General features: G+C 50.9%; 1 protein-coding gene across 2 annotated transcripts; it reads left to right on the top strand.

Annotated features, from left to right (window-relative positions):
• Positions 1 to 47,593: 47,593 nt before the first annotated feature.
• Positions 47,594 to 95,581, top strand: DUSP7 (dual specificity phosphatase 7). 2 transcript variants are annotated; one of them, XM_085624220.1, is made up of 3 exons: positions 47,594 to 48,948; positions 69,098 to 69,523; positions 85,719 to 87,301. In XM_085624220.1, the coding sequence occupies exons 1-3, from the start codon at positions 48,534 to 48,536 to the stop codon at positions 85,796 to 85,798; spliced, it is 921 nt and encodes a 306-aa protein (XP_085480346.1). In that variant the 5' UTR covers positions 47,594 to 48,533; the 3' UTR covers positions 85,799 to 87,301. The 2 variants fall into 2 exon arrangements, with proteins under 2 accessions (XP_085480346.1, XP_085480345.1); XM_085624219.1 differs by lacking the exon at positions 85,719 to 87,301 and adding an exon at positions 93,674 to 95,581 and having other exon boundaries at positions 47,610 to 48,948.
• The last annotated feature ends 47,831 nt before the right edge of the window (positions 95,582 to 143,412 follow it).

Below are 143,412 nucleotides of genomic sequence, written 5' to 3'. Positions count from 1 at the left end.
TTTTTACATGGATACAGAGAAAGATCTCCAGCTACAGAAGTGTAAGGGGCCTATTACGATGGCGGGCGGACTTTGTCCGCACGCCACCGTATCGGGAAACGGGACTGCCCGTCATTGTCGTGGCGGTCCCGCAAGTGGCCTTAGGATGTGCCCGCCAGACTAGCGGGTGCATCCCGCATTTTAAACATTGCAGCGGGCGGTGCTGCAAGCAGCACCTGCCGCAATGTGTAAAATGCATGTTGTGCATTTGAATGCACAACGTGGTAGGCACCGCGCGGTGCCTGCCACCTTGTGCATGCAAACCCTGTGCACCCCCCTGAACACCCTGGGGGCCCGCAACTAGCCCCCAAAGACAAAACCGCCTGCCTTTCCATGGCGGAGTCTCCGCCATGGAAAGGCAGTTCACCGCCATGATGTTAATATGGATGCAGGCACCGCCACCATATTCCTGGGCTTTTCTGCCCGGTAGGCAATCGGGCGGTTGCCTACCAGCAGAAAACCAGCGGACGGTCTTCCCGTCCGCCGGGGTCCCCCCGCCATCGTAATGGCGGGGGGGGAAAAGTAATGCGGGCGGTAGAATTTAGCAGGCGGATCGCCACCGCCAAATGCAATCCCCACCAGCCTGTGGATGGAGGTTGAACAGCCATCCACCACAGGCAGGCATGAAGCCTCCTAATATGGCACCGTCACCATTCTAGGTATGCTTTCCGGGCCCGCCAGGCAATCAGAACAATTGCCTGTGTCGGACCCGTGGCGGATGGTCTTCCTGTCCACCAGCAAACCGGCCGCCATTGTAATTTGGCAGGTGGAGAATAGCCGCAAGTTGGCAGTGAATCCGCCACCGGCAGGCTGGCGGATTTACCACTCTCGTAATCAGGCCCTTTGATAGGTTACTTATTTTTTAATTATATTCTTTTGGCTCTGATTTCTAAGTAATCTAGTCCTTTTGTATGAAGAGTTTTTGCATGTCACTACAGCTTTTGGTGTGTTTGCTAAGTTTAGGGGTAATTCAGCTAACAGATTGCTACATTTGTAGTTCTTTACAGCTTTGACCTTTTTGTAATGCTTCTATAAATTGGTATAGTGTAGGTTGAGCTCTGTCTAGTGTGGATTGGAGGGCGTTGTGCCATCCTTCAACTGCTTTGTGTGTTTTGGCTGCCTCTGCCAATGTGCTTTCATAGACATTCTACCATGGTATTTGGAATTTGTGTTGGCGCTTGTGTCCAGAGTGAAGTTGCCTGCCAACCCAAGTGTCTTCAAAATAATCTATTAGGGGGCCCAGTTTGTCTTCATTTTGTTGGCAAAAAGGACATTCTTTTAGTATATTGTAGTGGTTGGCTCCCTCTGTGACAGTTATATTATTTTCATTTCAAAGGTAAATTGGATATATGTAATATATTCTACCATTAGTGCATCATTTTGGAGGTGTCTCCATATACTTTGATTCAAATGATAGTAACAGCTTTGTATTGTTTTGTACAATTTTTAGAATGGTTTGAATCTTTGCTTGTTCAAAGTATATGATTAATTTTGGGGGTGGTATTTGTTTGTTTTACATGGTTTAACCTCTTCAGTGCCCATGACGAGATAGTCTCGTCATGGAGCACGGTTGCGCTGTGCCCATGACGAGACTATCTCGTCATGAACCCCACCCACTAGTGCAACGCCCGGCACAGGAGGGGGAAAGGGCGTGGCACTGAAGGGGTTAAGAGGTTGCAGTGAGCGTTGCTTTGTTTGTTTGGTAGTAGGGCATATGTAAGAGGGATTCTTGTGTTTTGATATTCACCATGTATGGTGTATATCTGAGTGAATGGTTTGGGACACATTTTGAAGGTTCCATCCATCATCCAGATACGACATTTGCTAAGTTTTATTAAGCTGTCTGTTGTAGGAAATATGAGGATTTATTTCTCATTATTTAGGTTGTCATATAAAAGGAAAGGTTCCTTATTCCGTGTTATTGATAAATGTTCAGGTACGTGTATGACTTTGTATCTTCTAGAAGCAGGTAGGGTATAACTGGTGATTTTTTTGTTTGTGCAGTGAAACGTTTTAAAGTCGGAATAGGTGGTAGTTGTCCTGTTATATGTTTGGGGACTGAGAGCTTGTGCTTGTCAGCTCCTATATCTTCCAATATCTCTCTTACTTCTATTTCGTGTTCCATTTGGGAGGTGGTACAACAAGATGTTTTGTAGTTGCCCTTCGATGGCATGCGTTGGAATACTATGTGCTACATTTCCAGTTTATATTTTCTGATGATGCACTTTCTTGGCTGTAGGTGTAGCCCATGTGATTTACTAACTTCTTTCCTTTCTGTGAAGTGATACGTTTGGCGGCCCCTGTCATTGTATCTGAATGTAGTGTAATAGTATAAATGTACATTATATTATAAGTTGTGCATGTTTGTTATTAACATGTGCATGAAACGACTTCAATTTAGCATACTTACATGCATGTGCTGTTTAGATGTTTCACAAGGTTTTACAGCTTTTCTGTTGGGAGTGTTCTAATTAGGCCTGGGTGGAGTTTGTGGAGTTCCGCGAAGTGCAAAAGAATATAAATGCCGTTCGCGGTGAGTTTCAGTGCCAGGTGCTTGTCTGCACTATGCAATCATCGTGAATGGCACCATGCACAGCGCAAGCAGGGGCTGCTTCCTTTCTGATGCTCGAGTACATTTTTACTCAAGCTGCAGTTTTCTCAACGCGAATAGATACAGTCGTGAGCATACGTGACCACTCCCAATGAGAAATCTGACCGCCCGCATTGAGAAACCTTGCTGGGGGGTGATTTTCCACGCTCGCCAACTTAAGGGTCTATTACGATCCGCCCGCCATCGTTTCGGCAAAGTGGACCGCCCGCTATGTCTGCAAATCCAATCAGGATGCGCCCGCCACAATGGCGGGCGCATCCCGCATTTTTAACATTGCGGCGGGCGGTGCTTTCAGCAGCACCCGCTGCAATCTTAAAAAGGCATTTGTGCATTTGCATGCACAAAGTGGCAGGCACCGTGCGGTGCCTGCCACATTGTGCATGCAAATGCATCGTGTCCCCCATGTACACCCCCCCGACAACGGGCCCCCACATGCAGACTCCGCATGCCTTTCCATGGTGGCAACGCACTTCACCGCCTGCATCTTGATATGGATGGCTGTGTCTTGCAGCCACCACCACCATATCATTCCCCTTTTACGCCCGGTCTCCTATTAGACTGGCGGACGGTCTTTCCATCCGCCGGGGTCCCCCCGCCATCCTAATGGGGGGTAAATGGGAGGTGGGCGGTGAATAATGGCGGTCAGATCGCCACCGCCAGTATGGCTCGCCATTATAATAGACCCCTTAATGTTAAGGATCGCAAAAGAGGACAAATCTCGCCGGGAGGTGGATTTTCCTTGCTCGCCAACTTGACATTGATGAATGCGAGCAAGTGAAAAAACTCTGCTCTGTTTTTTGGAACTCCATGAGCTCTGTGTAACACAGAGTGCGGAAAACTTCGCAAACTCTGCGAGACGAGCGGAGTTCACCGCCCAGACTTAGTTCTAATGTGCAGCAGGTGCTTTCTTTTCTGTTTGGTAAAATAAAACTGTTTTATTTTAATTGTTAATTTGTTGGTAGTTTGCAGAGGATGAGGTCTTTAGGTTTATTTTTGCTTGTTATTTGGGTGAGTTTACACTTTTGAATTAATTTAAGTATACTTACATTTTACATTTTTTTGTTGGTTTGTTATATTGTTATTTTCTGGCATTTTATTGGTTTTCAACTGGTAGATTGTTTTCTTTTAGGAAGTTTATGTAAAGAGATAGAAGTTGGAAAGTGTGTTAATATTTACTTGCTATTTTATGTTCTTAAGTTTATTAAAGATTACATTTTAGTGAATATATAGTTTTTACTTACTTGGTTGGGTAGTTGTTGAGATGTATATACTTTTTTAATGGTCTGGTGAGAGAATCGTCAAAGTTTCCTTGTCTTGTAGAGTTTGTCATTTTTGAAGTATTTAGTTTAAATTAGTGTGTATGCTATATTGTTGATTTAATTGTTTGATTTTATTAGTTAAAGTTTTTATAGTTTTATTTTATTGGTTGCTTTAGTTTAGTTTGAATTATTTTACTAGTTGATTTCTTTTATGGTAAATGCTAATTTAGGTTTTATATTTGATGTATGATATACAGTTTTGGACATAAAGTTATTTATAAATATATCCATGAAAATTTAGGTTAGTGTTTAAATGTTTGTAGTTCATGAAAATTTTTTTAAGGGGTAGTATTGTTAATTTTTTAGATATATAATTATTTTTGGTGAATGGTAAATATTTGGTGATGTATTTCTATTTAATTCAAATATGTGTATAAGAAGTTTGGGGTTTATTTGAAGACATAGTTTTATGTAAAAAAAAGATTTTTTTCTGTATATTAATGATTATTTCATTATTTTGGTGATAATACTTTGGTCAATATTGTTTGAATCAATATATTTGATATATTATATGTTTATTAAAAGTTAACAATATTTTTTATTTTCGATAGAAGTAAAAATCGATATTTTTGACAACGATATTTGTGTTCTCTATGTTTGTGCTTTTTATAGTTAAGTATAGAAAGTTGATATTTTTGGAATGGATATTTAATTCCCGATATTTTGTGTTTCATAATTATATGCATGAATATTATGTCAGTGATCGGGGCAGAAGGAAGTCTCTGAGAGCTGCACTCTTTCAGACCACTGATGGTCTGGCACATTAAAATGAGGTACCTGCCTCTCCCTAAATGTGGAAAACTTACCCAAACCTTTTCTGAGCTGAGAACACCTGGGATGACAAGAGCCAACCTATGAGAAGATCCGCATCAAAAGCAGACCAACTTTGTAATTGTGTTACTATCAAAGTTCCTGACTGCCCTAAATAAGTGTAAGTAAATGCTGAGGCAATTAGCCTCCCTTTCCTTCCTACCAGAATCTCTCAGTAAAGCATGAACGACCAACTAGCTCATATACCTTTCATTTATTGTAGATGACCTTGGAGAATTCTGAAATCAATGGCTTCTTCTTCACGATTTCACCAAGGAAACATGGAATACAGGGAGGATACAGCAATTTGAGGGTCACAGGATGATTATTTTAGAGATACATTTGCAATAAGTACTCAAGCAGATGAAGGAAGCATCAGATCACCAAACTGAGTGCTCTGGTTCTAGCAAAGATCAGGGAAACGCTGAAGATCTACAAACTTTATGCAGGCCGTCTGCTAAGGGTTCAGCCGAGTACACCCGCAAGCCACATGTAAGGGTCAGGAAGCCTAGATATATATTGTATTAATAGATTTGGGACTCAATAAGTTCCAATACTGTCCTCTTTATATTACACTTTAGGCATTTGTCGTTGTGCTCTGAAGAAATCGTCATCTTACGTTTCCTCTCTCGTTCCTTCTAGCCGAAATCCACCCTCAAATCGGACTTTGGGGACTCCCGCCCTCGGAGGAAAATAAAAGATCATACACAGATAAATAACAGTTTCATTTATCTTTCTTAACTATTCTGGCTTTCTCTTTTCTCTCCCCGGCTGGGTACCTCATATCTGCACTAATTACGTTAATTTACTGATATTTTCTTCTGCGCCTTTCTTTATACCCCAACTTCCTGCTGAGGGTTTTAAGAGCTTGGAAATCTTTCCTCTTACAGTCCACCTATCACCCCACACACCACATCTGTAATTCAGTCACTCTATGTGCGTGTTTAACTCTTGGTGAACCTTGTTCAATGTTATTTCCTTCTACCTTTTTAAGGCAGTGTTATCCAGTCAAAACTTTCCAAGAGTTAATGCCCCCTTCACTTCCCTCCAAAGGCCCAACCTTGTACTCAATCACCTTAGGGAGCCATGTTCCTCCAGGAATGCAGGAAAAGCCCAGTGTTGATCAGGTTGGCTGTCGGACTAGGAGGCCCTCTGCTTCAATGGCATGCCTCTCTGTAACCACTTCTGCTTGGAATAGTTTGGCTTTGTCTGCAGCCTGGGCCAACTGGTTCTGTCCTCTAGCGTCTTCCCACCTCATGTCTCATGCGGGTGTCTACCGGGGAGTACAGGTGCAGAAATGTGCCTCTTTTGACATGGTTAGCCCCAACTATTTGCCAGATGTCTGATGAAACTTTGAACTGTAAGTGCACCAGATCCCCAGTGCCAGATCGCACTCTCCAAAACTGTACCAGGATTCGCACAACTTCAGTTGCCCCTGTAAGTTCCAAATAAATGGTACCCCTGGTACCTAGGGCATGGGAACTGAAGAAGAGGCCTCTGGGACTGAAGCACCGATTGTGTCCCCCAGGGACCCCTCACCAAGGCCATGCACTCTGCCATTGCAGGCTGCATGTCTTGGTGCAGAGAAATCCGAGTAGTCGACATTGCACACAGTCCTATGTGCCATGCCTCCCATACACTACATGAGATATAGGTAAGTCACCCCTACTGCAGGCCTTTACCCTAAGGCAGGGTGCACAATATCCTTTGTGTAGGCATATCAGCATGAGCAGGTATGCCCCAACAATGCCCAGTCTATTCTGTGATGTTATAAATGAACAGGGAAGCCACAAGCAGTACATGGGCTGGATACTTATCAACACAGCTTTCCTAGCTCCATGATGGCTTCATTGATATATAAGGTGTTTGATACAAAACATCCTGTCTTAATAAATCCTCACTGATGCCAGTGATGGCTTTACTAACAACTTCACACAGGAGATACTTTTAGAGGTCCCCTGGCAACCTACTAAGCACTGGTATGGCTTCTGCCCTGCTACTACCAGACATGTTTCTAAGCTCATGGGGTGGGAGCCAGCATTCTCAGGGGACAAAGACAAAGCATTCTTCAGGACAGGATGGCCTTCCTGGGCAGGAAGCTTCAAAGGCAATGCTACCTTTGAAATCTGTTAGAATGCGGGGTCTCTGGTTGGCGCAGGTATGCACTTGCGACAAGCAGGGACCCTTTTCATCTAAGTCAGGGCGTAGGATTACCTCTTTAAAAATAACCCCTGCTCACCCTCTAGGTAACGTGGCGCGAGCAGTCAGGCTAGATTTCCAGAGGGCATTAGGTTAAGCATTCAAGATATCTCACACAATAATCACCACCCCACCACACAAAGACACAAGGCTGTATTTATATCAAAATAAAGTTCTTTATATAAAAGATTTCGTCAAGCAGGATGTCAAAATACAGTTCTTTCACTTAAATAAGGTTCCAGTTACTTTAAATGCTTTTAGGCAGTTCACAGTTCTTAAAATGGCACTTTTCTATTCAAAACAAGCTTCTTTGGGGTTCTGTGCACTTTCATAGCGTCTTCGGTACGCTTCGTACTAAGTTTTGGACGTCTCTTGCCGCTTCTCACGTGAGCACGCGTACTCGGGACGTGAACCGTACGGACCGTACCATCGTAGGTACATGTCGTACACGTTCGGTACGCCTCTTCCCAAACCTCACGCTTCTCGTGAGCAACGCACTATACTTTCAATGGGGGATGATTCGTACCTTTCCGGACCGCTTCGTGCAGTCGCTCCAAAGTTTGCTAAAGCGCACTCTTTACGCGTGAGCAGCGTAGCGGGTCTCAAGCATCAGTACGGCCCGAACCAAGCAACAGACGGGTCGTACCAACGCGTGCTGCACATAGTACCTTGAAATTCTTGTTGGGCAAAGGTCCTGGCGGCTCCAGAAGTCGGTGAGGGGTGTCCCACGTCGTGTTGCTGTCCCTGGAGGTCAGAGGATGGCGATTCGCTTCGTGGGGCACGTCTAGGCTTCCGGACACGCATCAGAGGGTAGAAGCAGGAGGGGCAGCTCTGGGGCAATTTCTTCAGCCCGTCGCGCTGCCAGCTTCACAGAGAGGACACACAGGGCTTCGTAGGTCCTTGCAGGGGCTTCCACGGCCAGGGGGGGTCGCAGAGGCTCGGCGCTCGGAGCCTTGTCAGTTTCTTATTTGCGTTGCGAGCTACGGCTCGGGGGGCAGATGCTTGCGGTGCTTGGACCAGGTAGACAGGTCTTTGCGGTGCTCGCAGTAGCCCCGGTGGCAGATGTCACGGTGCTCAGATGAGGGGCACACAGGTCCTCAGGGGTCAGCATCACAGGATCGCCTCCAGCAGCTTCTCCTCTTCTTGGGTAAGGTAGCGCCCACTGTTCCTGGGGCGCAGTTCAGGGGGCAAGTTCACCAGCAAGCCCTTGGAGATTGTTCAAAGCACAAGTTGATTCAAAAGTCTGTTCCTTTAGTCTTTTCCTCTCCTTCCAGCAGTCAGGCACCCACCGCAGGCCAGTCTCTCAGGCATAGAGACAGTACTCCTCCATGCAGCTTTTCCAGGTCCTTCTCCTTCAGGCAGAGTTTCTTCTTGGCGCAAACAGGATCTTATTTCTTATGAGCAGGGCTCCTTCTTTTATAGCACAATTCTTTTGTTCTTTGTCGCCAGGGGGCCTGGGCCTGGCTCAGTCCGGTTTTGGAGCACTTTGTTGTGGTGACTCTGCTCTTTCCTTTCAGCAGCAGGGCAGACACATCAGCCGCTCCACAGGGGGCGGAGCCGGCATTGTGGTGGCAGAGCACAGGTCTATTCAGAGTCAAAGGTGTACTCCTCCCACCCATCCTGGTGTAATCTCTCTACCCACCACCTGGCAGCCAGCCTGCCTCCTGGAATTCCCCAGCCCTGCTCCTTACTGTTACTAGGCAGAACACACACACACAGCAGAGGCGGACTGAAATGGCCAGGTCAGTAAATACTAACTTTCTAAAAGTAGTATTTACAAACACAGGATATTAAAATAAACTTTACTAAAATAAGTATTTTATTATTCTGAGTTCAGGCATACTAAACTTGACTTTCTACCATGCTCTCTGAGTCCACTGTGATTACAGCGTGTAGTAATTCCAGCAGCCCATTCTGGCCTATGGAGAGCAGGTAGCCTTCAATAGTGAAAAACTAAAATGGCTGTAATGCACTATTAAGACATGCCACACACATCAGGGCATGTCCTACCTTATGCCTACAATGCACCCTGCCCTTGGGCCTACCAGAGGGGTGACTAATATGTAGTTAAGGGAAGGTTTAGGGATTGGCAAGTAGGTGCACTTGCGCAATCAGCGCGACAGTACCAGACCGCGCGCAGGTTCTGCAATGGCAGACCCTAGACACATTTTACCAGGCCGCTTCTGTGGGTGGCACAACCAGTGCTGCAGTCCCACCAGCAGCATTTGCATGTACAAGCCCTGGCACTCCTGGTGCACTTTACTAGTGACTGATAGTAAACCAAATAGGCCAAACATGGACACCAATCAATGTATACATTTTACCATAGGGAGAGCATATGCACCTTAGCACTGATCAGCAGTGGTAAGGTGCCCGGAGTCATAAAACAGCCAACAACCGGTCAGAAAAAATATAGGAGGAAGGCAAAAAGTTTAGGGATGACCCTGCAAAAAGGGCCAAGTCCAACAAGTCTTAAGTCTGTCTTAAGACTGTCCTAAGTTTGTTTTGAGTGTGTCTTAAGACTGTCTTAAGTCTGTCTTAAGTCAAACTTAAGACAAAATCCTAACTTTACTACTGCTAAATGCCTTCTGTGAATACCAAAAGTAGTAGGACAGACTTAAGACAGACTTAAGACAGACTTAAGACAAACTTAAGACAGACTTAAGACAAACTTAGGACAGACTTTAGACAGACTTAAGACAAACTTAAGACAAACTTAGGACAGACTTAAGACAGACTTAAGACAAAATCCTAACTTTACTACTACTAAATGCCTTCTGTGAATACCAAAAGTAGTAAGTTTAGGATTTTGTCTTACGTTAGTTCTGTGAATCGGGCCCCTTGATATTAAGTGAAAAAACCTCTGAAATATTTATCATTTGGTCTGATTTACTCTCTCTTTATGTCTGTCAGTTTGTGACTGGAAGGTATTGAAAATACTGGCTTTGATACTTAATAGTGACATTAAGGCTGTCCAGACTTTGGATGTGAATTGACTCGGTCTGAAATGATGGTAGAGGGGAGACAATGTGAACAAAAAACTATTTCCTTCATGAAATATTTGGCCACTTCTTGTGAGGTTAGATGCAGAAGTAGAGGAATGAATTGTCCTCACTTGATAAACAGCTCAATTATGACCCAAAAGGCTTGAAGGATGTTAAATCAACAATAAAACTCATCGATTTGATTTTGTTGGCTGTTGAGGTGTGGGTAAACGTCATAACAATCCCATAACCTTCGGATGACTGTTATTGGACTGTGGACAAATAAATTGTGTGCAGTCAGACATATCTTTAAACAGATTCATGGAGAAGAGGCAAACAGAAGTTGTGACTTATTAGTTCTTCAGTGCATCTAACACCAGGACGACCAACCATAAGAGTATCAAGATGCCACCGTATTAGCTGATTCGGTAACAGTGTTGTATGAACTAAAGAGTTTATCTTGGTGAAAGAGAGGCCCAGCTCTTTTTTTTTTGGTGCATTGTTCTTGTACTCATTGTGTTGTGTAAATCGATTAAATCGCCATCCTTAAGTTATCAAGAAATGTATCTGGAATTGAAACTTTTTGTTAAGTTACTGAAAAGATGAGAGGTGGTTCAGTTTTCTAATTAATAGTACTATTTCTTGATAATGCATCTACTTTTCTATGTCGATTCCCTGAACGGAAATTGATTTGAAAACCTAAACTACTGAAAAATAACATACAGAGTACATGTTGACGGTTTTCACACCTCACAGATTTTCAAAACTCCAAATTTTTATGGATGGTCCATACGATTACTGATGCTAGGCTTCATCTACATAATGATATCTGTTGGACTTGGCCCTTTTTCCCTGAAATTTTTCGCTTTTAAGGGAAATCGCATGTTAAATAAATGCGAAGATTGAAGCTGTGTGATGGTGTACGCAGACTGAGTTTCCCCATTTTAAACATGTAACTTAAAATAGGATGCCATAGCTGTGTGGTTGCGCCGTTTGACTGAGCTGGGTTAACAGTCTAGTGGTTATTTCCCTGCAACCCCAGCTTTTGGAGGGAAGCCTGGCACCCAGGGTGCTCTACCCCTCCCCCTAGGCCAGTTAGAACCAGTTTCCCCAGACGCTTCTAGAAGCTTCTGGCACTGTCTGTTAGGTGGGGTGAGGGGCGTATAAAGGGCGGAGCTGGGCTGCCATGTGCTCAGTCAGAGGGTGGACCTGAGAGAGAGGGGACCTGCTGCCAGGGGTTACCGCCACATGGGCCTGTGTGCTGGGCCCTGAGCCTACCTACCCCCCTCTACTGTCCACAGGGCGAGGGAAAGCTATAGTTGGGGCAAAGCAGACCTGGAGAAACCTACGTAGGAGTTTTAGGCGGTAGGGCTTAGTCAGGGACCTATGCCGCTGGAAGTGACAGGGCTTAGGTGCTGCCTTTTAAGCTGAGTGAGGGATCCTGAACTAACCCACTGATCTGGCCCGGCGGGAGGAGAACCCAGGGATGACCTGCAGAGACTAATTAGTCCGTTTTCAGCCACCAACTCAACCCCCCCTTAAGACACCCTCAACCCAGGGCGCAGGAACCAGCATGCGCCTCGTGGGACTCTTACCGCAGGCCCTGCGCAAGGTGAGCGCTATAGTTGGTGGGGGCTATGCTGGAGTGACTGAGTCCTGCCTGCTACCTAGCGCTTGGAATGGATGGAGCTATGTGTGAAGCGCCCCGGAGAAAAGGAGCGCCGGCTGATGCTCTGGAGCTGAGGGGGCTGCCTGGCGCCAGTTAAGCGCTCTACTTCGTGGCCCAGTAGCGCTGTGAGAGGAGAAGAACTGGTCCACTTGCCAGAGTCGCGTGAGTGCCTCCTCGGAACGGTTGGGAACCGGCGGGAACCCACCCCGTGGTTCTGGCACCCTTGGAATTCTTTCAAACGGAGTGGGAGCCCACCCCACGATCCGCTGCAGAAGCGGGTGCCCACCCCGCGTGTGTGCGGTAACGTCGGAGGGAGCCTACCCCTCAGTGTGGGACAGAGATACTGCCGGAAATCACCGCCGCCGGCAGGGGTGCAGGCGAGGAGCGGGCCGCCGCGCTGCCTGCGGCGACCTGGAAACCCAAGCCTCACAGGGGGCGGGACCTACCGTCCCCATCCGGGAAGAAGAAGCCAGGCGGGAGCCTACCCCGCGCTGGCGCATTGCCCAGGAGGAGGTGGGGGCTCCCCGTGAGAAGAGGAGAGCCCCGAGTGCTGCCGGAGTCCGGGCGGGGCTCCCGCCTGTGAGGAGAGCCCCGCGTAGAAGTCCCGGGTCCCAGGAGGGGGCCCGGGTGAAGGACGAAGGAGCCGCCACCAGAGACGTCTGCAGCCTTGCGGAGGCTGCCTCGAAGTCCCGGGTCCCAGGAGGGAGCCCGGGTGAAGTTCAGTGAAGGCCGCCGGAGGAGCCCTGGTGAGTGGGGCCTGGGCTTGCTTGGTGGGGGTGTGTCGGGGCACATTGCCGGTGCCCACCCCTGGTGCCAGGAGCCTGGTGGTGGGCCTCCGGGGAGCATCGCGGACGCCAGGAGGGGCACCAGGAGTGCCGCATTGGTTCCCTGCACAGCTGCCCCGCCTGACAGCGGGCCGCTACAACAAAGGGGCCTGACTGACTTTGGAGCCCCAGAGTGTGGGACCTCAACGTGGCCCGTTCTGTTTACCGTTCTTTTCGGCTGCAACGTATGGGCCATCGTCAACTTCAGGAGTCCCGGAGTTGGGCTCCTGAGCTCCCGGTGGGGCCCTAACTTTAACAGTAGCTGGTGAGCCTCATTTGTGCACGACCACCACATTGGAGACAGTTGTAAGGTGACTCCGGCTTAGGTGTCTGTGGCCACAGCTAGGGCTGCGTCTGCCTGTTCTGATTTAGGTCAAGGTGACGCCTACAAATGTTTGTCTGCCTAACGGGTGGGGGGGTTGTGATTGATACCCCACGTCACGGATGCTAGATGCGTCGGGATGCCTAGGGGGGATGCTGAATGTTTTATCCCTTAGTACGTGTATTGCTGGTGTTCCGTATACAGGGCTGTACCTGAGCTGAAGTGGCTTATGCCCCGCCTGAGATGGTCTACACCTGATGGGAGCATCCCCTATGTTTCTATGCGCATATGTTTTATGCCTATGGAGAGGCCTCATGCTAGTTTTGCTTAATGTCATGCATAGGGCGAGGGTCTGCCTCATGTCGCATCTATGCCTCTGGCAATGCCAATGTGCATGTTTAAGGTTGATGCCTCCATGCCCAGGTGCATTTACGTAAAGTGAACGGTTAATGCTGATTTATGCTTAAATGCCATGTTTGGAAGCGCTATTGAAGTTGCTATGGGCAGCGCTATGCTTGAATGCCATGTTTTAAAGCGCTATTGAATTGCTATGTGCAGCGCTATGTTAAATGCCATGTTTTAACGCGCTATTGAATTGCTATGTGCAGCGCTATGTTAAACTGCCATATTTAAAGCGCTATGGATTTGCTATGTGCTGCGCGTTGATTCCATGCCAGGTTTTGATGTGTTAATGCTTTTGATCCTGATGTGGATCTAGATAAAACTGATTGGTTTTATCCAACCCACTGGTGTGGTGTCAATTATTGCGTGCGTTTCCTGTCTCAGTGGATGTGTGTGCTGTATGGTCACTTTACACGTAAGCCCCCGGTCCTACAATATCAATAACAGAATATAGCTTTTATGGCCGATAATTCTCAGTCATAACTGGTGCAGTGTCTTTCAGTTTCTGTTAAGATTCTAGGGTAGTAAGAGACTGGGTATGAAGCTTTCTTGTATTCCTCTTTTTGGAATAATCCATCCAGCTCAACCATACACAAAATTGACATTAAGATGTCTCAGAATAAGTGCAGTGATGACAACATTTTTAAGGGCTGAGAATGATTGTCCTTTTCTGCATCCCATCTAGAAGGCATACCTTTCTGAGCTGAGTGATTGATGCAATCAAGATGAAGAAAGGTGCAATAAACTGGTAGCTGAAGTTGGTAAAACCAACAAATGTGTGGACACCTTTTACAATCTTTTGTGTAGCCTTTGAACAACTGGTTGTATTTTTAAGTCATTAATACTAATTTTGTGTGCAGAAATGGAGCTTACCAGAAAAAAAGACTGATGTAACATTCAATTCACATTTTGAGAGTTTAGTATACAGCCTGTGCTGTCGTAACCTTTGCGAAATGTCTTTGGCATTCGGCTGATGTTCATGGAGACTGCCAGAAACTATTAGAATATCATCTAAGTAGACCACCATGTATTGAAACAACAAGTTTCTCAACACGTTGTTTATAAAATGCTGACGTACAACCGCGGCATTTCAAAGACCAAATGGTATTGCAAAGTACTCGCAGTGGTCATAATTTGCTATAGAATCTGGTGTCCATTTATCTCCTCGATGAGTACACACCAAGTTGTAGGCCCAAAGGCCATCAGATTTAGAAAAATATTGGGCACTGCATAGTTGACCTAAAAGAACAGAGATGAGGGGGAAAGGATTCCAGTTTTTGATAATAATGGCATTAAGCTCTTCCTAGTCGATGCATGGTCAGAGTTCTCCATTGGGCTTTAGAGCAAAAGATATTGGGACTCCTACTAGCGAGGTTGACTGTCGTATAAAACCTTTAGCTTAGTTTTCCTAATTACATTTCCTAAGTTAGTCTTCTTCCATTTGAGTAAGAGTGTAGGTCTGAGGCATGGATGCATCTTGTACCAAATCAACTGCAAAATCATATGGTCTATGAGGAGGTAACTAACCACCACCATTTTCACATTATCAAACTCGTTTTACTCAGTTGTCAGTGCTAATGACTCAGTTACCTCTGTATTAGTTATCATATAAGTCTTGGGTTTAAAACAGGTTTCTTGACAATGAGGCAAGGACAAGATAAATTGTTGCTTTTGCCCAATCTGTCTGTGGGTTGTGTTTCTGGAGTCAATAAGTTCCTAAGATGATTGTAAATATAGCACCATTGATGACATAAAAAATGATCTCTACCAGAAGGCGATTAAGTGACGCCGCATAAGAATGATAAACGAACCTTTCGGCCAGGAGAGAATCATTTTTATAAAAGTGTGCTTTGTTTTCAAGCTGGAATTACAGATATGATGTTGTGTTCGACCACGTCCTACAACTCAATGGCGAGCTTAGTGGTTTTCCAAGATCTGTGGACATATTTTACAAAAAGGGTAGTACTTATAGAGACATTCTCATGGTTCCCTCTCTTTATGAATTTGTTTCTTCCTGATTGACCCGATCTGCATTAACTCCTCCACCGCAGAGGAATAGGAGGCAGCCACTGGGGCGGACTTCTACATATATTTATAGGTCCACCGGAAAGTGTTTTGCTTTCTTTTCTCTTATTTAGTTGTTAATCAACTTGATTAAAACCCCCATGGCTGTTAATCGATTAAGAAGGTATCTTTAAATTCTTTGTGTAACCCATAGTAGAATGCAGCAGCTGCGCCTTCATCCACCCAGGTAGCTTCTTTCTGCATTCATTGAAAGTGAACAATATAGGTAATGAGTTGTGAATCTCGCTTTAAAGAAAGGAGCGCCATATGGGTTTTTTGGTTTAGTCTGGTGACCTCCACTGTTCGAAATAGACTCAAGAAGATGCCGCTTTGAAGCAGGTGATGGTCTTGTTTGAGTATCAGATGTAGCCAACGTCACAGCATCTACTCTAGTCGTAGCATGCGGCATGGTGCAGATTGATTCATAAAGGACAGATGGTTTTGCAGTAGAAAGGCTGAGAAAGTTCTCAGATCTCCTGTCCATTTTTTAGGAGGGGCAAAGCCGTGACTGAATGCTGGTCGGATTACAGTTGGTGATGATTCTATCCCAGGCTCTTGTGAATCAGAAGCAAATAGAGCGGAGCCCACTGAGAAGGATTGAGCGGCCCTGGTGAAGCTGCTGTTCCACTAACTGACTGAGTCTAACAGAACATTTCACTCAACTTTTGCCAATCCTTTAATTTCTGTAAATTCCAGATAGCTCTTCTGAAAGAGGAGAGGGATCGAAGCTGGTATATGTAGCCCGACAACTGTCCAGCCTCTGTATAATGGATGTAGACCTCTTGCTTCCCTGTGAGCCGCATTACAGGTGCTTAATGGTCCTAGGAGCGGGCAAAGAATTCCACTTTACCGACGGAATCGCAGAGTTTTGGTCACTCCGCACGGAGTGTGGAGCTCCGAAAAACTTTGCAAAGAGATGCTGAGCGGATTTTTTTCTCTTGTGCGGCTCACCAATGTTAGTTGACGACAGCAAGCCAGATAAATCGCGCGATAGGCCTCCTACAGGCAAGATTACTCAACACGGACAGTCACCGCACGTCATGACCACTCGCGTTGAGAAATCTGCTGGTCACGTTGAGGAAGCTGCTGCTAGAGCAGAATATCTATTTGAGCGGCAGAGAGAAGTTGCACCCTCCTGTGCGGTGCATGGTGCCGTTAGCAAATCAGCGCAAACTGCGCAACCTAATGCCTCCACTGCTTGAAGAACTCTGCGTTGTGCACGGACCTCTGCGAACTCTGCCCAGGCCTAAATAGCAACAGGAATCCAGGAGCAGACTTGGTGCGGTAGAGAACTGATATGCACAAGCATACAGGTTAAGAAGGATCTCATGAGAAGGGAACCAATGGAAGCAGCCAAGACAACAAAGTGCAATAAGGAGCAGGAGCCAAACGTGAAGTAGTACAAGCGCAGAGAAACATAAAATGCAGAATGCCAACAAATGTGTTCTTAGCTGTGCTGGGCAAACCACTCTCTCTTCACCCAGAAATGTTATCCTCTGCCATCGTGGAATGGGAGATCATCATAGGGTAAATAGACATAATATCGAAAAAAAAATATCGAGTAGCAAGAATATCGAGTTTTTAATATCGAATGGACAGAATATCGACTTGCAAAAATATAGTGGTGAAGAATATCGAAAAACAGGTAAGAAATATCGATTGCAATAATATAGTTGTTAAAAATATCGATTTTTTTATAGTGTGTTAAGTGTTAGTATATGTGTTAAAAGTATGTATTAATATTGGAATGTATGTTAGAATATTTTTAAATTATTGAATTTTATGTTTTTTTATTTTTTTGTAATTTAATTCCGTAGCGGGTTGTGGGTTTATAGGGGAGTAGGGTGGGAAGTAATTTAATTATAGTACATTAAATAATAATTTATAGGAATTATTAATTATTTTTAATTTAATTTTGCGTTTTACTTCTGTAGCGGGTTGTGGGTTTATAGGGGAATAGGGTGGGAAGTAATTTAATTATATATTATTAAATAATAATTTATAGGAATTATTAATTATTTTTAATTTAATTTTGCGTTTTATTTATGTAACGGGTTGTGGGTTTATAGGGGAATAGGGTGGGAAGTAATTTAATTGTTATTAGTTAATTATTAATTGGTATTGCAAATTAATTGGTTGTTGATTAATTATTAATTGGTAAATAATTAGTATTAATTGGTAATTAATTTGTATTAATTGTTTAATTGATAATTATGTTAATTGTATTCATTTAATATTTGTAGCGGGCAGTGTGTTTATAGGGGAATATGGTGGCAAATAATATAATTGTAAATAAATAATTATGTAATTTATTTGTGTATATTGTTAATTAATATATCTTTAATTTAATTTTGCATTTTACTTCTGTAGCGGGTTGTGGGTTTATAGGGGAATAGGGTGGGAAGTAATTTAATTGTTATTAGTTAATTATTAATTGGTATTGCAAATTAATTGTTTGTTGATTAATTATTAATTTGTAAATAATTAGTATTAATTGGTAATTAATTAGTATTAATAGGTAAATTGATAATTATGTTAATTGTATTCAATTAATATTTGTAGCGGGTATTGTGTTTATACGGGAATATGGAGGGAAGTAATATAATTGGGAAAAAAAAATTATTTAAATAATTTGTGTATATCCTTAATTAATATATTATAAATTAATTATTAATTGGTATTATTTGCATTTATTAATGTTTGTTATTGAAAAACAATTGTTTGTTAATTAATTATTAATTGTTAATTAATTAAACAAAAATGTATTGGTATTTAAAAATGATCAATTCTTGTGTGATTGGTAATTAATGGTAATACTTGTTTTTGTATTAATAATTAATTAATTTAAAAATAAAAATACATTTATTATTTTCTCTACTATTGCACTTACTTGAGTGGGAATAGTAATTTTTACCCCTACGCTATCCAATGCTTTCCCTATTATTGCACTCTCTGGAGTGTGAATAGTAATTTTTACCCTCCCGCTATCCAACGCTTTCCCTACTGTTGCACTCACTGGAGTGGGAATAGTAATTTTTACCCTCCCGCTATCCAACGCTTTCCCTACTGTTGCACTCACTGGAGTGGGAACATTAATTTTTACCCTCCCGCTATCCAACGCTTTCCCTACTGTTGCACTCTCTGGAGTGGGAATAGTAATTTTTACCCCTACGCTATCCAACGCTTTCCCTACTGTTGCACTCACTGGAGTGGGAATAGTAAATGTTACCCTCCCGCTATCCAACGTTTTCCCTACTGTTGCACTCTCTGGAGTGTGAATAGTAATTTTTAACCCTACGCTATCCAACGCTTTCCCTACTGTTGCACTCACTGGAGTGGGAATAGTAAATGTTACCCTCCCGCTATCCAACGCTTTCCCTACTGTTGCACTCTCTGGAGTGGGAATAGTAATTTTTACCCCTACGCTATCCAATGTTTTCCCTATTATTGCACTCTCTGGAGTGGGAATAGTAATTTTTACCCTCCCGCTATCCAACGCTTTCCCTACTGTTGCACTCTCTGGAGTGGGAATAGTCATTTTTACCCCTACGCTATCCAACGCTTTCCCTACTGTTGCACTCACTGGAGTGGGAATAGTAAATGTTACCCTCCCGCTATCCAACGCTTTCCCTACTGTTGCACTCTCTGGAGTGGGAATAGTAATTTTTACCCCTACGCTATCCAACGCTTTCCCTACTGTTGCACTCACTGGAGTGGGAATAGTAAATGTTACCCTCCCGCTATCCAACGCTTTCCCTACTGTTGCACTCACTGGAGTGGGAATAGTAAATGTTACCCTCCCGCTATCCAACGCTTTCCCTACTGTTGCACTCTCTGGAGTGGGAATAGTAATTTTTACCCCTACGCTATCCAACGCTTTCCCTACTGTTGCACTCACTGGAGTGGGAATAGTAAATGTTACCCTCCCGCTATCCAACGCTTTCCCTACTGTTGCACTCACTGGAGTGGGAATAGTAAATGTTACCCTCCCGCTATCCAACGCTTTCCCTACTGTTGCATTCTCTGGAGTGGGAATAGTAATTTTTACCCTCCCGCTATCCAACGCTTTCCCTACTATTGCACTTACTGGAGTGGTAATAGTAAATTTTACGCGCCCGCTATCCTACACAGAAAATATTGAATATTTTTAATTAATATCACTTTAAGATATATGTATTAATTTTTTTTTTTACTTACTTTAATTATTCATTAAGTTTACTGTTATTTAAGTATTTTTAAGTATGTGTCAGTTAATCATATGTATTATTTCATTTATTTAACATTACTTTTAAAACATTAAAAAAATTCGATATTTTGACTAACTATATTACTTACAACGATATTTTGGATTCGATATTTTTGTAATTTCCTGTTTGGAGATAGGACTTCGATATTTTGGCATTCTATATTTTGGCATCGATATTTTTGTAAGTCTATATTTTTGTAGTCGATATTATGTCAGTGATCCCATCATAGTGTACAATGGAAACAGGCAACCTGGTGGAATGGAAGAAAGCAAACCCCTTTGTCAACACCTCCTGTATCATCTCTACTGGGTTATGTTTCTACAGTCTCCATGTCTTCTTGCAGGTTTCTTGTACCTGTGAACCCTGAGATGCTCTTTGCCATTGGACTGTCCTCATGTCCTCCTCCTCTCCTTCCCGCTGCTGCCCTTCTATGTCTAACCTATCCTTTTACTTTATGCTCCTATCCCTTCAGTTCCTCCCCTGGCGTCTCCTTACCACCCATCCTCTCTTAGCCCTATCCTGGTGCCTTCTACATACAGCTCTGCACTTGGCCCTATCCTTCACTCCTCTCCCCCTGGCTCATGCTCACCACCCCTTTCCTCTGCCTTCGACCTCTGCTCTACCCTTTGGTACTCTCCTCCCTCCCTCCCCTCGTACAGCCCGCCCTTCCTCTTCTCCCGGCTCCTCCTCCCTCAACTCCTCTCCGTCCAGCCACCACCTCTCCTTCACCCTCCTCTCATACCCCAGGCCCATCCTGGCCTTTCTCCTGCAGCCTCACTGTCCCTAGGGCTCCCCCTGCTCCCTCCTCCATTGCCCCCTGCCCTCCTCCTCCTCTCCTCCTTCCTCCTCTCGTACCCCAGGCCCCTCCTGCCCTCCTGCCCTCTCCCTGTCCCTATGGCTCTCCCGCCTTGGATGTTCCGTGAATGCAGGGAGGCCGATTTTATCCGATAAGGTCGTTAAGAAACGTAAGAAGAAAGAAAACGTCTCCAAATTCAATATACCGGCGTCCTTTAAAGATTGAAGCTAAAGATAAGGACCTTAATCTACTAATATTGTGAGAGTCAAACTCCCAATGATTTTAAGTGGCCTTTATTCTCCTGTGATAAAGAACATAAATACGGTGGCTTTTGCGGAACAAAGACAAATACCTGATTATCATTAAGGCAATATAACTATTGGGCAAAAATTTCACTCAGGAAGGTCATCCTCCTATCAAAACTTTCTCAATTGAAAAGATGAGATTTGAAAAAAACGATTTTTAGTCCTGAAGAAGGTGGAAATATTACTAATAACACCGAAACGCTGCGTCGACTTTTAATCTTTGTGTTTTTAATGAACTGAATTATTCCCTTATATAACGGTTATAGAGTGTAACCCATTAGGGGAGGCATATGGATATATGGTTTTAATGTGTTTTGTTATGATTTTGTATGATTTGTAATAAATGATTATGTTTTAGGTAATTTGTTTCGTAAAGAGCCTTTCTAAGTGCAGATATTACACAGTGTTCTTAGTAGATCTTGACAGTGTGGAGAACAACAGTCCTCTGTGTATACTCTTGAGCTATTTTCGATAAGTTTTTAAATAGGGACACTTTGTGTATTTTTCTATTACATATACCCCATCCCTTTGTGTGGTGCACATTGGGGTAACTCCCCTCCTGTTTTTGAACCTATGGCTCTCTCCTCCATGTCCTCCTGCTCCCTCCTCCTCTTGTAACCCAGGCCCCTCCTAACCTCTCCCCTGCCAACTCGCCCTTCCTATGGCCCTCCGTAACCTTCCCCATGGCCTCCTGCCCTTCCCTCCTCTCGTACTTCAGGCCCATCCTGCCCTCCCTGTCCCTAGGGCTCCCCTTGCTTCCTCCTCCATGGCCTCCTGGCCCTCCCTCGTCCACCCTCCTCTCGTACCTCAGGTCTCTCCTGCCCTCTCCTCTGCCCCGGGGGCTGCTCCTGTTCCATCCTCCATGGACCCCTGTGCTTCTCTCTCTCCTCCTCCTCTTAACCACCCTCCTCTCGTACCCCAGGCCCCTCCTACCCTCTCCCCTGCTACCTCCCCCTCCCTATGCCCCCCTACTCTATGGCTTCCTGCCCTAACCTCCTCTGGTTACCCAGACCCCTCCTGCCCTCTCCTCTGCAGCATCCCCGTCCCTGGGTCTCCCCCTGTACCTCCTCTATGGCCTCCTGCCCTTCCCTCCTCCTCCTCCCTAAGCTCCTTTCCTCCATCCTCCTTTCATACCCCAGGCCCCTTCTGTCCTCTCCCCTGCAGCCACTCTGCCTCAATGGCTCCCTTCTCCATGGCCTCCTGCCCTGCCCTCCTCTCCACCACCCTCCTCTCGTACCCCAGGCCCCTCCTGCCCTCTCCCCTGCTGCCTCCTTGTCCCTTGGGCCCCCGGTGCTCCCTACTCCATGGCCTTCTTCCCTCTCCTCCTCTCGCACCCCAGGCCCCTCCTGCCCTCTCCCCTGCAGCCTCTCTATCCCTAGGGCTCCTCGTCCATGGCCTACTCCTCCTCTCATACCCCAGGCCTGTCCTGCCCTCCCCCATCCCTATGAATCCTCCTGCTCACACCTTCATGGCCTCCTGCTCTTCCCTCCTCCCTCTCTTCTAACTTCCTCTTGTAGCCCAGGCCCCTTCTGCTCCCTCCTCTGTAGCCTACTTCCCTTCCCTCCATCTCCTCCTCTGGTACCCCAGGCCTGTCATGCCCTCTCCCTCCTATGGTTCCTCCTTCTCCCTCCTCCGTAGGCTCCTGCCCTTCCCTCCTCCTCTCGTCCACCCTCCTGAAGTGACGGGGGTCGCAAACACTGGGTGGCTGCCTTGTGTGCCAACATGCGGCACTAAGGGGGGTCGCCCTCTTAGGAGGGTCCCCTTCGTGGACCCGGGGCAGCCCGCATTTCCTTGTCTCCTCTTCCTCTCGTACCCCAAGACCCTCCTGCCCTGCCGCCTCTCTGCCCCAGGGCTCCTCCTGCACCCTCCACCATAGCCTCCTGTCTTTCCCTCCTCCTCCTCCTTGTCCTCCTGCCCTCATCTCGACCCCCAGGCCCCTCCTGCCCTCCCCGTTGCTGGGGTTTCCCTGCTCCCTCCTCCATGGCCCCTTCCCTCCTCTACTTCCTCCTCTTATACCCCAGGGCCCTCCTGCCATCTCTCCCTTCCTAGGGGTCCCCCTGCTCCTCCTCCATGGCCTTCTGCCCTTCCCTCCTCCTCCTACATGTCCTCCTGCCCTCCCCTCCTCTAGTACCCCAGGTCCCTCATGCCCTCTTCCCTGTCATCTCTCCCTCCCTAGGGCTCCCCCTGTTCCTCCTCCATGGCCTCCTGCCCTTCCCTCCTCCACCCTCCTCATCCCAAGCCCCTCCTGCCCTCCCCATCCCTGGAGCTCCTGTCCTTCCCTCCTCCTTCTCCTCATCGTCCTACTGCCCTCCTCTCCTACCCCAGGCCCCTCCTACCCTCATCGTCCCTTGGACTCCCCCTGCTCCTCCTCCATGGCCTCCTGCCCTTCCCTCCTCTCCTTCCTCCTCTTGAACCCCAAGCCCCTCCTGCCCTCTTCCCTGCCACCACTCCCTCCCTAGGGCTCCCCCTCCATGGCCTCCTGCCCTTCACTCCTCTTCTCCTCCTCCCTCCTCTCTTACCCCACGCCTCCTCTGCCCTCTCTCTCCCTCCCTCACTAGGGTTCCTTCTGCTCCCCCCCTCCATGGCCTCCTGCCCTTTCCTCTTCCTCTCTTCCACCCTCCTCGGTACCCCAGGCCTCTCCTACCATCCCTTGGACTTCCCCTTTTCCTCCTCCCTGGCTGCATGCATGCCCTTCCCCCCTCCTCTCTTCCACCCTCGGTTGTATGACATAATTTCGAAACACAAAAAATCGACCTACAAAAATATCGCAACTAAAATATCGTGGTCAAGAATATCGACATCCTATCTACAACATGGTAAGTACAAAAATATCGATAATTTAATATCGATGTCAAAAATATCGTAATTCAAAAATATAGTTTTTTTTAAACTTTAAAAATATATGTAAAATAAACCAAATAATACTTATAAATCCAAGAAACATAATTAAATATATTTTATAATATGTAAAATTTATAATAAATATATATAATTAAATAAAACTTTAATTAAACATATATATAATATATAATATATACACTTACGTAAGGATTACTTTTAATAATAATTTCTGTAACGTATAAATTATTAAATATTTATTTAAATTACCAATACATCTATACACATAAAACAATAACATTAATAAATATTAAATAATTACATATAGCAAATAATAATCAATATTTTTAATTTGAATATTTTTTATTATTAATTATATATTACAATAGCTAAAATATTACAAAACATATTAAATATCAGACACAATAAAACTACTAGTCCAACTACAACAAAAACAACAGTAAGGAAAATGTTGGATAGCGTAGGGGTAAAAATAACTATTCCAACTCCCGACAGTGCAACAGTAGGGAAAACATTGGATAGCGTAGGGGTAAAAATTACTATTCCAACTCCAAAGAGTGCAACAGTAGGGAAAGCGTTGGATAGCGTAGGGGTAAAAATTACTATTCCAACTCCAGAGAGTGCAATAGTAGGGAAAGTGTTGGATAGCGTAAGGGTAAAAATTACTATTCCCACTCCAGAGAGTGCAATAGTAGGGAAAGTGTTGGATAGCGTAAGGGTAAAAATTACTATTCCCACTCCAGACAGTGCAACAGTAGGGAAAACGTTGGATAGAGTAGGGGTACAAATAACTATTCCAACTCCAAAGAGTGCAACAGTAGGGAAAACGTTGGATAGCGTAGGGGTAAAAATTACTATTCCAACTCCAGAGAGTGCAATAGTAGGGAAAGTGTTGGATAGCGTAAGGGTAAAATGTACTACTCCAGAGAGTGCAATAGTAGGAAAGTGTTGGATAGCGTAAGGGTAAAAATTACTATTCCCACTCCAGACAGTGCAACAGTAGAGAAAACGTTGGATAGCGTAGGGGTAAAAATAACTATTCCAACTCCAAAGAATGCAACAGTAGGGAAAACGTTGGATAGCGTAGGGGTAAAAATTACTATTCCAACTCCAGAGAGTGCAATAGTAGGGAAAGTGTTGGATAGCGTAAGGGTAAAATTTACTATTCCCACTCCAGAGAATGCAATAGTAGGGAAAGTGTTGGATAGCGTAAGGGTAAAAATTACTCTTCCCACTCCAGACAGTGCAACAGTAGAGAAAAGGTTGGATAGCGTAGGGGTAAAAATTACTATTCCAACTCCAAAGAGTGCAACAGTAGGGAAAGCGCTGGATAGCGTAGGGTTAAAAATTACTATTCCAACTCCAGAGAGTGCAACAGTAGGGAAAGCGCTGGATAGCGTAGGGGTAAAAATTACTATTCCCACTCCAGATAGTAAAACAGTTGGGAAAGCACTAGATAGCACCGTGATTCTATGAACATTATAACCAAATCTATAATTTCTTATAAAAAAAATTGCATGTTAACAATGTATTTTAAAAATAATTATTATTAAATACCAATTATGTAAAATAAATATTTCAATAAATAACATTAAATTACATCCCAGACTATTCCCCCTTTAACACACAACACACTACACATACAAAATACACAATAGATTTAAATATCAATGTATCTCTTATTTACAATTAATAATACATTCTTTATAATTAATATAGTTATTAATTGACTAATTAATACATATTAACTACAAAATTACAAATATTCACCTATTAATTATTAATTAACAATACATTAATTAGCAATAACAACAAATAAAATAAAATAATAAATTATTTATATTTACTATATTTAACTAACTAATAACAAATAATTAATAATAATTAGAAATAAATAAAAAATATCATTATTTATTTTATTTTAATTACATCCCACCCTATTCCCCTATAAACCCACAACCCACTACACATAAAAATTCACATAATTATTTTAATTAGCAATTAATCACTTAATAAAATTAAATCACCAATTAATTACTAATTAACAATTAATTAATTAACAATAAAAATAAATAAATATTAATAATAAACTAATTATAATGTATATAATTAACCAATTAATAAAATAATTTTACTATTAATAATTAATTAACAATTAATTAATCAATTAATATTATTAATTACCAATTATTAATTAATTACCAATTAATTAATCATAAATACCAATTAAACAATACATATTAATTCATTAATTATAATTAAATTACTTCCCACCCTATTCCCCTATAAACCCACAACCCGCTCTGATACTAAAACGCTAAATTAAATTTAAAATAATTATTAATCTCTAAACATTTATTTTTAAATGTATTAAAATCCATTACAATAATCTTTAACATACAAATAAAATACATATTAAATTACATTACACTAAATAAATATCGATATTATTGATATCGAAATTTTTGCTTACGATATTACTTACATCGATATTAATTACTTCGATATTATTAACTTCGATATTACTTACCTTGGGATCGATATTCTGTCCATCGATATTCTTGACTTCGATATTCTGTACCTACGATATTAAAAACACGATATTATTGTAGGTCGAAATTTAAAACTCGATATTTTGGCTAAACACCTCCACCCTCATCTCTTACTACAGGCCTCCCCTGCCCTCCCTCTCCCTCACTAGGGTTCCTCCTGCTCCTCCTCCATGGCCTCCTGCCCTTCCCTCCTCCTTTCCTCCTCTCGTACCCCAGGCCTTTCCTGCCCTCCCCTGTCACCTCTTGCACCCTAGGATTCCTTTTTCTCCTCCTCCATGGCCTCCTGCCCTTCCCTTCTCCTGTACCCCAGGCCCCTCCTTCCCTCCCCTCGGGCCCCCCTGCTCCTCCTCCATGTCCTCCTGCCCTGCCCTCTTCTCGTACCCCAGGCCCCTCCTACCCTCCCCGTCCCTTGGACTGTCCCTACTCCTCCTCCATGGCCGCATGCCCTTCCCTCCTCCTCTGTTTAGGACCCCCCTCACGTACCCCAGGCCCCTCCTGTCCTCGCTGTTCCTGGGGCTCTGAGGAACTTCGATTTTCGATCACGATCGAATCGACCCGCCATTTTGTGACCCGCCGCCATTTTGTGTTGCCATCACTCAGGCAGCACGGCGAACGAAGTCTATTCTGCTTTTCCCGTAGTTTGGTGTCGAAATACGTCCTCGGCCTTTATTTGCGAAGCTGGTGTTTGGAATAGCCGAGTACACTAATCCTTGTCTGGCTTTCCTAATCCCTGTTTCAACTATCTGTAGGCTCACACCATTCTTTCCTGATCATATCTTATCAACTGGCCTTCACTGTCTCCTGCTAGCATTCTCTTGTTTCACGACTGTCCTCCAATACATACAAACGTATCTCTCCACCTGCAAGTTAGTTATGACTCTGTTAATCTATCAGTTTGAGGGTGGGGTGACGAACACCATTGGAGGAGAGGTCTCTTCGAGTCATCTGATATTTCTGTTTTCGAACCTTTCTTATTGGTTTCGCTTTGTTTTTCCACTTACCCTATTGGCTCTTTTCTTCTATGCTTGGGAGTGTGTCTCGTTAATAATTATGTATTGTATAGTATTTAATCTGATGCGCCACAGAGTGAAGTGGCAGTCTCCTGAGAACCTACTTTGTGTACTTCTAGGATAACTGTACTAGCTGCAGCTAAATAAATCCAATCTTCTAACGCCGACAGAGTGTCCCGTGTCTCCGTGTAACGAAGCAGGTGAACTCCGAGGACAGAGGGCATACCCTGCGCCGCCAGGCCCAAAAGGTTCTGGTTCTTCAATTGGCGCCCACTGTGGGGCGGCTTCAGTGGTACCGGTTCTGCTCGAAGGTCGTGAGGAACCCCGCAAGAAAATTCCGGAGGGTTCGCGAGCCACACTAAGCGACCCCTGTATGTCGAAAGTGGTCCGAAGGTCTTTTGCAGCGCGGTTACTCCTTCCTGACGGCTACTGACGACCGCTGCCCTGACTGCCGCCCTGCTTTGGCCCATTCCTATGATGATGTATGGTAAGGCGAGACGATAGACGGGCCTCTGTTGGTGGAAGAAGATGTCCTTAGTTAAGTATTTTCGTGGGTCGCGCCCACAATTTGGTTCTTTGTTTGATGTCCTTAGGTTTCTTAGATTTAGTTTTTGCAAAGGCTAAAGCCGAGGGTAAGTGCATTTGTACTGCGTAAACTGAGTTTTACTCCCTTGAAGTCTGTGAACAGTCCAGAAGACATTTCGAAATGCCTGGTCTGACTAAATTTGGAAGAATGTGTTGTCTTGGTTGTAATAGGGACTCCCGACTTGAGGACTCTTGTCCGATTCCTTCGGTTGGAACTCCCACATATGAGCTCTATTCGAAACATGGTATCGGCCCCATTGCCTTTAACGAGACATGGACTCGATACACGAAGAAAGATGGTGTTCTCAAATGGCCAGAAAATGGTAGTTTTGACCCTGATGTGTTAGACAATTTGGAAGCAGTATTATTCAAAAGAAAAGCCCGGCCGGCAATGTTTGACTCTTTCCGCCTTTGGCGTAAGGAAGCCAAACAGAAAGAAATTAAACAAGCAAAACGAGATAGGAAAGCACAGGGTATGACAATTATACAGGCTGCCCAACAGTTCAAAAATGATGAAATTGACAAAGCGACTGAAATTTCAGAAAGACAACATCGCATGGCGATAGATAAATGCTATCCGGTGTTGCCTGTTTCTCCTTCTGATAATAAGAAAGATATAGAAGAGGATCCCCTAATGTCTCATTTATTAAGGTTGCCTCCACCCTATGCGCAAAATGCCAATGTACCTCAGCCGTTACAGCCTGCTCAGCTGCTGGTGGTACCTCCGCCGGTTCCGGCTCTTCAGCATTTGCCTCCTCCAGTATTACCGCCCTTACCGGTTTTACCATTAGTCTCAACTTCTTTGCCTTCATCTCCTGATCTTAGCTCTCCTTTGCCTTCTGCTCCTCCTGCAATTTCCAGTCCTTCTCCTGTTAGTTCTCCTAATACTCTGTCTCCAGTTCTAATGTCAAATTCACCGTCTGTGCGTAAGCGTCTCACAGATTCTGTCACTAGTATTCTATCTCCTTTTTTTGGAGCTTTTAATGTGTCTCCGGCTTTTGCTCGAAGACAATCTCGTAGTCAGTTTCCAGATTTTGAGGAACGAGAGAAGCTAGACTCTCTTGCACGAAGATGGATCAAGAAGGGTCCACAATAAAGTGTGCTTGATATTATGCCTACCTTTTTGTAATGGAATGCGCCTACGCAGAGATATGTTTTTAATGTAATGTGCGACATTCTCATTAAAGAATGGGAAGATGTGAGTTCGAGTCCGATCTCACAAGATCTGTTAGATGTTCAAGCTGATTTTGAAAAAGGACTTATTGTAGGTTCCAAAGTCGAGGAAGCTGTAAGGACACTTATCTCTCATAGATCCTTATTGTTTTCTCAGATTTTTCTTGATTCCGATCCGTCGGTTAAACTAACGTTGAAAAATTATCCTATGAGAGAGGTTCCTCCAGTATGGAAGGAAGAGGTTCCAGCAGCAGGTGCTAATCCAGCTATTCCTGCTCATTTCCAGTGTATATGGGTACATGTGCCATGGAAGAGATCTGAAGTTTTAGCTCTTAAACAGACTCTACCAGATCCTCGTAAGAACCCTGTAGGTTATTACAAAGAATTATCGCAGACAATCGATGCTTGCATTATGAACCTAGCAGATATCGATATGTTGATGGGTAATGTCGTCCCACAGACAATATGGGCTAAGATTCGTAGAGAGGATCACGCACAGGAATTAGGTGCTACTTGGAATGTTATAGCTGATACAGCTAGAGATCAAGTGGTGGCGCAAAGCCTGATGCTTTGATCTCGGAACTTCCTGGTAGAATCATTACGTTAATGAAAACTATGATGCCTGCACTGAGAGTTAATTGGGATAAGCTAGCAGCATGCAAACAAAAGAAAGATGAAAGTGTCTCTGACTTCTTTACTCGTTTTGAGGAGACATTTATCGATCACAGTGGTCAGGACATGGCTACCGAGAGTGGACAGCGATTATTCGTGGACAAATTTGTATTCAATTTGCTTCCCGAGCTGTGACACAAATTAAAAGATTCAGAGAGTTCTTGGGCTGTTTCTTCTTCTGCTCAGATATTGGCTATTGCACAATATTATGAGAATAGGGATAAAGAAGAAAAAGAAAAGCAAGAGAAAAAGACAAAAGATTTAAAAACGAAGGTTCTCTTGCAGCAAGCTTATCCTCCACGTTATGTTCAGCCTCAGACTCAGCAGCCACCGCAGTTTCAGAAGTTGTATCAGAAACCTGAGCCATACATTCCGCGACCTTTGTTAGGTCCTAATCAATGTGCCTATTGTAGAGAAGAAGGTCATTTTAAGAGTAGTTGTCCTGTTTTATTGCAGCGCAATGGAGCGTTATCTGCTCCACGAGGTCGTGCTGGCCTCCAGTCAGCAAACAGAGGTAGAGGTCGAGGTGCGTTAGCTCAAGAACAGCGTGTCCTTCCTTCTCCTAATTCCATGAACTACTTTGATCAGCAGAATGTGAGATCTACTCAGTATTATAATGAAGACCATTATGTTGAAGGCGAGAATGAGAGTCTTCATGCCAACTAGGACAGCCATGGACAAAGTAGAGGAGTTGTGCCAATCCCAGTAGATCAAAAAGGTCCTTATGTTAATGTCACTACAACGGGTGTATCAGAGCCATTTCTTCTAGATACTGGAGCAATGAGAAGTTCTATCATTCATTCTAAACTCCCTGGGGCACCTTTGTCTGGCTTAACAAAGGTTTCCGTAGGAATCTCTGGCGCCCCTGTTCGCAATCCGGTTTCATGTCCTTTGCCTATTTCAGTTGGTCCTTATGATTTGGAAGCTCCACTTCTGTTGACGAATGATTGCGATGAGAATCTGTTGGGTCTAGACCTATTGAAAAGAATGCATGCTACAATATATTGTTCTCCTTCTGGCGTACATCTCACTCTAGGTCAGAAGTTGATCTCCCCAATGTATCTGTCCAAAGATCAGTTTCCTCCTGAGTTGCTTTCTCTTCCAACAGCACTTTGGGCCACGGGTCCGAACGATGTGGGTTGTCTTGAGATACCGCCTTATGTTGTCACTCTCAAGCCCAATGTTGAATTACCACGTATCCCACAATATAGAATTTCTGCTGAAGGTGAAAGAGCGCTTTTGGAAATCATTCATGACCTAATTCGGAAGGATGTGGTTGAAGAAACGAGAGGTAACACATGCAATAGTCCTATTCTTCCTGTTCTTAAACGTACTGATCCTTCTCAGCCTCCTGTATACCGGTTTGTGATTGATCTGCGAGAAGTAAACAAAATTGTGATTCCACAATTTCCTGTTGTTCCAGATATCACTGCTTTGTTGACAATGATACCTTCCACAGCGACTTGGTTCTCTGTTATCGATCTAAAGAATGCCTCCTTCTTCAGTATTCCTATTGCAGAAGAGAGTAGGGACATTTTTGGTTTTTCTCTTGGATGCCGAAGCTTCCGATTTAAGCGCGCACCCCAAGGCTATTGTGAAAGTCCCTCCATTTATAGCCAAGCTTTGAAATGTCATCTTGATACTTTTCACTTGCCGATTGGTGCTGCCCTTATTCAATACATGGACGACTTATTAGTCGCCGCCGATACAAAAGATATCTGCAAAGATGTCACTGTTGCATTGTTACGCCACTTGTTTAAGCTGAATCACAAGGTTTCACCTTCCAAACTACAGTATGTTTGTCAGGAGGTTATCTACTTGGGTCATCTCCTATCAAAGGAGGGACGACGATTGACACCAGAACGAATTCAAGCGATTGCACGAATGTCTGTACCATCCACACAAAGGGAAGTACGTGCCTTTCTGGGTATCACTTCTTATTGTAGACAGTGGATCCCTAACTTCTCTTTGATCGCCAAACCTATGTTGGCACTCACTTTAACATATACGCCTCAGCCCCTTCCATGGACTGATTGGTGCCAAAAGAGTTTCACTGACTTACGTACTGCTCTCTGTTCTGCTCCTGTACTAGGCACCCCAGATTACACTAAGCCTTTTACGCTGCATGTTCACGAGAGAGAAGGTTGTGCGTTGTCAGTCTTGACACAGCAATTTGGAGACAGACAGCGGCCATGTGCTTATTTTTCGGCTACATTAGATCCCGTAGCTAAAGCACTGCCTAGTTGTCTCAAAGCCACAGCAGCCGCAGCAATTTCTATCCGACAGTCTGCTGGAATGGTGTTAGATAACACTCTCATTGTCATGGTGCCGCATCCAGTGGATACTTTGCTGAACAGAACAAAGACACAGCATCTTACGAGTGCACGTCTAACTGGTTACGAGTTGACGCTATTGGCTAGTCACGTACACATCAAACGATGCAATACCTTGAATCCAGCTACTTTGTTGCCCCTTCCAAATGAGGAGAGTGTTGAGGATCAGCATGATTGTTTCTTCCGTACTGAGGAAGAGACAAAAGGAAGAATTGACCTGAGAGACACCATTAGAGAATCCGGATGGAACTCTATGGGTAGATGGTTCTTGTTTTAAGATGCCTCATGGAGATACGGTTTCAGCCTATGCTGTAACTACCTTACATACAATTGTGGAAACTGCACGCATTAGACACAATTCAGCGCAAGCAGCAGAGTTGATAGCACTGACGAGAGCTTGTGTATTATCGAAAGGGAAAAGAGTGAACGTGTACACTGACAGTCAGTATGCCTTTGGTGTAGCGTTCAGTTTTGGGAGTCTCTGGAAGGAAAGGGGATTCCTAACTTCACATGGCACCAAAATACAGCATGGTCAGTTAGTGACTGATCTCCTTGAGTCGCTTGTTTTACCCATCCAAATAGCGATAGTGAAGTGTAGTGCACACAAGAAGATTACGGATGATGTTGGACGAGGAAATGCATTTGCTGATGAAATAGCAATGAAAACAGCGAGAGATTCAACGAGTCGAATGTATATGGCAGGTCCTGCAAATTGGGTCAGAGAGAGAGGAATGTGTGAGAATACAGTGGAAAGCGTGAAAGCGATTCAGAAAGAGAGTTGAGCAAGTGGAGAGAAAGTACGGGAATGTTAGATGAGATGGGTTGTTGGGTAGAATTATCCGAACATCAACGTTGGTTGTTACCAGATGCTTATGTACTTCCAGTGGTTACTATGGCTCATGGTCCAGCTCACCTGAGTGCAAAAGGCATTTGTAAACTTTTGGCCCCAGTGTGGCAAAACGAGAACATCCCAAAATGTGCAGACAATGTAGTAAAGCATTGTATTGTTTGTCTGATGTACAATCCAGGAAAGGGAACCCCAACTCCAGCAGGTCACTTTGCTCCTCCGACATACCCATTTGAAGTATTGCAAATCGATTACATTCACATGGATCGATGCAACAACCTCAAATATGTTCTGGTGGTAGTATGTGCCTTTTCAAGGTGGATAGAAGCATACCCTTTTAAAGATAATACAGCTTTGTCTACAGCTAAAATCCTACTAAAAGAGTTCTTTCCCAGGTTTGGTTTGCCACGCATTGTCTGGAGTGACAATGGGAGCGAATTTGTTGGCCAAGTCATGCAGAAAGTTTGTGCAGGTCTTGGAATCAAGCAAAAGTTCCACGCGGCAAATCATCCACAGTCAGCGGGTTTAGTAGAATGTTACAATGGAACTTTGAAGTTAGCAACAATTCAAGCAAATACGGGACTTAATTGGCCTGATGCTTTGCCGTTAGCTCTGCTATCCACCAGAACTGCAGTACACTCTCGTTTGGGACTTAGCCCTTACGAAGTGGTGTTTGGCCGTCCGGCCAACGTATGGGGAATACCCCGCCCTAAAAAATTCTCAGACTTGCCCTATCCAATGTTGATTGACTATCTGCATGACCTTACAACTAAATTACGTGTTCTTCATCAACAGGTTCAGAGTGCTCTGCCGGAGGCCTCCACAGACCCGGGTCATTCCATCCGACCAGGTGACTGGGTCTGTGTGAAGAATTTTCAAAAGTCGAACAATCTGCAGCCCAGGTGGCGTGAGCCTCGAGTGGTATTACTGACCACGAGAACAGCCGTCAAAGTTGAAGGAAAAAAGAATTGGATTCACGGTGTGCATTGCAAGAAAGTACCTTTGCCTTTGCCTTTTGATCAGTGGGTTCGTAGAGGGATTGGTGACTGTGAAGGCGAAACAGTTCCACGATTTGTACCCTTTAGCGATGCACACCTGAATGGGACATTGTCTGAGAAAGAGGACGACGACATTTTACAAGAAGCAATTCCATCGCATCGTCGCTTGAATACGACTGAACCAAGAACATTGTTTCGAGATCAGAGTGTTCCGGGGAAGGAACGTTATAACCTTAGGCCCAGACAAAAGAACAATTGAGACTTTCTCCTCCCTTGTGTAGTGTTCTGTTTAGGTTGCAGGGTCACGGTAGGAGTCTAGGTCACGACCTGAGTAGTGACAATAGGTCTGCAGGATCCTCAGTGTCATAGGACGGTAGAGCATCGTGACTTCAGTGATTGAGGAAGATTGCCGTGAGCATCCACTAGTGAAAATGGAAACTACACCAAGTAATAAAGAGAGAAAAGATGGAGGGAAGAAAGCATCTTGTAAAATAATGTACAGTCATTTTAGTATAACTTTATGTGTTTTAATATCATTGTGTATTGCCATGGCGATTATTGGTTGGATAATTTATGTTTTGCAGCCAAGAAACACCTCCCCTTCTTCCTCTTTGCCCTCTTCTACTATCTCTCCACACCTCTTTCATACTTTCCCTTCACATGAACTTGTCAGAAGAACCGAGTATTACAACAATTCCTTTGTCCAACTATTACACCAGCATCAATTAGTGGTTAACACAACTGATTGTTGGGTATGTGGTCTTATGCCCCATACCACCGAGAAAGGAATACCATATCTAGTTCTCCCTTTCTCTTATGAGGGTTCTGCTTGGGCATTCTTCGTCATTTTCTCCAATGCTTATCAAAGTAAATTCAGGCGGTCTGTTACTTCACAAATTAATTATCCGGATTTTAGTCATAGTTCCTTGATTAAGGGTATGGTAGTTATGGCTAAAATCATGGAGAACAGCAACATTTCCATCGACGAACGAAAAGCATACACCAATTGGAACGTCACCCAATACATGTCGAGTCTTAATAGTAAAGTGGGAAAGGGAAAGTCTTCGCCAATCTGGACTATACCTCATCAAGGCAACTTCTGTTTAAAAATAAATGATCGCTCTTCGGACACTGCACCAAAAAGTAACTGCTCCTACACGTACATTTATTCCTCTCCAAACTCGCCTCCTCTAGTACCGTCTCAAGGCACCTATTTCATTTGCTATGATAGAGCTTATACTTGGTTACCAACGGGTTTCTCTGGTACTTGCTACATAGCCTTCCTTCTTCCTCCTACTTATACTGCTTCTGCCAATTATCACCGAACCCGTTTCAGCCGAGGAATTATTGACTCAAAAGACACCGCGGGACAAGAGGGAGGAGATTTCCTTAAAGGTTTTCTTCCCTTCTGGGGTCCAATGGCTAACAGCAGAAATATAAGGCAACTGGTCCGTGTCGTAGAGACTACAATAGACATCACTGTAGGAGCCTTAAGTAATTTCACGGCAGAACTACAGGCGGATCGTCATATGACCTTACAAAACCGAGTTGCCTTAGACTTTATTCTTGCCGATCGTGGTGGAGTGTGTAAATTGATCGGGTCAAGCTACTGTATTTTCATTCCTAATGACGCTCCGACAGTATACCAAGCTATCTCCAAATTGCACATAATCTCCGAGTCTATTCATCAGGACGAAGGAGATTGGCCTTTAACGGAATGGTTTTGGGGACTACTGTCCAAATGGGGTTGGAAAGCATTGACATTCCTTGGAATAATCTTGACCATTGTATTTTCTTGCTGCCTCTGTATGCACTGTGGTCCCGCTATCTGTGATCTTTGTGCTACTCTGTACATCCCGAAACCCAAACCACAGGTAATGGAAAACATAAGAATGATGTTACAGCAACAGCTCGATGATCTCATGGCTATTGATGTGGACTCAGATTAACGTGAGTCTATCTTGCCTGAGTTCTGGCAAAAGGAGGGTCTGAGGAACTTCGATTTTCGATCACGATCGAATCGACCCGCCATTTTGAGACCCGCCGCCATTTTGTGTTGCCATCACTCAGGCAGCACGGCGAACGAAGTCTATTCTGCTTTTCCCGTAGTTTGGTGTCGAAATACGTCCTCGGCCTTTATTTGCGAAGCTGGTGTTTGGAATAGCCGAGTACGCTAATCCTTGTCTGGCTTTCCTAATCCTTGTTTCAACTATCTGTTGGCTCACACCATTCTTTCCTGATCATATCTTATCAACTGGCCTTCACTGTCTCCTGCTAGCATTCTCTTGTTTCACAACTGTCCTCCAATACACACAAACGTATCTCTCCACCTGCAAGTTAGTTATGACTATCAGCTTGAGGGTGGGGTGACGAACACCATTGGAGGAGAGGTCTCTTCGAGTCATCTGATATTTCTGCTTTCGAACCTTTCTTATTGGTTCCACTTTGTTTTTCCACTTACCCTATTGGCTCTTTTCTTCTATGCTTGGGAGTGTGTCTCGTTAATAATTATGTAGTGTATAGTATTTAATCTGATGCGCCACAGAGTGAAGTGGCAGTCTCCTGAGAACCTACTTTGTGTACTTCTAGGATAACTGTACTAGCTGCAGCTAAATAAATCCAATCTTCTAACACCGACAGAGTGTCCCGTGTCTCTGTGTAACGAAGCAGGTGAACTCCGAGGACAGAGGGCGTACCCTGCGCCGCCAGGCCCAAAAGGTTCTGGTTCTCCAGCTCCTCCTCCATGGCCTCCTGCCCTTTCCTCCTCCCATAACCCAGGTCCCTACTGACCTACCCGTCCCTTGGACTGCCCCTCCTCCTCCTCCATGTCCTCCTGCCCTCCTCTCCTACCCCAGGCCCCTCCTACCCTCACGTCCCTTTATTATTTATTTATTTATGCGTTTTTATATAGCGCAGACTTTACCCGAAGGTGCCAGAGCGCTTCACAATTAGAACAGTAATGATACATGAGGAGAAAATTACAACTGAGCATGTTACAAAAGCAAATGTTACGTTACATAAGGCAATAGTGACAATTGTGCATGTATCAAGAGCAAACAAAATACAAGAGGTAGCAAACGATACGTTACAAGAGGAAAAGTGACGTGTGCATGTTACAAAAGAGTACAAAATACAAGTAGAAGTATAATACTGCAATAAATGGCAGACACTGTCCCTGGGGCTACTCCTCCATGTCCTCCTGCCCTCCTCTCCTACCCCAGGCCTCTCCTACCCTCACCGTCCCTTGGACTCCCCATGCTCCTTCTCCATGGCCTCCTGCCCTTCCCTCTTCTTCCTCCTCCTGAACCCCAGGCCCCTCCTGACCTCTTCCCTGCCACCTCTCCCTCCCTAGGGCTCCCCCTCCATGGCCTCCTGCCCTTCACTCCTCTTCTCCTCCACCCTCTTCTCTTACCCCAGGCCTCCTCTGCCCTCTCTCTCCCTCCTGCTCCCCCTTCCACCCTCCTCGGTACCCCAGGCCCCTTCTACCATCCCTTGGACTTCCCCTGCTCCACCTCCCTGGCCGCATGCATGCCCTCCCCTCCTCTTCTCTTCCACCCTCCCCTCGTACCCCAGGTCCCTCCTGCCCTCCCTGAGGCTCCTCCTCCATGGCCTCCTGCCCTTCCCTCCTCCTCTCTTCCACCCTCATCTCTTACTACAGGCCTCCCCTGCCCTCCCTCTCCCTCACTAGGGTTCCTCCTGCTCCTCCTCCATGGCCTCCTGCCCTTCCCTCCTCCCGTACCCCAGGCCTTTCCTGCCCTCCCCTGTCACCTCTCGCTTACTAGGATTCCTTTTTCTCCTCCTCCATGGCCTCCTGCCCGTCCCTTCTCCTGTACCCCAGGCTCCTCCTCCCCTCCCCGTCCCTCAGGTCCCCCTGCTCCTCCTCCATGTCCTCCTGCCCTGCCCTCCTCCCGTACCCCGTACCCCAGGCCCCTCCTACCCTCCCCGTCCCTTGGACTGCCCCTACTCCTCCTCCATGGCCGCATGCCCTTCCCTCCTCCTCTCTGCCACCCTCCTCTCGTACCCCGGGCCCCTCCTGTCCTCCCTGTCCCTGGGGTTCCTCCTCCATGGCCTCCTGCCCTTCCCTCTTCCCATAACCCAAACCCATTCCTGACCTACCCGTAACTTGGATTGCCCCTCCTCCTCCTCCATGTCCTCCTGCCCTCCTCTCCTACCCCAGGCCCCTCCTACCCTCACCGTCCCTTTATTATTTATTTATTTATGCGTTTTCATATAGCGCGGACTTTACCCGAAGGTGCCAGAGCGCTTCACAATAGGAACAGTAATGATACATGAGAAAATTACAAGTGAGCATGTTACAAAAGCAAATGTTACGTTACATAAGGCAATAGTGACAATTGTGCATGTATCAAGAGCAAACAAAATACAAGAGGTAGCAAACGATACGTTGCAAGAGGAAAAAGTGACATGTGTGCATGTTACAAAAGCGTACAAAGTACAAGTAGAAGTATAATACTGCAATAAATGGCAGACACTCAAACCACAAGAACAAACGTTAAGTTACATGAGGCAATGGTGGCAATTGTGCATGTATCAAAAGCAAACAGAATACAAGAGGTAGCAAACAATACGTTACAAGAGGAAAAGTGACGTGTGCATGTTACAAAAGAGTACAAAATACAAGTAGAAGTATAATACTGCAATAAATGGCAGACACTCAAACCACAAGAACACACTGGGAAGGCACTTCTATAGTCATGGAGAACAGAATTTCCTGTAATGGAAGGACTTCCTTCAGAAAATAGAGAGGGCGTGAATTAAATTTGGAAGTGTCTTTGAAGGAAGAGAACTTTGAGGTCAGTTTTGAAGGCCTGGGAAGAGGTGGTGGTCCGGAGCTGAGGCGGGAGTGAGTTCCAGATTCTCACCGCGTTGCCTGAAAAGGATTGGGCCATCGATCTTTCCTTCTTGAAAGTGGGAGGTTCAAGCAATACATTTTCCGCATTACATGATGGTCTGGAGCCTCCAGAGAGTTTCAGTTTATTCACCAGGTAGCGAGGGGAGGAGGAGTGCAAGGCTTTGTGGGTGATACAGGCAGTCTTGTAGATAGATCGTGCCTCGATGGGAAGCCAACGGAGGGTGGATAAAATGGGTGTGATGTCCCTTGGACTTCCCCTGCTCCTCCTCCATGGCCTCCTGCCCTTCCCTCCTCTCCTTCCTCCTCTTGAACCACAGGCCCCTCCTGCCCTCTTCCCTGCCACCTCTCCCTCCCTAGGGCTCCCCCTCCATGGCCTCCTGCCCTTCACTCCTCTTCTCCTCCACCCTCCTCTGTACCCCAGGCCCCTCCTACCCTCACCATCTCATGGACTCCCTCTGCTCCTCCCCCATGGCCTCCTGCCCTTCCCTCCTCTCGTACCCCAGGCCCCTCCTGCCCTCCCCGTCCCTCGGCCCCCCCCCTGCTCCTCCTCCATGTTCTCCTGCCCTCCTCTCCTACCCCAGGCCCCTCTTGCCCTCACAGTCCCTTGGACTCCCCCTGCTCCTCCTCCATGGCCTCCTGCCCTTCCATCCTCTTGAACCCCAGGCCCCTCCTGCCCTCTTCCCCGCCACCTCTCCCTCCCTAGGACTCCCCCTGCTCCTCCTCCACGTCCTCCTGCCCTTCACTCCTCTTCTCCTTCACCCTCCTCTCTTACCCCAGGCCTCCCCTGCCCTCCCTCTCCCTCACTAGGGTTCCTCCTGCTCCCCCCTCCATGACCTCTTGCTCTTCCCTCCTCCTCTCTTCCACCCTCCTCTCGTATCCCAGGGCCCTCCTGGCCTCCCTGTCCGTGGAGCATCTCCTCCATGGCCTCCAGCTCTTCCCCCCTCCACCCTCCTCTCGTACCCCAGGCCTCTCCTGCCCTCCCCCTGCCACCTCTCACTCCCTAGGATTCCTCCTCCTCCTCTATGGCCTCCTGCCATTCTCTCCTCCACCTCCCGTAACCCAGGCCCCTCCTACCGTTTCTGGCCGCATGCATGCCCTTCCCTCCTCCTCTCTTCCACCCTCCCCTCGTATCCCAGGCCCCTCCTGTCCTCCCTGGGGCTCCTCCTCCATGGCCTCCTGCCCTTCCCTCCTCCCATACCCCAGGCCCCTCCGGCCCTCCCCGTCCCTTGGACTGCCCCTCCTCCTCCTCCATGTCCTCCTGCCCTCCTCTCCTACCCCAGGCCCCTCTTACCCTCACCGTCCCTTGGACTCCCCCTGCTCCTCCTCCATGGCCTCCTGCCCTTCCCTCCTCTTCTTCCTCCTCTTGAACCCCAGGCCCCTCCTGCCTTCTTCCCTGCCACCTCTCCCTCCCTAGGGCTCCCCCTGCTCCTCCTCCATGTCCTCCTGCCCTTCACTCCTCTTCTCCTCCACCCTCCTCTCTTACTACAGGCCTCCCCTGCCCTCCCTCACTAGGGTTCCTCCTGCTCCCCCCTCCATGGCCTCCTGTCATTCAATTCAGTTTATTAAAGTTTTGGAACTCCAAAGAGGTCCACTTAAAAGGATACATACCAATGAATACATAAAGTGCAATAAAACCATGGGATAATACAGAATTACAAGGCCGTCGGAATAAAAAAAAATATTTCAACATATAGCAGTATCAAGGGATAACATTTTGAATTTAGCAGCCAACAATGAGGAAACAGAGCATATCCTGGGCTGTGCAAGTAGCGATTAGAAAGCAGCCGGGACAACATAAAGCACCTTCATGGATCAAAGTTTGAAATTAGCAGCCAACAATGAGAGAACAGGGCATATCCAGAAATGTGAAAATAACAAGTAGAACGCAACCGGATCATGTGCAAATTTACAAATTAACGTTAAAAATTAGATGAGCATAAAGCCTTTAGAATGGAAGACAGAACAATGCGAAATACTTTCGTAATTAAGAGAGGATAAAACGACTACAAAGAAGTTAACGATTCAAAAATTATATCCCACTTGGAAGATATAGAGTTAAAATATGTACATAAATTCCTTTAAAAAGTTGAACAATTTTACGCACACTGCTTCATTTTGGGGATTAAAAAGAAAGTTGCAAGCTGAAGCTACATCCTTAACACCATTTTGTAAAAACATCGGTCTAAGCTAGCGACGGCGATGAAAGGCCAGTGCCGGACAAACAAACACAACATGATGCAAGTTCAGGATGCTCAGTTCACAAAAATTACAATTTTTTACATTTTTCGGATTCTGAGACCAGTGTGCTGTTAAATCATTTAGAGGTAGGAGATTTAATCTAAATAAGGAAAACCAGCGTCTTGTTCCATGATCTAAGTTCCAAGTTAAATATTTCTGAGGAAGTTTCGGGGAAGTAGTCCTTGCTATTATCTTTAGTCTCTCTTTAGTATTACAGAACTCAATATCTCTATTAAAGCTGATCATACCACTTAAGTTTTTTACAAAGGATTTGAATTCTAATAGCGGGAGAGAAATCGCAGATTCCTCCTGAACACAAAACCATTTTAGAGCCAGAGAGAAATCTCGATTTTCAGAGTATTTCTCCCCCATACCACCAAAAATTTCCTAACTCATGAAACCTCTTAGTGAATAAAATTCACTATTTTTTAACTGGTATCCCCAGCGTAAAACTCTGGAAATGCCTTGAATATAGGTGCTTATCAGTCCAAATTCCTATCTAATAGCAGCTGACGAAACTAACATATTAAAATTACACAATTTTTGTAAAATCTGGTCTTCTATCTTCTCTAAAAAAAAACTCCATTCCTTTACAGTGATTGATTCCTCTCATACTCCAGGCCCCTCCTACCCTCCCTTGTCCCTAGGGCTCCCCCTGCTCCTCCTCCATGTCCTCCTGCCCGTCACTCCTCTTCTCCTCCACCCTTCTCTCTTACTACAGGCCTGCCCTGCCCTGCCCTCCCTCTCACTCACTAGGGTTCCTCCTGCTCGTCCTCCATTGCCACATGCCCTTCCCTCCTCCTCTCTTCCACCCTCCTCTCGTGCCTCAGTCACCTCCTGCCCTCCCTGTCCCTGGGGCTACTCCTCCATGTCCTCCTGCCCTCCTCTCCTTCCCCAGGCCCCTCTCACCGTCCCTTGGACTCCCCCAGCTCCTTCTCCATGGCCTCCTGCCCTTCCCTCCTCTTCTTCCTCCTCCTGAACCCCAGGCCCCTCCTGCCCTCTTTCCTGCCACCTCTCCCTCCCTAGGGCTCCCCCTCCATGGCCTCCTGCCCTTCACTCTTCTTCTCCTCCACCTTCCTCTCTTACTCCAGGCCTCCTCTGCCCTCTCTCTCCCTCCCTCACTAGGGTTCCGCCTGCTACCCCCTCCCATGGCCTCCTTCCCATCCCTCCTCCTCTCTTCCACCCTCCTCTGTACCCCAGGCCCCTCCTACTATCCCTTGGACTTCCCCTGCTCCTCCTCCCTGGCCGCATGCATGCCCTTCCCTCCTCCTCTCATCCACCCTCCCCTCGTACCCCAGGTCCCTCCTGCCCTCCCTGTCCCTGAGGCTCCTCCTCCATGGCCTCCTGCCCTTCCCTCCTCCTCTCTTCCACCCTCCTCTCATACCCCAGACCCCTCCTGCCCTCCCTGTCCCTGGGGCTACTCCTCCATGTCCTCCTGCCCTCCTCTCCTACCCCAGGCCCCTCCTACCCTCACCGTCCCTTGGACTCCCCCTGCTCCTTCTCCATGGCCTCCTGCCCTTCCCTCTTCTTCCTCCTCCTGAACCCCAGGCCCCTCCTGACCTCTTCCCTGCCACCTCTCCCTCCCTAGGTCTCCCCCTCCATGGCCTCCTGCCCTTCACTCTTCTTCTCCTCCACCCTCCTCTCTTACCCCAGGCCTCTTCTGCCCTCTCTCTCCCTCCCTCACTAGGGTTCCTCCTGATCCCCCCCTCCATGGCCTCCTGCACTTCCCTCCTCCTCTCTTCCACCCTCCTCTGTGCCCCAGGCCCCTCCTACCGTCCCTTGGACTTCCCCCTGCTCCTCCTCCCTGGCCGCATGCATGCCCTTTCCTCCTCCTCTCTTCCACCCTCATCTCTTACTACAGGCCTGCCCTGCCCTCCCTCTCCCTCACTAGGGTTCCTCCTGCTCCTCCTCCATGTCCATGGCCTCCTGCCCTTCCTTACACCATCCTCTCATACCCCAGGCCCCTCCTACCCTCCCCGTCCCTTGGACTGCCCCTCTCCTCCTCCATGGCCTCCTGCCCTCCCCTCCTCCTCTCTTCCACCCTCCTCTCGTACCCCAGGCCCCTCCTGCCCTCCCTGTCCCTGAGGCTCCTCCTCATGGCTTCCTGCCCTTCCCGCGCTTCTTGACAATTAGGCCTGCGCAGGCTCCGCCCCCTAGCGCCTATTGGTGGCCGCCGCGGTGGCCCGCCCCTTTGTGATCCCTGAATGGCCGCGGGGTTCCGCATGGTGGGCGTCACGTGCCACAACAAGTGCCGTCACTCATGCGCCTCTTAAAGATGCCGCGCGCTGTGAATGGGCGACGCTCTGTCAATGAGGCCGGCGCGCGCCATTCATGGGTCCTGCGCATGCGCATGCGCGTCCGAGGAGCGGGGACTGGCATGCTTGTGCCCTTCCAGCTGTAAGTGTGGTGCTAGCTGGGCACAGAGGCTTGTGTTCCTCTGCAGCCCCTCCCTGGCTTGGCACCCATGGCTCCCTCCCCGGCCGTGTGCTCCTCTGCAGCTCCCTGTACCGCCTCATCTGGGACTGGAATGCTTGTGCCCTACCAGCCGTAGGTGTGGTGCCAGCTGGGCACAGATGCTTGTGCTCCTCTGCAGCCCCTCCCTGGCTTGGCACCCACGGCTCCCTCTCCGGCCGTGTGCTCCTCTGCAGCTCTCTACCGCCTCAGCTGGGACTGGCATGCTTGTGCCCTACCAGCCGTAGGTGTCGTGCCAGCTGGGCACAGAGGCTTGTGCTCCTCTGCAGCCCCTCCCTGGCTTGGCACCCAGGGCTCCCTCCCCGGCCGTGTGCTCCTCTGTGTGTGTGTGTACCATGTGCCTCACACGTGTAGCGGTGCTTTGTAAATAAATATTGAGGAGTGAACTTACCACTCCTGAAAGACACGGACACAAGTGCTGAAAGCCAGACCTCAGTCTGAGGTCAGGGGGTCGCTTGTTACCCTACTCTGGGCATTCGCATCACAACCTCTCAGAGGTCGGGTGTTGCCATCTGGGAGGGCAAGTGTTGGCATCTGCCTCTCTCACAGGTCAGGTGTTGGCATCTGGCCTTCAGAGGTCAGGTTTGGCATCTGGCCCTCCCTCAGAGGTCAGGTCTTGCCATCTGGTCCTCAGAGGTCAGGTTTGGCAGCTGGCCCGCCTTCAGAGGTAAGGTGTTGGCATCTGGCCCTCCCTCAGAGGTCAGGTGTTGACATCTGGCCCTCAGACATCAGATGTTGGCACCTGGCCCTCAGACATCAGGTGTTGGCATCTGGTCCTCCCTCAGAGGTCAGGTATTAGCATCTAGCCCTCCATCAGACATCAGGTGTTGGCAGCTAACCCTCCCTCACAGGTCAGGTGTTGGCATCTGGCCCTCCATAAGAGGTCAGGTGTTGCCATCTGCTCCTCTCGGAGGTCAGGTGTTGACATCAGACCCTCTCGGAGGTCAGGGGTTGGCATCTGACCCTCAGAGGTTAGGTGTTGGCATTTGACCCTCTTAGAGGTCAGGTGTTGGCATCTGATCCTCCCTCAGAGGTCAGTTGTTGGCATCGGATCCTCTCGGAGGTCAGGTGTTGGCATTGACCCTTCGTCAGAGGTGTGGTGTTGGCATCTGCCCCTCTCGGAGGTCAGGTGTTGGCATCTGCCCCTCTCGGAGGGCTGGTGTTGGCATCTGCCCCTCTCAGAGGGCTGGTGTTGGCATCTGGCCTTCTGGGAGGTCAGGTGTGGCATCTGGTCCTCCCTCAGACATCAGGTGTTGGCACCTGGTCCTCAGAGGTCAGTTGTTGGCATCGGATCTTCTCGGATGTCAGTTGTTGGCATTGACCCTTCCTCAGAGGTCTGGTGTTGGCATCTGGCCTCCTGGGAGGTCAGGTGTGGCATCTGGTCCTCCCTCAGAGGTCAGGTGTTGGCATCTGCCCCTCTCGGAGGTCAGGTGTTGGCATCTGCCCCTCTCGGAGGGCTGGTGTTGGCATCTGGCCTTCTGGGAGGTCAGGTGTGGCATCTGGTCCTCCCTCAGACATCAGGTGTTGGCACCTGGTCCTCAGAGGTTAGGTGTTGGCATCGGACCCTCTCGGAGGTCAGGTGTTGGCATTGGACCTACTCTCAGTGGTCAGGTCACCCACAGCCGGAGTCTAAAAGTATACAGCTGCACACCGCTGTGCCAGGGTGCCCCCAGTGCACACACGCGTGTACTGTGCTGTTCAAGGGGGTGCGCTGGAGACAGGTCACTTTTTCAGGTCGCCCATAGGTTTTTCGACTTTTAAAACGAGGGCTCTGCGCTCCCGATCAAGTTCCCCATATTTCAAAGTTGGATGGTTTGCCCATTGGTTCATGCCCAGTCGTGTGCTGGCAGTCAGTCAGTCAGTCAGTCAGTCGCAGCAACACAAGTAGGTTGTTCCTTTCACACGAATACTTGGTATGAAAGCCTCCCGCGGGCATCAGTTCTCCTCCTTTATCTGTCTTATGTAACACGATTTATGTCGCCACAGATGGCTTGTTAGTTTTCTTGGGTTTTCCTTGGGGTAGCGCCTACGTATTGCTACAGCGCTATGTGCCGCAGGGTCACATCACCTAACTCTGCTTAAAAATAGACGCATACTGGCACTATATGTGCAGAGGCAACGACTAGTACACACACACACTGCCTCCTTCTGGACACTTGCTGGTAATACACCAACCCCAGGACGCCCTGTTTGACTTCCTGGTGACAGGTTCAAATCCTGCCGGTCAAAAAGCACCTAGATGCCCCAGAGGATCACTTGGCGCTTTCAGGCACGCTTACCACTACTGAACCTGGCTGCAGCAGGAAAGGGGGTGGTTCCTGGTGAGCTCGTGCAGCCTCCCACCAGGCTCTCACTCTAGCAGGGGGCGAGTGAGCTTGGAGTAGTCTGTCAGGTGCCAGGGCACTCCCTCACATACTCACTCTCCCCACCAGGCTCTCACTCTAGCAGGGGTGAGTGAGCTCAGAGTTGTCTGTCAGGTGCCAGGACACTCCCTCTTCACACACATACTCACTCTCCCTACCAGACTCTCACTATACCAGGGGTGAGTGAGCTCAGAGTTGCCGGTCAGGTGCCAGGGCACTCCCTCTTCACACACATACACACTCTCCCCACCAGGCTCTCACTCTAGCAGGGGTGAGTGAGCTCAGAGTTGTCTGTCAGGTGCCAGGGCACTCCCTCTTCACACACATACTCACTCTCCCCACCAGGCTCTCACTCTAGCAGGGGTGAGTGAGCTCGGAGTTGCCTGTCAGGTGCCACGGCACTCCCTCTTCACACACATACTCACTCTCCCCGCCAGGCTCTCACTCTAGCAAGGATGAGTGAGCTCAGAGTTGCCGGTCAGGTGCCAGGGCACTCCCTCTTCACACACATACTCACTCTCCCCGCCAGGCTCTCACTCTAGCAGGGGTGAGTGAGCTCAGAGTTGCCTGTCAGGTGCCAGGGCACTCTCTCTTCACACACATACTCACTCTCCCCGCCAGGCTCTCACTTTAGCAGGGGTGAGTGAGCTCAGAGTTGTCTGTCAGGTGCCAGGGCACTCCCTCTTCACAAACATACTAACTCTCCCCGCCAGGCTCTCACTCTAGCAGGGGTGAGTGAGCTCAGAGTTGCCTGTCAGGTGCCAGGGCACTCCCTCTTCACACACATACTCACTCTCCCCGCCAGGCTCTCACTCTAGCAGGGGTGAGTGAGCTCAGAGTTGCCTGTCAGGTGCCAGGGCACTCCCTCTTCACACACATACTTGCTTTCCCCACCAGGCTCTCACTGTAGCAGGGGTGAGTGAGCTCAGAGTTGTCTGTCAGGTGCCAGGGCACTCCCTCTTCACACACATATTCACTCTCCCCACCAGGCTCTCACTCTAGCAGGGGTGAGTGAGCTCAGAGTTGTCTGTCAGGTGCCAGGGCACTCCCTCTTCACACACATACTCACTCTCCCCACCAGGCTCTCACTCTAGCAGGGGTGAGTGAGCTCAGAGTTGCCTGTCAGGTGCCACGGCACTCCCTCTTCACACACATACTCACTCTCCCTGCCAGGCTCTCACTCTAGCAAGGATGAGTGAGCTCAGAGTTGCCGGTCAGGTGCCAGGGCACTCCCTCTTCACACACATACTCACTCTCCCCGCCAGGCTCTCACTCTAGCAGGGGTGAGTGAGCTCAGAGTTGCCTGTCAGGTGCCAGGGCACTCCCTCTTCACACACATACTCACTCTCCCCGCCAGGCTCTCACTCTCGCAGGGGTGAGTGAGCTCAGAGTTGTCTGTCAGGTGCCAGGGCACTCCCTCTTCACACACATACTCACTCTCCCCGCCAGGCTCTCACTCTCGCAGGGGCGAGTGAGCTCAGAGTTGCCTGTCAGGTGCCAGGGCACTCCCTCTTCACACACATACTCACTCTCCCCGCCAGGCTCTCACTCTCGCAGGGGCGAGTGAGCTCAGAGTTGCCTGTCAGGTGCCAGGGCACTCCCTCTTCACACACATACTCACTCTCCCCGCCAGGCTCTCACTCTCGCAGAGGTGAGTGAGCTCAGAGTTGCCTGTCAGGTGCCAGGGCACTCCCTCTTCACACACATACTCACTCTCCCCGCCAGGCTCTCACTCTCGCAGAGGTGAGTGAGCTCAGAGTCGCCTGTCAGGTGCCAGGGCACTCCCTCTTCACACACATACTCACTCTCCCCGCTACGCTCTCACTCTCGCAGGGGTGAGTGAGCTCAGAGTTGCCTGTCAGGTGCCAGGGCTCCCTGTGTTTACTCTCTCTCTCTCGCCCCTCCCTCTGCCTTGTGGTGAGAAGGCTCGGAGTTGTGCACGAGTTGCCAGGACTTCCTCTTCCCCTCTTTCCGTCTTCTCCACCTCTGCCCCCTCCCTCTCTGCCTCCCCGAGGCTCTCACTGGAGTTTGAGGTGAGCATAGAGTTGTGCAGGAGTTGCTGGGCTCCTTTAAGACAGGCCCCGCCCCTCCCCACCAGGCTCTGCCTTTAATTGAGGCTGGAGAGGAGCTTTAGCAGACAGGCGCTGGAAGAGCAGCCCTGTGCCAGCAGGGATCCAGGGCTGGTGGTCTGCTCCCAGCGCGCCCCCTGACGCTTTGGCTCAGGTTTCCTGCTGTGGCTCTGAAGCTTGAACCTAGCGCTGCTTCCTGGCTTCCAAGCTCCTCAATATTCAGACCCTGGTTCACTGACAGACGCCCCTCTTTCCTTTGGATCGTCAGATCTCATTTCGGACGCCCCTCTCCTCCCCGGGCCCTGTGTGATCCTCCGCATCGGGCACTGGTTCGCAGGTCAGACGCTCATCCCTGCAATAGACCATCGGACCCTGGTTGGGACGCACCTGCGGCGGAGTCCTTGTGTGATCCTCGTCCTCTGCTGCACGCCGTGGTTCGCATTTCAGAGCCTCCTGGAATCTCTTCTTCAAACTCTGGTTCGCAGTTCGGACTCTCCTGCCCCCTCTTGGACCCTTCTGCCCCTCTTAGACTCACTTGCCGCGCATTTGGACCCAGCTGCCCCCTCTTGGACTCTCCTGCACCGCTTTTGGACCCTGCTGCCCCCCTGGACCCTGCGTTCCCCTCTTGGACCCCCCTGTACCCTGCTGCCCACCCCCCGACCCTCCTGCCTCGTCTCTGGTCCAAAGTGTCCGGATTTCTGACTTACTGACCCCACCTCCCCTCTGCATTATTTTTGGGGTGCAGCGCCCACAGTTTGGAGCTCCTGGGGGTCCTGGTTCGGAGGGTCCAGTGCCCGAGTGTGGAACAAGCCCCAGTGTTTCAGTTTTGGGGGTTCAGTCCTGAAGTGATTTCTGAGCCCCATCCCCGGACCCTCACCGGGGGGGTCCCGCGGAGCCCATGAAGACCCACCTGTGGGCCGGCCGCCCCCCGCCCCCCACCATGGCGGCCCCCGCCCCGGCCAAGAGCCCCGAGTGGCTGCAGGAGGAGCTGGAGTCGGGTGGGGGGGCCGCCCTGCTGCTGCTGGACTGCCGCCCCCATGAGCTCTACGAGGCGGCCCACATCGAGGGGGCCGTGCACCTGGCCCTCCCCGGCCTGCTGCTGCGCCGCCTGCGGAGGGGGCGGCTGCCCCTGCGCGCCCTACTGCCCGGCACCGAGGACCAGGAGCGGCTGTCCCAGCGCTGCCGCACACACACCGTGATCCTCTACGACCAGGCCTCGGAGCACTGCCCGGAGGGGGGGCCCCAGGGCCCGGTGCTGGCGCTGCTGCTGCATAGGCTGCGAGAGGACGGCTGCGCGGCCTTCTACCTCCGGGGTAAGAGGTGCCCCCCCAACCCAGGGTCCAGGGGTAACCTGAACTTGGGGGCACTACCTTAAGAGAGGTGTGCATCCAGGGTGTGCGGGGCAGCTGAGATCCTTCTGCCTCCGGGGTAAGAGGACCCCCCCCCCCCCATGGTCAGGGTGTTAACTGAGCATGGGGGTTATGGGGTTCTACCTGAGCAGGGGAGAGCACCTAGGCTGGGGGGGGGGGGGGGCAGCTGCGATCCTTATACCTCAGGGGTAAGAGAGGGCCACCCTGGGGTGAGGGTGGATATCACCTGGCCATGGGGTACTACCTGAACAGAGGACAGCACCTGGGATGAGCTGGGGCATCTGCGAGCCTCAGACCTCCGGGGTAAGAGGAGGGCCCCGGGCCCCACGGGCGCACTACCTGACCAGAGGTGGACATCTAGGGTGGGCGGGGGCAGCTGCCAGATGTATACTTAAGGGGTTAAGAGGACACCCCTGCCACTACATGAGCGGGGGGGGGGGTACCTAGGGACTGCAGATAGATGCCTGCACTGCCTTTTAACACGGGTTAGAGGAGGTCTCCCCCTTTCAGATGAAGGGGGTACAAGCTGAGCTGAGGGGTCAGCTAGGGGCTGCGAGAGGGCCGCCTCGGGCCTTTTACCTGAAGGGTAAGTCGCCACCCCCCTCCCGAAGTACTGACTGGGTTTTGACCTTGGGGTACAGGTTGGCACTGTCTCGCTGGAAATGACTGGGTACTGTCACTGGGGTACAGAAGCACTACTCGGTGGTACTGGCTGAGTGCTTTCTCTAGGGGTACAGGAGGGCACTGTCTCGGTGGTACTGGCTGGGTGCTTTCTCTAGGGGTACAGGAGGGCACTGTCTCGGTGGTACTGGCTGGGTGCTTTCTCCAGGGGTACAGGAGGGCTCTGTCTCGGTGGTACTGGCTGGGTGCTTTCTCCAGGGGTACAGGAGGGCTCTGTCTCGGTGGTACTGGCTGGGTGCTTTCTCCAGGGGTACAGTTTGGCACTGTCTCGGTGGTAGTGGCTGGGTGCTTTCTCTGGGGGTACAGGAGGGCACTGTCTCGGTGGTACTGGCTGGGTGCTTTCTCCAGGGGTACAGTTTGGCACTGTCTCGGTGGTAGTGGCTGGGTGCTTTCTCTGGGGGTACAGGAGGGCACTGTCTCGCTGGAAATGACTGGGTACTGTCACTGGGGCACAGAAACACTACTCGGTGGTACTGGCTGGGTGCTTTCTCCAGGGGTACAGGAGGGCACTGTCTCGGTGGTACTGGCTGGGTGCTTTCTCTGGGGGTACAGGAGGGCACTGTCTCGGTACTGACCCAAGGGTACAGGTTGGCACTGTCTCGGTGGTACTGGCTGGGTGCTGACCCCCAGTTTCAGGAGGGCACTGTCTCAGTGGCACTGGGTGAGTGCTGTCCCTGGGTCGATGGCACTGTCTCGGCGGTACTTGCTGGGTGCTTTCTCCAGGGGTACAGGAGGGCACTGTCTCGGTGGTACTGGGTAGGTGCTGTGCCTGGAATACAGGAGGGCACTGTTTCAGGGGCACTTGTTGGGTGCTGACCCTGAGGTACAGGTTGGCACTATCTCGGTGGTACTGGCTAGTTGCTGACCCCCTGGTTCTGGAGAGCACTGTCCTGGTGGCACTGGGTGGGTGCTGACCTTGGGGTACAGGTTGGCACTGTCTCGGTGGTAGTGGCTGTGTGCTTTCACTGGGAGTGCAGGTTGGCACTGTCTCGGTGATAGTGACTGGGTGCTGTCCCTGGGTCACAGAAGGGCACTGTCTCAGTCGTAGTGGCTGGGTGCTGACCCCGGTGTGTAGGTGGGCACTGTCTTGGTGGCACTGGGTGGGTGTTGTCCCTGGGTCACAGGAGGGCACTGTCTCGGTGGTAATGGCTGGGTGCTTTCTCTGCGGGTACAGGAGGACACAGTCTCGGTGCTGACCCCGGGGTACAGGTTGGCACTGTCTCTGTGGTAATGGTTGGGTGCTTTCTCTGGGGGTACAGTTGGGCACTCTCTAGGTACTGAACCCTGGGTACAGTTTGGCACTGTCTCGGTGGTAGTGGCTGGGTGCTTTCTCTGGGGGTACAGGAGGGCACTGTCTCGGTACTGACCCAAGGGTACAGGTTGGCACTGTCTCGGTGGTAATGGCTGGGTGCTGACCCCCAGTTTCAGGAGGGCACTGTCTCAGTGGCACTGGGTGAGTGCTGTCCCTGGGTCACAGGATGGCACTGTCTCGGTGGTAGTGGCTGGGTGCTTTCTCTGGGGGTACAGGAGGGCACTCTCGGTATTGACCCCGGGGTGCAGGTTGGCACTGACTCGGTGCTAGTGGCTGGGTGCTAACCCCCAGTTTCAGGTTAGCACTGTCTCGGTGGTAGGGACTGGGTGCATCTCTGGGGGTACAGGAGGGCACTGGCTGGGTGTTGACCCAGGGGTATAGGTTGGCACTGTTTCGGTGCTTTCCCTGGGGTAGAAGCCGCTGAGGCCTCCCGGGGGTTCTGCGGGGCACTTTCCTCTTAAGATGGAGACGGACGGGTTGGTCCTTCACTGACTGAGGGAATGGGGGTGTGCAGGAATCCCTCCCTGTGGGTACAGCTGTGTGGTGGGGTGGGGGGGGGGGAGTCAGGGGGGATAGTCAGTGTGAGGGCACCGCCTGGTAGTACTGACAGAAATGTACTGGAAAATGGAGGGGGGGGGGCGGGCGGAGTGGTTGGTTCAGCGGAGGGGGTGGTTCACCTGGCAGGTGGTTGGTTCAGCGGAGGAGAGTGGTTCTCCTGGCAGGTCATTAGCGGAGCGGTGGAAGGTGGTTCACCTGGTAGGTGATTGGCTCAGCCCTAGGGGGGGGGGTTTCACCTGGCTGGCAGGTGATTGGTTCAACGGAGGAACACGGTTCACCTGGGAGGTGGTCGGTTCAGCAGAGGAGGTGGGGCGGCAGATGATTGGCTCAGCGGTGGAATGTGGTTCACCTGGCAGTTGGTTGGTTCAGCAGAGGAGGGGGGGGGGGGTCATCTGGCAGGTGGTTGGTTCAGCAGAGGAGGGGGAGGGTCACCTGCCGCGTGGTTGGTTGAGCGGAGGCGAATGTTCTAGCAGGTCATTAGCTGAGCGGTGGAAGGTGGTTCCCCTGGCAGGTGGTTGGTTCAGCGGAGGAGAGTGGTTCTCCTAGCAGGTGATTGGCAGAGCGGTGTAAGGTGGTTCACCCGGAAGGGGATTGGCTGAGTGGTGTAAGGTGGTTCACCTGGCAGGTGATTGGCTCAGCAGAGAGGGGGGTTGGGGGGGTCACCTGACAGGTGATTGGCTCAGCGTAGGAAGTTAGTTCACACTATTACCATTAATGTTTGATGCCTCTACGGTCCCCTCAGTGCCCTGGGTGGGCAGCTCTGGGCGTGTCTAGGGCTGCGGTTTGTATTCACCGGACACCCCTTAGAACTCCCCAGTTCTAACTTAGTTCAGAGTGTAACGGAAAATGATGATCAACCAGGATAAAGTGACCCAGCGTTCAATGTAAGATAACGCTCGGGCACAGCAACATCTGGATTTAAAATGGCAATTTAAGATAACCCTCGAGCACAGCAACATCTGGATTTAAAATGGCACGTGAGCACCATAAAATAAAACTAAATTCTTGTTAGCGCGTAATTACATCATTGTTGGAGGCGGAGCCTTCCTAGTTTCATAGGTATTCGTTGACCTTGGGTTAAATGCCCCCCTTCCCCTTTAAGGGCTGGGGTCCCCCGGAGGAATGCCCCCCGTGGTCAAACACTTTCAGGGCAGCGGATTATTTTGTGTGAAAAGGATCCCTCCTCGCACTGATCACAGTGGCTCAGTCGGTGTGATCCCGGCCAGATCGCCGTAGCATCGGCTGCCGGGGACACCAGGCAGATCACCGAACTGCCCAGAAATCGTTCAAAATGCGGCGGCTCGCATTGCCAGCTCCTGCCCCCCCCCCCCTCGTTCTTTACACACTGGTTACTCAAGGAGGAATGACGCTCTCTGAGGCCCTGGTGATGTCCTATTAAGTAAGCCGGGTCTCAGTCCGTTCCACTCACTCTGCAAAAATGGCCAGATCCATGAGAGCCAGGATAAGCCGGGGGACCAGATCTCTGGGATCCAGAGGACTAGAACTCTAAGAGCTAGGGGACCAGATCCTTATGAGCCAGGATACCAGATCTCTAGGATCCAGAGGACTAGATCTCTAAGAGCCAGGGGACCAGATCCTTATGAGCCAAGATACCCGATCTCTAGGATCCAGAGAACTAGATCTCTAAGAGCCGGGGGACCAGATCCTTATGAGCCAGGATTCCAGATCTCTAGGATACAGAGGACTAGATCTCTTGGAGCCGGGGGATCAGATCCTTATGAGCCAGGATACCAGATCTCTAGGATCCAAAGAACTAGATCTCTAAGAGCCGTGGGACCAGATCCTTGAGTCAGGATACCAGATCTCTAGGACCCAGAGGACTAGATCTCTAAGAGCCAGGGGAACAGATCTCTGTGATCCAGAGGACTAGATCTCTAAGAGCCAGGGGACCAGATCCTTATTAGCCAGGATACCAGATCTCTGGGATCCAGATGACTAGATCTCTAAGAACTGGGGGACCAGATCCTTTTGAGCCAGGATACCTGATCTCTCGGATCCAGAGGACTAGATCTCTAAGAGCCGGGGGACCAGATCTCTGGGATCCAGAGGACTAGATCTCTAAGAGCCGGGGGACCAGATCTCTGGGATCCAGAGAATTAGATCTCTAAGAGCCTGGGGACCAGATCCTTATGAGCCAGCATACCAGATCTCTAGGATCCAGAGGAATAGATCTCGAAGAGCCGGGGGACCACATCCGTATGAGCCAGGATACCAGATCTCTAGGATCCAGAGGACTAGATCTCTAAGAGCCAGGGGACCAGATCCTTATGAGCCAGGATACCAGATTTCTAGGATCCAGAGGACTAGATCTCTAGGAGCTGGGGGACCAGATCCTTATGAGCCAGGATACCAGATCTCTAGGATCCAAAGGACTAGATCTCTAAGAGCCGGGGGACCAGATCCTTATGAGCCAGGATACCAGATTTCTAGGATCCAGAGGACTAGATCTCTAGGAGCCAGGGGACCAGATCCTTATGAGCCAGGATACCAGATTTCTAGGATCCAGAGGACTAGATCTCTAGGAGCTGGGGGACCAGATCCTTATGAGCCAGGATACCAGATCTCTAGGATCCGGAGGACTAGATCTCTAAGAGCCGGAGACCAGATTTCCAAGAGCAATGGGACCAGATATCTAGGAACCGAGTGACCAGATTGCTGAAGGCCAGAGGACCAGATCTCTATGAGCCAGAGCACCAGATCTCTACGAGCATAAAGGGCCACTGCTCCCCACCTATGGTAGCTCCCCTCTCAGGGGACCCCGGGCCCAATTTTCTTGAGCTTAACACCTGTTTTACACTTGCAACATCACCCTGCTTTTGGGCCCTGTCTCAGCCCTAGTTTGGGGGGTTTCCCACCCTGCAGTGGGACCCCGTATCGGCTGTGGTTTGGGGGGTCTCCCACCCTGCAGTGGGACCCCATATCCTCCCTAGTTCGGAGGTTCTCCCACCCTGCCGTTGGGCCCCGTATCAGCCCTAGTTCGGGGGTCTTTCACCCTGCAGTGGGGCCCCGTATCAGCCCTAGTTCGGAGGGTCTCCCACCCTGCAGTGGGGCCCCGTATCAGCCCTAGTTCGGAGGTTCTCCCACCCTGCCGTTGGGCCCCGTATCAGCCCTAGTTCGGGAGTCTTTCACCCTGCAGTGGGGCCCCGTATCAGCCCTAGTTCGGAGGGTCTCCCACCCTGCCGTTGGGCCTCGTATCAGCCCTAGTTCGGAGGGTCTCCCACCCTGCAGTGGGGCCCCGTATCAGCCCTAGTTCGGGAGTCTTTCACCCTGCAGTGGGGCCCCGTATCACCCCTAGTTCGGGGATCTTTCAATTCACACTGCAGTGGGGCCCCGTATCCGCTCTAGTCTGGAGGGTCTTTCATCCTGCTGTGACCTCCACCTGTGAGTCTGGGGCGGGTGGAGACCTTTCCATAGGCAGAGTCTAGATGAGTTTGGGCGGATGCCAGCTTCAAACCTTGTACCCCCTAACCCCCCCCCCCCCCCCCCCAAAAAAAAAGAAATGCAAGCCCCAGTCTGTACAGCCTGACCGTGCCTGTGTTTGGAGGGAGGGGTACCGGAGCTGCTCCCTTGGAGGAAAGAGTCGTGGGGCGGGAGGAGATGAGATGCCGCTCCTAGGACACCCCCCCCCCCCCCCGTCTGCCCTCAGCGGCGCCCTTCGCAGGCCTCCCTGCGTGACTCTTACTTACAGGCTGTATGCTGAGGGTGATCATCGTTAATCCTTTAATGTGTACAAAGTGATGGCAGACACCCCCCCCCCCCCCTCCCTTCCCTGCGCCTCGCCCGCGCTAGTGCCTGTTGATTACACATCTCTGTGTGATCCTGGGCGTGCGCAGCGAGGGTGGCTGACGAGCCCTCCGTGCCTTGGTCAGCGTCTGGATCTGTGGGGGGGGGGGGGGGGGAGAGGGCTGCCCCACCACTGAAGCTCCCTTGACTCTACCTTCTGGTGCATATACTCCCCTCTCAAATACACCCAAAGCCCACCCCTCACGGTCCCTGATATTGAATGTAACGAGCACCCGTGCCCCTCCCCCACTGCGCCTCCTGGTGAACACTTGACTTCTAGCCGCTCTGCGTATACATGTGTCAACCTAGAGCCGACAGGCTCAGACATTCCTGCCCGGCCCTGGAGCTCATTGCAAGCCCCACACTCCCCCCTCATAGCGCCTCCTGGTTGAGCACTTGACTTCTAGCCGCTCTGCGTATACATGTGACCAGCAGTGCTTTAAATGGGGGCAAACTAGTGCAGGCACTCATTTAAATGTGGCGAGTGGGCGGGGCTTGGGGGCGGGGCTTAGGGCAATCATGCCGATACTTATTGACTTCGATGCTACTTGCAGCACATACCAAAACACATGGGAAATATCTTTCAATGAACAAAGCAGGTTTGTTTACTTATAAGAAAAAACACGAAACCCAAAGGCGGCGATATTTCAACTTTTCGTTGTTTTGTAAAATGTGCAACATAAATTTTTGCTGTTCTCGAGTGACACAGAAAGAAACAAGCAAACATGCACCCACAAAACATTCCACACATTTCCGCTAATATAACTTCCAAGAGTGTCTCTATTGTCTCCCCCCTTCTCTCGTTTTTCTCAACAATCGCAGGCAAGCAAACAAGAATCGAGTACGCTTTAAAGCCATTTGAACCTGGTTACCTCCCATGGCTTTCTTAATTACGCCATCACTGGGCTGCCTCCATGTCTGTGAACACCCAGATGGCATGCAAATGAGCCCACACTGAATTGTTCAGCTGGGCTCGGCGCAGGTCTATAGAAGTGCCTTAGCTATAAAAAAAAAAAAAAAGGCCGCCAGCGTTTCATGAGTACCGGTACTCTCCTCGGCAGTAGAGAAGTGCCGGTACTCCGAGGGATAAATCTAAGAAGTGCCGGTACTCAGTACCGGTGAGTACCGGCCCATTTAAAGCACTGGTGACCAGGCGCAAAAAGATGAGGTATGAGGCAATAGTGACTGCACCTATCATTTAGTGGGGTCAAGGTCTATACTAGTTTTGGGGTGCTAAGGATCTGAGGTTCAATACCCCTAAACCCCCTTAAAAAAATCATAAACAAAGCACTATGATCCAGCACACCACATGATCATTATATATAGTACAGCATTGTATATCGAAGAATATCAGTCCATTCAGCAGATCTGGTTTCAAATTCCTTCTATTAATTTCTTCTTTAAAATCTGCGTAGCCAATGCGTTTCGTCCTTACGGACTTCTTCAGGGCAAAATGTAATAGGAGGGTCTTTTCTGTGTACTCCCTCACTACAGAGGTTACTGGTGCGCGCTCGTATTTATTTCCTTGATTTGATATTGTGTCTTCAGTGCAATTTTTTACCCTGTATGAATGGACTGCGTGATGGAAGGACCGCTCCTTTAAACTTCAAATGGATATAAATCCTAGACCCTAACAGGGTAAAAAATTGCACTGAGAACACGATATCAAATCAAGGAAATAAATACGAGCGCTCACCAGTGACCTCTGTAGTGAGGGAGTACACAGAAAAGACCCTCCTATTACATTTTGCCCTGAAGAAGTCCGTAAGGACGAAACGCGTTGGCTACGCAGATTTTAAAGAAGAAATTAATAAAAGGAATTTGAAACCAGACCTGCTGAATGGACTGATATTCTTCGATATACAATTCTGTATTATATATATTCATGTGGTGTGCGGGCTCCCTGTGCTTGTGCGGGGTCCCTGTGCTTTGTCTACGCATACATGTGCTAGTCTAGAGCGGACAGGCTCAGACATTCCTACTTGGCTCTGGAGCTCATTACAACCCCCCCCCCCCCCCCTCTTGAAGCCCCACACTGCCTCCTCATAGCGCCTTCCGGTTGAACACTGGACTTCTAGCCGCTCTGAGTTCTGTGGGGGGCGAACAGGCTCAGACATTCCTGCCCTCTCTGGAGCTCGTTACAATCCCCCTGGGACTGCGGGCCTCTTGAACCCCCACTCTTAGCGCCTCCTGGTTGAACACTGGACTTCTAGCGGCTCTGCATTCTGTTCTGCGTAGACGTGACTGCCGGGGCGGACAGGCTCAGACATTCCTGCCCGGCTCTGGAGCTCATTACACCCCCGGGTCTCTTGAAGCCTCACGCTGCCTCCTCATAGCGCCTCCTGGTTGAACACCGGACTTCTAGCCGCCCTGCACACTGTTCTGTGTAGACATGTGACTTCCGGGGGCGGACAGGCTCAGACATTCCTGCCCGGCTGTGGAGCTCATTACGCCCCTGGGTCTCTTGAAGCCTCACGCTGCCTCCTCATAGCGCTTCCTGGGTGAACACTGGACTTCTAGCCGCCCTGCACACTGTTCTGTGTAGACATGTGACTGCCCGGGCGGACAGGCTCAGACATTCCTGCTCGGCTCTGGAGCTCATTACACCCCCCCTGGGACTTCAGGCCTCTTGCAGCCAGATGCCAGAAGAGGCCTTTAGGAAGGCTTGGAGCTCAGGGGCAGGTACCTCCCTCCCAGTTTCCGCCTCGTGCCCCCCCCCCCCCCCACCCCCGCCTCCCAGCCAGCTCGGTTTCCATTGGTACAGACTCCCTCACTCGGACCGCCCCCCTTGCACCAGTCAAACGAATACAAGCGTTTTATTTTTCAATGGAGAGAAGATGACGCAACGACGTGTGCCCTTAAAGTCTGTCCAGCCAGAAACGTTTTAAGGCATTGGCAAAGTAGGCGATTGCCCGCGGCCCCCACCTTTCAAGACCCCCCAAACGCCCCCCCCCCCCAGAGAGTGAACTTTCTATTTGACCTCTGTTGTATTTCTCTATCAAAACGTCTCCCTGCCTACCTCTACTTGTCTTTCTGTATTAAAATTCAAAGTTGTTCCGTACAGGGCCCCCCAAAATATGTCTTGCCCGAGCCCCGAAAATCTTTAAGATGACACCTGTCCAGCTCTTGGAGGAGCCCTGCCCAGGACTGGCCACTCTGAGATTCGAAGTGTAAGGATGAACGTCGGACTGTGCCGCCCGGCTGCGTCTTCTGAGATGCCACCAGATAGGGCCAAAATCTGCGGGGTGTAGGAGCCCCCTTTCTTGCCACATGCCCCTCTCTTTATCCATAGAAGACGATCCAGCATGCACCTCCCTTTTATCCACAGAAGTGGATGCTCGCATGCTCCCCCTTTCATCTGGAAGAGAAGCTTGTGTCTGTGGTCCCGCCTCTAAGCGCCTGTCGTGTAAGGTTCGGGCACTAGTATCTGTTGTGCGATCGCTTCTGTGTTGTATTGTGTCTGAGGTCCCGCCTCTAAGCGGCTGCCATGTTAGGCTCACTCACTAGTATCTGTTGTGCGATCACTTCTGTGTTGCATTGTGTCTGAGGTCCCCCCTCTGAGTGCCTGATGTGTAAGACTCTGGCACTAGTATCAGTTGTGCAATCACTTCTGTGTTGTATTGTGTCTGAGATCTGGCCTCTAAGCAGCTGCAGTGTAAGGCTCCGGCACTTGTATCTGTTGTGTGATCACTTCTATGTTTTATTGTGTCTGAGGTCCGGCCTCTAAGCGGCTGCCGTGTTAGGCTCACTCACGAGTATTTGTTATGCGATCACTTCTGTGTTGTATTGTGTCTGAGGTCTGACCTCTAATCCGCTGCCATGTCAGGCTCACTCAGTAGTATCTCTTGTGCGATCACTTCTGTGTTGTATTATGTTTGAGGTCCGGCCTCTAAGCGCCTGTGGTGTAAGGCTCAGGCACTAGTATCTGTTGTGTGATCGCTTCTGTGTTGTATTGTGTCTGAGGTCTGGCTTCTAAGCGCCAGCTGTGTTAGACTTACTCACTAGTATCTCTTGTGCGATCACTTCTGTGTTGTATTGTGTCTGAGACCTAGCATCTAAGCGCCTGCCGTGTAAGGCTCGGGCACTATTATCTGCTGTGCGATCACTTCTGTGTTGTATTATGTCTACAGTCTGGCCTCTAAGCGCCAGCCGTGTAAGGCTCGGGCACTAATATCTGTTGTGCGATCACTTTTGTGTTGTATTGTGTCTGAGTTCCGGCCTCTAAGCACCTGTGGTGTAAGGCTCAGGCACTAGTATCTGTTGTGTGATCGCTTCTGTGTTGTATTGTGTCTGAGGTCTGGCTTCTAAGCGCCAGCTGTGTTAGACTTACTCACTAGTATCTCTTGTGCGATCACTTCTGTGTTGTATTGTGTCTGAGACCTAGCATCTAAGCGCCTGCCGTGTAAGGCTCGGGCACTATTATCTGCTGTGCGATCACTTCTGTGTTGTATTATGTCTACAGTCTGGCCTCTAAGCGCCAGCCGTGTAAGGCTCGGGCACTAGTATCTGTTGTGCGATCACTTCTGTGTTGTATTGTGTCTGAGGTCCGGTCTATAAGCGCCTTCCGTGTAAGACTCAGGCACTAGTATCCATGTGTGATCACTTCTGTGTTGTATTGTGTCTGAGGTCCCGCCTCTAAGTGCCTGCCGTGTAAGGCTTGGGCACTAGTATCTGTTGTGTGATCACTTCTATTTTATATTGTCGCGCAGGCCTAGCTGGTAGGCCCCTGTAACCGAGGGACCAGTGAGGTCCTTGACTCGGAGCACGAAGAATCTTTCTCACCTAAGAAACCTTTTTAAACACTTAGGGGCCTGTTAGGATGGCTGGCGGACATTCGTCCGCCCGCCACCCTAGCGGTGCTGGGACCAGCTGCCAGTGGTGCGGCGGTCCCGCACCGGCAAGTAGGATGCCACCGCCACCGTGGCGGTGGCATCCTCTATTCCCAGCATTGTGGCGAGCGGTGCTCACAGCACCGCCCGCCACAATGCTGGGAATGCACATCGCGCATTGGCATGCACAAGGTGACAGGCACCGCGTGGTGCCTGCCACTTTGTCCGTGCCAATGCAGGGGGGTACCCATGTGCCCCCCCAACATCCCGGGGGCCCGCAATGGGTCCTCAACTGCAAAATCCGCATGCCTTTCGGTGGCGGCGTTGCTGCCTCCCGCTCCCATTGTAATATGGATGGCGGCGTCTAGCAGACGCCGCCACCATATTCAACCATTTTCAGCCCGGTCGACGAGTCGACCGGGCGGAAAAGCGGCGGACGGTCATCCCATCTGCCTCGGTATCCCCCGCCATCATAATATGGCGGGGGAAATGGGAGGCGGGCGGGGGATGATGTCGGGCGAATCGCCACCACCATGCGGGCGGTGGCGATCCGCCCAACATCATAATAGACCCCTTAAGGGTGGATTGGTGGGGCCTTATGTGGGGGTTTCCTCTCTTGGGGTTGAGCTGTTCAAGGAAAGTTAGAAGTCTCCACCCAGAAGGGGTAGGGGGAGGAATCGTTTTTAGTTTTAGTTAAATTGGTGTTTGATTTTTTTTGTTTCTTTTCCTCTTCCAAGTGTTGTGCTGGTCCTGTGAGCCCTGAACACACATCCTCTCCCCACGGTCCGGCACTGTTCAGGGGTCGCCGAGGTGTCTTTGCCTGACTAGGAGCTAGTTTTGCACAGCGGTGGGAAAATTTGCCCCACCAGACAACTCCCCTTCCTACACGAGGTTAAAGGGCACTGCCATCTCCACATGGCCGGCCAGTCGGTTCCAACTCCTAGGAATGCCTCTTCTCGAAACGAGGGCGCCAAGTGCCCCTCCCCTCCCACCCTTCTTCCGCTCCGCCATCTTTGTATGGGCCCTCCGAAGCCTGGAGCAGCTCCTACAATCCAGCTGTTTCAGTCACAGGTTTTGGGCATGGTACAGGGCGGCCCTGCTGTTCCTGACCGAGGCGTGACTGCACAAAGATGCAGAACCTGATGTGGTGCAAGCGCTACCCCCAGGATACCATATACTTAGGAGGGATAGCGTGTCTCGGAATGGCGGGGGCATTGCCACCATCCTTAAAGATCACATAAAGGGCTGCATTGAACCAGATATCCTCCAGGATTGTGAAATCATGGGATTCACACGCACCTTTCCCCCCACACGCTCATTGTCAGGATTTCTAATATACCGACCCCTGGGCCCGTATGGGACGTTTGTCGAGTCCCTTACAGATACGGCGGCAACAAGGGAAACTCCGCCGCTAATTTCACAATTTTGGGGGACCTCAATATGCACTTAGATGACCCCAATAAAGCTGAGGTCCTCAGCCTATTACAAAATCTACAGGCCTTACAACTCACAAGTCCAACACACGACATAGGCCACATACTAGACCCTGTATTTTCGAATGAAGAAAAACTCTCTGTAGACAGTCCATCCCCAGTCCCTTGGTCAGATCACTTTATTATTCCGATAGTCTGGGGGTTGCCAACGATTATACCGAACAATCGAACATTGAAGAGTTGCGACTAATCTTGGGCAAAACTAGCTCTGGAAATCTGGTCTACGACACTGTCGAACGCTAATCCTCCAGGTGACCCTGATCCTAGTAGAGCCTCCGATCATTATATCAAATGGATTGTAACATCCTTAGACTCCATTATCCCTCATAAATGGAGTTCAAGGAGACGCATAGAAAAACAATTTCCATGGTACACCCCTAAAATACGAGAAATGAAACAAAAATGTAAAAAAAACTAGAGAGGGCATGGAGGAAGGATTACAGCCCAGAGAAAAAACACAAATCCAGAGAGGCGATCAAAAATGATCAGACGGATACTAAGAAAGCTCAGGCACAACATTACGAGGAGAAAAGCAACATGGCCGCCAATGCTGCCAGGGAAAGTGCCAGAATAGCAAAGAAGCGGGCATACTGCCCCCAGCCAGACAGGTCTATAGAAGCAGCACCTCAAGGGTCTATAGAAGCAGCACCTCAAGGGTCTATAGAAACAGCACCTCAACAGTCTATAGAAACAGCACCTCAACAGTCTATAGAAACAGCACCTCAACAGTCTATAGATAGCATCAGCACCTCAAGAGTCTATAGAAACAGCACCTCAAGAGTCCATAGAAACAGCACCTCAACAGTCTATAGAAACAGCACCTCAACAGTCTATAGAAACAGCACCTCAACAGTCTATAGAAACAGAACCTCAAGAGTCTATAGAAACAGCACCTCAAGAGTCTATAGATAGCATCAGCACCTCAAGAGTCTATAGAAACAGCACCTCAAGAGTCCATAGAAACAGCACCTCAAGAGTCCATAGAAACAGCACCTCAACAGTCTATAGAAACAGTGCCTCAAGAGTCTATAGAAACAGCACCTCAAGGGTCTATAGAAACAGCACCTCAAGGGTCTATAGAAACAGCACCTCAAGAGTCTATAGAAGCAGCACCTCAAGAGTCTATAGAAACAGCACCTCAAGAGTCTATAGAAACAGCACCTCAAGAGTCTATAGAAACAGCACCTCAAGAGTCTATAGAAACAGCACCTCAAGAGTCTATAGAAACAGCACCTCAAGAGTCTATAGAAACAGCAACTCAACAGTCTATAGAAGCAGCACCTCAAGAGTCTCTATAGAAACAGCACCTCAAGAGTCTATAGAAACAGCAGCTTAAGAGTCTATAGAAACAGCACCTCAACAGTCTATAGAAACAGCACCTCAGGAGTCTATAGAAACAGCACCTCAACAGTCTAAAACAGCACCTCAACAGTCTATAGATAGCATCAGCACCTCAAGAGTCTATAGAAACAGCACCTCAAGAGTCCATAGAAACAGCACCTCAACAGTCTATAGAAACAGAGTCTATAGAAACAGCACCTCAAGAGTCTATAGATAGCATCAGCACCTCAAGAGTCCATAGAAACAGCACCTCAAGAGTCCATAGAAACAGCACCTCAAGAGTCCATAGAAACAGCACCTCAAGAGTCCATAGAAACAGCAGCTCAAGAGTCTATAGAAACAGCAGCTCAAGAGTCTATAGAAACAGCAGCTCAAGAGTCTATAGAAACAGCAGCTCAAGAGTCTATAGAAACAGCACCTCAGGAGTCTATAGAAACAGCACCTCAACAGTCTAAGAAACAGCACCTCAACAGTCTATAGATAGCATCAGCACCTCAAGAGTCTATAGAAACAGCACCTCAAGAGTCCATAGAAACAGCACCTCAACAGTCTATAGAAACAGCACCTCAACAGTCTATAGAAACAGAGTCTATAGAAACAGCACCTCAAGAGTCTATAGAAACAGCACCTCAAGAGTCCATAGAAACAGCACCTCAAGAGTCCATAGAAACAGCACCTCAACAGTCTATAGAAACAGCGCCTCAAGAGTCTATAGAAACAGCACCTCAACAGTCTATAGAAACAGCACCTCAAGAGTCTATAGAAACAGCACCTCAACAGTCTATAGAAGCAGCACCTTAACAATCTATAGAAACAGCACCTCAGCAGTATATAGAAACAGCACCTCAAGAGTCTATAGAAACAGCACCTCAACAGTCTATAGAAGCAGCACCTCAGCAGTCTATAGAAACAGCACCTCAAGAGTCTATAGAAACAGCACCTCAAGAGTCTATAGAAACAGCACCTCAACAGTCTATAGAAACAGCACCTCAAGAGTCTATAGATAGCATCAGTGCCTCAAGAGTCTATAGAAACAGCACCTCAAGAGTCTATAGATAGCATCCGCACCTCAAGAGTCTATAGAAACAGCACCTCAAGAGTCTATAGATAGCATCAGCACCTCAACAGTCTATAGAAACAGCACATCAAGAGTCTATAGAAACAGCACCTCAAGAGTCTATAGATAGCATCAGCACCTCAACAGTCTATAGAAACAGCACCTCAACAGTCTATAGAAACAGCACCTCAACAGTCTATAGAAACAGCACCTCAACAGTCTAAAGACAACAGCACCTCAAGAGTCTATAGAAACAGCACCTCAAGAGTCTATAGAAACAGCACCTCAAGAGTCTATAGATAGCATCAGCACCTCAACAGTCTATAGAAACAGCACCTCAACAGTCTATAGAAACAGCACCTCAAGAGTCTAAAGACAACAGCACCTCAACAGTCTATAGAAACAGCACCTCAAGAGTCTATAGAAACAGCACCTCAAGAGTCTATAGATAGCATCAGCACCTCAAGAGTCTATAGAAACAGCACCTCAACTGTCTATAGAAACAGCACCTCAAGAGTCTATAGAAACAGCACCTCAACGCTGAATGGAATTAGCAGAATTCTTTAATAAAAAAATTCTCGATATATACAACTCGGTCCCACCAGCTCCTGGGCCTGAGAACCTGATCTCTGAATCTGAAAGTACTAAGGATGGATCGGACCGTCTAGTTGACTTTCCCATCCTAGACCTGGTCACTCTCTCCAAACCTTTCACTACAGTCCAATCAGGATCCCCTGTGACGCTGTTCTAGTGCACAAGGTAAAGGAGGTCATCTTACCGGCATTATTGGAAGTTCTCAACTCATCCATAATCACCGCGTCCGTACAGAGGTCGTGGAAACACGCCATGGTCAAAGCACTAACTAAAAAACCCAAACCTTAACCTGGAAGTTTGGAGCAACTATCAGGCGGTTTCACTTCTCCCCATGACCAGTAAAGTCTTAGAAAAACATGTAAATAAGACCCTTACTAACTACCTTGAATCCCACTCGATTTTACACACCTCCCAGACAGGCTTCCGACCTAACGATGGCACAGAAACTGCACTATTAACAGTTATGGAGGAATCGCGGAAAGTCCTTGATCAGGGAGGTACCGTGGCAATCATCCTGCTTGATCTAAGTGCCGCATGTGACTGCAGCACCTAAACAGTCTATAGACATAGCGCCTCAAGAGTCTATAGAAACAGCACCTCAAGTCTATAGAAACAGCACCTCAAGAGTCTATAGAAACAGCACCTCAAGAGTCTATAGAAACAGCACCTCAACAGTCTATAGATAGCATCAGCACCTCAAGTCTATAGAAACAGCACCTCAAGGGTATATAGAAACAGCACCTCAAGAGTCTATAGAAACAGCACCTCAAGAGTCTATAGATAGCATCAGCACCTCAGCAGTCTATAGAAACAGCACCTCAACAGTCTATAGAAACAGCACCTCAACAGTCTAAAGACAACAGCACCTCAACAGTCTATAGAAACAGCACCTCAAGAGTCTATAGAAACAGCACCTCAAGAGTCTATAGATAGCATCAGCACCTCAAGAGTCTATAGAAACAGCACCTCAACAGTCTATAGAAACAGCACCTCAACAGTCTACAGACAACAGCACCTCAACAGTCTATAGAAACAGCACCTCAACAGTCTATAGAAACAGCACCTCAAGAGTCATAGATAGCATCAGCACCTCAACAGTCTATAGAAACAGCACCTCAACAGTCTATAGAAACAGCACCTCAACAGTCTATAGAAACAGCACCTCAAGAGTCTAAAGACAGCACCTCAACAGTCTATAGAAACAGCACCTCAAGAGTCTATAGATAGCATCAGCACCTCAAGAGTCTATAGAAACAGCACCTCAACAGTCTATAGAAACAGCACCTCAACGCTGAATGGAATTAGCAGAATTCTTTAATAAAAAAATTCTCGATATATACAACTCGGTCTCACCAGCTCCTGGGCCTGAGAACCTGATTTCTGAATCTGATAGTACTAAGTATGTATCGGACCGTCTAGTTGACTTTCCCATCCTAGACCTGGTCACTCTCTCCCAACCTTTCACTACAGTCCAATCAGGATCCCCTGTGACGCTGTTCTAGTGCACAAGGTAAAGGAGGTCATCTTACCGGCATTATTGGAAGTTCTCAACTCATCCATAATCACCGCGTCCGTACAGAGGTCGTGGAAACAATCCATGGTCAAAGCACTAACTAAAAAACCCAAACCTTAACCTGGAAGTTTGGAGCAACTATCAGGCGGTTTCACTTCTCCCCATGACCAGTAAAGTCTTAGAAAAACATGTAAATAAGACCCTTACTAACTACCTTGAATCCCACTCGATTTTACACACCTCCCAGACAGGCTTCCGACCTAACGATGGCACAGAAACTGCACTATTAACGGTTATGGAGGAATTGCGGAAAGTCCTTGATCAGGGAGGTACCGTGGCAATCATCCTGCTTGATCTAAGTGCCGCATTTGACTCTGTAAATCATGGTATCCTCTTGGATAGACTTAAAGAGGTAGGAGTCGCAGGCAAAGACCTGCCTGGTTTAAGTCCTTTCCAACGGGTATATCATTCCAGGTATTTGAAGGCAGCCAGACCTCAAGAAAGGTCCCACTAACCTGCGGTGTCCCACAGGGGTCTTCATTAAGCCCCACCCTTTTCAATGTGTAATTAAGACCCCTGGCTGAGATAATCTTCCCGTATGAGATCCAGATAGTGACCTATGCGGACGACACTCAGTGGTAGCCCTTAACCACCCTAAGAATATCGCCGTCGACCTTGAAACGTGCCTAGGAAAGGTGGCCACTTGGATGGACCAATCATACCTTAAGCCTAACGGGGACAAGACTGAGCTAATGATTCTTGGCAATCACGTGCAGCTCTCCAGCTGTGAACTGGCCCGACTGCCTGGGTCCACCTCCAAAACCTAAAGAAAGGATCGAAAGCTCAGGAATCTGGCTAGATCGGTCACTAAAACGTGGCCACCAAGCAGTACACGTGGCAGCTACATGCTTTGGAATCTTAAGGCAATTCCTGAAAATACTGCCACTGCTCCCGGCCACGGCACGCAGAACTATGGTGCCCGCACTGGTGTTGCCTCGGTTGGACTATTGTAACTCCTTATACCTGGGCACCCTGAATGCCACCACAAGGAAACTTCAGGTGGTGCAGAACTGCACAGCCAGGCTGCTACATAGCATCCCCAGAAAGCAATCGGCTAAACCAGCACTGAAGGCACTGCATTGGCCACACATCGCAGAACGCATAATGTTCAAATCTCTCTGCATTGCACATAAAACCCTTTGGGGACCGGTCCAAAAATCAATCACTCCTTGATGTCCTTTCATCGGCCCTGTCGCAACCTGAGATCGGCCAACCTATTCCAAGCGAAGGTTCCTAAAATCTGAGAGTACGTTCGGGCGGGCCTATGTTCTCATATAATGCGTCCACTCTATGCAACATGCTGCCGATCCATCTTCGTTCTACGACTCACTACTTAGCATTCAGGAAGCAAATAAAAACGTGGCTCTTCCAGAAATTGCAGTGAGACTGGGATCTTCTAGTGGTTGCATCCAGCGCTGGGAGGCCTACGGGTAGTAAAGCGCTTTACTAAGAATGAATTAATAATAATAATCGGGGAGGGCGGGCCTGCTGTCATGGGGGAGGGCGGCCCTGCTGTCATGGGGGAGGGCGGCCCTGCTGTCATGGGGAGGGCGGCCCTGCTGTCATGGAGAAGGGCGGCCCTGCTGTCATGGGGTATAGTGGCTCTGCTATAATAAGGGAAGGGCAGCTCTGCTGTCATAGGGGAAGGTCAGCTCTGCTGTCATGGGGGAAGGGCAGCCCTGCTGTCATGGAGAGGGCGGCCCTGCTGTCATGGGGAGGGCGGCCCTGCTGTCATGGGGGAGGGCGACCCTGCTGTCGTGGGGGAGGGCGGCCCTGCTGTCATGTGGGAGGGCGGCCCTGCTGTCATGTGGGAGGGCGGCCCTGCTGTCATGGGGGAGGGCGGCCCTGCTGTCATGGTGAAGGGTGGCCCTGCTGTCGTGGGGTATAGTGGCTCTGCTATAATAAAGGAAGGGCAGCTCTGCTGTCATGGGGTGAGGGCGGCCCTGCTGTCATGGGAGGAGGGCGGCCCTGCTGTCATGTGGGAGGGCGGCCCTGCTGTCATGTGGGAGGGCGGCCCTGCTGTCATAGGGGAGGGCAGCCCTGCTGTCATGGGGTATAGTGGCTCTGCTATAATAAAGGAAGGGCAGCTCTGCTGTCATGGGGTGAGGGCGGCCCTGCTGTCATGGGAGGAGGGCGGCCCTGCTGTCATGTGGGAGGGCGGCCCTGCTGTCATGTGGGAGGGCGGCCCTGCTGTCATGTGGGAGGGCGGCCCTGCTGTCATAGGGGAGGGCAGCCCTGCTGTCATGGGGTATAGTGGCTCTGCTATAATAAAGGAAGGGCAGCTCTGCTGTCATAGGGGAAGGGCAGCTCTGCTGTCATGGGGAGGGCGGCTTTGCTGTCATGGGGGAGGGCGGCCCTGCTGTCATGAGGGAGGGCGGCTCTGCTGTCATGGAGGAGGGCGGCCCTGCTGTCATGGGGTATAGTGGCTCTGCTATAATAAGGGAAGGACAGCTCTGCTGTCATAGGGGAAGGGCAGCTCTGCTGTCATGGGGAGGGCGGCTTTGCTGTCATGGGGGAGAGCGGCCCTGCTGTCATGGGGGAGGGCGGCCCTGCTGTCATGGGGAGGGCGGCCCTGCTGTCATGGGAAGGGCAGCCCTGCTGTCATGGAGAGGGCGGCCCTGCTGTCATGTGGGAGGGCGGCCCTGCTGTCATGGGGGAGGGCAGCCCTGCTGTCATGAGGGAGGGCGGCTCTGCTGTCATGGGGAAGGAAATAGGAGCAGCAGGAGATCACAAGACTGTTGGCAGTGCTACGAAGCCTCAAGCTTGTGTTCATGAGCGCTGTAACCATTTTGTGTAAAGTGTTGTGTTATAAAGTGATGTAACGTGTGTGTGTTTCCCTTCTTTTCTTAGGGGGCTTCTCCAAGTTCCAGCTGGAATATCCGGACCATTGTGAGACGAACCTTGACAGCTCCTGCCCCAGCTCCTCGCCCCCCACCTCGGTCATGGGTCTTGGGGGGCTACGCATCAGCTCTGATTGTTCCGACGGAGAGTCCGACCGGGAGCCGGGGAGCGCCACGGAGTTCGAGAGCCCCCTCCCCAACAACCAGTCCACTTTTCCTGTCCAAATCCTGCCCTACCTGTACCTGGGCAGTGCCAAGGACTCCTCCAACCTGGACGTCCTGGGCAAATATGGCATCAAGTACATCCTGAACGTGACGCCCAACCTGCCCAACAAGTTTGAGCACGACGGGGACTTCAAGTACAAGCAGATCCCCATCTCGGACCACTGGAGCCAGAACCTCTCGCAGTTCTTTCCGGATGCCATTGCGTTCATTGGTAGGTAGAGCGAGCGCTGACCATGCACTGCGTTCATTGGTGTGTGGCACTAGTGCTGCCCATGTACTGCGTTCACTGGTAGTGGCGAGAGCACTGCCCATGTACTGTGTTCAGTGGTAGGTGGTGCGAGCTCTGCCCATGTTCTGCGTTCATTGGTAGGTGGCGCGAGCGCTGCCCATTTACTGCGTTAATTGGTAGGTGACAGGTGCACTGCCCATGCACTGCATTCATTGGTAAGTGGCGCGAGCACTGCCCATGTGCTGCGTTCACTGGTAGTGGTATGAGCGCTGGCCATGTATTGCGCTCCTTGGTGTGTGGCGCGAGCGCTGCCCGTGTACTGCGTTCATTGGTAGGTAGAGCGAGCGCTGACCATTTACTGCGTTCATTGGTAGGTAGAGCGAGCGCTGACCATTTACTGCGTTCATTGGTGTGTGGCGCGAGTACTGCCCATGTACTGCGTTCAATGGTATGTGGCACGAGCGCTGCCCATGTACTGCCTTCATTGGTAGGTGGCAGGAGCACTGCCAATGTACTGCGTTCATTGGTAGGTGGTGCGAGCGCTGCCCATGTACTGTGTTCATTGGTAGGTGTTGTGGCGCGAGCGCTGCGCATGTACTGCGTTCTTACCAGATTCCTTCTATCCCTTCTCTTGTGTACTTTTAATGGTATCCTTGAACTCGCCTTTACACAAAGCGCAGGTATTAATCGTGTCATGCTGGCACCCCCTCCCTGAAGAGGGTCCGTTTCTCACAGGCCCATATGCCATGCATCAGGTCCCCTGTGTAGGCGGAGCTACCATCGCGGACCATCCAGTGAGGATGCCACAACCATCCTTTGTCACGAGTGCAGTGGGCTCTATGCAGGTATCTCAAGGCGATCCATCTTTCCTGAGGGGGTGGGGGGGAGAACTAATTTCATTTTACATTAGGTAATTCCCTCTCTCCGTTGTTTCCTGTGGGAGTGCGTTGCAATCCTATGATGCTTGTTTACCCCAAAGTTGGGCTGGAGCAGGTGTTGACACATTTAGTGCTGCCATAACTTGAGAAGTGTATTTTCTTATTGCAGTATCATAACGTGTATTTATAAAGCGCTCGTTCACCCAGCAGGGTACCTTAGCGCTGAATAACAGATGTTTATTGCTACCCAACTCAATGGTACTCATTTTATGGGCTTTAGAATGATGAAAGGCTGAGTAGACCCGCCGGGATGTGAACCTGTGACCATGAGGCCTACAGTGGCCGCGTTGGTCCACCGAGCCACCAGACCCGGCTTGTGGTCTCTCACTCTAGTGGGTTTGACTCTAGATTAAAATTCCCTTTACCCCACTCATTTTGAGTATTTATTCCCCATTTTGCTACCACTGCCCCAGGGCTTCCCCCACATTTACTACCAAGTAGTATCTTTACGTGTGCGGACACCTCCACCACTGTGGTGGGCATGCGGCGAAGACAAGACAGGAGAGGCGTGGCCTCTGGCAGTAGTTTGGGAGCAGGGCATGAGTCCTACAGTAGTCCTACCTCCTGAAGTCCTATGTACGTCACAGGCTACTGTGAAGGATTCCTTCTCACTCCTTCTGGTATAAATGTACCAAGGATGGCCAGGGTCACCTGTGGCTATTGAGGTGAAGTGCAGGGCAGCATGGGGCAGGGGTGACGCCTCTTGTGATCTTGTGCAGTGGGATCCAATCAATTGATGACATGCTAGTGCTAGCCGGATTGAATCTCATTTTGAGGACTCAAGTGGCCGGTCTTGTGGGATAGAATCAAGTGATGACGCCTCCAGTGGCGAGGTCTTGTGGGATAGAATCTCGACTGATGACGCCCCCAGTGGCGAGGTCTTGTGGGATAGAATCGAGTGATGACGCCCCCAGTGGCGAGGTCTTGTGGGATAGAATCGAGTGATGACGCCCCCAGTGGCGAGGTCTTGTGGGATAGAATCTCGACTGATGACGCCCCCAGTGGCGAGGTCTTGTGGGATAGAATCGAGTGATGACGCCCCCAGTGGCGAGGTCTTCTGGGATAGAATCTCGAGTGATGACGCCCCCAGTGGCGAGGTCTTCTGGGATAGAATCTCGAGTGATGACGCCCCCAGTGGCGAGGTCTTCTGGGATAGAATCTCGAGTGATGACGCCCCCAGTGGCGAGGTCTTCTGGGATAGAATCGAGTGATGACACCTCAGGCAGCGTGACATAGAATCAAGAGAAGACGCCTCGGTGGCGATGGCTAAGGTCTATTCAGTTAAGTGGCGATGTCTAGGGCGATTGATTCAAGTAAAGATGTCTAGGGCTGTTGATTCGAGTGGAGATGTCTGGGGCTATTGATTCGAGTGGAGATATCTGGGGCTATTGATTCGGTCTGAGATGTCTGGGGCTATTTATCTGAGTAGAGCTGTCTGGGGCTATTGATTTGAGTGGAGATGTCTGGGGCTGTTGATTCGAGTGGGGATGTCTGGGGCTGTTGATTCGAATGGAGATGTCTGGGGCTGTTGATTCGAGTGGAGATGTCTAGGGCTTTTGATTCAAGTGGAGATGTCTGGGGCTATTGATTGGAGTGGAGATTTCAAGGGCTATTGATTCGAGTCGAGATCTCTAGGGCTATTGATTCGAGTGGGGTTGTCTAGGGCTACTGATTCAAGTAAAGATGACTAGGGTTGCTGATTCGAGTGGGGATGTCTGGGGCTATTGATTCGAGTGGAGGTGTCTGGGGCGATTGATTTGAGTGGAGATGTCTTGGGCTATTGATTCGAGTGGAGATGTCTTGGGCTATTGATTCGAGTGGGGATGTCTGGGGCTATTGATTCGAGTGGAGATGTCTGAGTCTGTTGATTCGAGTGGAGATGTCTAGGGCTTTTGATTCGAGTGGAGATGTCTGGGGCTATTGATTGGAGTGGAGATGTCTGGGGCTATTGATTCGAGTGGAGATGTCTTGGGCTATTGATTCGAGTGGGGATGTCTGGGGCTATTGATTCGGTCTGAGATGTCTGGGGTTGTTGATTCGAGTGGAGATGTCTGGGGCTATTGATTCGGTCTGAGATGTCTGGGGCTATTTATCTGAGTAGAGCTGTCTGGGGCGATTGATTCGATTGGAGATGTCTTGGGCTATTGATTCGAGTGGAGATGTCTTGGGCTATTGATTCGAGTGGGGATGTCTGAGGCTATTGATTCGAGTGGAGATGTCTGGGTCTGTTGATTCGAGTGGAGATGTCTAGGGCTTTTGATTCGAGTGGAGATGTCTGGGGCTATTGATTCGGTCTGAGATGTCTGGGGTTGTTGATTCGAGTAGAGCTGTCTGGGGCGATTGATTCGATTGGAGATGTCTTGGGCTATTGATTCGAGTGGGGATGTCTTGGGCTATTGATTCGAGTGGAGATGTCTTGGGCTATTGATTCGAGTGGGGATGTCTGAGGCTATTGATTCGAGTGGAGATGTCTGGGTCTGTTGATTCGAGTGGAGATGTCTAGGGCTTTTGATTCGAGTGGAGATGTCTGGGGCTATTGATTGGAGTGGAGATGTCAAGGGTTATTGAGTCGAGTCGAGATGTCTAGGGCGATTGATTCGAATGGAGATGTCTGGGGCGATTGATTAGAGTGGAGATGTCTGGGGCTGTTGATTCGAGTGGAGATGTCTGGGGCGGTTGATTAGAGTGGAGATGTCTGGGGCGATTGATTAGAGTGGAGATGTCTGGGGCTGTTGATTCGAGTGGAGATGTCTGGGGCGGTTGATTCGAGTGGAGATGTCTGGGGCTTTTGATTCGAATGGAGATGTCTGGGGCTGTTGATTCGAGTGGAGATGTCTAGGGCTTTTGATTTGAGTAGAGCTGTCTGGGGCTATTGATTTGAGTGGAGATGTCTTGGGCATTGATTCGAGTGGGGATGTCTGGGGCTATTGATTCGAGTGGAGATGTCTGGGGCTGTTGATTCGAGTGGGGATGTCTGGGGCTGTTGATTCGAGTGGAGATGTCTAGGGCTTTTGATTCAAGTGGAGATGTCTGGGGCTATTGATTGGAGTGGAGATGTCAAGGGCTATTGATTCGAGTCGAGATCTCTAGGGCTATTGATTCGAGTGGGATTGTCTAGGGCTACTGATTCAAGTAAAGATGACTAGGGTTGCTGATTCGAGTGGGGATGTCTGGGGCTATTGATTCGAGTGGAGGTGTCTGGGGCGATTGATTCGAGTGGAGATGTCTTGGGCTATTGATTCGAGTGGGGATGTCTGGGGCTATTAATTCGAGTGGAGATGTCTGGGGCGATTGATTCGAGTGGGGATGTCTGGGGCTATTGATTCGAGTGGAGATGTCTGGGTCTGTTGATTCGAGTGGAGATGTCTGGGGCTATTGATTGGAGTGGAGATGTCAAGGGCTATTGAGTCGAGTCGAGATGTCTAGGGCTATTGATTCGAGTGGGGATGTCTGGGGCTATTGATTCGAGTGGGGTTGTCTAGGGCTATTGATTCAAGTAAAGGTGACTAGGGTTGCTGATTCTAATGGAGATGTCTGGGGTGATTGATTCGAGTGGGGATGTCTGGGGCTATTGATTCGAGTGGAGATGTCTGGGTCTATTGATTGGAGTGCAGATGTCAAGGGCGATTGAGTCGAGTCGAGATGTCTAGGGCTATTGATTCGAGTGGGGATGTCTGGGACGATTGATTAGAGTGGAGATGTCTGGGGCTGTTGATTCGAGTGGAGATGTCTGGGGCTGTTGATTTGAGTGGAGATGTCTGGAGCGATTGATTAGAGTGGAGATGTCTGGGGCTGTTGATTCGAGTGGAGATGTCTAGGGCTTTTGATTTGAGTAGAGCTGTCTGGGGCTATTGATTTGAGTGGAGATGTCTTGGGCTATTGATTCGAGTGGGGATGTCTGGGGCTATTGATTCGAGTGGAGATGTCTGGGGCTGTTGATTTGAGTGGGGATGTCTGGGGCTATTAATTCGAGTGGAGATGTCTGGGGCGATTGATTCGAGTGGGGATGTCTGGGGCTATTGATTCGAGTGGAGATGTCTAGGGCTTTTGATTCGAGTGGAGATGTCTGGGGCTCTTGATTGGAGTGGAGATGTCAACGGCTGTCGAGATGTCTAGGGCTATTGATTCGAGTGGGGATGTCTGGGGCTATTGATTCGAGTGGAGATGTCTGGGGCTATTGAGTGGAGATGTCAAGGGCTATTGATTCGAGTCGAGATCTCTAGGGCTATTGATTCGAGTGGGGTGGTCTAGGGCTACTGATTCAAGTAAAGATGACTAGGGTTGCTGATTCGAGTGGGGATGTCTGGGGCTATTGATTCGAGTGGAGGTGTCTGGGGCGATTGATTAGAGTGGAGATGTCTGGGGCTGTTGATTCGAGTGGAGATGTCTGGGGCTGTTGATTCGAGTGGAGATGTCTGGAGCGATTGATTAGAGTGGAGATGTCTGGGGCTGTTGATTCGAGTGGAGATGTCTAGGGCTTTTGATTTGAGTAGAGCTGTCTGGGGCTATTGATTTGAGTGGAGATGTCTTGGGCTATTGATTCGAGTGGGGATGTCTGGGGCTATTGATTCGAGTGGAGATGTCTGGGGCTGTTGATTTGAGTGGGGATGTCTGGGGCTATTAATTCGAGTGGAGATGTCTGGGGCGATTGATTCGAGTGGAGATGTCTGGGGCGATTGATTCGAGTGGGGATGTCTGGGGCTATTGATTCGAGTGGAGATGTCTAGGGCTTTTGATTCGAGTGGAGATGTCTGGGGCTCTTGATTGGAGTGGAGATGTCAAGGGCTGTCGAGATGTCTAGGGCTATTGATTCGAGTGGGGATGTCTGGGGCGATTGATTAGAGTGGAGATGTCAGGGGCTATTGATTCGAGTGGGGATGTCTGGGGCTATTGATTCGAGTGGGGATGTCTGGGGCTATTGATTAGAGTGGAGATGTCTGGGGCGATTGATTTGAGTGGAGATGTCTTGGGCTATTGATTCGAGTGGGGATGTCTGGGGCTATTGATTTGAGTGGAGATGTCTGGGGCGATTGATTTGAGTGGAGATGTCTGGGGCTATTGATTCGAGTGGGGATGTCTGGGGCTGTTGATTCGAGTGGAGATGTCTGGGGCTATTGATTCCAGTGGAGATGTCTTGGGCTATTGATTCGGGCTGAGATGTCTGGGGCTGTTGAGTCACGTGCTGATTTCCTCTTTAGCTTGTTGCTCTTCTACTTTGGCGCGCCCTCCAGATGTTGTGGTTTTTAGAAAGAGCCATGGAGACAGTTTGTGCTGATATCACTAGTTCTACGGGAGGGGCCCACCTGAGTTATCAGGGCTAGTGCTGGCCGTGGGGGCCCCGGAACCCAGGGGCGACGGGGCTGGCTTTTTACCAAGACTGCCCAGTGGCACCTGGGCAGCCGAGGGGGGGGTGGGGGGGGGGGAGCCTATCTGATGGTCTCTGCTTTCCAAAAGGTCTAGTTGTTGAAGAAACACCAGGCTCTCTCGTGGCGGCATGACTGTCTGTTTCCCACTGTCCCTTTAGTTCAGAGCGAGCCGAGGTCTGACCTCTTGTTGTGTCCTTTCATGCACGGGGACAGTGAGGGGTTCCTTGCACGATGCCTGTGAGAGGCTTCTGGGCGCAGTGTCAGTGAAAGGGTCCCGTATACGGTACCACTGAGAGGGTACCGTCCTCGGTGCCAGAAGGTTCCGTGCATCGTGTCAGTAAATGAATTCAGTGCACGGTGCCAGTGGGAGGGTTCTGTGCATAGTGGCACTGTGGGGATCCTATGGACGGGACCAGTTAGGGGGTTCTTTGCACGATGTCAGTGTGAGGGTTCTGTGCACGGGACCAGCGAGGGGGTTCTTTGAACGATGCCCGCGGGAGTGTTCTGTGCACGGTGCCTTCAAAAGAGTTCTGTGTACTGTGTTAGTAAACGGATTCAGTGCACAGTGCCAGTGTGAGGGTTCTGTGCACGGGACCAGTGAGGGGATTCTTTGCATAGTGGCACTCTGGGGGTTCTGTGGACGGGACCAGTTAGGGCGTTCTTTGCACGATGTCAGTGTGAGGGTTCTGTGCACGGGACCAGTATGGGCGTTCTTTGTACGATGTCAGTGTGAGGGTTCTGTGCACGGGACCAGTGAGGGGGTTCTTTGCACGATGCCCGCGGGAGTGTTCTGTGCACGGTGCCTTCAAAAGAGTTCTGTGTACTGTGTTAGTAAACGGATTCAGTGCACAGTGCCAGTGTGAGGCTTCTGTGCACGGGATCAGTGAAGCGGTTAGTTGCACAGTGCCTCTGAGAGGGTTCTGGGCACAGTGTCTCTGAAGAGATTTGAACATAACTTTGGCGTGAACAATGAATTTGTTTTGTGCATCTACACCTCTTTTTGCTTACTGTTCAACGTGTCGCATGCTAGTGCACTCTGCCTGCTGTTGTATGTGCAGCAGATTAGTGCACTTTGCTTGCTGTCCTACAGCGTGTTGCATGCTAGTACACTTTGCTTGCTCTTGCACAATGTGTTGTATGCTAGCGCATGTTTGCTTGCTGTTGTACAACGTGTTGCAGGCTAGCTCATGTTTGCTTGCTGTTGTACAACGCCTAGCTGGTTAGTGCACTTTGCTTGCTGTTGTACAACGCGTATCCGGTTAGTGCACTTTGCTTGCTGTTGTACAACGTGTTGCAGGCTAGCTCATGTTTGCTTGCTGTTGTACAACGCCTAGCTGGTTAGTCACTCTATTTGCTATTTTGCAACTTGTTGCAGGCAAGTTCACTTTGCCTGCTGTTGTATGCTTTGCAGGTTAGTGCACTCTGCTTGCTGTTGTATGTGTAGCAGGCTACTGCGCTCTGCCTGCTGTTGTACCACGTGTAGCAGGCTAGTGCACATTGTTTGCTATTGTACAATGTGCAGCAAGTTAATGCACTTTGCTTGTTGAATTATGTGTAGAGGGGCTGGTGGATGCTTGGTTGCTGGTGTACAGCGTATCGCAGATTAGTGTACTTTGTTTGCTGTTGTACAGCATGTAGTAGGTTACTGCACTTTGCTTCTTGTTGAATAGCGCTTAGAAGGCTAGAGTATGTTTGCTTGGTGTAGGTTAGTGCCATTTGCTTGCTGTTGTACCTGTTACAGGTTAGTGCACTCTGCTTGCTGTTGTACAAGGTGTTGCAGACGTGTGCACTTTGCTTGCTGTTGGTCAATGTGTTGCAGGCTAGTGTACTTTGCTTGCTGTCGCACATGTTGCAGGCCAGTGCACATTTGCATGCTAGTGCACTCTGCATGCTGTCGTACAACGCGTAACTGGTTAGTGCACTCTGCATGCTGTCGTACAACGCGTAACAGGTTAGTGCACTCTGCATGCTGTCGTACAACGCGTAACAGGTTAGTGCACTCTGCATGCTGTCGTACAACGCGTAACAGGTTAGTGCACTCTGCATGCTGTCGTACAACGCGTAACAGGTTAGTGCACTCTGCATGCTGTGGTACAACGTGTAGTAGGCTAGTTAGTGCACTCTGCATGCTGTTGTACGACGGGTGCAGGCTAGTGCACGTTTCTCGAAGGCTCCCGGGTATATTCGTGGCTGTGCACATGTTGGATGCGCCCTCATGTGCATGCTTGATGCGTGCTCTGTGGTTGGATGCTTGTTGCCATAGCGACGGGACATTGAGCATTACCTCACCCACTTACTGTAAAACCAAATTTAGTTCATGGTGAGGTCAGCTGACAACACGTCGGAGGTAGAGCACCTTCAGTGGGGGCTTTGCGGGGAAGGGAGGGGGGCAGCCTTTCAGAGTCTGGGGGTGCTTACTCGGAGTCTGCAGGGGGCCGATGGGTGTGTCTCGTCCACTGGAGGAGACCACCCTGTGCATCAAAGCACTGAACCCTTCTCCTGCCCCCGACACCCCTGTCGTTCAGGGGTGATTAGAAAGCGAGGAGAGGCGCGTGCCCCCCTTGGAAGGGCCATTATAAACCGGTGCATCAGAGGGTGCAGAGGCTGGCAGCATAAACCAACCTGGGGCAACCCTGCTGCTAAAGATGACAGAAGACAGCCAAAGGCAACGGGGCTCGCCTTTGAACAGCGCAAGCCACCATTGAGTTTCCCAGTGCTTGTTGTCAATGCTAAATAGCAGTAGTGAAAAAATATGTTTGTCACCAATGTCGACCAACAGCAAAAGTGTATCAAAAGCCTAAATGGCTGTCGCAGTGCGAGATGTATACGTGTTACGTGCTCATGTGTCAGTCACTATGCAAGTGACGGTGCAGCAGGCTTAAAAAATATATATAGTTTAAATATACCGTTCCAAGATGGCGGACTTTCATCTTGGTGTGGTAAATTACAAATGTAAACAAGCATTGGCATAGCCAATTGGTCTCGCCTTTGGGACCCGATAAGTGTTTATCTATGCAGCACACAAGCTGCGAGTTTACAAAGATCAGAAAGTAGACAGCAGATTAAGAGCCTCGGCGTGTGGCTGGACAGCTCCCTCTGTTTTAATCACCAAGCCACAAAGCTCTCTGCTACCTGTTTCGGCCTAATGAGAATGCTAAGAAAGATCCTTCCCCTGCTCCCTTTCCAGGCCAGGAGGATTATGGTACAAGCTCTTGTACGGTCCCGCCTGGACTACGGGAACGAACTGTATCTCGGTGCCCCTCAGTCCACAATCCAGAGGCTACAAGTAATCCAGAACTGTGCAGCTCGCCTACTGCTCCAGATTCCCCGGAGACAAACAGTGTAACCTGCCGTGCGTAACCTTCACTGGCTTCCCATCCGGGCCAGGATACATTTTAAGGCCATGTGCCTGGCCCATAGAGCTCTGTGGAAATCGGGCCCAGGCATCCTTCAGTCCTTGGCCACCCCCTATCAACCCCCTAGGAGTCTTCGCTCCAGCTCCGCGTTTCTTGCCACCTCTATGAAAGTACGAAAATCCAGATGGGGGGGGCGCTCTTTCTCCCTGATTGCTTCCAACCTCTGGAACTCCCTCCCCCCCACTCTCTGAGGGGAACCTAACCTGCTGGCATTCCAGAAACGTCTCAAAACTCATCTGTTCAGTACCTCACACTAGCACCACATGCCACTCTGTCTCTCTAGGAGGCCTCAGGGTAGCTAAGCGCTATACAAATTTAATTTCATTCAATTTCATTCAGACAGAGCAACCAGTCACATTTCGTGTAACGGCGGAAGTTGTGCTAGGCACTTTTTTAACTGCATGAGCTTGAAGCTTTGTGCATATAAATTGATTCAAAATGTAATTCTGAAATATTCAGCCTGTTCTGAGGCGAAGGTAATTTGTCTCCATGAGGGCGTTGGTAACTTCTAAAGCTGGCCCCTGTAAAAAGCAGTGATGCACCACATTTCTGACCTGGATGCAAAAGTATAGTCTCTTGGAAGCAGGCCCCTCCTTCTTTATTCTGCAGACATATGAAGACCAGCCATGTATCTATATAGTTACCACGAGGCCTTCCAAGTTCCTGCTTCGCCCACACATGCTTCGCTTTGAAAAGACTGGGCGCTGCACGAGAACGCAGGTTTCAGCAGCAGGCATCATTCATGTATATTACGTCTCCTTATGTAGTTTTAAAAAGGCAAATAAATGATCAAAATAGTTTTCTTTTCCTTCCAGGCCGATGAGCATGCTGACGCGGCGTTGTCTATGCCGTAGATAGTGCAGCACTTGTGATACTAGGGGAGGAGCCTGCACCCATGACTCGTGTCCAGCACCAGTCGAGACGGGCGAAAAGAATATCGACTTATCATGGCAGGCCTCCCACTGATGCCCCTGCATCCTCGAGGGGGGGTACACTAGAACAGAATCCTCGATCTGAAGGGTGGTGCCCAGGTCCTGGGCAGAGCCTGAGGGAGGAGATCCGCTGCCTGTGGAGTCCTGTGATCTCAAAGAGGAGAGCCCTGGGGGTGGAGCCCTGTGGTGTCGCTGGGGTGGGAGCCCTGTGGTGTCGCTGGGGTGGGAGCCTTGTGGTGTCGCTGGGGTGGGAGCCCTGTGATGTCGCTGGGGTGGGAGCCCTGTGGTGTCACCGTGGTGGGATTCCTGTGGTGTCACTGCGGTGGGAGCCCTGTGGTGTCACTGTGGTGGGAGTCCTGTGTTGTCACTGCGGTGGGAGTCCTGTGGTGTCACTGCGGTGGTAGCCCTGTGGTGTCGCTGGGGTGGGAGTCCTGTGATCTCAAAGAAATGAGAGCCCTGTTGTGTCACTGGGGTGGGAGCCCTGTGGTGTCTCTGGGGTGGGAGCCCTGTGGTGTCACTGGGGTGGGAGCCCTGTGGTGTCACTGGGGTGGGAGCCCTGTGGTGTCACTGGGGTGGGAGCCCTGTGGTGTCACTGTGGTGGGAGCCATGTGGTGGCACTGTGGTGGGAGTCCTGTGGTGTCACTGTGGTGTGAGTCCTGTGATCTCAAAGAGGAGAGCCCTGTGGTGTCGCTGGGGTGGGAGTCCTGTGGTGTCACTGCGGTGGGAGTCCTGTGATCTCAAAGAGGAGAGCCCTGTAGTGTCACCGGCGTGGGAGCCCTGTGGTGTCACTGGGGCGGGAGCCCTGTGGTATCACTGGGGCGGGAGTCCTACAGTGTCACTGCGGTGGGAGTCCTGTGGTGTCACTGCGATGGGAGCCCTGTAGACTCACTGCGGTGGGAGCCCTGTGGTGTCGCTGGGGTGGGAGCCCTGTTGTGTCACTGCAGTGGGAGTCCTGTGGTGTCACTGCGGTGGGAGTCCTTTGGTGTCACTGCGGTGGGAGTCCTGTGGTGTCACTGCAGTGGGAGTCCTGTGGTGTCACTGCGGTGGGAGCCCTGTAGTGTCGCTGGGGTGGGAGCCCTGTGGTGTCAATTGGGTGGGAGCCCTGTGCTGTCACTGCGGTGGGAGCCCTGTGGTGTCACTGCGGTGGGAGCCCTGTGGTGTCACTGCGGTGGGAGCCCTGTGGTGTCACTGTGGTGGGAGTCCTGTGGTGTCACTGTGGTGGGAGTCCTGTGGTGTCACTGCGGTGGGAGCCCTGTGGTGTCGCTGGGTTGGGAGTCCTGTGGTGTCGCTGGGGTGGGAGCCCTGTGGTGTCACTGGGGTGGGAGCCCTGTGGTGTCGCTGGGGTGGGAGCCCTGTGGTGTCGCTGGGGTGGGAGCCCTGTGGTGTCACTGGGGTGGGAGCCCTGTGGTGTCACTGTGGTGGGAGCCCTGTGGTGTCACTGTGGTGGGAGTCCTGTGGTGTCACAGTGGTGGGAGTCCTGTGGTGTCTCTGCGGTGGGAGCCCTGTGGTGTCACTGCGGTGGGAGTCCTGTGGTGTCACTGCGGTGGGAGCCCTCTTGTGTCGCTGGGGTGGGAGTCCTGTGATCTCAAAGAAATGAGAGCCCTGTAGTGTCACTGGGGTGGGAGCCCTGTGGTGTCACTGGGGTGGGAGCCCTGTGGTGTCACTGGGGTGGGAGCTCTGTGGTGTCACTGGGGTGGGAGCCCTGTGGTGTCACTGGGGTGGGAGCCCTGTGGTGTCACTGGGGTGGGAGCCCTGTGGTGTCACTGCGGTGGGAGCCCTGTGGTGTCACTGTGGTGGGAGTCCTGTGGTGTCGCTGGGGTGGGAGTCCTGTGATCTCAAAGAAATGAGAGCCCTGTAGTTTCACCGGGGTGGCAGCCCTGTGGTGTCACTGGGGTGGGAGCCCGTGGTGTCAGTGGGGCGGGAGCCCTGTCGTGTCACTGGGGCGGGAGCCCTGTGGTGTCACTGTGGCGGGAGCCCTGTGGTGTCGCTGGGGTGGGAGCCCTGTGGTGTCGCTGGGGTGGGAGCCCTGTGGTGTCGCTGGGGTGGGAGCCCTGTGGTGTCGCTGGGGTGGGAGCCCTGTGGTGTCGCTGGGGTGGGAGCCCTGTGGTGTCGCTGGGGTGGGAGCCCTGTGGTGTCGCTGGGGTGGGAGCCCTGTGGTGTCGCTGGGGTGGGAGCCCTGAGGTGTCACTGGGGTGGGAGCCCTGTGATGTCACTGCGGTGGGAGCCCTGTGATGTCACTGCGGTGGGAGTCCTGTGGTGTCACTGGGGTGGGAGCCCTGTGGTGTCACTGGGGTGGGAGTCTTGTGGTGTCACTGGGGTGGGAGCCCTTGTTGTGTGACTGGGGTGGGAGCCCTGTAGTGTGACGGGGTGGGAGCCCTGTGGTGTCACTGGGGTGGGAGCCCTGTGGTGTTACTGTGGTGGGAGCCCCGTGGTGTCACTGTGGTGGGAGCCCCGTGGTGTCACTGTGGTGGGAGCCCTGTGGTGTCACTGGGGTGGGAGCCCTGTGATGTCACTGTGGTGGGAGCCCTGTGGTGTCACTGTGGTGGGAGCCCCGTGGTGTCACTGGGGTGGGAGCCCTGTGGTGTCACTGCAGTGGGAGTCCTGGTACATAGGCCGCAACTGCATGAAACTGCACTTGATGAACTGATCCGAACCAGCCGAGAAGGGACGCAAACAAACACAACAGAGGGACCTCGCTCACAGCAGCCTTTATTCATTCTGTGTCGCAGATCAGCCTCTCGAGGCGAGCCGCACTCTTGGAAGCACATACGAGTGGTATTCCTGAAGAAGGGCTGTTGACTTTACCGCACTGAAAGTGGCATTTCTAGGTCACTGTTTACGAGCATGCGATTCCTGTGCCCGCCTGAGCACACACTGCGTTGTATAGGTTACAGAGCCAGTATAGACGGCACAGCTGACGCTATGCATCATTCACCACAATGTCTTAGTTACTAGAAAGACTATTTTCTTAAACAGTAATAGCAAATGGTTTTATTACTGAGTCATAACTTGCATAGTTAGGCGACCAAATGGCTCAGCGAGTTAAACACTGCCTCTGAAACTTGCAGGTCACGAGTTCAAAATGTAATGACGACCCAGTGTTCTATCCTTCAGTGGTCAATAAATTGAGTACCATTACTTCGCAACAGCTGTATAATTATTAACCCTTTCTGCAAGATTCCTTTCGAAAACCAGCGAGTAAAGTTTGCGGAGTGCGCCAATCCTGTGTGCTCTTTCTTTATTGGATGTATCTGTGCTTCACTAGGGCTTAAAGGGGGTAAAAGTTGTCACCAGTGGCACAGCTGAAGGTGCAAGTATTTGTCAGCCCAGCCTTTTGTAAGTAAGCCTGCTTGCACTGTGATTGCCGACTGCCACGAGCAACCGTAATCTAAGGGCATATTAAAGAAGTCTTCCACGTCTGCAGGGGTCATGTTCAATTATTTAAAAAAGGCTCTAGATAAAATCAGAGACATGCTATTTTTTAAACTCCTCTCCACTACTTTCCTTAGCGTAACAATACGTTTAGACAAACGTGTGTCCGTAAATAAATTTACCCAATTAATGAGAAGAATGTGTTGCCTCCGACAACATTAAATACCGTTCTATCCAACCTATGTGTGTACATGGGACGCAGTGGACTGCGTTGGATATGTCGCGCCCCGCTCCCTAATGCCGGCTGGGACTTGGATAATAGAGGGCAGATGTTGGCACCTGATGGTCATCGGTATAGTTACTAGTGGGATGGTGGCTAGCAGGCTAGACAGCCAAAATAATATCGATTTATAGTTCCGTGCAGGTCTGACACTTCTTGGGCAGGGGTAGGTGGAAGGAAGGAGCAAAGATAATGCCAACTGGTGCTCATGTACAGCTTTGGGTTGAGTTCGCAATAAATGAGCGCTTTATAAAACTGCAAGAAATATGTGTGTGTCCACAGAGCTGAGTGCTGGTTAGTGCAATATGAAATAGTGGTGCTTGTATTTATAGCGCTAAAAGGTCCCAGCCCCCGCTGAAATCGTTGCAAATATGCATTCCAAACAGCAGTGCAATGTTAGGAAATAAGCACGCAAAACATATGACGCAAGAGGGGGCAGTGTGTCCTTGTAGCTGCTTGTAAGGCAGGGAGCTTTCAGAGGGTTTGCATGCTTGCTTACCTTGGACGTTGAAACAACTCGCTGCCCCACATAGTTTTAACAAGGAGACGAAACCCCCGTGCACCAGTGTTTTTACATTTAATATTTTATAGTGGGTGTTTAAAGCAGGAAACTGACCGGAGATGCTAAAACTGTAAGCAAACGGCTATGTGCCAGGAGATAGGGTTTTCTACAAGTCGCTGACATTCCAGGGTTTAAGCATCAACACGTTTGCTTTTTTTTTAAAGGTGAGGACGCAAAAGAGAATTTGGCTTTCTGAGTTCATGCAGAGGCGTAATATAAACTGAGGTTGATGAGCATGTCCCCAGACGAGGAGGTTGTCACTGGGGGGAAGAAGGTAGGGAAAGAGCCAACGGAGCAGGGACGGGTCAAAAAAACGATTAAACCGCTCCTCATATAAAAGCAACAAACGCTGAAAACACAACATCAGTATATCCGGGGATAACATTCCAACAGCCGAGGTGCCTCACAGCCTTTAAATTATGGCCCTCAATGTGCTATGATGTTAGATTCTGGAAATAAAGTGAATCTGCGAACCGACGGCCGGCACACTAACTCTAGTACACCTCTTCAGAGACAAAGGTTAGAAAAAGAAGGAAAGGGTCTCTCTAAAGACAGAATGCAGGGAAAAATCCGCCAGGAAAATCAGGGAAAAGACCACGGAGGCGAGCGCTGCTAAAAATGACACATTATCTAGTTTCCTGCCTCGACCCCGCTTCTAGTAATAGCAAATACTATAGTTTCCCTCTAGTGGTGCCAACGCGCTGCTACACAAAAACAACAAGCACTGAAAGACAAGTCCTCGTGCATGTACGGCATTAGAAAACATGATCCTCCACAACAGATAGCACCCTGCGCAGCGCTGCTCGCTCCCGCAAGGTGGATGCCTGGCATGAACGAGCTGCTGAAAAGTGCAGACCGATTCCTAAAGGACTTTTCCTAGCGCAGCACATGCGCGCTGCCTAGGCGAGACCTAAAAAGTGTATTTTAGAGAAGTGAGCCGCCGGGGGCAGCTGGCATCTGGAGCAGGGGTCCCCCCACTGTGGGCCCAACCTGGGCAATTACAGGCCTAGTGCACGCAATAAATATGTACGCCTTTAAAAAATTTTTTTTTGTTTTTTTACAATTTTTATATGACACAGTATTAAAACAATACATATCTTAATCTTAAAAGAGATGTAAGAAATAACAGAGATATCAGAAAGTGATAAAATCTTCTGAAACAAGGCAATTACTTAATAACATTAACAAGAATCATGATAATGAGACATATTGTATAAAGCGATAAGTAATAAAGATGAAAAGTTACATCAACATCATAAAAGAATAAATTCTATAATAAAGAATGTTTTGTTTGTTTATTTTGTTTTATAGGGAGGAAAGGAAAGAGCCGGAAGAGGGGAAAAAGAGGAGGGGGAAAGAGAGAAAAGAAGAAAGAAGGGATAGATAAGTAGAATGAAAAATGGGTGTTATGAGAAGGATGAACGTGAGGATAGAAAAGTAGTAAAAGGTAACCATAGGAAATCAGATTTAATCTTGTGAAAAATAGAGGAATGAGAAACTGAGGCACTTCTATGTTCATCCCAAATCAAATTCCACCAGAGCAAACAGGATAGTTTAGAGTTATCTTTCCAACAGGTTAATATAACTTTAAAAGCGAGAGCAATAAAAAGGTCAAATAAAATAGTTTTCCAGGGGAGGTGGTCAAAGTCAGGAGATATGGTGCCCAAAAAGATATTGTGAATAGCAAATGGAATATTGCATGAAAATGTAAGTAGACATTTTGACAATATAACTTTCCAAAATTCATATACATTGGGACAATAATAAAATAAATGCGTCAATGAGCCTTCAGAGGAGAGACAGGACCAATACAAGGGGGCAATAGAGTGATCAATTTTATAACTACTCTGTTAGATATAAAATATACAGCTCTGCTGACCTGGTTCTCTCCCTCTAAAGCAGCTCTGCTGACCTGGTTCTCTGGCTTTGAAGCAGCTCTGCTGACCTTGTTCTCTGGCTCTCAAGCAGCTCTGCTGACCTGTTTCTCTGGCTTTGAAGCAGCTCTGCTGACCTGGTTCTCTGGCTCTAGAGCAGCTCTGTTGACATGGGTCTCTGGCTCTAGAGCAGCTCTGCTGACCTGGTTCTCTGGCTTTGAAGCAGCTCTGCTGACCTTGTTCTCTAGCTGTAGAGCAGCTCTGCTGACCTGGTTCTCTGGCTCCAGAGCAGCTCAGCTGACCTGGTTCTTAGGGCCTAGAGCAGCACTGCTGACCTGTTTCTCTGGCTTTGAAGCAGCTCTGCTGATCTGGTTCTCTGGCTCTAAAGCAGCTCTGCTGGCGTGGTTCTCAGACTCTACAATGGCTCTGCTGACCTGGTTCTCTGGCTTTGAAGCAGCTCTGCTGACCTGGTTCTCTGGCTCTAGAGCAGCTCTGCTGACCTGGTTCTTAGGCTCTAGAGCAGCTCTGCTGACCTGGGTCTCTGGCTCTAGAGCAGCTCTGCTGACCTGGTTCTCTGGCTCTAAAGCAGCTTTGTTGACCTGGTTCTCTGGCTCTGCAACGGCTCTGCTGACCTGGTTCTTTGGCTTTGAAGCAGCTCTGCTGACCTGGTGCTCTGGCTCTAGAGCAGCTCTGCTGACCTGGTTCTTAGGCTCTAGAGCAGCTCTGCTGACCTGGTTCTCTGGTTTTGAAGCAGCTCTGCTGACCTGGTTCTCTGGCTCTAAAGCAGCTCTGCTGACCTTGTTCTCTGGCTCTAGTGCAGCTCTGCTGACCTGGTTCTCTGGCTCTCAAGCAGCTCTGCTGACCTGGTACTCTGGCTCTAAAGCAGCTCTGTTGGCCTGGTTCTCTGGCTCTACAGCAGCTCCACTGACCTGGTTCTCTGGCTCTACAGCAGCTATGCTGACCTGGTTCTTAGGCTCTAGAGCAGCTCTGCTGACCTAGTTCTCTGGCTTTGAAGCAGCTCTGCTGACCTGGTTCTCTGGCTCTAAAGCAGCTCTGTTGACCTGGTTCTCTGGCTCTGCAACAGCTCTGCTGACCTTGTTCTTTTGCTTTGAAGCAGCTCTGCTGACTTGGTTCTCTGGCTCTAGAGCAGCTCTGCTGACCTGGTTCTCTGGCACTAGAGCAGCTCTGCTGACCTGGTTCTTTGGCTCTAAAGCAGCTCTGCTGACCTGGTTCTCTGGCTTTGAAGCAGCTCTGCTGACCTGGTTCACTGGCTCTAGTGCAGCTCTGCTGACCTTGTTCTCTGGCTCTAAAGCAGCTCTGTTGACCTGGTTCTCTGGCTCTACAGCAGCTCTGTTGACCTGGTTCTCTGGCTCTAAAGCAGCTCTGTTGACCTGGTTCTCTGGCTCTGCAACGACTCTGCTGACCTGGTTCTTTGGCTTTGAAGAAGCTCTGCTGACCTGGTTCTCTGGCTCTAGAGCGGCTCTGCTGACCTGGTTCTCTTGCACTAGAGCAGCTCTGCTGACCTGGTTCTCTGGCTCTAAAGCAGCTCTGCTGACCTGGTTCTCTGGCTTTGAAGCAGCTCTGCTGACCTGGTTCTATGGCTCTAGAGCAGCTCTGCTGACCTGGTTCTCTGGCTCTAGAGCAGCTCTGCTGACCTGTTTCTCTGGCTTTGAAGCAGCTCTGCTGACCTGGTTCTCTGGCTCTAGAGCAGCTCTGCTGACCTGTTTCTCTGGCTTTGAAGCAGCTCTGCTGACCTGGTTCTCTGGCTCTAGAGCAGCTCTGCTGACCTGGTTCTCTGGCTCTAGAGCAGCTCTGCTGGCCTGGTTCTCTGTCTTTAAAGCAGCTCTGCTGACCTTGTTCTCTAGCTGTAGAGCAGCTCTGCTGACCTGGTTCTCTGGCTCTAGAGCAGCTCTGCTGACCTGGTTCTCTGGCTCTAGAGCAGCTCTGCTGACCTGGTTCTCTGGCTCTTGAGCAGCTCTGCTGACATGGGTCTCTGGCTTTGAAGCAGGTCTGCTGACCTGGTTCTCTGGCTCTAGAGCAGCTCTGCTGACCTGGTTCTCTGGCTCTACAACGGCTCTGCTGACCTGGTTGCGACAGATACAGGGTCGATTCTGAAGATAAGTCACCCAGGAGCAAATTTCCAACATTTTGGAATTGGCAGAGGATTGGTCGGAGTACTGCCGGGAAACCATGATGACAATCACACTTTCGTGAGGCCAGTTGTTGAATTTTTTGTAAATCTCAACTTTCTCACATGCGGATATGGGTATTTTTGGAAACAAGTATAGGTAACGTACATTTACGCATGCGCAAATCCCTCTCAATTACAGAAACCCATTCCCCTGAGTCGCAAACAATTTTGGGTGAGCCTGTTCTCCGTTTCCACCCTCCTGCCCGGACAATGTTACATTTTGGACCGTGTCACAGGAGGGAACGGATTGCGAGAACACCCACAAACACGCAAGCTTGGCAGAGAGAAACTTCCAGTCCCAGAGCATTCCCACCATGTAACGTCTGCCCCCCCACACCCCCTCCCCTTGGTCGCACAATACATGCAAGTAAATCTCTTTACTAGTGTTATAAATCTATACTCTGATTCCTACACCTGGATTAATCTCCATAGAAGAGCCAGGTGTGTTCACCTTCGTAATGATTTGAAGAACCAAACCCATAATGTTTCACTTCGGGACTGCACTACAAGATTCCAGCTCTAATCCCAGCTTCACTATTCCACAAATAAGGTACGTGATCCTGGCCAAACCACTATCTTCCCTTTCCATAATTCTTTCTCAAAAATAGGGTCTGCTTAGAAACAAGGCAGCCCTCAAAATAAATGCCTATATTGGCTCCATATGTTGAAACACACGCTTACAACCAGAAACCGGTCCTAGGATGCTTGATTCCGGTCCAGGGAAGACATGGCTTGGCAGTTCGGGCTGGACTGTTCCCATGAGGCACAGGGTCAAGACTGATTTGCATATGGCCATGTCTAAACTGGGGTGGTGTAGTGGGCAAAAGAACGATGGATTTAACCCAGATCTCTTGACTGGGGGAGAATGTATGCATTGTCAGCATTCCGTCCATCATTTGTTTGTTGTAACTACAACCGAAAACAGGGCACTTTTAAAAATAAAACTACTATATCCTGTTTAAACTAGTCCCAGACACCGGACACAACCTATGTGAGCCTCCGGGCACAAGAGGTTGCAGGGCTCAGCTTACAGCACACCCACCGTTAGGCACCGTGAGCCATCTCTACGCGGGGACAGGAGATGTGCACGCGTACGGAGTGCACATCTCCTGTCCGTACGCGTGCACAGCTCCTGTGCCCCTTCGGCAGAGAAACCGACAACAATAGGTCTCGCCAAGGCGTGCAGCGCATGCGCTGTGTCGCTAGGCGAGACCTAAAAAGAGTATGTAATAAGTGCTGAGAATACTTTAAGATAGGGTATTTGGAAATGAAAGTACAGTTGGTCATAAAGACAACATCCTGGAAGGAAAAGTCATTTATTAGTGGTTCGACAGCAACCCATGTTGGCATTGGGGAATCTTGGTAATTTTTAGACATGGCATAGAATTGATGAATCAAAAAGGCAGTGTGATATAGTTTAAAATGAGGAAAAAAGACACCACCCTCTGATTTTGAGCGAATTAATTTAGAGAAAGCAATGAGAGTACATTTGTTATTTCACAGAAATTTGGTACATCGAGAGCGTAAAAAGAACCTGAGGTACAATCATCATTTTAATCGTGTCAAGTCTGCCCCACCAAGATAAAAATAATGGGGACCAGGAAGACAATAAATTGGTGAGCTTAAGTTTCAAGGCAGAGAAATTATGAGCGAAGGTATCAGAAATACCTGGGGAAAACCATATTGCTAAGTATGTAATCTTTTGGGGACACCAAGTAAAGTTAGTCGTATCAAACATATAGCGATAACAGGATGAATTTAGTGGTAAAATCTCAGTTTTGGAAAAGTTTAGTTTGTCGCTAGAAACAGTGGAAAATAAAGAAATCTCTTGTAGAAAAGGGGGAAGAGAATTGCAGGGGATTGGACATGTAAATTAAGATATCATCTGCGTATGCAACGCCTTTAAATTCTGCACTTTTCTCTTCACATTTGCCATGCTTCAGAGGTCAAAGGTCAGTTTCTGACAAACTGCTGCTTATTTTTAAATACATTGATTTGGCTTCACAAACTCCTCTCATTTTGCAGTCAAAGTCAAGAAAAGTGAATTATGTGAGAATCTTGGTGGGGTGCAGGGAGTGTGAAAGAAAAGGTTGTAGGGAGTCATTTGTTTGTTACACACTGCAAATACAGGTAAATGACCGGTACTCATTCAGCAGTTAAGGAAGTTAGTGACCTGAGGTTCATTTCTTCCCAGCAGCTGATGTCTCTTCTTATTGGTGAACTGAAGGCGCATACCTTGCTGCTGTGATGGCGCCTGTTGTTAGTGAACTGAAGGTGCATCTCTTACCAGCAGCTGATGTCTCTTCTCTTATTGTGAACTGAAGGTGTATCTTACCGGCATGTGATGTCTCTTCTTATTGTGAACTGAAGGTGTCTCTCTTCCCAGCAGCTGATGTCTCTCTTGTTATTGACCACTGACCTGAAGGTGTCTCTCTTCCCAGCAGCTGATGTCTCTTGTTATTGGTGAACTGAAGTCACATATCTTGCATTGATGGCGCCTGTAGTTAGTGAACTGAAGGTGTCTCTTCCCAGCAGCTGATCTCTCTCTTGTTAGTGAACTGAAGGTGTCTCTTCCCAGCAGCTGATCTCTCTCTTGTTAGTGAACTGAAGGTGTCTCTTCCCAGCAGCTGATCTCTCTCTTGTTAGTGAACTGAAGGTGTCTCTTCCCAGCAGCTGATGTCTCTCTTGTTAGTGAACTGAAGGTGTCTCTCTTCCCAGCAGCTGATGTCTCTCTTTTTAGTGAACTGAAGGTGTCTCTCTTCCCAGCAGCTGATGTCTCTCTTGTTAGTGAACTAATGGTGTCTCTCTTCCCAGCAGCTGATGTCTCTCTTGTTATTGACCACTGACCTGAAGGTGTCTCTCTTCCCAGCAGCTGATGTCTCTTGTTATTGGTGAACTGAAGTCACATATCTTGCATTGATGGCGCCTGTAGTTAGTGAACTGAAGGTGTCTCTTCCCAGCAGCTGATCTCTCTCTTGTTAGTGAACTGAAGGTGTCTCTCTTCCCAGCAGCTGATGTCTCTCTTGTTAGTGAACTGAAGGTGTCTCTCTTCCCAGCAGCTGATGTCTCTCTTGTTAGTGAACTGAAGGTGTCTCTCTTCCCAGCAGCTGATGTCTCTCTTGTTAGTGAACTGAAGGTGTCTCTCTTCCCAGCAGCTGATGTCTCTCTTGTTAGTGAACTGAAGGTGTCTCTCTTCCCAGCAGCTGATGTCTCTTGTAATTGGTGAACTGAAGGTGTCTCTCTTCCCAGCAGCTGATGTCTCTCTTGTTAGTGAACTGAAGGTGTCTCTCTTCCCAACAGCTGATGTCTCTCTTGTTAGTGAACTGAAGGTGCTTCTCTTCCCAGCAGCTGATGTCTCTCTTGTTAGTGAACTGAAGGTGTCTCTCTTCCCAGCAGCTGATGTCTCTCTTGTTAGTGAACTGAAGGTGTCTCATTTCCCAGCAGCTGGTGTCTCTCTTGTTAGTGAACTGAAGGTGCCTCTTTTCCCAGCAGCTGATGTCTCTCTTGTTAGTGAACTGAAGGTGTCTCTCTTCCCAGCAGCTGATGTCTCTTGTAATTGGTGAACTGAAGGTGTCTCTCTTCCCAGCAGCTGATGTCTCTCTTGTTAGTGAACTGAAGGTGTCTCTCTTCCCAACAGCTGATGTCTCTCTTGTTAGTGAACTGAAGGTGCCTCTCTTCCCAGCAGCTGATGTTTCTCTTGTTAGTGAACTGAAGGTGCCTCTCTTCCCAGCAGCTGATGTCTCTCTTGTTAGTGACCTGAAGGTGTCTCTCTTCCCAGCAGCTGATGTCTCTCTTGTTAGTGAACTGAAGGTGTCTCTCTTCCCAGCAGCTGATGTCTCTCTTGTTAGTGAACTGATGGTGTCTCTCTTCCCAGCAGCTGATGTCTCTCTTGTTATTGACCACTGACCTGAAGGTGTCTCTCTTCCCAGCAGCTGATGTCTCTTGTTATTGGTGAACTGAAGTCACATATCTTGCATTGATGGCGCCTGTAGTTAGTGAACTGAAGATGTATCTCTTACCAGCAGCTGATGTCTCTTCTTATTGGTGAACTCAAGGTGCATATCTTGCAGTGATGTCTCTCTTGTTAGTGAACTGAAGATGTATCTCTTACCAGCAGCTGATGTCTCTCCTTATTGGTGAACTGAAGGCACATATCTTGCAGGGACGGCACCTGTTGTTAGTGAACTGAAGGTGCATCTCTTACCAGCAGCTGATGTCTCTTCTTATTGTGAACTGAAGGTACATATCTTCATGCAATGATGGCGCCTACTAGTGAACGGAAGGTGTCTCTCTTCCCAGCAGCTGATGTCTCTCTTGTTAGTGAACTGAAGGTGTCTCTCTTCCCAGCAGCTGATGTCTCTCTTGTTATTGACCACTGACCTGAAGGTGTCTCTCTTCCCAGCAGCTGATGTCTCTTGTTATTGGTGAACTGAAGTCCCATATCTTGCATTGATGGCGCCTGTAGTTAGTGAACTGAAGGTGTCTCTTCCCAGCAGCTGATCTCTCTCTTGTTAGTGAACTGAAGGTGTCTCTTCCCAGCAGCTGATCTCTCTCTTGTTAGTGAACTGAAGGTGTCTCTTCCCAGCAGCTGATGTCTCTCTTGTTAGTGAACTGAAGGTGTCTCTCTTCCCAGCAGCTGATGTCTCTCTTGTTATTGACCACTGACCTGAAGGTGTCTCTCTTCCCAGCAGCTGATGTCTCTTGTAATTGGTGAACTGAAGGTGTCTCTCTTCCCAGCAGCTGATGTCTCTCTTGTTAGTGAACTGAAGGTGTCTCTCTACCCAACAGCTGATGTCTCTCTTGTTAGTGAACTGAAGGTGCCTCTCTTCCCAGCAGCTGATGTTTCTCTTGTTAGTGAACTGAAGGTGTCTCTCTTCCCAGCAGCTGATGTCTCTCTTGTTAGTGAACTGAAGGTGTCTCTCTTCCCAGCAGCTGATGTCTCTCTTTTTAGTGAACTGAAGGTGTCTCTCTTCCCAGCAGCTGATGTCTCTCTTGTTAGTGAACTTATGGTGTCTCTCTTCCCAGCAGCTGATTTCTCTCTTGTTAGTGAACTGAAGGTGTCTCTCTTCCCAGCAGCTGATGTCTCTTCTGATTGTGAACTGAAGGCACATATCTTACTGCAGTGATGTCTCTCTTCTTATTGTGAACTGAAGGTGTCTCTTCCCAGCAGCTGATGTCTCTTTTTCTCTCTTTTCCTGCAGATGAGGCTCGCTCCATGAAGTGTGGGGTCCTCGTTCACTGCTTGGCAGGCATCAGCCGCTCCGTGACGGTCACGGTCGCTTACCTGATGCAGAAACTCAACCTGTCTCTCAACGACGCCTACGACTTTGTAAAGCGGAAGAAGTCGAATATTTCCCCAAACTTTAACTTCATGGGGCAGCTCCTGGACTTTGAGAGGACTCTGGGGCTGAACAGTCCCTGCGATAACAGATCCCCCACCGAGCAGCTCTACTTCACCACGCCGACCAATCACAACCTGTTCCAGCTGGACTCCCTGGAGTCCACCTGAGCGCGCTCTGGCTGTGGGGCACCCACCCCTGACGCGGTTCACTTCTGAGCCTTTCCAGGAGCTCTCGGAGAGGCTTCCAAGGTTGGGATTCTCGGACAGAGTCTGGCTGCGGCTTCACAGGCGGGAGCCAGTTCTGGGGTCCTGATGCCCGTCGGACGGAGCAACAGAGCAGGTCTGTTGTGAGGGTAGAAAAGGGGGTGCACACCACTGGGACAGGCAACAACGGAGTCCTGTTCAGAGGGGAAAAGCCACCTGTCTCAGAGCTGGTTGTGGAATATATTCAAATCATGTGCACTTAACAAATCCGAGTCCTGAACGGCTGCGACTGTTAACCTATGTTTACGGACTATGGTACCCTTACTCCGCGGAGTATGGCGTCCAAACAGTTAAAAGTTACATTCTCTTCACAGTGACATTTGTCTGAACAAAAAACATTTGTGGCTGGGATGTTCACCTTGACCAAAAGCACTTTGCACCCTTGAAACCTTGATGTCTCCACGCGGTGGTGGACGTGGACATGTCAGCAGCAGACGTTGTTGGCTTGGGTTCGGCAGCTCTGTGAAAGGCCCAGAGGCCGTGTCCTGCCCACCACTCATCCCTTTTCCTTAAACCTGCACTTAGCCAGAATCCACTGGCCGACAATGGTTTTAAGTATTAAACGTGGTCATGTTGTGCCAATGGGTTTGCCTCGTGAGGTCGAGGCCCAACATTGGCCTACAAGACGTGTGTGGAGCTTTGAGTGGTACATGAGCCGGTAAGGGATGGACATTTAGCCGGTAAGGCTTGACTCCTGGAAACCAGCATTGTACTTGTTGTGCAAGTACCTATCTCGTCGTTTTTGTTGGATGCCTTGATGTTGAAAGGAGGAGTCCATTCTCGTGCTCTGTTGGAGTACTTTGCCTGCTCGACCGGTACGGTGACCTGGTCTCGTCCGAAGTGACTTCTGCTGGCAGCGAGTGTCCTTCGACCAGCAGGGAAGGGCTGGTCCAGCCGGGCAGTGGCCCGTTGCCTTACTACCTACACTTCTGATGGCTTCACACATTTTGCCATGTCTTTTTAACCGAAGCTGTTTTGACTGTTGTGGAGAAGTGGTATTTTCTGGAGGGAGAGGGGAAGGAACGTTCCTTGTTTTCTGGCTGCCGTGCAGCTCGCCCGGCGCTCTCTTGCTGCCCACTCCTCCACCAACGACAGCCAATGGAAAAGCCACGGATTTTTCTACATTTATTTTGTACCTTGCCAAGTGGAGGGGTGTCTGCCTGGTTTGACTGTGGCACTGATATTTTTATTTTCGTAAGAAGCTGGAATGATCGCGTTTCTAGGGCAGTGAGTGTGGAGAGGGGCGGACACCCGATTCATGGGTTTAGGGCACTGCTGCCTGTAGAGCTCGAGGGGCTTGCGCCCTCTTTCTGTGCTGTAAGACCTCTTCCCACAGGTGCTTCTCTTGGCTACTACAAACACAAGCTGGGGGGGGTGCGCTTTATCTTATGAAGGAAACCAGTCATGATATATGTATATATTTACGGGTATGCACATATGTACCTGCAAGCCAGTTGGGAGCCTGTTTTTAGATTTCAAATAAATATTTTTTCTTTATAAACTACATGGATGTGTTGCACATGATCCTTCTCGCGCCTCTAGAGGTAAAATGTCACTTTGTTGCTGTGGTCTGTGTTCTGAGCAGTGACTGGGTGAAGATCGCGCCACCATTATTTGCTTGGTGGCTTGGTAGAGGTTGGGCTTCATGGGGTCGTGGTAGATGTTGATTGATATACCAGAATACCGGTGGTGGTGGAATGACATCATATCCCCTTTGACTCCAGGGACGATATAGAAAGTGATGTCCTATGAGTTTCGACCCAGATAACAACACTGGGAGCTGGTCTGCTGCAGGAGCCAGGCTGTTCAGCGATACTCGTTAAACCACTGACCGGTGGGGTGGATTCTTGTGTGTCTGAAATACTCCATCCCCAAGGCTCTCCCCCGAGCATTATTTACTTCCTCTGAGCCCTACCTCGCCCTTCATCATCCTCACATCATCCCTCCCACCCTTCCTTCACCCATTTGCTCTCACCTTCACATCCGGGTCTTTAAGCTCTCCGTTGGTTTGTAGCTCCTTTTGCATTCTCACCCCGACGATGCAGATATTACCTGCGGATCCTAACTTCTGGATCTATCATTGCTGCCTTAGCTCTCTTCTTCACGGTGCTGGTGATCTGGTGCCATGTAACATGTGTAGTAGAACCATGCTGATCGTAACTTCGGGATCTATCATGGCTACCTTGCCCTCTTCTTCACGGTGCTGGTGATCTGGTGCAATGTAACGTGTTTAGTAGAACCATGCGAATCCTAACTTCCGGATCTATCATGGCTTCCTTAGCTCTCTTCTTCACGGTGCTGGTGATCTGGTGCCATGTAACGTGTTTAGTGGAACCATGCTGATCCTAACTTCGGGATCTATCATGGCTGCCTTAGCTCTCGTCTTCACGGTGCTGGTGATCTGGTGCCATGTAACATGGGTAGTAGAACCAAGTATTATGCAGAGCACTTCAGCCTCCTCCGGCAGGCCTTTGTCTGCTCTTCATCCTTCTTGCCCCTCCATCTTCTCCAAACAGCCCTTTGTTCCTTTCCCTCTCTCTTTCCTCCCTTCTCTCCCACATTCTTTTCAGCACTCCTAGTGGTCTCCTGGGCTCTCTCTTCTCCCTGTCCTCGTGCATGGCTTTGCTACTCCTCCTGTCTCCTGCTCTTTCCGCAGCCCTCGCTCTCTCCCTCTTCCACAATTATGTTTCCCGCTCCTTTGCTCCCCACTTTCCCATGATGCCCTCAAATCTCGTTTTCTTTTCTGATAGTTCTCTCTTTCATGCTTTACATAGCCTCTGCCCTTCACTCTGCATTTGTTCTCCACAACTTTTCTCCCCCCCTCCTCTTTGCTCTTGGAGAAGCAAAGGCTGGACCTGCCTATTAGTACCAAAGAGATCCCCTGCCCCTCTCAGTACCAAAGGGATCACCTGCCACTCTCAGTACCAAAGAGATCCATCTCAGTACCAAAGAGATCCATCTCAGTACCAAAGAGATCACCTGCCCCTCTCAGTACCAAAGGGATCACCTGCCACTCTCAGTACCAAAGAGATCCATCCCAGTGCCAAAGAGATCCATCTCAGTACCAAAGAGATCACCTGCCCCTCTCAGTGCCAAAGAGATCCATCGCAGTACCAAAGAGATCACCTGCCACTCTCAGTGCCAAAGAGATCCATCTCAGTACCAAAGAGATCACCTGCCCCTCTCAGTACCAAAGGGATCACCTGCCACTCTCAGTACCAAAGAGATCCATCCCAGTACCAAAGATATCCATCTCAGTACCAAAGAGATCACCTGTCCCTCTCAGTACCAAAGAGATCCATCTCCGTACCAAAGAGATCACCTGCCACTCTCAGTGCCAAAGAGATCCATCTCAGTACCAAAGAGATCACCTGCCCCTCTCAGTGCCAAATAGATCCATCTCAGTACCAAAGAGATCACCTGCCCCTCTCAGTGCCAAATAGATCCATCTCAGTACCAAAGAGATCACCTGCCCCTCTCAGTGCCAAAGAGATCCATCTCAGTACCAAAGAGATCACCTGCCCCTCTCAGTACCAAAGTGATCACCTGCCACTCTCAGTACCAAAGAGATCCATCTCAGTACCAAAGAGATCCATCTCAGTACCAAAGAGATCACCTGCCACTCTCAGTGCCAAAGAGATCCATCTCAGTACCAAAGAGATCACCTGTCCCTCTCAGTACCAAAGGGATCACCTGCCACTCTCAGTACCAAAGGGATTACCTGCCCCTCTCAGTGCCAAAGAGATCCATCTCAGTACCAAAGAGATCACTTGCCACTCTCAGTACCAAAGAGATCCATCTCAGTACCAAAGAGATCACCTGTCCCTCTCAGTACCAAAGAGATCTCAACTGTCCCTCTCAGTACCAAAGGGATCACCTGCCCCTCTCAGTGCCAAAGAGATCCATCTCAGTACCAAAGAGATCACCTGCCACTCTCAGTACCAAAGAGATCCATCTCAGTACCAAAGGGATCACCTGCCACTCTCAGTACCAAAGGGATCACCGGCCCCTCTCAGTGCCAAAGAGATCCATCTCAGTACCAAAGAGATCACCTGCCACTCTCAGTACCAAAGAGATCCATCTCAGTACCAAAGGGATCACCTGCCACTCTCAGTACCAAAGAGATCCATCTCAGTACCAAAGAGATCACCTGTCCCTCTCAGTACCAAAGAGATCCATCTCAGTACCAAAGGGATCACCTGCCACTCTCAGTACCAAAGAGATCCATCTCAGTACCAAAGAGATCCATCTCAGTACCAAAGAGATCACCTGCCCCTCTCAGTACCAAAGGGATCACCTGCCACTCTCAGTACCAAAGAGATCCATCCCAGTGCCAAAGAGATCCATCTCAGTACCAAAGAGGTCACCTGCTCCTCTCAGTGCCAAAGAGATCCATCTCAGTACCAAAGAGATCACCTGCCACTCTCAGTGCCAAAGAGATCCATCTCAGTACCAAAGAGATCACCTGCCCCTCTCAGTACCAAAGGGATCACCTGCCACTCTCAGTACCAAAGAGATCCATCCCAGTACCAAAGATATCCATCTCAGTACCAAAGAGATCACCTGTCCCTCTCAGTACCAAAGAGATCCATCTCAGTACCAAAGAGATCACCTGCCACTCTCAGTGCCAAAGAGATCCATCTCAGTACCAAAGAGATCACCTGCCCCTCTCAGTGCCAAATAGACCCATCTCAGTACCAAAGAGATCACCTGCCCCTCTCAGTGCCAAATAGATCCATCTCAGTACCAAAGAGATCACCTGCCCCTCTCAGTGCCAAAGAGATCCATCTCAGTACCAAAGAGATCACCTGCCCCTCTCAGTACCAAAGTGATCACCTGCCACTCTCAGTACCAAAGAGATCCATCTCAGTACCAAAGAGATCCATCTCAGTACCAAAGAGATCACCTGCCACTCTCAGTGCCAAAGAGATCCATCTCAGTACCAAAGAGATCACCTGTACCTCTCAGTACCAAAGGGATCACCTGCCACTCTCAGTACCAAAGGGATTACCTGCCCCTCTCAGTGCCAAAGAGATCCATCTCAGTACCAAAGAGATCACCTGCCACTCTCAGTACCAAAGAGATCCATCTCAGTACCAAAGAGATCACCTGTCCCTCTCAGTACCAAAGAGATCTCAACTGTCCCTCTCAGTACCAAAGGGATCACCTGCCCCTCTCAGTGCCAAAGAGATCCATCTCAGTACCAAAGAGATCACCTGCCACTCTCAGTACCAAAGAGATCCATCTCAGTACCAAAGGGATCACCTGCCACTCTCAGTACCAAAGGGATCACCGGCCCCTCTCAGTGCCAAAGAGATCCATCTCAGTACCAAAGAGATCACCTGCCACTCTCAGTACCAAAGAGATCCATCTCAGTACCAAAGGGATCACCTGCCACTCTCAGTACCAAAGAGATCCATCTCAGTACCAAAGAGATCACCTGTCCCTCTCAGTACCAAAGAGATCCATCTCAGTACCAAAGAGATCACCTGTCCCTCTCAGTACCAAAGAGATCCATCTCAGTACCAAAGAGATCACCTGCCCCTCGCAGTGCCAAAGAGATCCATCTCAGTACCAAAGAGATCACCTGCCACTCTCAGTGCCAAAGAGATCCATCTCAGTACCAAAGGGATTACCGGCCCCGCTCAGTGCCAAAGAGATCCATCTCAGTACCAAAGAGATCACCTGTCCCTCTCAGTATCAAAGAGATCCATCTCAGTACCAAAGAGATCACCTGCCCCTCTCAGTGCCAAAGAGATCATCTCAGTACCAAAGAGATCACCTGCCACTCTCAGTGCCAAAGAGATCCATCTCAGTACCAAAGAGATCACCTGCCACTCTCAGTACCACAGAGATCCATCTCAGTACCAAAGAGATCACCTACCACTCTCAGTACCAAAGGGATCACCTGCCACTCTCAGTACCAAAGAGATCCATCTCAGTACCAAAGAGATCCATCTCAGTACCAAAGAGATCACCTGCCACTCTCAGTGCCAAAGAGATCCATCTCAGTACCAAAGAGATCCATCTCAGTACCAAAGGGATTACCTGTCCCTCTCAGTACCAAAGGGATCACCGGCCTCTCCGTACCAGAGAGATCCCCTGTGCCACTCAGTACCAAAGAGACCCTTCTCAGTACCAAAGATATCAGGTCTCCTTATAAGTATTTATTTTTTTAGAGTTTTGTACAGCGCAAACTAGACCCACAGATATCCGGTATCGGAGCGCTTTACATGAGCACCAGTTTCATTACAGAAGGACACATTCATTTTTGTTAGGCACGGGGACATTAAGTGATTTGCCCAGCAACACAGGATGTTGAGTGTCGTTGCCGAGACTCGAACCCAGTTCCCCAGCTTCGAGGTCGACCGCTTTAGCCAATAGGCTACATCCTCTCCACAAGTACCGACGTTTTAAAGAGATTAGCTATTCCTCTCAATACCAAGAGATCGCCTGTCTCTCAATACCAAGAGATTTCCTGCCCCTCTCAGTACCAAAAAGATCACATGTCTTTCTCAGTGCCAAATAGATTACCTGCCCTTCAGTATAGGCAAGAGATTACCTGTCGCTCTTAGTACCAAAGAGATCACCTGCCCCTCTCAGTACTAAAGACATCACCTGCCCCTCTCAGGGCCAGAGATCACCTGTCCCTCTCAGTGCCAGAGATCACCTGCCCCCCTCAGTGCCAGAGATCACCTGTCCCTCTCAGCGCCAGAGATCACCTGTCCCTCTCAGCGCCAGAGATCACCTGTCCCTCTCAGTGCTAAAGATCACCTGCCCCTCTCAGTGCCAGAGATCACCTGCCCCTCTCAGTGCCAGAGATCACCTGCCCCTCTCAGTGCCAGAGATCACCTGACCCTCTCAGTGACAGAGATCACCTGCCCCTCTCAGTGCCATAGATCACCTGCCCCTCTCAATTCCAGAGATCACCTGCCCCTCTCAGTACCAGAGATCACCTGCCCCTCTCTCTACCAGAGATCACCTGCCCCCCTCAGTGGCAGAGATCACCTGCCCTGCTCCGTGCCAGAGATCACCTGCCCGGCTCCGTGCCAGAGATCACCTGCCCCGCTCCATGCCAGAGATCACTTGCCCCCCTCAGTGGCAGAGATCACCTGCCCCTCTCTCTACCCGAGATCACCTGCCCCCCTCGGTGCCAGAGATCACCTGCCCCTCTCAGTACCAGAGATCAACTGCCCCTCTCAGTTCCAAAGAGATCCTTCTCAGTGCTATAGATCACCTGCCCCTCTCAGTGCCAGAGATCACCTGCCCCTCTCTCTACCAGAGATCACCTGCCCCTCTCTCTACCAGAGATCACCTGCCCCTCTCAGTGCTAGAGATCATCTGCCCCTCACAGTGCCAGAGATCACAAACCCCCCTCAGTGCCAGAGGTCACCTGCCCCTCTCAGTGCCAGAGATCACCTGCCCCCCTCAGTACCAGAGCCACCTGCCCCTCTCAGTGCCAGGGAGCACCTGCCCCTCTCAGTGCCAGAGATCACCTGCCCCCCTCAGCGCCAGGGATCACCTGCCCCCCTCAGTGCCAGGGATCACATGTCTTTCTCAGTGCCAAATAGATCACCTGCCCTTCAGTATAGGCAAGAGATCACCTGTCGCTCTTAGTACCAAAGAGATCACCTGCCCCTCTCAGTGCTATAGAGATCCCTCTCAGTACTAAATACATCACATGTCGCTCTCAGTGCCAGAGATCACCTGTCCCTCTCAGTGCCAGAGATCACCTGTCCCTCTCAGTGCCAGAGATCACCTGCCCCTCTCAGTGCCAGAGATCACCTGCCCCTCTCAGTGCCAGAGATCACCTGCCCCCCTCAGTACCAGAGATCACCTGCCCCGCTCATTGGCAGAAATCACCTACCCCTCTCTCTACCAGAGATCACCTGCCCCCCTCGGTGCCAGAGATCACCTGCCCCTCTCAGTACCAGAGATCAACTGCCCCTCTCAGGACCAAAGAGATCCTTCTCAGTGCTAGAGATCACCTGCCCCTCTCAGTGCCAGAGATCACCTGCCCCTCTCTCTACCAGAGATCACCTGCCCCCCTCGGTGCCAGAGATCACCTGCCCCCCTCGGTGCCAGAGATCACCTGCCCCACTCGGGACCAAAGAGATCCTTCTCAGTGCTAGAGATCACCTGCCCCTCACAGTGCCAGAGATCACAAACCCCCCTCAGTGCCAGAGGTCACCTGCCCCTCTCAGTGCCAGATATCACCTGCCCCTCTCAGTACCAGAGATCACCTGCCCCCCTCAGTGCCAGAGATCACCTTCCCCCCCCTCGGTGCTGGAGATCACCTGCCGCTCTCAGTGCCAGAAATCACCTGCCCCGCCAACCTCCAGAGATCCCCTGCCCCCCTCAGTGCTGGAGATCACCCGCCCCTCTCAGTACCAGAGATCACCTGCCCCCCTCAGTGCCAGGGATCACCTGCCCCCCTCAGTGCCAGGGATCACCTGCCCCCCTCAGTGCCAGGGATCACCTGCCCCCTCAGTACCAGAGATCACCTGTCCCTCTCAGTGCCAGAGATCACCTGCCCCCCTCAGTGCTGGAGAACACCCGCCCCTCCCAGTACCAGGGTTCACCTGCCCCCCTCAGTGCCAGGGATCACCTGCCCCCTCAGTACCAGAGATCACCTGCCCCTCTCAGTGCCAGAGATCACCTGCCCCCCTCAGTGCTGGAGATCACCCGCCCCTCTCAGTGCCAGAGATCACCTGCCCCCCCTCAGTACCAGAGATCACCCGCCCTCCTCAGTACCAGAGATCACGTGCCCCGCTCCGTGCCAGAGATCACCTGCCCCCCTCAGTGGCAGAGATCACCTGCCCCTCTCTCTACCAGAGATCACCTGCCCCCCTCAGTACCAGAGATCACCTGCCCCCCTCAGTACCAGAGCCACCTGCCCCCCTCAGTGCCAGGGATCACCTGCCCCCCTCAGTGTCAGGGATCACCTGCCCCCTCAGTACCAGAGATCACCTGTCCCTCTCAGTGCCAGAGATCACCTGCCCCCCTCAGTGCTGGAGAACACCCGCCCCTCCCAGTACCAGGGTTCACCTGCCCCCTCAGTACCAGAGATCACCCGCCCCTCCCAGTACCAGAGATCACCTGCCACTCTCAGGACCAAAGAGATCGTTCTCCGTGCCAGAGATCACCTGCCCCCTCAGTGCCAGAGATCACCTACCCCTCTCAGTGCCAGAGATCACCTACCCCTCTCAGTGCCAGAGATCACCTGCCGCTCTCCGTGCCAGACATCACCTGCCCCTCCAACCTCCAGAGATCACCTGCCCCCCTCAGTGCTGGAGATCACCCGCCCCTCCCAGTACCAGAGATCACCTGCCCCTCTCAGTGCCAGAGATCACCTGCCCCTCTCAGTGCCAGAGATCACCTGCCCCTCTCAGTGCCAGAGATCACCTGCCCCCCCTCAGTACCAGAGATCACCCGCCCTCCTCAGTACCAGAGATCACGTGCCCCGCTCCGTGCCAGAGATCACCTGCCCCCCTCAGTGGCAGAGATCACCTGCCCCTCTCTCTACCAGAGATCACCTGCCACCCTCAGTGCCAGAGATCACCCGCCCTCCTCAGTACCAGAGATCACCTGCCCCTCTCTCTACCAGAGATCACCTGCCCCTCTAAGTGGAGAGATCAGCTGCCCGCAGCAGCTCAGTAGCCCCCCACCCTTCCCAGCCTCCTGAAAGAGCTGCAGGAGGAAGTAGCTTTTTACAAATCACTGTGACTCGTTACTCTGTGCCGGGAGCATCACCGAGGTCCCTCTCCGTGGCCCGCTTCCTGTCCAGGAGAAGAGGCTCGTTACTGTGCGCCGAGAGCGTCACCGAGGTCCGTCTCCATGGCCCTCTTCCTGTCCAGGAGCAGGGATTTGTTACTCTGCGCTGGGAGCGTCACCGAGGTCCCTTTCCATAGCCCGCTTCCTGTCCAGGAGAAGAGGCTCGTTGCTCTGTGCCGGGAGCGTCACCGAGGTCCCTCTCCATGCCCGCTTCCGTCCAGGGGCACAGACTCATTACTCTGTGCCGGGAGCGTCACCGAGGTCCCTCTCCGTGGCCCGCTTCCTGTCCAGGGGCACAGACTCGTTGCTCTGCGCCGGGAGTGTCACCGAGGTCCCTCTCCGTGGCCCGCTTCCGTCCAGGGGCACAGACTCGTTACTCTGCGCCGGGAGCGTCACCGAGGTCCCTCTCCGTGGCCCGCTTCCGTCCAGGGGCACAGACTCGTTACTCTGTGCCGGGAGCGTCACCGAGGTCCCTCTCCGTGGCCCGCTTCCGTCCAGGGGCACAGACTCGTTACTCTGTGCCGGGAGCGTCACCGAGGTCCCTCTCCGTGGCCTGCTTCCTGTCCAGGGGCACAGACTCGTTGCTCTGTGCCGGGAGCGTCACCGAGGTCCCTCTCCGTGGCCTGCTTCCGTCCAGGGGCACAGACTCGTTACTCTGCACCGGGAGCGTCACCGAGGTCCCTCTCCGTGGCCCGCTTCCGTCCAGGGGCACAGACTCGTTACTCTGCGCCAGGAGCGTCACCGAGGTCCCTCTCCGTGGCCCGCTTCCGTCCAGGGGCACAGACTCGTTACTCTGTGCCGGGAGCGTCACCGAGGTCCCTCTCCGTGGCCCGCTTCCGTCCAGGGGCACAGACTCGTTACTCTGTGCCGGGAGCGTCACCGAGGTCCCTCTCCGTGGCCCGCTTCCTGTCCACGGGCACAGACTCGTTGCTCTGTGCCGGGAGCGTCACTGAGGTCCCTCTCCGTTGCCCGCTTCCGTCCAGGGGCACAGACTCGTTACTCTGCGCCAGGAGCATCACCGAGGTCCCTCTCCGTGGCCCGCTTCCATCCAGGGGCACAGACTCGTTACTCTGCACCGGGAGCGTCACCGAGGTCCATCACAGTTCCCTCTTCAGCACAGACTCACACATCCATGGACAGCCTGTAACCCACCTTCTTCTGGAAAGGAGTCATTTAAACAACTTTAACTAGTAGAGGTAAAAGTGCTGCCGTCTTCAAGGTGCTGCTGCTGAACGGGAGGCGTCTGACCAGAAAGCGGCCGTCACTCCGCGTTCGACTGAGCAGCAGGAACACCATAAACCTATAGGGGCTTATTTACAAGCCCCCTGCACCGCCGGCGCGTCACTTCTAATATGGGGAAAAGTGACTTGCCGGCGGCGCAGGGTTTGGGCCAGGGGGGGGATATTTACAAAGCAGTGGCGGAGTGAGGCGTTAGCTGTCATGGCTTAACGCCTCACTCCGCCACTTCAAAAACACAAGGTTGCGCCATATTTACAAGCATATGATACAGCCCTGCGTTTCCTCCTGCGATGGCTCTACACTTAGCAGTGTAGCGCCAACGCAGCCATCCTTGCACCATAGTGCAACGGTGTCTGTGTGCAGAGGAAGATTGTTTATGTACAGGAAGTTTCCCCTTCCTGTACATAAACGATCTGTCGAACTGTAAAGGCCATTTTGTCACTTCTGTGTGTGCTGCTTAATGCTGCACACATGGAAGTTACAAACGCCTTTTTTTGAAAAAAGATTGTTTATGTGCAGGAAGGTCCCCCTTCCTGAACATAAACAATCCAAGGCATTTTGCTTTTTCCATGTGCGCTGCACAGTACACTGTGGCGAAAGGGGCTTGTACATATGCCCAGGGGCTTGTAAATAAGTCCCATCATTTTCTCTGCCCCTATAGAGGTGGGAGAAGTGCTAGATTACCGGGCGGTGGAGCATCAGTTTGCCGCCAACAGAAACCCCTGGCCCCACAATGCACTCGGCTCAGACCCGCCAGCCCGCTGTGCTGCCCCTCCCCCACTGCACCGGATGCACAGGGAGCACCTCGCGCATGGAGCGGCCATTTATGGGTTTTTTAACAAAATAAACGTCCACTTTAAGAGTTGTTTCTCTCCAAACAAAGTTTAATGAGTGGCAAATGTACGTAAGGCGCCCACTCGGCAAAGGTGCAGCGCTGTCAAGACAGCGCTACAATGGCCTTATCGGCTCACAGCACAGAGCTCGCCAGGCAGGGGTACCCGAGCAGGCTGGACGCTCCTCTGAGCCAAGTCAACTTTACGCCAGAATCCACGGCGTCCACCATCTCTATGGTCTTGGACCAACAAGGCCAGGGCGACAGAAGTCTTCAATATTATGAGCGCAGCTCCTCCAGCAACAGGGACTCCTCAAAAGGTTTCAAGGACTCTTCCAGAGACCCCTGCTAGCTGCGACAGTAAGTTCCTAATCATTGTATTTGAGACGTTTATTAATCAGTTGTTTTAATTAAAGTTATAGCCATTGTCAGTGCTTTAAACTGGCTTTTTTCATTTTGAGAGGGAGAGTACCTGCACTTTTCAACAGCGACTTAATACTTTTAATTGGAGAGTCTGATCCTTCTCAGAAACAAGCAGGTACTCTGGTACAGGGTACTGACACTTCTCAGAAACAAGCAGGTACTTTAGCACTGGGCACCGGCACTTCTCAGAAACAAGCAGGTACTCCGGTACAAGGTACCGGCACTTCTCAGAAACAAGCAGGTACTCTGGTACAGGGTACCGGCACTTCTCAGAAACAAGCAGGTACTCTGGTACAGGGTACCGGCACTTCTCAGGAACAAGCAGGTACTCTGGCACAGGGTCCTGGCACTTCTCGGAAACAAGCAGGTACTCTGGCACAGGGTGCTGGCACTTCTCAGAAACAAGCAGGTACTCCCGCAAAGGGCGCCGGCACTTCCCAGAAACAAGCAGGTACTCTAGTACAGGGCACCGGCACTTCTCGGAAACAGGCAGGTACTCTGGTACAGGGTACCGGCACTCCTCAGAAACAACCAGGTACTCTGGTAAAGGGTGCCTACACTTCTCAGAAAGAAGGTGCTCTAGTACAGGGCACCGGCACTTCTCGGAAACAGGCAGGTACTCTGGTACAGGGCGCCGGCACTTCTCAGAAAGAAGCAGGTGCTCTGGTGCAGGTCACTGGCACTTCTCAGAAACAAGCAGGTACTCTGGTACAGGATCCTGCACTCCTCAGAAACAAGAAGGTACTCTGGTACAGGGTACTGGCACTTCTCAGAAACAAGCAGGTACTTTAGCACTGGGCACCGGCACTTCTCAGAAACAAGCAGGTGCTCTGGTGCAGGTCACTGGCACTTCTCAGAAACAAGCAGGTACTCTGGTACAGGATCCCGCACTCCTCAAAAACAAGAAGGTACTCTGGTACAGGGTACTGGCACTTCTCAGAAACAAGCAGGTACTTTAGCACTGGGTACCGGCACTTCTCAGAAACAAGCAGGTACTCCGGTACAAGGTACCGGCACTTCTCAAAAACAAGCAGGTACTTTAGCACTGGGTACCGGCACTTCTCAGAAACAAGCAGGTACTCTGGTACAGGGTACCGGCACTCCTCAGAAACAAGCAGGTATTCTGGTACAGGGTGCCTACACTTCTCGGAAAGAAGGTACTCTAGTACAGGGCACCGGCACTTCTCGGAAACAGGCAGGTACTCTGGTACAGGGTACCGGCACTCCTCAGAAACAACCAGGTTCTCTGGTAAAGGGTGCCTACACTTCTCAGAAAGAAGGTGCTCTCGTACAGGGCACCGGCACTTCTCGGAAACAGGCAGGTACTATGGTACAGGGCGCCGGCACTTCTCAGAAACAAGCAGGTGCTCTGGTGCAGGTCACTGGCACTTCTCAGAAACAAGCAGGTACTCTGGTACAGGATCCTGCACTCCTCAGAAACAAGAAGGTACTCTGGTACAGGGTACTGGCACTTCTCAGAAACAGTATCAGACCACAGGAGGTAGCCCATATACCACAGTGAGACTGGGGCAGTACATGATGTCTAACAACAATGTCTCAATGTGGGATTCATTGGAAGGGCAAGTTATTCCAAAGCAAACCATATCATCGAGTGACAGAGGAATGAATCCATACAGAGAGGACACAGGGAGACCAGGAATGCAGAAGAAAGTTATATCTTCAACACATGATGGACATATTACGTCATATGTACATATCGTATAGGTTCAAAGCACTGCGTGACACTTAGTGAAAAAGTGTAACCGACAAAATACTGTGCACAAGTGCTCGTGAAAATCGTGACGGCGCAAGTGACACATAAAGTGGTATGTACAGCGGTGAAAGGGCGCAACAGAGAGAACAATAATACAATGATTAGGTCAGAGTTAGGGCATTTACACCATTAATGAAGGGATTATAAAGGAACAATAGAGCAAATGCCCATGGTACAAATGCGCCAAAAGTAACGCTGTTGAAGTCGACGGCGTTTCGGCCAGTAGCACTCTTAGGACATCATCAGGACTGGTTACACATATTTGGGGCAGTGCTAGGGTAAAGGAGAGACAATTCTCAAACAAAGGAAAGAACTCGATTTCAAAGGACCAGAGAAAAAAGAGAGAGAAAGAGCCGTGCAACGTAGTGGTGACCACGGGCGACGTAAGGCGACCAAGTGTGAAGGACTACTGAGCGGTCAAGAGTGGAAGGGCAAAGGGATAAAGACAAGAAGACAGCTAAAAGAAGGAATTGGTCGTGGTGCCTTGAAGAACGGCGGGACCGAGTGACTATCAAAAGTAGAGGGAGCAGTGAATGGGTGAAAAGGTGTAGTGCCCGGGAGATAGGCATCTGTAAAACAACGTGGCTAATTGGGTAAATACGATCGATCCTAGCGATTAGTGCTGTTGACTATGAAGGGTCAAACGGTGACACGGGCAGAAGTTGAATCTCGTCACCGAAGAGGAAAGTGCGAGCGAGCGAGCCTCGAGGACTGTGATGTAGATTAGCAACTAGCCAGGTCGTGACTAAGTATGGACAAGGGTTGACAATAGGGGAAGGTGCGCCTCTGGGGCGGTCCCGTAAAGTGAACGGAGCGGGCGGGGGGATAAGTGATCCCGAGTAACCACGGGTGGGTCACAAACAAGGTGAAGCTCTGTAAAGCGGCGGAGGGGAAACTTACACGTATGGAGTAGGTGGGCTGGAACCCGCAGGGAACGGCCAAGTCGGGATTCCGGCTGGTCCAGAAAGGTCTCAGCTGCAGGGGGGAGGGAAGGAGGAGGGTGAGGGAGGGCTCGAGTGTGGAACGGGCAATGAACGGGGAGCAAGGGGCTGCACTTACTTGAGGGACGCAGTGAATGAAGAACAGGCAGGTACTCTGGTACAGGGCGCCGGCACTTCTCAGAAACAAGCAGGTGCTCTGGTGCAGGTCACTGGCACTTCTCAGAAACAAGCAGGTACTCTGGTACAGGATCCTGCACTCCTCAGAAACAGGAAGGTACTCTGGTACAGGGTACTGGCACTTCTCAGAAACAAGCAGGTACTTTAGCACTGGGTACTGGCACTTCTCAGAAACAAGCAGGTACTCTAGTACAGGGCGCCGGCACTTCTCAGAAACAAGCAGGTGCTCTGGTGCAGGTCACTGGCACTTCTCAGAAACAAGCAGGTACTCTGGTACAGGGTACCGGCACTTCCCAGAAACAAGCAGGTATTCTGGTACAGGGTTCCGGCACTTCTCGGAAACAAGCAGGTACTCTGGTACAGGGTACCGGCACTCCTCAGAAACAAGCAGGTACTCTGGTACAGGATCCTGCACTCCTCAGAAACAAGAAGGTACTCTGGTACAGGGTACTGGCACTTCTCAGAAACAAGCAGGTACTTGAGCACTGGGTACCGGCACTTCTAAGAAACAAGCAGGTACTCCGGTACAAGGTACCGGCACTTCTCAAAAACAAGCAGGTACTTTAGCACTGGCTACCGGCACTTCTCAGAAACAAGCAGGTACTCTGGTACAGGGTACCTGCACTCCTCAGAAACAAGCAGGTATTCTGGTACAGGGTGCCTACACTTCTCAGAAAGAAGGTACTCTGGTACAGGGCACCGGCACTTCTCAGAAACAGGCAGGTACTCTGGTACAGGGTACCGGCACTCCTCAGAAACAAGCAGGTACTTTAGCACTGGGTACCGGCACTTCTCAGAAACAAGCAGGTGCTCTGGTGCAGGGCGCCGGCACTTCTCAGAAACAAGCAGGTACTCTGGTACAGGATCCCGCACTCCTCAGAAACAAGAAGGTACTCTGCTACAGGGTGCCTACACTTCTCAGAAAGAAGGTACTCTGGTACAGGGCACTGGCACTTCTCAGAAACAGGCAGGTACTCTGGTACAGGGTACCGGCACTCCTCAGAAACAAGCAGGTACTTTAGCACTGGGTACCGGCACTTCTCAGAAACAAGCAGGTGCTCTGGTGCAGGGCGCCGGCACTTCTCAGAAACAAGCAGGTACTCTGGTACAGGATCCCGCACTCCTCAGAAACAAGAAGGTACTCTGGTACAGGGTGCCTACACTTCTCAGAAAGAAGGTGCTCTAGTACAGGGCACCGGCACTTCTCGGAAACAGGCAGGTACTCTGGTACAGGGCGCCGGCATTTCTCAGAAACAAGCAGGTGCTCTGGTGCAGGTCACTGGCACTTTTCAGAAACAAGCTGGTACTCTAGTACAGGGTACCGGCACTCCTCGGAAACAGGCAGGTACTCTGGTACAGGGTACCGGCACTCCTCAGAAACAACCAGGTACTCTGGTAAAGGGTGCCTACACTTCTCAGAAAGAAGGTGCTCTAGTACAGGGCACCGGCACTTCTCGGAAACAGGCAGGTACTCTGGTACAGGGCGCCGGCACTTCTCAGAAAGAAGCAGGTGCTCTGGTGCAGGTCACTGGCACTTCTCAGAAACAAGCAGGTACTCTGGTACAGGATCCTGCACTCCTCAGAAACAAGAAGGTACTCTGGTACAGGGTACTGGCACTTCTCAGAAACAAGCAGGTACTTTAGCACTGGGCACCGGCACTTCTCAGAAACAAGCAGGTGCTCTGGTGCAGGTCACTGGCACTTCTCAGAAACAAGCAGGTACTCTGGTACAGGATCCCGCACTCCTCAAAAACAAGAAGGTACTCTGGTACAGGGTACTGGCACTTCTCAGAAACAAGCAGGTACTTTAGCACTGGGTACCGGCACTTCTCAGAAACAAGCAGGTACTCCGGTACAAGGTACCGGCACTTCTCAAAAACAAGCAGGTACTTTAGCACTGGGTACCGGCACTTCTCAGAAACAAGCAGGTACTCTGGTACAGGGTACCGGCACTCCTCAGAAACAAGCAGGTATTCTGGTACAGGGTGCCTACACTTCTCGGAAAGAAGGTACTCTAGTACAGGGCACCGGCACTTCTCGGAAACAGGCAGGTACTCTGGTACAGGGTACCGGCACTCCTCAGAAACAACCAGGTTCTCTGGTAAAGGGTGCCTACACTTCTCAGAAAGAAGGTGCTCTCGTACAGGGCACCGGCACTTCTCGGAAACAGGCAGGTACTATGGTACAGGGCGCCGGCACTTCTCAGAAACAAGCAGGTGCTCTGGTGCAGGTCACTGGCACTTCTCAGAAACAAGCAGGTACTCTGGTACAGGATCCTGCACTCCTCAGAAACAAGAAGGTACTCTGGTACAGGGTACTGGCACTTCTCAGAAACAGTATCAGACCACAGGAGGTAGCCCATATACCACAGTGAGACTGCGGCAGTACATGATGTCTAACAACAATGTCTCAATGTGGGATTCATTGGAAGGGCAAGTTATTCCAAAGCAAACCATATCATCGAGTGACAGAGGAATGAATCCATACAGAGAGGACACAGGGAGACCAGGAATGCAGAAGAAAGTTATATCTTCAACACATGATGGACATATTACGTCATATGTACATATCGTATAGGTTCAAAGCACTGCGTGACACTTAGTGAAAAAGTGTAACCGACAAAATACTGTGCACAAGTGCTCGTGAAAATCGTGACGGCGCAAGTGACACATAAAGTGGTATGTACAGCGGTGAAAGGGCGCAACAGAGAGAACAATAATACAATGATTAGGTCAGAGTTAGGGCATTTACACCATTAATGAAGGGATTATAAAGGAACAATAGAGCAAATGCCCATGGTACAAATGCGCCAAAAGTAACGCTGTTGAAGTCGACGGCGTTTCGGCCAGTAGCACTCTTAGGACATCATCAGGACTGGTTACACATATTTAGGGCAGTGCTAGGGTAAAGGAGAGACAATTCTCAAACAAAGGAAAGAACTCGATTTCAAAGGACCAGAGAAAAAAGAGAGAGAAAGAGCCGTGCAACGTAGTGGTGACCACGGGCGACGTAAGGCGACCAAGTGTGAAGGACTACTGAGCGGTCAAGAGTGGAAGGGCAAAGGGATAAAGACAAGAAGACAGTTAAAAGAAGGAATTGGTCGTGGTGCCTTGAAGAACGGCGGGACCGAGTGACTATCAAAAGTAGAGGGAGCAGTGAATGGGTGAAAAGGTGTAGTGCCCGGGAGATAGGCATCTGTAAAACAACGTGGCTAATTGGGTAAATACGATCGATCCTAGCGATTAGTGCTGTTGACTATGAAGGGTCAAACGGTGACACGGGCAGAAGTTGAATCTCGTCACCGAAGAGGAAAGTGCGAGCGAGCGAGCCTCGAGGACTGTGATGTAGATTAGCAACTAGCCAGGTCGTGACTAAGTATGGACAAGGGTTGACAATAGGGGAAGGTGCGCCTCTGGGGCGGTCCCGTAAAGTGAACGGAGCGGGCGGGGGGATAAGTGATCCCGAGTAACCACGGGTGGGTCACAAACAAGGTGAAGCTCTGTAAAGCGGCGGAGGGGAAACTTACACGTATGGAGTAGGTGGGCTGGAACCCGCAGGGAACGGCCAAGTCGGGATTCCGGCTGGTCCAGAAAGGTCTCAGCTGCAGGGGGGAGGGAAGGAGGAGGGTGAGGGAGGGCTCGAGTGTGGAACGGGCAATGAACGGGGAGCAAGGGGCTGCACTTACTTGAGGGACGCAGTGAATGAAGAACAGGCAGGTACTCTGGTACAGGGCGCCGGCACTTCTCAGAAACAAGCAGGTGCTCTGGTGCAGGTCACTGGCACTTCTCAGAAACAAGCAGGTACTCTGGTACAGGATCCTGCACTCCTCAGAAACAGGAAGGTACTCTGGTACAGGGTACTGGCACTTCTCAGAAACAAGCAGGTACTTTAGCACTGGGTACTGGCACTTCTCAGAAACAAGCAGGTACTCTAGTACAGGGCGCCGGCACTTCTCAGAAACAAGCAGGTGCTCTGGTGCAGGTCACTGGCACTTCTCAGAAACAAGCAGGTACTCTGGTACAGGGTACCGGCACTTCCCAGAAACAAGCAGGTATTCTGGTACAGGGTTCCGGCACTTCTCGGAAACAAGCAGGTACTCTGGTACAGGGTACCGGCACTCCTCAGAAACAAGCAGGTACTCTGGTACAGGATCCTGCACTCCTCAGAAACAAGAAGGTACTCTGGTACAGGGTACTGGCACTTCTCAGAAACAAGCAGGTACTTGAGCACTGGGTACCGGCACTTCTAAGAAACAAGCAGGTACTCCGGTACAAGGTACCGGCACTTCTCAAAAACAAGCAGGTACTTTAGCACTGGCTACCGGCACTTCTCAGAAACAAGCAGGTACTCTGGTACAGGGTACCTGCACTCCTCAGAAACAAGCAGGTATTCTGGTACAGGGTGCCTACACTTCTCAGAAAGAAGGTACTCTGGTACAGGGCACCGGCACTTCTCAGAAACAGGCAGGTACTCTGGTACAGGGTACCGGCACTCCTCAGAAACAAGCAGGTACTTTAGCACTGGGTACCGGCACTTCTCAGAAACAAGCAGGTGCTCTGGTGCAGGGCGCCGGCACTTCTCAGAAACAAGCAGGTACTCTGGTACAGGATCCCGCACTCCTCAGAAACAAGAAGGTACTCTGCTACAGGGTGCCTACACTTCTCAGAAAGAAGGTACTCTGGTACAGGGCACTGGCACTTCTCAGAAACAGGCAGGTACTCTGGTACAGGGTACCGGCACTCCTCAGAAACAAGCAGGTACTTTAGCACTGGGTACCGGCACTTCTCAGAAACAAGCAGGTGCTCTGGTGCAGGGCGCCGGCACTTCTCAGAAACAAGCAGGTACTCTGGTACAGGATCCCGCACTCCTCAGAAACAAGAAGGTACTCTGGTACAGGGTGCCTACACTTCTCAGAAAGAAGGTGCTCTAGTACAGGGCACCGGCACTTCTCGGAAACAGGCAGGTACTCTGGTACAGGGCGCCGGCATTTCTCAGAAACAAGCAGGTGCTCTGGTGCAGGTCACTGGCACTTTTCAGAAACAAGCTGGTACTCTAGTACAGGGTACCGGCACTCCTCCGAAACAAGCAGGTACTCTGGTACAGGGTGCCTACACTTCTCAGAAAGAAGGTGCTCTAGTACAGGGCACCGGCACTTCTCGGAAACAGGCAGGTACTCTGGTACAGGGTACCGGCACTCCTCAGAAACAAGCAGGTACTCCGGTACAGGGTACTGGCACTTCTCGGAAACAGGCAGGTACTCTGGTACAGGGTACCGGCACTCCTCAGAAACAAGCAGGTACTCCGGTACAGGGTACTGGCACTTCTCAGAAACAAACAGGTACTTTAGCACTGGGTACCGACACATCACAGAAACAAGCAGGCACTCTGGTATGAGGTCCCCGCACTTCTATGGTTTCCAATTCAAGCACTGGCTATAGTCTACTTCGGAATTGGACTTGTGACACAAAGTAGGTGGTGAATATCTTCCTCGTGCAGCACTCTAGCAATGTCCACAAGCTTCAGTGAGCTAAAAATAAGATTATAGAAGGAATCTCAAAGTGTAATGTGATCCCCAGTTGGAGCAGCTGAAGTTACCCACCGTGATCCGGAGAGTAGATCGAAAGAATATGAGCCTAAGAAAGCTCCCATGACCTCCGGAAAAGGCAGGCTGCTGCCTTCGATCCCATAACGCCACAGCTGCTACTGGTTGGGTTCTGCTTCAAAGATGCGATGGTATGTGGGTACCAAGGCTTGTTTGTTGAGTCCTCTCCACCGAGCATTGAATCGGATGTACCCATTACCTGTGACCTCTGCACCCTCCCACCCTCCCACCCTAGAAACGTCTGCGTTCGTGCAAAAGAAGCGGATGCACACATTACCCGTGGCCTCTCCGCACTGTCTTCTTGCACCAGAAGCGGATGCGCACATTACCCGTGGCCTCTCAGCACTGTTTTCTTGCACCAGAAGCGGATGCGCACGTTACCCGTGGCCTATGCGCGCGTTACCCGTGGCCTCTCCGCACTGTTTTCTTGCACCAGAAGCGGATGCGCACGTTACCCGTGGCCTCTCCGCACTGTTTTCTTGCACCAGAAGCGGATGCGCACGTTACCCGTGACCTCTCCGCACTGTTTTCTTGCACCAGAAGCGGATGCGCACGTTACCCGTGACCTCTCCGCACTGTTTTCTTGCACCAGAAGCGGATGTGCACGTTACCCGTGGCCTCTCCGCACTGTATTCTTGCACCAGAAGCAGATGCGCATGTTACCCGTGGCCTATGCGCACGTTACCCGTGGCCTCTCCGCACTGTTTTCTTGCACCAGAAGCGGATGCGCACGTTACCCGTGGCCTATGCGCATGTTACCCGTGGCCTCTCCGCACTGTTTTCTTGCACTAGAAGCGGATGCGCACGTTACCCGTGGCCTCTCCGCACTGTTTTCTTGCACCAGAAGCGGATGCGCACGTTACCCGTGGCCTATGCGCACGTTACCCGTGGCCTCTCCGCACTGTTTTCTTGCACCAGAAGCGGATGCGCACGTTACCCGTGGCCTCTCCGCACTGTTTTCTTGCACCAGAAGCAGATGCGCACGTTACCCGTGACCTCTCCGCACTGTTTTCTTGCACCAGAAGCGGATGTGCACGTTACCCGTGGCCTATGCGCACGTTACCCGTGACCTCTCCGCACTGTTTTCTTGCACCAGAAGCGGATTTGCACGTTACCCGTGGCCTATGCGCATGTTACCCGTGGCCTCTCCGCACTGTTTTCTTGCACCAGAAGCGGATGCGCACGTTACCCGTGGCCTATGCGCATGTTACCCGTGGCCTCTCCGCACTGTTTTCTTGCACTAGAAGCGGATGCGCATGTTACCCGTGGCCTCTCCGCACTGTTTTCTGGCACCAGAAGCGGATGCGCACGTTACCCGTGGCCTATGCGCACGTTACCCGTGGCCTCTCCGCACTTTTTTCTTGCACCAGAAGCGTATGTACACGTTACCCGTGGCCTATGCGCACTGTTTTCTTGCACCAAAAGCGGATGTGCACGTTACCCGTGGCCTATGCGCACTGTTTTCTTGCACCAGAAGCGGATGCGCACGTTACCCGTGGCCTATGCGCACTGTTTTCTTGCACCAGAAGCGGATGCGCACGTTTCCCGTGGCCTCTCCGCACTGTTTTCTTGCACCAGAAGCAGATGCGCACGTTACCCGTGGCCTATGCACACTGTTTTCTTGCACCAGAAGCGGATGCGCACGTTTCCCGTGGCCTCTCCGCACTGTTTTCTTGCACCAGAAGCGGATGTACACGTTACCCGTGGCCTCTCGGCGTTCTCCCACCCTAGACTGTTCCGTGTTCTTGCACCAGAAGCGGATGCGCACGTTTCCCGTGGCCTCTCCGCACTGTTTTTTTGCACCAGAAGCAGATGCGCACGTTACCCGTGGCCTATGCGCACTGTTTTCTTGCACCAGAAGCGGATGCGCACGTTACCCGTGACCTCTCCGCACTGTTTTCTTGCACCAGAAGCGGATGTGCACGTTACCCGTGGCCTCTCCGCACTGTTTTCTTGTACCAGAAGCAGATGCGCACGTTACCCGTGGCCTATGCGCACGTTACCCGTGGCCTCTCCGCACTGTTTTCTTGCACCAGAAGCGGATGCGCACGTTACCCGTTGCCTATGCGCATGTTACCCGTGGCCTCTCCGCACTGTTTTCTTGCACTAGAAGCGGATGCGCACGTTACCCGTGGCGTCTCCGCACTGTTTTCTTGAACCAGAAGCGGATGTGCACGTTACCCGTGGCCTATGTGCACGTTACCCGTGGCCTATGCGCACTGTTTTCTTGCACCAGAAGCGGATGTGCACGTTACCCGTGGCCTATGCGCACGTTACCCGTGGCCTCTCCGCACTGTTTTCTTGCACCAGAAGCGGATGCGCACGTTACCCGTGGCCTCTCCGCACTGTTTTCTTGCACCAGAAGCGGATGCGCACGTTACCCGTGGCCTATGCGCACTGTTTTCTTGCACCAGATGCGGATGCGCACGTTTCCCGTGGCCTCTCCGCACTGTTTTCTTGCACCAGAAGCGGATGCGCACGTTTCCCGTGGCCTCTCCGCACTGTTTTCTTGCACCAGAAGCGGATGCGCACGTTTCCCGTGGCCTCTCCGCACTGTTTTCTTGCACCAGAAGCGGATGCGCACGTTTCCCGTCGCCTCTCCGCACTGTTTTCTTGCACCAGAAGCAGATGCGCACGTTACCCGTGACCTCTCCGCACTGTTTTCTTGCACCAGAAGCGGATGTGCACGTTACCCGTGGCCTCTCCGCACTGTTTTCTTGTACCAGAAGCAGATGCGCACGTTACCCGTGGCCGATGCGCACGTTACCCGTGGCCTCTCCGCACTGTTTTCTTGCATCAGAAGCGGATGCGCACGTTACCCGTGGCCTATGCGCATGTTACCCGTGGCCTCTCCGCACTGTTTTCTTGCACTAGAAGCGGATGCGCACGTTACCCGTGGCCTCTCCGCACTGTTTTCTTGCACCAGAAGCGGATGTGCACGTTACCCGTGGCCTATGCGCACGTTACCCGTGGCCTCTCCGCACTGTTTTCTTGCACCAGAAGCGGATGTGCACGTTACCCGTGGCCTATGCGCACGTTACCCGTGGCCTCTCCGCACTGTTTTCTTGCACCAGAAGCGGATGCGCACGTTACCCGTGGCCTCTCCGCACTGTTTTCTTGTACCAGAAGCGGATGCGCACGTTACACGTGGCCTATGCGCACTGTTTTCTTGCACCAGAAGCGGATGCACATGTTTCCCGTGGCCTCTCCGCACTGTTTTCTTGCACCAGAAGCGGATGCGCACGTTTCCCGTGGCCTCTCCGCACTGTTTTCTTGCACCAGAAGCGGATGCGCACATTTCCCGTGGCCTCTCCGCACTGTTTTCTTGCACCAGAAGCGGATGTACACGTTGCCCGTGGCCTCTCCGCACTGTTTTCTTGCACCAGAAGCGGATGCGCACGTTACCCGTGGCCATCTGCGCATGTTACCCGTGGCCTCTCCGCACTGTTTTCTTGCACTAGAAACGGATGCGCACGTTACCCGTGGCCTCTCCGCAATGTTTTCTTGCACCAGAAGTGGATGTGCACGTTACCCGTGGCCTATGCGCACGTTACCCGTGGCCTCTCCGCACTGTTTTCTTGCACAAGAAGCGGATGTGCACGTTACCCATGGCCTATGCTCACGTTACCCGTGGCCTCTCCGCACTGTTTTCTTGCACCAGAAGCAGATGCGCACGTTACCCGTGGCCTCTCCGCACTGTTTTCTTGCACCAGAAGCGGATGCGCACGTTACCCGTGGCCTATGCGCACTGTTTTCTTGCACCAGAAGCGGATGTACACGTTGCCCTTGGCCTCTCCGCACTGATTTCTTGCACCAGAAGCGGATGCGCACGTTACCCGTGGCCTATGCGCACTGTTTTCTTGCACCAGAAGCGGATGCGCACGTTTCCCGTGGCCTCTCCGCACTGTTTTCTTGCACCGGAAGCGGATGTACACGTTACCCGTGGCCTCTCGGCGCTCTCCCACCCTAGACTGTTCCGTGTTCTTGCACAAGAAGCGAATGTACACATGTTTGCACTTCCCTCCCGCTTCGGATTGGGTTTGCTAACGCGCAGTTGTGAAATGGCTAATGCCCATCTCTATCCATCCGAGTTGATGTTGTGAGTTTGGTGTCAGCCACCCCCCGTCCAGGGAGGCCTCAAACTACATCCGCTTCCGGGTTCTCTGCGGTTTTGAAGAAGTCAGATGCTGACTCCACATCCTGTTCCTGGGCCTCGGTGTCCCATCCATACTGTGTCCGGGGGGGGGGGGGGGGGCACCCTGGGCCAGAGAGGCCTCAAGCTTCTGCGCTTCTGGTATCGCTGTGGTTTGGAAGAAGTCAGTTACTGACTCTGCGGCCTCTCACACATGCTAGGTCCTGGTGGTGCACTCTTGGGAAGGGTGACTCCTCACTGGCCACTTTTACATCCTCTCTTTCCTATTTTTTTATTGTCTTTGCTGATTAGTTCTGGTCTCTTCCTTCCCGCTGTTGGGCAGTGGGAGGCGCAGCCCTTAGATTTCAGGAAACCTCTCCCAGCAGCAGGCTGCCTCCATCAGGCGCCTCTGCATTACCCTCAGCAGTCACAGGGGAGGTATCTCCCCTCAGCAGACGCAGAGGAGGCATTACCCTCAGCAGACACAGAGGAGGAATCTCCCCTCAGAAACAGCAGGGGTGGCATCTCATCTCAGCAGACAGAGAAGGCATCGCCCCTCAGTAGACACAGAGGAGGCATTTCCCCGCAGTAGACACAGAGGACACATCGGCCCTCAGCAGACATAGAGGAGGCATTACCCTCATCAGACACAGAGGAGGCATCTCCACTCATAAACAGCAGAGGAGGCATCTCATCTCAGCAGACAGAGAAGGCATCGGCCCTCAGCAGACATAGAGGAGGCATTACCCTCATCAGACACAGAGGAGGCATCTCCACTCAGAAACAGCAGAGGAGGCATCTAATCTCAGCAGACAGAGAAGGCATCGCCCCTCAGTAGACACAGAGGAGGCATCGGCCCTCAGCAGACATAGAGGAGGCATCTCCACTCAGCAGACACAGAGGAGGTATCTCCCCTCAGAAAAAGCAGAGGAGGCATCACTTCTAAGCAGACACTGAGGAGGCAACTCCCCTCGGCAGACACAGAGGAGACATTACCCAAGCAGACACAGAGGAGGCATTGCCCTCAGCAGGCGCTGAATAGGCATCCCCCCGCAGCAGACACAGGCATTGCTCCTCAGCAGACACTAAGGAGGCATCTCCTCTCAGCAGACACAGAGGAGGCATCTCCTCTCAGGAGACACAGGCATTGCTCCTCAGCAGACACTAAGGAGGCATTATCCTCAGCAGACACAGAGGAGGCATCTCCCTTCAGCATACACAGAGGAGGCATTGCCCTCAGCAGACACAGAAAGGGCATCTCTGCTCAGCAGACACAGATGCGGCTTCTACCTTCAGCAGACAGAGGTGGCATCTCATCACAGCAGATACAGTGAAGGCATTGACTGGCATATGGTGGGTATCTGGGCACATAATGGCATTGACTGGCATATCGTGGGTACCTCGGCACATCATGCATTGACTGGCATACGGTAGGTACCTCGAGCACATCATGGCATTGACTGGCATATCGTGGGTACCTCGGGCACATCATGCATTGACTGGCATATCGTGGGTGCCTCGAGCACATCATGGCATTGACTGGCTTATGGTGGGTACCTCTGGCACATCATGGCATTGACTGGCTTATGGTGGGTACCTCGGGTACATCTTGGCATTGACTGGCATATGGTAGGTGCCTCGGGCACATCATGGCATTGACTAGCTTATGGTGGGTACCTCAGACACCATGCATTGACTGGCATATGGTGGGTGCCTGGCATAATATGGCATTGACTGGCATGTTTTGAAGCCCTCAATAACCATGATTGGCATATAACAGGGTATGGAGGCAGCTGGAGGCAACGACTACCCTCATGAAATGGATGAACTCATTTGGAGGACTAGTTAGAACATTTCCGAACATTAAAATATAGTATTTGGAAACAAATGCATTTAATTACTATAAATAAAAACATGGTGCTTGTTTATGAAAACGACACCTGGCAGGAACAAACTGTGTCTTGGAAAAATGTCAGCGATATTTTGGGGCACGGTGAGTGTGATACATCCTACTGTCCTGGGACACTTGTTGCCGAGATTTGGCCTCATTTCCTTGTTGAAAAGGATATCTGTTTCTGCTCTTTCAGGACTCAGACTGAGGGCATTTCGTGAGCTATCCTGGAAGATGTCAATGCACTTGTGTTTATTTCACAGCCTGAATGACGGCCACAGCCCAGCCCCCCTGTCGGAACCTGTAAGACCTGTAGTACCCGGAGGGGGCTTCGGATAGAAATGGAATGGGATCCACCAAAGGCCAAACATCGGAACGAAGGGAGGGGGTTTCTAACAATTGAATATATATGATGTATTTTTAGGTCGAGCCGGGGCAGCGCATAGGTCGTTCTGCGAGGCATGCTGCATTCAGTATATGGGCTATCTGGGACTTCACTTTGGACACGCCCACCTCTTTTGGTTGATTAGTTGACCTGCGTTTTAAAATGTATTTTCTTTGGTTGGTTAATATTGTGCATCTGCTCTGCCTTTGGGTGCTTGGTTCCCTCCCAGCAGAATCACCAATTGATCCTTTTGTTTGGCCAGCTCTTCCCTCCTCACTTGCACCCTCCCCCACACATATGCCGCGTCTATCCATAATGTTATCTGGAGGGGGAACATTTAGGCCCTTTTCTACTGGCCTGCTTAAATATGTCATGGGATCCCGGAGGTGAGATCAAGATTAAACAAGCATTTGCAGTGCAATAGGTCTCGCATTACTAAAAGCTTGACCTATTCAGGGCCGGACTGGGAACCTAAACTTGCCCTGGCAAACTCTTCAGCCGACCCCCCCAGGGGTGAGCTGGGGTGTGCAGCTGAGCTTTTTGCTAGCGACGGTTTCGGACAATTTTGTTACATGGGGCCTATATTGCTGGCCCCAGGTAACAAAATCGGACCCCACAGGGGCCCAAAACCGAACCCTGATGGCCAACCGGGGAAATGCCGAATGCCCGCTACAACCAGTCCGGCCCTGGACCTATTGATGCTGCATTATTATTTGCAATGCCAATAGAACAAACTTTCAGTAATGCAAGACCTATTGCATTGCAAATGATTGCTAAATGCTGTTATCTGGAAGAGCGAGGCGCCCCTGGCACCGGCTTGTCACTGCAAACTCTTTTCAGTTACTGACAACATACAACGCACATTCCTTCCTGTATGGGACACAAAGCATATCCTGTCCATGATTGCAAATAGTGAACATCAGTTCTCATTACTGAGTAAATGCGCAAGCGTCTGACTGCTGGTGCTCTCCCCCGCTTCCACAGAGGACGTCTTGCTTCGGTTTACTGATGCACCCTTTGTGTGTAAAAGGTCATATGGTTTCATACCGCTCGGCCAATCAGACCTTCATCCCTCTAAGGTTGATACAACCTGTAGGAAAGGCAGTGCTTAATATGAGCCTGTGATTTCCGGTGCTCCACACAGCTGTCTGTCTAACTTAGAAATGAGCAGAACAACAGTTGTTTATTAATTAATATAAATTAAAAATGACTAATGTCTGCCACTCAAGCCATTATTCTAGCTTTGGGGTCCTTGAAGAGTCTGGATTTTCACACTTGCAGAGTGTGCAGCTTAATAGTTGTGTATCTGCTGTCATTGGCTGCGCTGACAGGAGCATTGGGTGGTGAAAGTTGCAGTGATCTCCTGACGAGGAAACTGGCACTTATGTTTGAACAAATTAAGCACTGCTTGGGTTGGGTAATAATTAACACATAGAGACCAGCAAGTAGTAGAGTGAGGTATAATAGTCTAATAATTATTAAACCTAATAAATGAATGCTTGAAGTAAGGTGATGGGGCGGAAGGTGTGCACAATTCTTTCCATTCATAAAAACAGTGGAAACTCTACTTTCCATTTCTGAGCACAACATTGCACGTTAGCTCAGGTTACTGTAGAGCGGCTGCTGGGGTCACCACCGGGCAAGGGGCACTGACTGTTCACTGTAGAGCGGCTTCTGGGGTCACCACTGGGCGAGGGGTGCTGGCTGTTCACTGTAGAGCGGCTTCTGGGGTCACCACTGGGCGAGGGGTGCTGACTGTTCACTGTAGAGTGGCTTCTGGGGTCACCACCGGGCGAGGGGCGCTGACTGTTCACTGTAGAGCGGCTTCTGGGGTCACCACTGGGCGAGGGGTGCTGACTGTTCACTGTAGAGTGGCTTCTGGGGTCACCACCGGGCGAGGGGCGCTGACTGTTCACTGTAGAGCGGCTTCTGGGGTCACCACTGGGCGAGGGGTGCTGACTGTTCACTGTAGAGTGGCTTCTGGGGTCACCACCGGGCGAGGGGCGCTGACTGTTCACTGTAGAGCGGCTTCTGGGGTCACCACTGGGCGAGGGGTGCTGGCTGTTCACTGTAGAGCGGCTTCTGGGGTCACCACTGGGCGAGGGGCGCTGACTGTTCACTGTAGAGCGGCTTCTGGGGTCACCACTGGGCGAGGGGTGCTGGCTGTTCACTGTAGAGCGGCTTCTGGGGTCACCACTGGGCGAGGGGTGCTGACTGTTCACTGTAGAGCGGCTTCTGGGGTCACCACTGGGTGAGGGGCGCTGACTGTTCACTGTAGAGTGGCTTCTGGGGTCACCACCGGGCGAGGGGCGCTGACTGTTCACTGTAGAGCGGTATCTGGGGTCACCACTGGGCGAGGGGTGCGGACTGTTCACTGTAGAGCGGCTTCTGGGGTCACCATTGGGCTAGGGGCGCTGACTGATTACTGTGGAGAGTCTTCTCGAGTAACCACTGGGCAATGGGCCCTGACTGGTTACTGTAGAGGGGCTCCCGGGGTCACCACCGGGCGAGAGGGCCTGACTGGTTACTGTAGAGCGGTTTCTGGGGTCACCAGTGGTCAACGGGCCCTGACTGGTTACTGTAGAGCGGTTTCTGGGGTCACCACCAGTCGAGGGGCCCTGACTGGTTACTGTAGAGCGACTTCTGGGGTCACCACCGTGCGCGGGCCTTCACTGGTTACTGTAGAGCGGTTTCTGGGGTCACCACCGAGAGGGGCTCTGACTGGTTACTGTGGAGCAGCTTCTGGGGTCACCACCAGGCGAGAGGGCCTGACTGGTTACTGTGGAGAGGCTTCTGGGGTCACCAGTGGTTGAGGGGCCCGGACTGGTTACTGTAGAGAGTCTTCTCGGGTCACCACAGGGCGAGGGGCCCTGACTGGTTGCTGTGGAGAGGCTTCTGGGGTCACCAGTGGTCGAGGGGCCCGGACTGGTTACTGTAGAGAGTCTTCTCGGGTCACCACAGAGCGAAGGGCCCTGACTGGTTGCTGTAGAGCGGACTCTGGGTCACCACCAGACGCGGGGGCCCTGACTGGTTACTTTAAAGTGGCTAATGGGGTCACCGCTGAAAGAGGGGCCCTGACCGGCGAATGTGGAGTGGCCTCTAGGGTCACCACTGGACAAGGGCCCTGACTGGTTAATTTAGATGGGCTTCTGGTGTCACCACAGGGCAAGGGGCCCTGACTGATTACTGTAGAGTAGCTTCTGGGGTCACCATCGGGCGAGGGGGCCCTGACTGGTTACTGCAGAGCGCCTTCTGGGGTCACCACCGGGCGAGGGGCCCTAACTGGCGAATGTGGAGCAGTTTCTGATGTCACCACCGTGCGAGGGGCCCTGACTGGTTACTGTAGAGAGTCTTCTCGGGTAACCACTGGGCAAGGGGCCCTGACTGGCAACTGTGGAGTGGCCTCAGGGGTCACCACAGGGTGAGAAGCCCTGACTGGTTACTGCAGAGCGTCTTCTGGGGTCACCACAGGGTGAGGGGCCCTGTTTGGCTTCTGTAGAGCGGCCTCTGGGTCACCACCAGACGAGGGGCCCTGACTGGTTACTTTAGAGCGGCTTCTCGGGTCACCACAGGGCAAGGGGCCCTGACTGATTACTGTAGAGCAACTTCTGAGGTCCCCACCCGGCGAAGGGCCCTGACTGGTTACTTTAGAGTCTTCTGGGGTCACCACCGGGTGAGGGGCCCTGACTGGTTACTGTAGAGCGGCTTCTGGGGTCACCAGTGGTCGAGGGTCCCTGACTGGTTACTGTAGAACGGCTTCTGGGGTCACCACCGGGACGCGGGCCTTCACTGGTTACTGTAGAGCGGTTTCTGGGGTCACCACCGGGAGAGGGGATCTGACTGGTCACTGTAAAGCAGCTTCTAGGGTCACCACCAGGCGAGAGGGCCTGACTCATTACTGTGGAAAGGCTTCTGGGGTCACCAGTGGTCGAGGGGCCCAGACTGGTTACTGTAGAGAGTCTTCTCGGGTCACCACCAGGCGAGAGGGCCTGACTGATTACTGTGGAGAGGCTTCTGGGGTCACCAGTGGTCGAGGGGCCCAGACTGGTTACTGTAGAGAGTCTTCTCGGGTCACCACAGGGCATGGGGCCATGACTGGTTGCTGTAGAGCAGCCTCTGGGTCACCACCAGACGAGGGGCCCTGACTGGTTACTTTAGAGTGGCTAATGGGGTCACCACTGAAAGAGGGGCCCTGACCGGTGAATGTGGAGTGGCCTCTAGGGTCACCACCGGACAAGGGCCCTGACTGGTTAATTTAGAGGGGCTTCTGGGGTCACCACTGGGCAAGGGGCCCTGACTGAATACTGTAGAGCAGCTTCTGGGGTCCCCACTCGGGCAAGGGGCCCTGACTAGTTACTGCAGAGCGCCTTCTGGGGTCACTACCGGGCGAGGGGCCCTAACTGGCGAATGTGGAGCAGTTTCTGATGTCACCACCGTGCGAGGGTCCCTGACTGGTTGCTGTAGAGCGACTTCTGGGGTCACCACTGGGTGAGGGGCAATGACTGGCGACTGTAGTGCGGCTTCTGGGGTCCCACCGGGCGAGGGGGCCCTGACTGGTTAATGTAAAGCAGCTTCGGGGGTCACCACCCGGCGAGGGGCCCTAGCTGGTTACGGTAGAGAGTCTTTTGGGGTCACCACCGGGCGAGGGGGCCCTGACTGGTTACTGTAGAACGTCTTATGGGGTCACCACCAGGCGAGGGGGCCCTGACTAGTTACTGTAGAGTCTTCTGGGGTCACCACCGGTTGAGGGGGCACTGACTGGTTACTGTAGAGCGTCTTCTGGGGTCACCACCGGGCGAGGGGGCCCTGACTGGTTACTGTAGAGCCTCTTCTGGGGTCACCACCGGGCGAGGGGACCCGACTGATTACTGTAGATCGTCTTCTGGGGTCACCACTGGGCGAGGTGGCCCTGACTGGTTACTGTAGAGAGTCTTCTGGGGTCACCACTGGGCGAGGGGACCCTGACTGATTACTGTAGATCGTCTTCTGGGGTCACCACCGGGCGAGTGGGCCCTGACTGATTACTGTAGAGCGTCTTGTGGGGTCAACACCGGTTGAGTGGCCCTTACTGGTTACTGTGGAGCAGCTTCTTGAGTCGCCACCGGAGGAGGGGCGCTCACTGTTCACTGTAGAGCGGCTTCTGGGGTCACCACCGGGCGAGCGGCCCTGACTGGTGAATGTGGAGTGGCTTCTGGGGTTACCACCGGGAAGGGCCCTGACTGGTTACTGTAAAAAGTCTTCTGGGGTCACCAGTGGGTGAGGGGCCCTGACTGGTTACGGTAGAGTGTCTTCTGGGGTCACCACCGGGAGAAGGGCCCTGATTGGTTACTTAATAGAGTCTTCTGGGGTCACCACCAGGCGAGGGGTCCTGACTGGTTACTGTAGAGCAGCTTCTGGGGTCACCACCTGGGCAAGGGCCCTGACTGGTTAATGTAGAGCATCCTATGGGGGCACCACCGGGCGAGAGGTCATGACTGGTTACTGTCGAACGTCTTCTGGGGGCACCACAGGTCGAGGGGCCCTGACTGGTTACTGTAAAAAGTATTCTGGGGTCACCAGTGGGTGAGGGGCCCTGACTGGTTACTGTAGAGTGTCTTCTGGGGTCACCACCGGGCGAAGGGCCCTGACTGGTTACTTTAGAGAGTCTTCAGGGGTCTCCACCGGGCGAGAGGTCATGACTGGTTACTGTAGAACGTCTTCTGGGGGCACCACTGGTCGAGGGGCCCTGACTGGTTACTGTAAAAAGTCTTCTGGGGTCACCAGTGGGTGAGGGGCACTGACTGGTTACTGTAGAGTGTCTTTTGGGGTCACCACCGGGCGAAGGGCCCTGACTGGTTACTTTAGAGAGTCTTCAGGGGTCTCCACCGGGCGAGGGGCCCTGATTGGTTACTTAATAGAGCCTTCTGGGGTCACCACCAGGCGAGGGGTCCTGACTGGTTACTGTAAAAAGTCTTCTGGGGTCACCAGTGGGTGAGGGGCCCTGACTGGTTACTGTAGAGTGTCTTCTGGGGTCACCACCGGGCGAAGGGCCCTGACTGGTTACTTTAGAGAGTCTTCGGGGGTCACCACCGGGCGAGGGCCCAGAAGTCTGCCCCTCATCGAACCGGGGCCCGCGGAGAAGCCCGGGGCCCCGCCGCTGCCGTCGCAGCTGCTGCCTGAGTCGCGGAAGGCCGCGAAGCCGGCTCCTGCACTCACGTGATGAGGGCGGACTGCGCGTCGCCGCCCCCGCCGCTGAGCGCTCTGACTGCGCGGCCGGAACAGTGAAGATCCCCAGAGTGTCTGCCTGTGGAGGACGCCGTGATCAAGGTAACCCCCGGGGGCTGGGAGGTAGCGTGGCCGTGCTGAGGCCTGGGACTCACCCCCCTGCTCCCCGGGAGGTCTGAGGAGGACCCGGTGTGCCCCCTAGCGATCGGGAGCAGCACCGCACTACTTGCGACCGCTTCCCGGTGCGCAACCGAGACTCTGGTTCCCCTCCGTGGGATTGCCCCCTTGCTTCTTGACTGCCGCGTACAAGGGAACCATGTGCTTACGGCCTGATTATTACCAGTAGCGCTGTGTTCTTAGGTTCTGCTCTGAAGTGCTTAATGCTTGATTATTACGAGTAGCGCTGTGTTCTTAAGTTCTGCTCTGAAGTGCCTAATGATTGATTATTATGAGTAGCGCTGTGTTCTCAAGTTCTGCTCCGAGGTGCTAAATGCCTGGTTATTCCGTGTAGCGCTGTGATCTCCAGTGTTGCTCTGAAGCGCCAACGGTGTCATGAGTAGCGGTAAGCCCGCAAGTGGTGCCCTGAAACGCTATTAGTTTCCCACGTGGGGCGCTACGTTTCCCAGTCGTATGTCGAAGCGCTGATAATTACTAGATACCGCGCGAGGTGCCCACGGCGGATTGAAACGCTAGTGGTGGGAGGGGCGCAGTGCGCTGGTTAATCGCTGTGCTTACCGCTCCCCCAGGTTCGCCAGGTATTGCCAATGGAGCTATGATGAATTGCTGGTGAATCTGACGCTAATGTATTCAGGTACTGTCTATTGCATCATAATGAATTGCTGGTGAATCTGACGCTAATGTATTCAGGTACTGCCTATGGCACCATAATGAAATGCTGGTGAATCTAACGCTAATGTATTCAAGTAATGCGCATTGCCATCTCATGAACTGCATTTGCATCTAACTGCTTAGATAAACTTGATTGATTTTCATTGAACCTACTGTGTGGTGTCCATTATTGTGTGCGTTTCCTGCTTCAGGGGGATGTGTGTGTTGTATGGTCGCTTTACACTTAAGCCTTCGTGTGCCCACCCGCTCGAGTCACGTTACCCCCTTAGGGCCCGGTGACCCCAGGTCTTACATTGTTGGCGAGTGGTGGGATTAGGACCTGTGACCATACAGCACCCTCCCGTGAAGCGGAGGGCGCCACAATTAAACGCCTATTGTATTTAAGCTCTGCAACTGTTATTACTGCACTGATTACATTCCCCTGTCCAGACTGAGGGTGTAGAAATCCTGGTTAGTTTGAAACTGTCACCCATATCCTAGAATTTTTCTTCCTTGATATCTAGGTCCCCACCTGTCACGATGGAGTACCGGTTAGCCGACCTCGAGGGGTACACTGTAAGGCAGCTGAGAGAATTCGGGCAGGGGATGGGGGTGCCTGGGGTGCGGAGGGCCAAAGGACCGGAACTCCGTACCGCCTTAAGGGCATGGGTAGAAGCCCACCCAGAAGGGAGAGAGGATGAGGGACAGGAGGCGCCAGATGCTCCTCAGGAGGAGAGCGCCCAGAAAGTACTAGACATACTAAATGTAGATGTGTCTGAAAATGTGCCCCCAGGGAGACGTTCTGGGGCCAGCAGTAGGACAGGGTCTAAGAGGAGCGCGTCTCCAGAGGAGTATGAGGACAGGAGGGAGGAGGGAGGAGAGGCAGTTAAAGTGGGAGCTGGCCAAGTTGGAACAAGAGAGAGAAAACAAGAGATGGGCAATGGAGGAAAAGAAGCTGGCGCACGAGCTTCAGCTGAAGGAGTTGGAGCTGCGCGCCCTCCAGTTAAATGCGTCCAATAAGGACAATGGTGGCAGCGTACCGAGAGATCCTCAAGAGTCAAAATTTTATTTGCCCAAAGAAGTCATTGCCAATTACACAGTGGGGGATGATATTGCCAAGTGGTTGGAGGCATACGAGGTGGCCTTGACAGCCCATGGGGTACTCGAGAGCAATTGGGGAGGTGGCCTGTATTGCTATATACCTCACAATGTCAGGGACACCCTGTTATACTTAGCCAAGGCGGATCAGGTCAGGTATGCCCCCATGAAAGAGGCCTTACTAAAGAAATTTGGTCTCAACCCCGAGAGGTATAGGCAGAAGTTTTGTGGCAGCCATAAGCTGTCCACACAGAATTGGGTGGATTTTTTTGACTATGCCGTAAGGCACTAGATGATTGGGTGCGTGGCAGCGAAAGGGTTGTACAATCTTTTTTTAAGGGAGCACCTCTTGGATAAGTGCTTTCCGGAGCTGCGCCAACATCTGGTGGACCGCAAGTTCACGGATCCCCGTGAGCTTGCGGAGGAGGCGGATATTTGGGTGAGCACCCGGGTGTTTCACAAGGGCCCCGGGGGAGATGGCTTGAAAGGCAGACAGGGTTTCCCCCAGAAGAAAGAGGGGGGAGATAAAAAGGTGGAGTTCTCAAAAGGCCCCCAAAATAAGTTTGGGAAGGGAGTAGGAACCCCACCCCCGTCCAATTCCCCAAAGCCCACTTACCCTGACTGGAGTCAGCAGCCAAGGATTGTGAGGTGCTACGAATGTGGGGAAATTGGACACTACAAAGGAGATCCCAAGTGTCGCAAGAGACCCCCAGCCCCAACGGGCGGGAAGAGCCCCGGGGTAAGTAGTGTAGCGCTTGGGGTAGAGCTGCCCTTAGATAGGGAAGGGGAGTGGACAGGCCTGACCCTGGTTTCACTCGGGGATAGAGAGATGGTCCCCGTAGTGTCCCTGCCCCCGAACACTGCTAAATATCAGCAGAGGGTGAGAGTTAACGGGGAGGAGGTGGGGGCTCTGAGGGACACAGGTGCCAGCATGACCACCGTAGTGAGGCGACTGGTGTCCCCAGACCATGTAGTCCCCGAGGAGTTCCATCCGGCCGTATTGGCTGACGGCAGTGTGAGTCACTATCCAGTGGCTCGTGTTCCATTTGAGTGGGGAGGAGTCAAAGGCCTACTGAGAGTTGCGGTGAGTCCTGCCTTGCCTGTGGGGTGCTTGCTAGGGAACGACCTGGAGCACACCAAATGGAGAGATGTAGAGTTTCGAGCTCATACCGAGATGCTGGGATTACCAGGGTGGACTTGCGTAGTCACGCGGTCCATGGCTGCCCGGCATGGAACTCAACCCGGGTTGGAGCCTGGAATCATGGCCCAACCCAACGCCAAGTGTGGAGAGGAGAAGGTGGTAGAGGACACGCCCCGTGTGGTGGATGGGGAGGCCGCAGAGGTGCCCCCGGAGTCTGCGGAGGTGGATGTCATTCCCGTGGGGGACTTGCCGACCCTTGCCGACTGGCATGTGGAAGGGGGGCCTACCCGGTAGGAATTTTGTCAGGCGCAAAGGCGTGCCCCACGCTTGAAGGCATGCGGCGACAGGCCGAAGCCCAAGTGTCCAGTCAGGAGACGGGCGGATATCATGTGTATTGGGAGGATGGCCTCCTATACAGTGAGCCTAAGGTGCCGGTGCATGGATCTTCGAGGGCCATAGTGGTCCCCCAATGCTACCGGGCCTTCCTGCTGGAGTTAGCGCACTAGATACCCTTAGCCGGACATCTGGGTCAGGACAAAACCTTTGCGCGGTTGGTCCCACATTTTTATTGGCCCAGGATGAGAGTTGCCTCAGACACCTTTTGTAAGACCTGTAAGTCTTGCCAGGCAAGTGGCAAGACTGGGACTAAATTGAAGGTCCCTTTGGAACCGCTCCCGGTGGTCGGGACCCCTTTTGAGAGGGTCGGCATAGACATTGTTGGGCCGTTGGATCCTCCGACCTCTGCGGGACACCGGTTCATTCTGGTATTGGTGGACCACGCCACTCGGGACCCAGAGGCTATTCCTCTGAGGACCATCACTCCACCGGTGGTGGCGCGGGCACTGTTGGGGATTTTTACCCGAGTGGGATTCCCCAAGGTCATGGTGTCGGACAGGGGCACAAATTTTATGTCGGCCTATATGCAGGCCATGTGGAAGGAGTGTGGAGTGACCTACCGGTTCTCCACCCCTTACCACCCCCAGACTAACGGGCTCGTAGAGCGTTTCAACAAAACCTTGAAGGGAATGATCCGGAGCCTGCCAGAGGGCTTGAGGCGTAAATGGGACGTCCTCCTCCCCTGCTTGTTGTTCTCCTACCGGGAGGTACCGCAGAAGGGAGTTGGGTTCAGCCCGTTTGAGTTGGTCTATGGCCATCCCGTTAGGGGTCCCCTCAGCTTAGTGAAGGAGGGGTGGGAGAAGACTTCGCAGAAGCTTCCCCGTGACATTGTCAGCTACATGCTGGCATTCCGCAGCAGATGGCCAAGCTGTGGAAGGCGGCCTCAGAGAATCTAGAGGCTAGCCGGACCTTTATGAAGTAGTGGTATGACCGCAAAGCTCGGACGGTCGAGTTGGACGTTGGACAGAAGGTGTGGGTCATGGAACCTGGGGAGCTTTGTGCCCTCCAGGACCGGTGGACTGGTCCGTACGAAATTGTGGAGCGACGAGGCCAGACCACATGCGTGGTGGATTTAAAGACCCCCCGACAGCCCCATAGGGTGCTCCACGTCAACCGCCTGAAGCCGCACCATGAGCGATCAGAGCTTGCTCTCCTTATGGTGACGGATGGGAGCGAAAAGGAAGAAAGTGAAGCTCTTCCTGACCTTCTAGCGGCCCAGGAGAAGGATGGTTCAGTGGAAGGTGTAGTCCTTTCCCCATCCTTGACCCCAGAGCAACAGAGGGACTGCCGCCATGTCCTGGGACAGTACGCCTCGTTGTTCTCCCTCACGCCTGGAATCACTCATCTGTGTACCCATGATGTGGACACAGGGGACAGCCCACCGGTGAAGAACAAGTCTTACCGGCTCTCTGACCGAGTGAAAGATAGCATCCAGAGTGAGGTGGCGACAATGTTGGAGCTGGGGGTAATAGAACCTTCCAGCAGCCCGTGGGCTAGTCCGGTGGTGTTGGTGCCGAAAGCGGCCCCACCGGGTACCACACCGGAACTTCGGTTCTGTGTGGACTATCGGGGGTTGAACTCTGTCACGAAGACAGATGCTCACCCCATCCCACGAGCAGACGAGCTGGTGGACCGGCTGGGAGCAGCCCGGTACCTCAGCACCATTGATCTAACATCCGGATATTGGCAAATTGCCATGGCCGATGGAGCAAGGGAGAAGACAGCATTCTCCACCCCTGAGGGCCACTTCCATTTCCGAGTGATGCCCTTTGGGCTCAAGAATGCTCCGGCCACATTCCAGCGGTTAGTGAATCAGGTACTATATGGCCTGGAGTCCTTCTCAGCGGCATACCTGGATGACATAGCTGTCTTCAGCAGCACCTGGGAGGACCATCTGCAGCACCTCCAGGAGGTATTGCAGGCGCTGCAACACGCTGGCCTAACCATTAAAGCCAGCAAGTGCCAGATTGGACAGGGATCTGTCGTGTACCTGGGACACCTGGTGGGCGGAGGTAAGGTGCAACCCCTCCAGGCCAAAATAGAGACCATCTTGGCTCGGGAGCCCCCCAAGACCCAAACAGAGGTCCGAGCTTTCCTCGGCCTCACTGGGTATTACCGCTGGTTCGTCAAGGGATATGGTACCATTGTAACCCCCTTGACGGAATTGACCTCGAAGAAACAACCTCGCAAGGTCATATGGACAGCTGCTTGCCAGGAGGCATTTGAAACGCTGAAACATGCGATGTGTACCGCTCCAGTACTCGCAACTCCAGATTTCAGTAAGGAATTCATTGTACAGATGGACGCCTCAGAGCATGGCATAGGTGCGGTGCTCTCGCAACTCAACACAGAGGGCCAAGATCAACCTGTGGCCTTCATCTCCAGAAGACTCCTCCCTCGGGAACAGCGATGGAGAACCATCGAGCGAGAAGCCTTCGCGGTGGTCTGGCTGCTGAAGAAGTTGAGGCCATACCTCTTTGGATCTCACTTCCTAATTCAGACCGACCACCGCCCCCTTCGCTGGCTCATGCAGATGATAGGCGAAAACCCCAAGTTGTTGAGGTGGTCAATTTCCCTACAGGGGATGGACTTTCGGGTGGAACATCGGCCCGGAGTTGACCACGCCAATGCTGACGGTCTCTCCAGGTTTTTCCGCCTTAGCGATGAGAACTCCCTAGAGGTTGGGTAGCTTTCTCCTCTTTCGGCTGGGGGGGACGCGTGTTAGACCTGTCAGCCCTAGGGTGGTCTCCCCCTCTATTTTTGATTGTGCCTCATTTTTTCCACCCTCATTTTTATGTTGGACTTAGGTCTCCGGGCGCCTTTTCATTGCCAATCAGTGTTAAGGTGCAGGTGCTCCCTTCTCCCAAGATGGCTGCCACAGGCCCCTGCTACTGCAGAGTGGTCTTTCTAGTAGCACCCTAGCTGCCAGGAGCTGGCTGGAACCCCACAACAATGTTGCGACACCAGCCCGCCTTTTTTGTCCCATAGGTAGAATTGGGAAGCTCCTGGAATGTGCTGGAACCTTCTAGAAGGGAGGTGGGGTTTTTACTTTTGCCGCCTTGGATAGAGGTCACCTGACCCTGGGCTACCTAACAGAGGGAGGGAACATTTTCTAGTCAGTTGGCCAGTTGGGGTAAAGCAGACCTGGAGAATCCACGCAGGAGTTTTAGGCGATAGGGCCTAGCCATGGACTTATGCTTCTGAAAGTGACAGGACTTAGGTACTGCCTTTTAAGTGAGTGAGGGATCCTGTACAGCCCACTGATCTAGCCCAGCGGTAGGAGAACCCAGGGGCCATCTGCCAAACCTGACTAGGAAGGAACTAGTCACCAACTCAATCCCTATCCCCAAGAAACAGAACCCCTAAGGGCGCCAGAGACATCTGCGCCAGTAAGATTGCTGGAACTTCATGCTGAAACTGAATGCTGAAACTAAACGCTGGAACTTCATGCTGAAACTGAATGCTGAAACCTAATGCTGAAGCTCCCTATTGAAACCTAAGCTGAAAGTGACTGCTGGACTGCTGGGGGATCAACCAGGTACTAGACCTGTGACCCCTGCGCTTCCCGACCTTGCCTGGGATCCCCCCGAGTCCGTCCCACATCGGGCGCTGAGCCCGCCGTCGCCCCTGCTTAATTTGTATCCCCCCCTAGCGCAGGGACCAGAGGCGCACTCACCGCCGCGGCCCAGGGTCCAGAAGTCTGCCCCTCATTGAACCGGGGCCCGCAGAGAAGCCCGGGGCCCCGCCGCTGCCGTCGCAGCTGCTGCCTGAGTTGTGGAAGGCCGTGAAGCCGGCTCCTGCACCCATGTGACGAGGGCGGACTGCGCGTCGCCGCCCCCGCCGCTGAGCGCTCTGACTGCGCGGCCGGAACAGTGAAGATCCCCAGAGTGTCTGCCTGTGGAGGACGCCGTGATCAAGGTAACCCCCGGGGGCTGGGAGGTAGCGTGGCCGTGCGGAGGCCTGGGACTCACCCCCCTGCTCCCCGGGAGGTCTGAGGAGGACCCGGTGCACCCCCTAGCGATCGGGAGCAGCACCGCACTACTTGCGACCGCTTCCCGGTGCCCAACCGAGACTCTGGTTCCCCTCCGTGGGATTGCGCCCTTGCTTCTTGACTGCCGCGTACAAGGGGACCATGTGCTTACGGCCTGATTATTACGAGTAGCGCTGTGTTCTTAGGTTCTGCTCTGAAGTGCTTAATGCTTGATTATTACGAGTAGCGCTGTGTTCTTAAGTTCTGCTCTGAAGTGCCTAATGATTGATTATTACGAGTAGCGCTGTGTTCTCAAGTTCTGCTCCGAGGTGCTAAATGCCTGGTTATTCCGTGTAGCGCTGTGATCTCCAGTGTTGCTCTGAAGCGCCAACTGTGTCATGAGTAGCGGTAAGCCTGCAAGTGGTGCCCTGAAACGCTATTAGTTTCCCAGGTGGGGCGCTACGTTTCCCAGTCCTATGTCGAAGCGCTGATAATTACTAGATACCGCGCGAGGTGCCCACGGCGGATTGAAACGCTAGCGGTGGGTGGGGCGCAGCGCGCTGGTTAACCGCTGTGTTTACCGCTCCCCCAGGTCCGCCAGGTATTGCCAATGGAACTATGATGAATTGCTGGTGAATCTGACGCTAATGTATTCAGGTACTGCCTATCGCACCATAATGAAATGCTGGTGAATCTAACGCTAATGTATTCAAGTAATGCCCACTGCCATCTCATGAACTGCATTTGCATCTAACTGCTTAGATAAACTTGATTGATTTTCATTGAACCTACTGTGTGGTGTCCATTATTGTGTGCGTTTCCTGCTTCAGGGGATGTGTGTGTTGTATGGTTGCTTTACACTTAAGCCTTCGGGTGCCCACCCGCTCGAGTCACGTTACCCCCTTAGGGCCCAGTGACCCCAGGTCTTACACTCCCTCCAGCTCCCTCCGTCCCCCTCCCTGTCTCCCTCCGTCTCCCTCCCTCTCTCCCTCCGTCTCCCTCCCTCTCTCCCTCTGTCTCCCTTTGTCTCCCTCCGTCTCCCTCCCTCCCTGTCTCCCTCCCTCCCTGTCTCCCTCCCTCCCTCCCTCTCCCTCCCTCTCCCTCCCTCCCCTTCCTTCCGTCCCCCTCCATCTACCTCCCTCCATCTCCCTCCCTCTGTCTCCCTCCCTCCGTCTCTCTCTCTCTGTCTCCCTCCAGCTCTCCCTGTCTCTCTCCCTCCCTCTGTCTCCTTCCCTCTCCCTCTGTCTCCCTCCCTCTCCCTCTCTCCGTCACCCTCTGTCATCTCACCCCTGTGTGTGTCAGCCCTCAGCCTGGGCTGAGACAGCTTCCCAGCGCGCACACACAGCCGCCCTGAGACAGCTTCCCAGCACTCACACACAGCCACACCCGAGAACTTCACAGGTCTTTAAAAGACCATTTACATGTTAATAAAGCTTTGTTGTATTTCACCTCTAAGGCGCCTGCTTCTCCACTTTGACAATCACTAGAATCCCCCGGCCCCCACAGAGCAGAGTCCAGGCTGCTGCAACCGGCCGTGTTTACAATATTTAAATGTTTTTTTAAACACATGTAGGATGTCTGCAAGGTCCGCGGGCTGCCGAGGAAGGCTTGCCGGGCCGCTGGCGGCCCGCGGGCCGTACTATGAGTAACCCTGCTGTAGAGCGTCTTCAGGTGTCAGCACTGGGCAAGGGGCCCGACTGGTTACTACTTTAGAGAGTCGTCTGGGGTCACCACCGGGCGAGGGGCCTGACTGGTTACTTTAGAGAGTCTTCAGGGTCAGCACCGGGCGAGGAACTCTTCTCATTGATGGGAATGGAAAGAAGTAAAAGATGCACAATTGATGGACAGAATGCAGAACAAATCAAAACATTCACCCTCAGTCAAGAGATCCGGGTTAAATCCATCATTCTTTTGCTCACCATGCCACCCCAGTTTAGACCTGGCCATATGCAAATCAGTCTTGACCCTGTGCCTCAGGGGAGCAGTCCAGCCCGAACTGCCAAGCCCGGTCCTCTTTGGACGGAAACAAGCATCCTAGGACCAGTTTTGGGGTTTCAGCCCTCTTCAGACAGGATAGCTTGATTCCAGTGGCACAGTGAGCCCAGGACCCACGTCTGGGCATACCTGGCGCACTTAGGGTGAGAAAGTAAAAGACACACAATTGATGGACGGAATGCAGAACAAATCAAAACATTCACCCCCAGGCAAGAGATCTGGGTTAAATCCATCATTCTTTTGCTCACCATGCCACCCCAGTTTAGACCTGGCCATATGCAAATCAGTCTTGACCCTGTGCATCATGGGAGCAGTCCAGCCTGAAATACCAAGCCAGGTCCTCCCTGGACCGGAAACAAGCATCCTAGGACCGGTTTCGGGGTTTCACCTCTCTTCAGCCAGGATAGCTTGATTCCAGTGGCACAGTGAGCCCAGGACCCACGTCTGGGCATACCTGGTGCACTTAGGGCGAGAAAGCAAAAGACACACAGGCTGGGTTCAAACTGGAATGGCATGCTGAGCAGAAAAACTGTGGATTTAGGCCCAGATCTCTGTACTGGGGTGAATGTATGACATTGTTCTGCATTCTGTCCATCAACTGTTGTTTTTGCCTCTGGGTGTAGGCAGGAAGGGAGGAAAGGAGGCAGGAAGGGAGGTAAAGGAGGCTGGAAGGGAGGAAAGGAGGCAGCAGGGTTGCGGACCAGAGTGAAGTTTGGAATAACAACATTATTTATATCATTAAAATCCTGTCCAAACCTGTACACAGTGGTCTTCTCTGCTTTGTGTATCGGGAAAGCTGAGGTGTTACATCTACAGACAATAGAACCCCTTCATCAAATCTGCTATTACAGGGCAGATGCCTCCCTCCGCCTCAGGTTATAGTGTGTACTGAGGCATTCTGGGTACCTTTTCTATGGGTCGACGGTCACCTTGACAGACTCCGCCAAGGAGATGAACCCCTGTATCGTTGAGCCATGTGGACCACAATGTAGACCTGTGAAGGTAGTTTAATCAGACGACATGACAAAAAGGCCGCTTCCACTGATGAATTTCAATGCTCACTTAACAAGGCAAGTGCCTTATTCTCTTCTGCCTGAGGTATATTCAAGAGCCTTCCGTCTGTGGTACCAAACACAATGGAGTTACGCTTGCAGAGGAGATCTCTGCCTTGCAAGTCAGTCGGAGAAGAGAGAGTGAACAAGAAAGAATGCTTATCATTAATAGGTCCTGTACAAAAGGACACAGGATTTCCTTTAAACATGGTAAACATGGTAAAATTGGCTTACACCGAATTTGGAAAATGTAAATTATTTGTAAATCCCTAGAAATGTGGTTCTACGTGTACCCAGGGACTGTAAATTAAATCCTGCTAGTGGGCCTGCGACACTTATTGTGCTCCTGCACCCACTTAAGTAGCCCTTTTAAACATGTGTCAAGGCCAGGCCTAAAAATATTCCTTTTTAATACATATGTCACCAGGATGTCATGTCACCACTAGCGCAAGCCCTGTCCGTAAGGCAGGGTGCAGTATGCAGAGTGCAGTGTATTTAAAAGGTTTGGCATATACTTTTAAGTTTTATATGTCCTGGAATAGGCGAGACTCAATTGCTACCCTTGTTCTTTGTCTGATTCTTGAATTTTTCACAATCCCATGAGTTGACTTCAGTGATGTACAGGCAACATTGATGGCAGCACCCACACTCTGAAAAATGTTCCAGTGCCACTGGCCTGGGTGCCTTTGTGAGACATTTCCATGCTTTCTGGTCTGGGTGCTTATGTCTGATATTTCTATGCTTTCTGGTCTGGGTGCTTATGTCTGATATTTCCATGCTTTCTGGCCAGGGTGCCATGTGAGACATTTCCATGCTTTCTGGCCTGGGTGCTTATGTGTGACATTTCCATGCTTTCTGGCCAGGGTGCCATGTGAGACATTTCCATGCTTTCTGGCCTGGGTGCCATGTGAGACATTTCCATGCTTTCTGGCCTGGGTGCTTATGTCTGATATTTCCATGCTTTCTGGCCAGGGTGCCATGTGAGACATTTCCATGCTTTCTGGCCTGGGTGCTTATGTGTGACATTTCCATGCTTTCTGGCCAGGGTGCCATGTGAGACATTTCCATGCTTTCTGGCCTGGGTGCCATGTGAGACATTTCCATGCTTTCTGGCCTGGGTGCCATGTGAGACATTTCCATGCTTTCTGGCCTGGGTGCTTATGTCTGATATTTCCATGCTTTCTGGCCAGGGTGCCATGTGAGACATTTCCATGCTTTCTGGCCTGGGTGCTTATGTGTGACATTTCCATGCTTTCTGGCCAGGGTGCCATGTGAGACATTTCCATGCTTTCTGGCCTGGGTGCCATGTGAGACATTTCCATGCTTTCTGGCCTGGGTGCTTATGTCTGATATTTCCATGCTTTCTGGCCAGGGTGCCATGTGAGACATTTCCATGCTTTCTGGCTGCCTGGGTGCTTATGTCTGATATTTCCATGCTTTCTGGCCAGGGTGCCATGTGAGACATTTCCATGCTTTCTGGCTGCCTGGGTGCTTATGTCTGATATTTCCATGCTTTCTGGCCTGGGTGCTTATGTCTGATATTTCTATGCTTTCTGGCCTGGGTGCTTATGTCTGATATTTCTATGCTTTCTGGCTGCCTGGGTGCTTATGTGTAACATTTCCATGCTTTCTGGCCTGGGTGCTTATGTGTAACATTTCCATGCTTACTGGCCTGGGTGCTTATGTGTAACATTTGCATGCTTTCTGGCCTGGTGTGACCAGGCCTGGGTGTGATGTTTCCAGTTTCTGGACTCTGTGCCCTTGGTGCTAGGTATCAGATGCTTGTGTGTGACATTCCCACACTTTCTGCCCTCAGTGGCCTAGGTGCTTATGTGTGGCATTTCCACAGTTTCTGGCCTCAGTGGCCTGTGCGCTCATGTGTGACAGCACATTTCAGTGCTTAATTTGTGACACTGTGAGTGACAATTTATTGAAAATACAAAAAAGAGTATCAGAATGTAGTTTTTATGCTGTAAAGTTATGACGTTGAAACAGTCTTAAAAAAAAGCCTAGAACGCAAAGCACTTTTTGTTGAAAAGACAAGATGGCCCGAAGGGTGTGGTGATCATCACTGTGCGGCCCCTTAAGGAGTCCTGGGCATCAATGTAGGCAATGTCAGTCTCTCTTACACCTACCGGACCCAGGGAGTAATCTCTTGGTTGTCTGGATTTTTATATTAAGAATACATTGGTCATATTTAAATTCATGTTTTGTGCTCGACGTTTCATTTTTTAGTGTTCTCTGTAGGAATGTCTGTGATTTATGACTGGGTATCCTGGCGCTCTATAAAGTGATCATTTACTATGCTTTAAAAGTTAATACAATCTAATATGTAATGAAAACTGTGTTTAAAAATGCACTGTTTTGGCCTTTCTGTCTCCCAAAGTTTCTAGGGGGGAGAACCCCCCAAACTCCCCCTGGTAGTGGTTGCTCACTGCACTTGCTCGCTACACACCCTATGGGGGCTGGTCCCACTATTACTTTGTTCTCTCTGATTCACTTCTCTTGTCTATTTTTTGTGCTCTCTGTGAGAATGTCTATGGGTACATATGACTGGGTGGGTGACCTGGTTTTCTTTAAGGTCATCATCTACTATTTACTGTGCTTTGAAAGTTGATAAAACTAAATATGTAATGAAAATTGTTCTGTAAAATGCACCATATTGGTCTGTCTTTTTCCAAAATTTTCTTGAGGGAGAACCCCCCTGAACCCCCTAGTAGTGGTCAGGCGCACTTGCTGCGCTCGCTCGCGGCACGCCGGGCGGGGGTTGGCCTGACAAAGTCTGCCAGGGCTGCTTTCAGTTCCTAGTCTGGCACTGGGCATCTCTGTAGATGCGCTGTGCCCTAATACCTTCCAAACACATGCCTAAGCTTGTCCAGGTAATCAGCTTGTGCCGTACCCTTATCCTGGGCGGAAGACCCAAATGCTCTGGACTGATCCACCGTGGTGGAATCAGCCATTAACCTGGTTGTTGAACTGCCAGCCAATCTCATTGCAGCTCTCTTGCGGTACCTCCTTGTGCTCCAGCCACCAGTGGTCCCACCGGAGCTTCTCCATCTCTACGTGCAGTTCCAGCTCAGATGGTAACTGCCTCGCCCTATCACTCAAAAAGAATGAATGTGTGTCATCAGGAAGCTTCAAGTGATTCCATCAATTAAAGCCAATACCGGCTTCCAGGCATCCTTTACATTTGCAGATTGACCAGTTGTGCACATTTACATTTCTTTTAGGTAAGCAGCACCCTGGCAGGAAGGCTTGTTTAGCTGTCTGCCCCCCCTCAGTTTCACAGACAAGGAGACTCCCTGCCTTACCCTTCAGCCGAAGCATTTCAGCTCTCGGAAATAACTGTCCTGGGATGGTTGTCTTTTCATAAAAAGGTAGGGGGAACTGTTTTTCTAAAATTAAAAAAGGATGAGCACTTTGTGCCCCTCAAATCCCCACACTTCCACCACTGCATACGACTCACTCACATAAGATAAACTAAAGCACAGATAATGCGTGAATTACTCCTGTGGAGGTTCGGTTCGGAGCAGAGACGGTCTCGGGGGTCCAGAGCTCCCTGCCCCCCACCCCATCCTCATCCATGACAGGACCTATCGAGGCCTGTGTTTGAGCCATGCTTCACTTCAGCTGGTCTGTTACAGTGGGGCCGGGTCACGACTCTTGTTTTTGCTGATAATAACTTTCCAGCTGTGTTGATACGACATGAAAACGTGTCATATTTCATCAGAGGGCAATCGCTGACTCTGGCTTCGACGTCTGGTGCTGCCAACCCATCAATACCAGCCGAGAGTTAATTTACAATCCGTCTCTAGCTGATCAAGTTTGACCTTTTATCAATAATCTGCCAATCGAGTATAAAAAAACTCCAGATTTCCCAACCCGCCATCTCTCTTAATTTAGAAAGACACACTTTAGTAAGCCGGTGATGCCGACCCAACGGTCCTGGACAACAGGGCTGGACCCGGACACAAAATAGGCCTGGGCCCCAAATTGAAAGTGGCCCCCACTAGCGAATCAAAGGCCAGATTTATCAACGGGTTGAGTCACTTTTGTACCACGCAACCCTTAAGATGATCAATCCACGAAAGGCCACCTTGCTTGACCCTGTGCGGCTTGATAAATCCAGAGTAATGCAATGCAGCGCAAATCTCTGCGTTGCATCACTCTGCACCAGGGAGGCGTTCCATGGGTGAAGGGTGCATGCTCCCATTTAACTGCCATGGATTTCAACGCATTCCCAGATTTCCATTACTAGTAGACCTGGGAATTCGCCAGAACTGCAGTGCCTCCCCGGGCATTCTGCAGCGCACATAGAAGGAAGAAAATGTTTCAGGGGATAGATAGTTTTTGTGCAGGATGGTGCCCCCTCCAGTACAAAAACAAACCTGCTTACAAGGCGCAAGGGTGCCTGCTGGGGTGCTAGGTCGCACATTGTGAGCCAGCGCAGAGAAAAAGCAGGAATGCGCTGTACAATGTTAAGTACAGCGCATTCCTGCCCTTTCTCTATCACGCAGCGCAGTGCAGCAAGGTGGCTTGCTGCGCTGCATGATATAATGATAAATATGTGACTAGACAGCTAAAAGTGGGCAACATGTGCTCTTCGGGGATTAGTGGTAATATCAGGGGAATAAACAATTAAAACCAACTCACAAGACCATAAAACAGGCCCACAGCAGACCAGACAACCCTGGGGCCAGTCCAACCCTGTGAGAGCCCATGTAGGGCCACCCAGCTGTGGCAAACAGGACCCAGTGAACTGGCCACGGATCTGCGAGGGTTAACGTCAATCACTAGCAGGCGAAGCCGGAAATCACGCGCTTGCACAACTAATATCCTTATCTTACTGAAAACAGAGCAGCTTCTTATTCTGACCAAGAGGAACTTCCCAAGCACTTCAAAGGGTCCGGGGCGCATGCGCAACAAAGCGCCTCCTGTAGAGGGAACAAAGCCGCCTCAGTCAGGAGGCCTGGCCACGGCATTGTAAGGGAGGTTGTGGTTTGAGGCGCGCCTTCAAGCCCGCTGCTGGAGGCTGAGATCCCGCCTGCACGTCTCAGTCTTGGGCCGGAAGCACACAAGGGAAAGCTGCATCAAAGAACACAATGTTGCAAAAATAAAATTAAAAATAACAACACACATCCTTGTGCACATAGAGCTGAGTAAGGTTGCATCCGGGGCGCCATTGCCAGGGAGTGCGACATGTTTCGGCTCAGAAAACTGTGTCCTGGTGAAGAGTCAGTATCGACCATCGACACTGTGTCACTGCAAACACTTCAGACAGGAAAGCACTTTACTAAACAAGCACTGGCACAAACAATAGGTCTGGCTTACAATGAAGGCACCCCTAAAGTAACTCATTTGTTTAGTGACTCATTTAGTCACTCACCATACATGCGCTCTACTCTCACTCACCCATGCACTCATAGATACATTTATCCACCCATTCCTGCATTCACCCACTTACACAAGCACAATAAAACA

The sequence above is a fragment of the Triturus cristatus genome, chromosome 9 (assembly GCF_964204655.1).
Source record: "Triturus cristatus chromosome 9, aTriCri1.1, whole genome shotgun sequence".
Classification (NCBI taxonomy): domain Eukaryota; kingdom Metazoa; phylum Chordata; class Amphibia; order Caudata; family Salamandridae; genus Triturus; species Triturus cristatus.
Note: the sequence above shows the minus strand (reverse complement) of the source record. Positions and strands in the feature narration are given on the sequence as shown.

What these genes read in the sequence shown, in the direction of transcription:
- DUSP7 (XM_085624219.1), top strand. Translation starts at nt 48,534, where the DNA reads ATGAAGACCCACCTGTGGGCCGGCCGCCCCCCGCCCCCCACCATGGCG. An exon ending in CGCGGCCTTCTACCTCCGGG is followed by an intron (nt 48,949 to 69,097) that starts GTAAGAGGTGCC and finishes TTCTTTTCTTAG; the next exon opens with GGGGCTTCTCCAAGTTCCAG. An exon ending in GGATGCCATTGCGTTCATTG is followed by an intron (nt 69,524 to 93,673) that starts GTAGGTAGAGCG and finishes CTTTTCCTGCAG; the next exon opens with ATGAGGCTCGCTCCATGAAG.